The sequence below is a fragment of the Homo sapiens genome, chromosome 12 (assembly GCF_000001405.40).
Source record: "Homo sapiens chromosome 12, GRCh38.p14 Primary Assembly".
NCBI lineage: Eukaryota > Metazoa > Chordata > Mammalia > Primates > Hominidae > Homo > Homo sapiens.
Window position 1 is genome coordinate 114329013 of NC_000012.12, and position 142888 is coordinate 114471900.

Genomic DNA, 142888 nt, shown 5'->3' on the forward strand with positions numbered 1-142888 from the left:
TCTGCTGCTATAACAGAATATCACAGACTGGGTAATTTAAAAACAATAGAAGTTTATTTGGCTCAATTGGCTTACAGTTCTAGAGGCTGGGAATTCTAAGAGCATGGCACTAGTATCTAGTGAGAACATGAGACAGAGACATGTGAGGCATTAATCCATTCATAAGGGCAAAGTCTTCATGAGCTAATCACCTCTTAAAGTCCTCACCTCTTAATACTATTACAATGGCAATTAACTTTCAGCATGAGTTTTGGCCAGGACATTCAAACCACAGCAGTTCCCTAATAAATCTCTTGCACTCTAAATTCTTAGGGTCTACTTCTCAGAGAACCCAACCTGTGACACCTATTTAATATCTACTTGTTCCCTTTTCTGTTTTGCTGTTAAACTCTGATTTTTATATTTGATTCTCCTTGATATGACCACATACTTCCAGAGAGGCAGGCCCCAGCCCATGGATCATTGGGGTGGACAGATGGATGAATGAGTTAATAGATGGATGAGTGGAGGGAGAGAGTGAGAAAGAAATTGAAAGATGGATGAATGAATGGATGGTTGGATGGATGGATGGATGGATGGATGGATGGATGGATGGATAGATGAATTGATGGATAGCAACACTTTCTTCCTTGCTGCCTGATGTCCTTCACCTAGGTCTGATATTTCTCAAACCCTTGCCTATAGGCCTAAGCTAATGTGTGTGGTCATTTTAAGGACTTTTTATTTCCTCTATGTTAATGGCAACACAAAACATGAGACTTCTCTTCCCTAATGTGCCTCATGTCTCTGTAAATGGAAAATGGAGTGGGTATGCACATTTTTTTAATGTTCCTGTTATCCGTTGTCACCTTCCTATGGTAGCACAAACAAGAGTACCAGCCTGGGATATGCTACGTTCCCATTGAGACCAAGGAGGCAGAAGTTTTCTCTGTCAGTGATTTACTGTGTGACCTGTGCCAGCCCCTTCCCCTCTCTGAGCCTTGGTTTCCTCCTCTGTCCAATATGAGCATCCAATGAAACAGTGTCTGAGCTCCCCATTCTCCCTGTCATGCCCTATCTTTCAGGATGTGTTCACGTGCAGTGAAAAGACAAATAAATATAGCAATAGTAAAATGTATATTAAAATATCATTAACAAGATTAAAACCTCCAGAGCTGTTGCAGCTGCTCAATAATTTCGTCAAAGATACAGACTTTTTCTTTTTTTAATTTTAATTTTAGATTCAGAGGGTACATGTGAAGGTTTGTTATAAGGGTATATTGCATGATACTGAGGTTTGGGCTTCTATTGATCCCATTACCCAGACAGCAAACATGGTACCCAACAGGAAGTTTTCTCAGCCCTTGTCCCCCTCCCTAATTCTCTCCAGTGTCTATTGTTCCTAACTTTATATCTGTTTGTACCCAAGATTTAGCTCCAACTTATAAGTGAGAAGATATTTGGTTTTCTGTTCCTGTGTTGATTCACATAGGTTGATAGCCTCCAGCTCCATCCATGTTCCCGCAAAGGACATGATTTCATTCTTTTTTATGGCTGTGTAGTATTCCGTGGTGTATATGTACCATATTTTCTTTATCCAGTCTGCTATTGATGGACATATAGGTTGATTCCATGTCTTTGCTATTGAGACTAATACCTGTGCAGACTTTTTCAATCCTTTCTCTTCACCATATTTAACATGTTGGCTTCCAGTCTCATTCTTGTCATCTCATGGTCATATTATAGCTGCCACAGCACCAAATATCACACTTCGCTCTAGTATCCAAGTCAGGAAGGAAAGGCCCAACAACAAAAAAAGTGTTTTAAGGAAGGAAAACTTTTATTAGAAGCCCCCCAACAAGATTCTTCTATGTTTCTTTGGCCAGAATTGAATCATGAGGCCACATCTTGCTGTAAGGAAAGCTGGGAAAGCAAGTACTTGACAACAACAAACTGGGATTTCCATGGGTGTTTTGCTGCCTTGATCAGGGCAAGGAAACAAAATATATTTGAGGGAAGGAACTGACAGCATCTGCTAGGGAGGCCTCAAAAGTGGGTATCAAGTCATCCATGCTCCAGTCTACTCAGAAAGACAGAGCAGCCATTAATAAAATCATTTGAGGCCACAGTGAACACATGTGAGAAAACAGGGCAGAAACAGAACCCTTGAGTACTGAGTGGCTGTGTTTGAGGGAATGGAGGCAGGGAGGAATTGGAGATATTGATTGGATGGGGATGAGCATGAAGAGACAGGAAATCCTGACCTCTAGCTCATCCTGCCTGGGTTCAGGGCCCTTCCTTTTGTCCCCACATTTGTACTTGCTGTACTAAAATCTTCCATGTTCCCTCCTGATGGAGACCACTGTGAACTTGCCAAAATGCTCCCTTGCTGAAACCCCTGACGTTGTTTTCCATGTTCTGAAGAGTAGAGAGGAAATTCCTTCAACCTGTTTCCAAGGATCTGTGTGATCCAGTCTCTGCCAACCTCACTGGCCCTCACCACCTCTGCTCTCCCAGCATCCTGTGCTCCAGCCACACTGACCTCTTCCTGTTCCTAGAATTGATTTAGCTCAGTCCCACCTCAGGGCCTTTGCACATGCTGTCCCCTCTACCTGGAGAACAACTGGCCCTTATTTTTCTAGTTAATTCCTACTTATCTTCCTAATTGCAGCTTAAAGAATACTTCCTCAGAGCAGCCTTCACAACTTTCCTATACCATGACATAAATCAGCTATATTGACAGGTGTTCACCTAAGTCTATCCCTACCTCCCCCACTTCCCATACATTTGCATTTCAGCTCCAAGAGGGCAGGAATGATGTTCATGTATCTTGCCAAAAGCATAATAGTGATTAAAAGTGGAGGCTTTAGGGCCAAGCTGCATGGATTTAAATCTCAGCCATGCCACACTCTAGCAGAGTGACCTTGAGCAAGTGTCTTAACCTCTCTGTGCCTTACTTTCCTCATCTGTACAAAGGTAAGAATAAAATCTACTTCATAAGATTATTATAAGGATTAGATGAGTTAAATGTATATTAAAAGCTTCACATAGCACCTCACATAATATGTGTTATACATGTATTTGAAATAATAATAATAATTAGTATTATTATTATTGCTATCTCCACATTCCCAGTACCTAACAAATGCTGGCACATAGTAGGTGCATAAAAAAATACTTGTTGAATAGATAAGTGATTGTTTATTTCTATCACTCAAGGCAGAGATAATTATGCCTTTTTATTTATTTATTCCCATCATAGGAACAGGACTTGGCACATAGTAGTTCTGCAATAAATGGGGAATGACTCAATGCCTGAAAGTAGGAATGATTCCTCCCCACCCAAGCCATGTGGACTCCCAATATTGCTATCTGCCTTGAGCCTTCCCCCTTCCTTCTTGAATCCAGGTGGGGATCTTCAGCTGCCTGGCCATGGGACAACCTCCCCAGCCCCCTTTGCATTCCCCGACCCCAGCCAGAGATGCAGAGCAGCTTTGATCACTGACAGCAGCCTTCTTGGAAGAAAGAGAGAGAGAGAGAGAGAGAAGTCTGGCCATTTAAGCTCCCTGATCATGACACTTATTAATAAAGGGAATGGCTGTCAGCTCTGCTCCAATTAGTTATCCATCGTGCAGGGCAGACATGGAGGCTTCAGGGCGGCCACAAAGCTGGAAGTTGGAGGTGGGGGGACAAGTGAGAAGTCACTGCTTTCAGATATTAAACTCAGGAGCAAGCCTGGGCTTGTGCTACTCAGCTGAGAAAGGCCTGGTGCCCTTAGCATTCTCCCATCTCATTGGATTTTGACAGCCCTAGGTACTACATCCCCAATTTCCTCCTGTTTTCCTATTGTCGTTAAGTGTTTTGTTTGTGTTTGTTTTTTTGAGACAGGGTTTTGCTCTGTTGCCCAGGCTTGAGTGCAGTGGTGTGATCATTCATGGCTCACTGCAGCCTAGACCTCCTGGGCCCAATCTATCCTCCTGACTTAGCCTCCCAAATAGCTGGGACTACAGGCATGTGCCACCATGCCCGGCTAATTTTTGGGTTTTTGTTTTTCTTTTTGTTTTTGTAGAGATGGGGTTTTGCTGTGTTGCATAGGCTGGTCTTGAGCTCCTGGGCTCAAACCATCCCTCCACTTCGGCCTCCCCAAGTGCTGGGATTACAGGTGTAAGCCACTGTGCCCAGACTGTCATTAAGTATAATTATACAATTAATACATGAATAGGTTCTTTTTTTTTTTTTTTTGACGGAGTCTTGCTCTGTCATCCAGGCTGGAGTGCAGTGGCGCGATCTCGGCTCACTGCAAGTTCTGCCTCCCGGGTTCACGCCATTCTCCTGCCTCAGCCTCCCGAGTAGCTGGGACTACAGGTGCGCACCACCATACCCGGCTAATTTTTTGTATTTTTAATAGAGACGGGGTTTCACCGTGTTAGCCAGGATGATCTCGATCTCCTGACCTCGTGATTCACCTGCCTCGGCCTCCCAAAGTGCTGGGATTACAGGTGTGAGCCACTGTGCCCAGCCTGTTATTAAGTATAATTATACAATTAATACATGAATAGGTTCTTCTTGCTTAATCCTACAGATAAGGGCATATGGGCCCCACCTCACCTTGGTCTTCTCATTGTCTCCCAAGAAGTAACCATTGATAGCATTTTGGAATATCCGTCTCTTTCCAAAACTTCTTTTATGCCTGACTTTCTCTGTACCTCATTCAATAGATAGGCTTATTTTGCATGTGTATATATTAATATGTAGACTTTTCAGTTGGAGTGTGTTGATTTGCTTTGTTTTTCTTTCTTTTTTAATAGCACTATCTTGAACATGTGATGCTATACCTGGTTTCTTTTGTTCAACGATGCCATATAGGTCCATACAGAACAAACTCATTCTTTTTTACTAAGGCATAGCATTCCTAAAGGTAGATAAATCCTAGTTTATTCAACCCTAGCTGCATATTAATTACCAAGGGGTGTGTGTTTATGTGGGGGAGGGAGGAGTCCTTTATAAAATATGGATGCCAAGGCCTGTCCCTAGCAGAGTTGAATCAGAACTCCGAGGCTCCGGCCTGGGCATCAGTGTGCTACAATCCCCTAGTGATTTTAATGTGCAGCCAGGGTCAATGCTTATTCATTTAGCCAGTCCCCTACCAGTCCCCTGTTAATGCATATTCAAACTGTTTACAAGTCTTTGCTATTGGAAAAAAAAAAAAAAAAAGGCTCTCTGGGCATCTTTTTCATTCTTTCCTGTGCATCTGTGCTGGTATTTCTGTAGGAGAGGTTTTTGAACCTCAACACTATTGACATTTGGGGCCAGATAATTCTTTGTGGTGGGGGCCTGTCCTGTGCATTGTAGGATGTTGAGCAGCATCCCTGGCCTCTACCCACCCAAAGCCAGGAGTACCTGTGCACACACATCACGACCATCAAAAATGTCTCCAGATATATCCATGGTGGGGGCGGGGAGGGCAAAGTCAACCCTGGTTGAGAATGACTGCTCTGGGGAGGAACCCAAAAGGGAAGTTGCTGGATTATATGGGACATGCACTTTTTCTCTCTTTCTTTGTTTCTTTCTTTGTTTCTTTGTTTCTTTCTTTCTTTCTGTCTGTCTGTCTTTCTGTCTTTCTTTCTCTCTCTCTTTCCTTCCTTCCTTCTTTCTTTCTTTTTTTTTTTTTTTTTTTTTTTTGACAGAGTCTTGCTCTGTTGCCCAGGCTGGGGTGGTGCAGTAGCACAATCTCGACTCATTGCAACGTCTGCCTTCCAGATTCAAGCAATTCTCCTGCCGTAGCCTCCTGAATAGCTAGGATTACAGGCACCTGCCACCACGCCCAGCTAATTTGTGTATTTTTAGTAGAGATGAGGTTTCGCCATGTTGGCCAGGCTGGTCTCAAACTCCTGACCTCACGTAATCTGCCCGCCTCAGTCCCCTCATAGTGCTGGGATTACAGGCATGAGCCACCATGCCCGAGCAATGTGCACTTTTTTTTTTTTAGAGACACTACTTCAAACTGCCTGCGCTCATTCACAATCCCTAGTTTCCTAAGAATATCCTTTTGATGATCTTTCCATCTCTTTGTCCCTGTAAGTTTGGATTTAGAATTTGGGCTAAAACCCTAAGCATCTATCATCTATCTCCACTTCACCACTGCCTCCTGCAGCCCCCAAACCCAAGAATGCCATCGTGTTTTGGGATAGAATTCTAGAATCTAGAATATGAGTCTCGAGGTCTGGGGTGGTAGATGAGACTATCAAATAAGAGTGAGAACAAATTGATTTTCTTTTCTTTCTTTTCTTTTCTCTTTCCCTCAATTTCCTTCTTCCTCTCTTTCTTTCTTTTTTCCTTTTTTACAAAGTAATTCCGGCTGAAGGGGAGGGGTGGATTCTTCCTTCTTCCTGCCCCCACCTCGAATTTCCAGAATCTACTCTGTCTCGTTAAGATCACTGCCTCTGTCCTGGTTGCTCTGAGTTTTATACGTAAAGAGAATAGTGGACAAGAGGGAGGAAGATGAGGTAAGCTGTATTGAGAGACAGAAAGAGGCTTCCCAGGGACTCTGTGTGTGTTAGTGTGCACATGTGTGCGTGTGTTGAAAAGAAAATCAAATTCACAGGCTGGGAAGGAAGAGGAGGGGGAGAAGCAACAGGCCCAGCCAGTCGTGTCTCTTTAAGCAAGATAAGCCCCCTGGCCCATCCATCTCTCCTGACACTATCGGCCTGTTGTCTAAAGTACTTACAGTTCTCTCCGGGGGGGAGGAGGCCTGACCTGGAGATGCTGGGGGAGGGGAGGAAGTAGGGCCTCTAGGACAGGGCACCCTGGCTGGCCCACTTCCCCAAAGAGCAGGGACGCCTTGCAGACTGAGGAGGTCACCCCTCCCCTCCTCCACCCTCAGTCTGGCCTGTTTTTAGCTCAACCCTGAGTGCTGGAAAGATGGGCTGGTGCTGGCTCCCTACCTGGGGCCCCATTCCCAGGGGAATGGAACCACTTGAAACTGCAACTTGTCTTTCTCAAGTGGCCGGGAGAGAGTGTGAGCCCCAAGATAGAGAGAGTGAGCAGAAGGGAAAGGCCAAACCAACCTCAGCTCTCCTGCCTTTAATGGGTCCTTTAAAAATTCACTGTGATTCTTACTACCCTATGAAATAGACATGATTATCCTTTAAAAATCCTTTATATGACTAAATAGGTATGAGTATGCTCCCTGTCTCAGAGATACACTGAGACCCAGAAAAGTTAAATATCTTGACTGGGTTCACAGAGCTAATCAGAAGCGTTGGGTAGGATTAGGACTTGGACTTCTCTAAATTACAAAACTGGTGGGGCGTGGGGGCTCACAGCTGTGATCCCAGCACTTTGGGAGGCTGAGGCGAGTGGATCAGTGGAGGTCAGGAGTTTGAGACCAGCCTGGCCAACATGGCAAAAACCCCATCTCTACTAAAAATAGAAAAAATTAGCCGGGCATGGTGGCAGGCACCTATAATCCCAGCTACTCAAGAGGCTGAGGCAGGAGAATCGCTTGAACCCAGAAGGCAGAGGTTGCAGTGAGTCGAGATTGCGCCACTGCACCACTCCAGCCTGGGTGACAGAGCAATAATCTGCCTCAAAAAAAATGATAATAAAAATAAAATAAATTCCAAAGCCGACTTCTGGCCTCTAACCAGGGTATTTCTTGCATCTCCTCTGTGATAAGAAATCGTGTCGTGAATGATTGGTCTGAATTGATGTTTTCAAAGATCATTGGCTTAACCAGACTTTAGTCAGGTGTCTGAATCTTTTCCTGGGCCAATCTGTGTACTTCCTTGTAAAATCCATCTTTAGCAAGAGCCCTGCTAAGTCAGGTTAGCCAGTATCTTCACGCTGCATATCTGATCACTCTCTGTATCTGATCCCTCTTCATATGTGACCAGGTTCCTCACCCTCCACCACTCCCCAGGTGATGTCTGACCACCCTGGTCTGTCTTCAGCAAGACTCCTGTTAGGTCAGTTTAGCCAGAATCGCCCTGAGCCCTAATGCTTCCTTTCAGTAATATTCCATCCACTGACCCCCAACCCTGCTTCTTGGCTATAAATTCCCACTTGCTCATGCTGTATTCAGAGTTGAGCCCAGTCTCTCTCCCCCACTGCAAAATTCCATCACACTGGTCCCTGCACCTATTGTGATCGTTCCCCCACCTTGAACAGGCTGCTTTGCCATCTTGAACAATCATCATGAATGATTTTTTTTTTAATTTCAACTTCTATTTTAGATATGGGGTACATGTTCAAATTTGTTACATGGGAATATTGCGTGATGCTGATGGTACCGATCCCATCACACAGGTAGTGAGCACAGCACCCAGTAGGTAGTTTTTCAACCCATGCTTCCCTCCCTCCCTCCCTCCCCTCTCTAGTAGTCCACTGTGCCTATTGTTCCCATGTTTATATCCATGTATGCTCAATGTTTAGCCCCTCCTTAGAAGTTAGAACATGTGGTATTTGGTTTTCTGTTGCTGTATTAATTCATTTAGGATTATGGCCTCCAACAGCATCCATGTTTCTGCAAAGGACATGATTTTATTCTTTTTATGGCTGCCTAGTATTCCATGGTGTATATGCACTGCATTTTCTTGATCCTATCTACCATCGATGGACACCTGGGTTGATTCCATGTCTTTGCTATTGTGAATAGTGCTGTGATGAACATATGAGTGCAGGTGTCTTTTGGTAAAATGATTTGTTTTCCTTTAGGTATTTACCCAGTAATGGCATTGCTGGGTCAAATGGTAGCTCTATTTTAAGTTCTTTGAGAAATCTCCAGACAGCTTTCCACAGTGGCTGAACTAATCTACATTCCCACCAACAGTGTATAAGCGTTCCGTTTTTCCACAGCCTCACCAGCACTGTTGTCTTTTTACTTTTTAATAGTAGCTATTCTGACTGGTGTGAGATGGTATCTCGTTGTGGTTTTGACTTTCATTCCTCTGATGATTAGAGACGATGAGCATGTTTTCATATGTTTGTTGGCCATGTGTATGTCTTCTTTTGAGAAGTGTCTGTTCATGTCCTTTGCCCATTTTTTAATGGGGTCGTTTTTTCTTGTCGATTTGTTTAAGTTTCTTATAGATTGTGGATATTAGGACTTTGTCAGATGCATACTTTGTGAATATTTCTCCCATTCTGTAGGCTATCTGTGTACTCTATTGATAGTTTCTTTTGCTGTGCAGAAGCTCTTTAGTTTAATGAAGTCCCATTTGTCAATTTTTATTTCTGCTGCAATTGCTTTTGGAGGACATGGCCAAAAATTCTTGGCCAAGATCAGTGTTAAGAAGAGCATTTCCTAGGTTGTCTTCTAGGATTTTTATAATTTGAGGTCTTACCTCTAAATCTTTGATCCATCTTGAGTTAATTTTTGTATACAGTGAGAGGTAGTGGTTCAGCTTCAATCTTCTGCATGTGGGTAGCCAGTTATCCTAGCACCATTTATTGAATAAGATGTCCTTTTTCCATTGCTTTTGTTCATTTGTTTCTTTGTTTGTTTTATTTTTATGAGACAGAGTCTTGCTCTGTCACCCAGGCTGGAGTACAGTGGCAGGATCTCAGCTCACTGCAACCTCCACCTCCCAGGTTTCAGCGATTCTCCTGTCTCAGCCTCCTGAGTAGCTGAGATTACAGGTGCCCACCACCACACCTGGCTAATTTTTGTATTTTCAGTAGAGATGTGGCTTTGCCATGTTGGCCAGGATAGTCTCAAACTCCTGACCTCAGGTGATCCACCCACCTTGGCCTCCCAAAGTGCTGGGATTACAGGTGTGAGCCACTGCACCTGGCCCCATTGCTTGTTTTTGTTGGCCTTGTCAAAGATCAGATGGCTGTAGCTGTGCTGTTTTATTTCTGGGTTTCCTCTTCTATTCCATTGATGAATGATGTTTTTCTTTAATGACGTTTAGCCATTCATTCTTCATTCATTCAACAAACATTGCTTGCAAATCACCTCTGTGACAGGCTCATCTCTGAGTACAGGTGATAAAGACCTGGTCTCAATTGCTGACCAATTTCTATTAATGTCTGCCTAGATTAAAAGACCTGCAGGCCGGGCGCAGTGGCTCATGCCTATAATCCCAGCACTTTGGGAGGCCAAGGTGGGTGGATCATGAGGTCAGCAGATCGAGACGATCCTGGCCAACATGGTGAGACCCTGTCTTTACTAAAAATACAAAAATTAGCTGGGCATGGCAGCATGTGCCCGTAATCCCACATACTCAGGAGGCTGAGGCAGGAGAATTGCTTGAACCTGGGAGGTGGAGGTTCCAGTGAGTTGAGATCGTGCGACTGAACTCCAGCCTGGCTGGAGAGCTAGACTCCACCAAAAGAAAAAAAAAAACCCTGCAGAAGGAGCAGAAAACCAAATATCACATGCTATCCCTTATAAGTGGGAGCTAAAAGATGAGAACTCATGGATACCAAGAGGGGAACAACAGACACTGGAGCAGTGGAGGGCGGGAGGAGGAGAGGAGAAGAAAAAATAACTACTGGGCACTGAGAGCTTAGTACCTGGGTGATGAAATAATCTGTACAACAAAGTCCCATGATATGAGTTTACCTATATAACAAACTTGTACATGTACCCCTAAGCCTAAAAGTTAAAAATTAATTAATTTTAAAAATGTTTTGATCAATAAAAATAATTTAAGCCTTAAAAAAAAGACCTGCAGAGACCTTGTATATTAGTCAGCGTTCTCTAGAGAGAAAGGACTAATAGGATAGATGTAAATATGAAACAGAGTTTATTAAGGAGTATTGACTCACAGGATCATGAGGTTAAGTCCCACAATAGGCCATCTGCAAGCTGAGGAACAAGAAAGCCAGTCTGAGTCACAAAACCTCAAAAGCAGGGAAGCCAACAGTGAAGCCAACAGTGTAGCCTTCAGTCTGTGGCCAAAGGCCCAAGAGCCCCTGGCAAACCACTGGTGTAAGTCCAAGAGTCCAAAAGTTGAAGAACTTGGAGTGTGATATTCAAGGGCAGGAAGCGTCCAGCATGGAAGAAAGAGGATCAGAAGACTTAGCCAGTCTAGTCTCTCCATGTTCCTCTGCTTCCTTTTATCCTATCCACATGGGCAGCTGATCAGATGGTGCCCACCCAGACTGAGGTTCGGTTTGCCTCTCCCAGTACGCTGTCTCAAATGTCATTCTCCTTTGGCAACACCTCACAGACACACCCAGGAACAATACTTTGCATTCTTCAATCTAATCAAGTTAACACTCAATATTAACCATCACACCTTGATAACCAGCCCTTACCATTTTGGCCCCAAAACACTACATTTCCCCAAATTGTGACTTGGGATTTTGTAGCACATCTAGGGAACCCAGGAGAAACAGTCCTATTATCTTTGCTGTTGGGTTTACCACGATGGTATCATGAAAAACATCATCAAAACATTACTCAGCACTGCAACATCTTTACAAGAACCCAAGGGAGAACTTGCTCCTGGTTTTTTGCAAACATCTCGATTTGTTTGTCTTTTATGAACTCATGAGCTCTTATAGCTGACTATAATTCTCAACTTGTTTTGGCAGCTAGGAAGCTCAGAGCCAAATATATTTCTATTAACTACACAGAATGTTCCAGTTCTGAAGGCTAAGAAGTAAAATACCCTAAAACTTCATGGCGTAAGCAAAATACCCTAAAACTTCATGGTGTAAAACAACCATTTATTATGCCTTTGGATTCTGAGGTTGGCGATTTAGACAGGGCATAACAGGGGCAACTTGTCTCTGGACCATGATGTTGAGACTTGAGGATGGAATAATCTGAAGGCTTTTCACTCACATGGCTGATGGTGGATGTTGGGTTTAGGCTAGGGGTTTCAACTCCTTGACACGTAGTCCTCTCCTGTGGTCTCTCCCTGTGGGCTAGTTTGGGCTTCCTCACAGCATGGTGGCTGGGTTTCCAACAGCAAGTGTTCCAAAGGGGGGAAATTAGGTGGAAGTTGTACCACCTTTTTATGATCTAGCTTCAGAAGGGTTGCAGACTGAGGAGGTAACCCCCATTTCCCCCAGCCTAGTGCCTGGTCTATTTTTATCTCAGCTCTTAGTGCTGGGTAACATTAACCCCCTACTACATCCTATCTGTCAGAAGTAAGCTGCTGGATCCCACCCATAATGAAGTGAAGAATCACATTCCACCCCTTGATAGACACATCCATGTTCTGAAGGAGAAGGAGTGTAAAAATACTGCTGTGGCCCTTTTGAAAAATAATGCCACACAAGACCAAATGGAACTCATTGATAGGTGCTCATTATTCTTGGCTTTATCACTATTTTGTACATTGTCGTCTTTGTGGGTGGCATGTATTTTTGCAAGCAGCCTCAAATTATTTATGGAAATAGGTAAAAAGTAGACAACAGCTGGGACCAAAGCTGTTTTCTGAGTATTTGTAATGTGCTTGGCACTGTGCAAATAGTTCTTTCCTGGTGCCTTCACTCATTTAATTCACAAACAGCCTCTTATCAATATTTTGCAAGTGAAGAAACTGGAGCACAGGAAATTAAAGTTTACCAGATCTGACATCACTGAATAGTGGCAGAGGTGGGGTTCGATTCCAGGCCGTCTGATTAGCTCTGCCCAGGTAGTCACCTCATACACCTTCATTCTTATCTTTTGAGCCTTACTCCACACCAAGGGTCTGACTTGGTGTTGTAACATGAAGGTTACTCAAGATTTACCCCTCTCCTCTGCAAAACATCTCCGCCGACCACCAAGTGTTCTGAAACGCCACTTTTGCCAGGAAATAAGAGTATTCAGTGACTCCTGCATATTCATCAAAATTAGCATTCTCTCCAACTTAGATCAGCCAGCCTGAGGGAAACGAGGCAGAATGTGTCTGAGCACCCACTTCTGGCCCAGCCCTGAGCTAATGCTCACAAATCAGAAAACAAAGCAGTCCACGTCACACTGGGCTGAGATCTACTTGAGGGCAGGGATTGGGGTTGTTCGGCTTTGTAGTTTGGCACATTACAAAATGTATCTAGTATGGTGAATGAAGAAAGTGAAAGTGTTTGTCTATCCCAAGAATGAGACCTTAGGTAAGTGACAACCCTGTAAGCTTCCATTTCCTCATCCATAAAACAGGGATAAGAATATTTTCCTACACACCTCACAGGGCTATATTGGGAATCCTTTAACTGAGTAGGTCTCCCTCTGGCTCTGACTTCCAAAAAGCTTAAAGGCAGTTTTGAGACCTATGCATGATAATCATATAAAATGCTTAGCATGTAATCAGCCCAAAATAAACAGGGCTTTGGGAGCACTCCGGGTCTTCTGCTCCACACCCCATTATAGTTGATGGCAAAGGGGAAGAAAAGATTGAGTGAAGTCATTGGTCTTCTCCCTTCCCCACCTCTGAAAAGGGCAGCCTCAGTGCAATGGGATGGAAACTCGGGCTTTGGTGTTTCAAGAACTAATGGAAATCTCCTGAAAACCTATTTTTGTAAACCTTTGATCCTTCAAGCCAAGATCTTCGGGCCAAATGTCTGAGTTAGTGGATCTAACCAAATGCAGTCAATGATGCTCAGAGGTTGCAGCCTCTTTGGGGTGTGCCTAGTGGAGGGGTGTTGAGTGAGCAGGTGGGGATAGCAACCTATTTGCAGAACACAAGAAGTTAGCTCCAATGGCCAGGTGTTGCTTTGTCTTTCTTGGCCCAATTAGCACTGACTGCTATTTTTATTTTTGATGTAGGATGTGGCTGGTGAGTCAGGAAGAAAAGGGCGCCTCATTATTTGTTCCTTGCTTGCTCTTGGAAATATCAAGAATACTTGGCCCTCAAGACAAACCCCAGCTCTGGGCCTAAAAGCTAAGTTATATGTTATATATTTATTCAAGGCAGCAATTGGCCAGGAAACGACTATAAAACACACATTTTGAATAAAAGAGGGAGATTTATGGTGCAATGGCGAATCTGAGTCATATCTCTCTGCCTCCCCCAGGCCAGGATCCCTTAATCACTAACATACCCCCAGCTTGTACACTCGGTGGGCACAGAATTGCTTCCTTCTGGTCCCGTCCCTGCTAAAGATGTGATGGGGATTGTGCTACTTCATCTGACAGTCGGTAAATGAATTGCCAATTCATTCTGAGCTTAGATGGGGGCTGGTTTTTTCCTTGGGAAGAAAAAAAAGTGGGGTTCTTTCATATGTATCTTTGATCAGTCGGGACTTGACAAATTATTTTCCTAGGAATTTCTCTATCCATAATGCCACTGGGAAAAAATGGATTTACTCTAAAAGAATAGCTTTTATGTTTCAGAAATTAGAGCAATGTAAAAGCTTTTACTGAGTTCCTTTCTCTCTCTCTCTCTCTTTTCTCCCTTCAATTGTATTTTTCTCTAGAGCAAGGAGACAGGTAGCAGAAAGAGCTAGAAAAGTCCACTGATAATAGCTAGGTTTCTGGCTGCTTGTTTCAAGTGTATGAAAGTAGCAAGAAAATAAGTCTCAACTTCCTTATACAATTGGTATTGAGAAAGCAAAGTCAAATCTTCTACCCCAATTTTCCCTTGTAGTAGCTGAATTTTTCTCATTAGAACTCTTGTTTTTGGACAAACTTTAACCTGAAGAATATCTGAATTGTATTTCAGCAGGATGCAACCACGCCACAACTATCTCATTCCCAGGGCTTAGATATTAACTTACAAAAGGCAAAGGGCTGGGACAGAAGATCTTGAAGTTATTTTCATATCAAAGTTTTTATCAGCTATAGAACAACCTGAAAGAAGAGAATGTATCGAAAATACAATGGCACAGAACCACATGAACAGTTGGGTGGGTTGTGCACTGCGCAACTCCAAGAGGCACCATTGAGATGGACTATCAGTGTGAGTGACTTACCCTTAGGATTGTGCTGTGCACAAGCTGTAAAACTGTGAATGAAAGATTTGAAAGGGAACTCAAAGATAATCATAACAAAGGGCAATCTTGGGGATCTGGATCAGAGGAACTAAAAAGAGTTTTGTTAGGGACTAAATGAGCACCAGTAGTTTTGGTCTGTTTATTTCTCCACTCAAGATTCTCTCTCTGGGAAAGAAAGTCTATAAGCTGCCATGAGTCAGCTACTCCTAGCCCCTTGTCTAAGGAGGAGAAAGCTCTCTGGTTAACAGCTTTGCTTTCTTATTAAAGCATACCCTGAGATGAGGATTTGGATGCAGCATTTTATTTGGATAAGGGGTTGGGAAATGAGACGAGGAAGGGAAGGAAGCCAATGTGTTATGATAGTAATGTGCTAATGAGTAGGTCACCTCTGTGTGCAACTGAGGCTTGCTTGCAACTGATCCCTGCTGGAGACCCTCTGAAAGTGTGTGGAACATGCTAAAAATTTTCCCACCAAGGGGACAGAAGGCTTGGATATTTACATACCAACTCCCATCTCTCATTACTTGGGGGACACTCTAGGAGGCCTTAATTCTCTGGCATTTATAGCCTGACCCACACACAAGCCAATTACACATTTGTGGCCAGAGAAAGACCTCAGGCAGAGAGACATAGATGCTGGAGGTAGGAAGTCATTGGCCTGCATGGGAGCTACACACTGAAGCTGCAGGAGACCTGGAGGATGGGCCCAGCAGATAGGACCAGGCACTGACAACATCTGCGTACCTGCCAAGATCAGTCATAAAAAGAGAAAGATAAATGCCTCCCACCAAAACAATTGGGGTGGCATCTCCAAAAGAAGAGGAAATGGATTCAGGGAAGTCACAAGGCACCCAATGGCAGTCACGCAAGAGTTCCAGAACAAGTACAATTTTGCCCAGGTTTTTGCCCCATCTCTGCCACTAAACAGCCCTATGACCTTGAGCAAGTCACTGACTCCACTCTGGAGATACTCAGGCCTCAGTTTCCCCTTCTCAAAACTCTGTAGAAGATAATATCTGACATTTCCAGGGGCCTCAGACCCTGGGGATAAAAACAGGGACTCCTCTCCCAGTGGTTTTGGAGTTGTAACATAAAGCAAAGGCTAAGTGAATTGCTCTCCAGCATGAGACATCCACTAAGTGTCTGTCCCACTTCATCAGATGGGGGTTGAGAGTTCACATCACAGCTGAGCTCAGAATTTGCCTGCAACAGGAAGGACCTTAGATGGGAGAGCTCGTGTGGGGTCTTAAAAAGCAGAGCTGAGGCTTCCCTAAAGAGAAAGAAGAAATTATGCCTGTGGACAGCAGCTTTGGCCATACCTGAGAGTCACAGCCTGCCAGTTACCGACTGAATTTTGCCCAGCCCCCACTGCCAAAAATTCATATGTTGAAGCCCCAACCCTCAATATGACTGTAGTAGAAGATGGGGCCTTAAGGAGGTAATGAAGGTCAAGTGAGGTCATAAGAGGGTTCCCTAATCTTACAGAAAGAGGGAGAGATGCCAGATCTCTCTCTCTCTCTTCTCTCTCTCTCTGTCTCTCTCTCCTTCCCACCCTCATGTGCCCACAGAGAAGAGACCATGTGAGGAGACAGCCAGAAGGTACATTTATACCATGGAATACTACTCAGTGATTTAAAAAAAAAATGAATGAGCTATTAATACACCCAATGCCTTGGATGAATCTAAAGGGAATTATGCTGAATGAAAAAAAGCCAACCGCCCAAAACTTATATACTGTATAGTTCTATTTATGTAACATTCTTGAAATAGTCCTATTTATATAACATTCTTGTCATTTATATAACATTCTCTATAGTTCTATTTATATAACATTCTTGGATAAAATTATAGAAATGAACAGATTAATTAGTGGTTGTCTGGGGTTAGAAATAGGGTTGCAGGGGTTGTATGTGGTTATAAAAGAGTAACACGAGAGATCGTTTTGGTGATGGAAATGTTCTGTGTTTTGACTGTGGTAGAAGATACTACATGTGTGATAAAATTGCATGGCACTAAATGCACACACCCACAAGTGAGTACAAATAAACTGGAGAAATCTGCATAATATTGGTGGTTGTACCAGTGTTAATATCCTCATTGTGCTAAGGTTTTGCAAGGTATTATGATATATGGGTAAAGGGTATATGGGATTTCTCTGTGTTTTCTTACAACTGCATGTGAATCTACACTTATTTCAAAATAAAAAGTTTAAGAGAGGCTGGGCACGGTGGCTCGCACCTGTAATCCCACCACTTTGGGAAGCAGAGGCAGGTGGATCACTGGAGGCTAGGAGTTTGAGACCAGCCTGGGCAACATGGCGAAACCCCGTCTCTACTAAAAACACACAAAAAAATTAGCCAGGCATGGTGGCGCGTACCTGTAATCCCAGCTACTTGGGAAGCTGAAGCATGAGAATCGCTTGAACCTGGGAGGCGGAGGTTGCAGTGAGCCAAGATTGGGCCACTGCACTCCAGGCTGGGTGTCTCAAAAAAAAAAAAAGAAAAGAAAAGAAAGAAAGCTTAAGAAAAAGGGAGAGAATACAATGAGGCTGGTCAAGGAAGGCCTAGTAAGAGCTGGTAAGACCCTGCCTTAGTTTGGGCTCACCCTGAGGGCAGGATTTGGGAGGACTTGGAAGGTGATCTCGGGGAGGAAGAAGGATGAAAGGAGAAAAAGCCAAGTGATTGAGTTATTGAGCTGATTACCACTGTGTGCAACCAGAGTGCAGGCCTCTGAGGACCCTCTGAGGAATTGTGTAGAATGTACCTCCAAACTGTCCCTCCAAAGGACAGGAGGCTGAGGCCTCTATCCACCAACTCCCCACCCACTCTACAGAGAGTGTTCCCAGAGTCATTATTTCTGGGCTGTGCCTGCATTCAGGCCGAGGGAGCCTCTCATCTTTAGAGATAGCCCTGCTGCAGAAAAACAGATTTGTGGTGGAGCTCAAGGTGGGATGCTGTCAGCATGCACTGAGCCTTCTGCCCTATGTCTGAAATTAGAGGTGGGCAGAGAGGATGCAAGACATAGCACAGGAATCCTCTGCTACAGCAACCTCGACATGTAGAACCCTGTCCTCCAATGAGCACATCTGGTGAGTCATTCTTAATCCATTTATTCAGATCATAGTGAACACCTTCCAGGGTGAAAATACAAGCAATTAATACTGGATCAATCCTGCCTCCATGAAGCTCTCTTGGTCCCAGGAAAATATCTACAGTTCAATAAATGAGAAGATCCCAGTACTTTGAGAGGCCGAGGTGGGAGGATCACTTGAGCTCAGGAGTTCAAGACCAGACTGGGCAACATGATGATACTCCATCTCTACAAAAAAAAGAAAAAAAAGAAAAGGAAGGAAGGAAGAAAGGTAGGCAGGCAGGCAGGCAGGAAGGAAGGAAGGAATGTTAACTGTGATTAATGTTTAAAAAAAAAACAAAAGAGAGAAGATTCTCCTAATTCGTTATGTCATGAGGTTGTGTCATGAGGATGGCAAAGTCTTCCTGAGGGAAGTTATAGTTTTTAAGCCTCTGTTATTAAATGTGTAGAGAGGGCCAGATGCCCTGCTGATTGCTTTACATAAACTCTCTCCTTTTATCACTACCTCAGGCCTGCAAAGTGGATCTTACCACTTCCACTTTGCAGAGATGGAAACTGAGGTTTGGGGCAAGTGAATAATTTGCTCACACACTAGAGGGCTAGCTGGGCTTCCAAGACCAGGAAGGCAGTCTTTAGCCACAAGATTACAAATCCTCCTTTACTTGTCCTGACGTTGACATCTCCAAGGACATGCCACCCAAAAGCACTGCTCTGTCACACTCCAGCCACCATCTCCCTCTGTCCCTCCCTCTCTTAGGCCCATGGGAAAGGACAGAGATGACATGAATCATTCCATCCCCTAAAGGAGTCTTGGCAGCGTGGAATGGAAGACAAGCCACCATGAGCTGGGTAACACTGGACAATCACCATGTTGCTTGGTATAGGGACTAGCACATGGTACATAAATGAAAGCTATTATTGCTATTGCCACTACTATTATCAACACTGGAGGGACATCAGTAAAATATCAAAACTCTGCCAGGAACAATCTTCAACTTGCACACCAGGCTGTCTCCTCCACCCCAACACTCACAGTTTCAGGAACTGGAACCAAGTATGCCTAAACCAACATATTCACTAGGATTAACATGCATGACTTCTTTCTAAGTGGAATAATAATGAATTCTGGCCAGGCGAGTGGGCTTCTGCCTGTAATCCCAGTGACTCAGGAGGCTGAGGCAGGCAGATTGCTTGAGGCCAGGAGTTCAAGACCAGCCTAGGCAATATAGTGAGAACTCACCTCTTAAAAAAATAATAATAATAATTAGCCAGGTATGGTAGTGCGCACCTATAGTCTCAGCTATGCGAGAGGCTAAAGTGAGAGGATCACTTGAGAGCTCAGGAGGCTGAGGCTGCAGTGAGTTGGCACTGCACTCCAGCAGCATGGGCAACAAAGCAAGATCCCATCTCTAAAAAAAAAAAAAAAAAGGAGTTCTGAAGTTGAAGTCAGAAAAGAAAAGGTGAGGTGCTGATAATCAGTCTTTAGAGACATAAAACCTACTCTTCCTTCTTTGTGGCCACCAAGGTCCAAAGTTGACAGTCACTTACAAAAGCAGCTATTTATTTTATTTTATTATTTTTAGAGAGAGAGGGTCTCCCTCTGTCACTCAGGCTGGAGTGCAGTGGCTCAGTCATAGCTCACTGGAACTTGCAACTCTTGGACTCAAGCAATCCTCCTGCCTCAGCCTTCCAAATAGCTAGGACTACAGGTGCATACCACCATGCCTGGCTAATTTAAAATTTTTTATAGAGATGAGGTTTCGCTATGTTGCCCAGGCTGGTCTTGAACTCCTGGCCTCAAGCTATCCTCTTGCCTCAGCCTCCCAAAGTGCTGAGATTATAGGTGTGGGCCATTAGCCACTGCACCTGGCCTAAAGTCAGATATTTAAATAAGATTTAAGATGATGCCTGTGGGAAAGCTATGTTTTAATTATTGTTGAAAGTGATGATACTGATGATGGTAGTGGTGGTGGCAGTGGTGGTGAGGATGTTGATGGTGATGTTTTCTAGCCTCTACTGAGCTTAGGTGTATTATAAAAATAGTAGAAGACTATAGGGGCAAATTTTCCAACAGAGAAGAAAGAGGAGAAAGACAAGAAGCAGCAGCATTAATAATTATAAATCCGGCTGGGCATGGTGACTCACGCCTGTAATCCAAGGACTTTGAGAGGCCAAGGCTAGTGGATCACCTGAGGTCAGGAGTTTGAGACCAGCCTGACCAACATGGAGAAACCCTGTCTCTACTAAAAATACAAAATTAACTGGGCGTGGTGGCACATGCCTATAATCCCAGCTACTCAGGAGGCTGAGGCAGGAGAATTGCTTGAACACGGGAGGCGTGGGTTTCAGTGAGCCGAGATCGCACCATTGCACTCCAGGCTGGGCAAGAAGAGCAAAATTCCATCTCCAAAAAAAAAAAAAAAAATTATAAATCCTAGTTAATGTTTTCATGAGCTAACAGCTGTTGCGCATTTTCTCTATACCAGCTGATATGGTTTGGCTGTGTCCCCACCCCAATCTCATCTTGAATTGTAGCTCCCATAATCCCCACGTGTCCTGGGAGGGACCCAGTGGGAGATAATTGAATCATGGGGGTGGGTCTTTCCCATGCTGTTCTCGTGATAGTGAATAAGTCTCACAAGATCTGATGGTTTTATAAAGGGCAGTTCCCCTACACAAGCTCCCTGTACTCCCACCATGTAAGACGGGCTTTTGCTCCACCTTTCACCATGATTGTGAGGCCTCCCCAGCCATGTGGAACTGTGAGTCCATCAAACCTCTTTTTCTTTATAAATTACCCAGTCTCAGGTATGTCTTTATTAGCAGCTGAGAACAGACTAATACACCAGGCTCTGTGCTAAGCACTTTATGCTCATTGTCTCACTGAATCCTCAGACAAACGAGGAATCTCTGGGATAAATACTTGTAGTAACCCCATTTTACATATGATCAAATGGAAGGTCAAAGAGGTTAAGAGACTTGCCCAAGGTCACAAAGGCAGTAAATGACAGAGTGAATTTTATAACCCAGTTCAATTAGAGAACAAAGGTGAGATAAATGAGTGCCTGATTCAATACGTGTGTTGTGTTTATTAAAAGGGAATAATAGCTCATCCCAGGACCATAGCCTAACCTCCCAAGAGGACCAAGAAAGTACATGTACCCCAAAACTTAAAGTATAATAATAATAAAATTAAAAAAAAAAAGAAAAGAAAGCACACAAGTAGCAATCTCAGAAAGTGAAGACAAAGAGAAGTATCCAGCCATCACCTTGTTTTTGAGTTGAATATGGAGCATTCCATGATGAGCAGTCGGCTGATCAGTACCAGTACCCAGCTCTGTCACTGATGGGGCCAATGTATCTCATTACAGGAGCTTCATCCCTTCCTCCTCAAGGTAGACAGGAGTGTCCCATTTTTCTCACAGACTCATTTCAATGAACAAACAACAAGCTAGATTTTATTTACTAATTCTACTTCTAGTTACAAAGATAATTCATCTTCATCATGAGGAAAACTGGGACATCCCAAAAGAACAAAGAAAATTTGAACACCCACAATCCCATCACTGTTATTGTTATACATCCTAAGAGTGCTTTTGTTTCCTTTCAAGTGTGAATGTATGCTGGTGTGTTTAATCAAATTGAGAAGCTGCTGTGCAAGCTACTTGAAGCTTCTTTAGCTTGCAGTGAATTTTAAACATCTTCTCCACAAATGTGTTTCTTCTTTTTTTATTTTCTTGAGACGGAGTCTCACTCTGTCATCCCAGCTGGAGTGTAGTGGCATGATCTTGGCTCACTGCAACCTCTGCCTCCCGAGTAGCTGGGATTACAGGCGTGCACCACCACGCCCAGCTAATTATTGTGTTTTTAGTAGAGATGGAGTTTCACCATGTTGGCCAGGCTGGTCGTGGACTCCTGACCTCAGGTGATCTGCCTGCCTCGGCCTTGCAAAGTGCTGGGATTACAGGCATGAGCCACCACACCTGGCCCACAAATGTGTTTCTTAATGGCCATGTGGTATTTCATCATGCACTAATTTATTTAACCAACTCCATATTATTGGATATTAAGGCTGTTTCCTATTTTGCATGATTTTAAAAAATCATGATAGACTTCCCAGAAAATAAATGTTTATATACATCTCTGATTATTTCCTTCCGACCAATGCCTCAAAGCAGAATTATCAGACTAAATGATTTGCACATTAAGACTTTTGATACATTTTGCAAACTCTCCCCTCCCAAAGGTTTATCTAGTTTGTATTCCCAACCATTAGTTTATGAGATTTTCTACTTTCTCATTAGCAATAGGTAATATTATTTTTTAAATATACATTTGCCAAGTCAATGATTTAAAAAATTATATTTAACTTGAATTCCATTGATTAAAGTCTTTCGGCCTGGTGCAGTGGCTCACGCCTGTAATCCCAGCACTTTGGGAGGCCAAGGTGGGTGGATCACCTGAGGTCGGGAGTTCGAAACCAGCCTGACCAACATGGAGAAACCCCATTTCTACTAAAAATACAAAATTAGCCGGGTGTGGTGGCGCATGCCTGTAATCCCAGCTACTCGGAAGGCTGAGGCAGGAGAATCACTTGAACCCAGGAGGCAGAGGTTGTGGTGAGCCGAGATTGCGCCACTACACTCCAGCCTGGGCAACAAGAGCAAAACTCCGTCTCAAAAAAAACCATAAATAAATAAATAAAGTCTTTCAAGCATTTACTGAACATCTGCTGTGTTACATACTTTGCTGGAAACTTTCACAGATATTATCTCACCTACATGCACAACAGTTCTTTGAAGCATGTAGAATATCTTCTCTGTTTTTTTTTTTTTTTTTTGTAGAGACAGGGGTCTTGCTATATTGCCCAGGCTTATTCCTGGGCTTCAGCAATCCTCCGTCCTTGGCCTCCCGAAGTGTTGGAATTACAGGCATGAGCCACCAAACCCAGCCAATTATCTCCTTTTTATAGAGGAGGAAACTTAAGGCTTGGGCTAACTTAGGTTTCACGGTAAGCCCTGCCACACACCAGCTGTGTAATCTGGGGGGGGAATTTTCAACCTCTCTGAGCTCAAGAATACTAATGAGCTGACCCTCTTGAAAGTTCTTGTGTTTCTTCTGTCCTATAAGCTTGGGTCCTAAACTGTAGAGGACCAGGAAGCCAGGCGGATGCTGTAATATTCCTGAGTACAAAAAAACCTACCATCTCACACATCCAGAGTCTGTCCTCTGCAACTTTAGAAATTACCTGGAAAGGAGCCTATCACAATTAGTAGGTCCTGTATGAGTAAAGATATCGACCGCACATAGTAGAACCTTCCTACCTGTTTACTGAATGAAGGCATGTGAACTAGGTGATTACTACCCACTTACAAACCTACATCTCATTCCTCCATCACAATTTCTGCCTCAGGACTTTGCACAAGCTGTTCCCTCTCTCTGCAATACTTTTCCTCCCAAACTTTTACCTGATTAATTCCTACTCATCATTAGGGCTGTGCTCAAGAGTCACCTCCCCCAGATGGGGTTAGGACCCCTTGCCTTATCCCTTTATGCCATTGGGCACTCTGTCTTTGTAGTAATTTCCACCACTGCAATCCACTGAGGATGCACATAATTTCCTAAGGGCTATTTCTCTCTCTCACTAAATCATAAGTTCCAAAGGACACAGCCCCTCTCTTTTTGTTCACTGCTGTGTCGCCGGTACTTACCACATGTCCAGTCTAAAGCAAGCACCCACCAAATACATTATAGGACTGTAACAATGTGCATTGTGTGCCTTGCCATGGTTTTATCAACACCATGATGAAACTACATTAACTCTTGGACATTGCATCCTTAATCCTACTGATTCAGTGAAAAGATCCACTATAACAATCATTTAGAACCCAAAGAGGTTAACCTGTATTGGTTATGAAATGACAGTGTCCCTTGTCTGATTTGTGAAACTTGCTGTGAACATATTTTTAATGATTTTCCAATGGTGGCAACTGTTTGAGTGGTGGGGTGGGGATGCAGATTCCTAATTTGGATGATGTTCCTCTGAAAGCATAAGACTGACTGTTGTATAGAGTTGATAAAATTAGTTTCAAAGGCAATGTCTTCAAAGGCAACTTTTTTTTTTTTTAAACTGAACCCATCAGAATAAATATCTATTTGGAGCACAGTCAGAACCTGTTCAGTGAAACTTTACTAATGCAGTCCTTTGGGGGAACAGGAAAGCCATTGACCTAGTTTCTCCATTGCACTTGAAAGAAGCTGAATTGTCATTTCTTTATAATTAATTCACACTTCTCAGGGCTTCTTTGCCTGGGAAAGGTCCCAGGGGACCTGATTAAATGAATAACTTGTAATCAACAAGCCAATTGTTTCTTTTTCAAGGGGATGTGGCATATTTGATAGCTCTTGATAATTTGAGGGATGCGGGCATCAAAATTACAAAAACAGAACAAATCTGCTGCACAAATGTACTCACCAATTTGCTGCTCTCTTCTGTCCCATATGTGTTTTAGAGCTCAAGTTCACAAATCCTAGATCCATGGATTTAAAATCAATATCTGATTCACTGATGGTTCATAAAGTTATTTGCAGTAGAACCCCCAAAACGCCTGGCTCCAACAATTAATTCAGAGAAAGAGATTCTTGAAAAACCCAAACATTAGGTGTTACATATAATATGACCGATACCATTTTAAATAGGTTGGAATTCCTAAAGACTTTTCTTCTCCAGTGCCTACACAAATTCCATTAAAACAAGTAACCTCATTCCAAGGATATAAACCAGTGGATCATATATTCAGCTTCATCACACTCAAGGACAATGGATCCCAAATTCTCCTGCGATGGGCATGAGAAATCACGTGAGGTGAGAAATTCACATGCAAGACAACCTCTTCCTGTTTCCTCCAATTCCTATCCCCTCTATTCAGTCGGTAGAAAGAACAGGAAAAAAAAAAAATGGGTGTTCAACTTCCTTGTACTTGTTTAAGCACATGGTATTTATTAGGCATTAATTGGCACACAAATATAAGGCACGAGTACTTAATCCTCACCCTCCCCCCTTAGCAACGTAAAGAGACATAATCGCATAGGGACACTCACTTACAAACACACTCACACTCTCTCACGTACTTAAACACACTCAGCCTCACATCTTACCCTGTTCTCTTTATTAGGGTCTGTTTATAAAAAAGGAAAAAAAAAATTCTTTTTAATCAAAAAAAGCAAAGCACATTCGAAAGAGGAAAAAAACAAAAAAAAACAAAAAAACACAAACTTGGTTTTGAGTATCAATAAAATTAAAAGCTCTTGGCCAGCTCCTATGCTGGGTTTCATTTCATGTTATTACTTAATTAGAATTCCTATTTATAAATAAATAGTACCAGTAAAATATTACATCTGAAGAACCCTACCATAACACTTTACTTACACACTTTTTTTAATACTGTTTTCGGCTTTCAGTAAACACAGTTTTGTGTTGGCATTGGTGTGGGCGTGGTTTCTTTGGCGAGATATCATTGGTGACTGTGTCTTGCCTCTTCTGTAGGAATTGTGCATTTTGCTTGACATCCAGTTTGGGTTGTTGGTGATGGAGGTTTGGAAGGTTGGGGCTGGCCTTGTTTTTTTCAAAAAAAATTTTTTTAATCAGGAAGAATATTTATTTTGGCTTTTTGTCCACAACTCTTGTCAACACAGAGCTTGCACTGTTATCACAGTCCTGCCTACATGTAAACGGGGGCTTTTTAAGTTTTTCAAAGCAAGCTTTCCGGAAGGGAAGCTATAGGCCACGTTTTAGCGACAGACAGCTGGAAAGACAGAGCTGGCAAGATGGTAGGGCTGAATAAGATAGGATGCCAGGGAGCGTCAGTGTTATCCTGACTCCATGGGTAAGTAGAGGCAAAACTGAGCACGTGATATTGGAGAAGGCAGGACAAAACCAAAGCAAATGGGGACATACAGAGGCTTTTCAGAAACATCACATGGCAGAGGTAGGTGCTTTTCTTAGTCAAGGGGAAACGTGAATTTAGGTTTCAGGGATGGTTTACTTGAAGGGAATCCCGCAAGTACATATTTTGAAATATACTTGCCTCAGACCTCCCCCCAAATAAGGGACTGGGTCCCATTAAGAAAATTGAAAGAAAAAAATATATTATCATTTATTATATAACAATGTCAACATTAACACCAAGACAGGGACAGACTCCAACTACGCACTAGGGAAAAACACTCAATGAGGCAAGACTTTCTAGAGCCCAAAAGAAGGAATGGGGGAAGAGATCTGGGGAGTAGCGTGAATGTGGCTGGTTGATGGGTGTGGTGGTAGTGGGGGGTGGGACTCATCTTTTTGTGTTTGTTTTTTTAAGTTTTGAGACAAAACAAGAAAGTCACATTTTTAAAATTGTGGTTTCAAGCTACTGATTAGATCAGCATCCAGCGACCTTGAGTGCAGATGTGAACATTGGGTGAAATGAAAAATCTTGTCCGTGGGGTTCTCTTGGCTACTGTCTCTCTCCTTCTCTCTCTTTCTCCTCTCTCTCTCTCTTTCTCTAGGAAATGTCTGTTGTGAAGCAGGCCTCACTTTAGCTATTGTCGCTCCACTCTGGCACCATGCCAACTCCGTGCACAGAGTGGTACTGATGAGGGGATAGAGTCCTTGGCACGCCATGAGAGTAGAGGAACTCAGGGGGCTGAAGGGTGCCAGGGGACTGCAGGCCAGTCTGAGGCCCACACTGCCTGACCACAGGCTGGTGGGCCACGGAGGTCTGGTGCTGGAACATTCCCTCTCCCAGCTGTGGGGAGCCATGGTTGGCCATGCCAGCCAGCCGAGGGACCAGGGGCCCCGAGGTGAAGTGAGCGGAGAAGTGCTGGTAGGGTAGCCTGTCCATGGGCTGCACGGTGGTGACGGTGCAGCTGCTGTAGGAAGGCATGCTTGGCCACGTGTTGCAGCTGATGTCCTCTAGGCTGGGCACAGGCTCGCTGGGGGGCGCAGAGCTGGCATACATGCAAGCTTGCCGCTGTGCCGACTCTGTCCTGTAGGAGGCACCCAGGCCCTGCTGCTGTGGATAGCTAGAGCGGTAGAAGGAATCTTCTTCACTGGGTGATGTCTCCATGTAGGGCTTCTTATAGGGATGGTCTGTGGTGGAACATTCTTCCTCTGTGAAGACAGGAGAGACAGCAGTGAGGCCAGGAGCAGGCACCAGGCAGCTAAAAGTGGAGACAGTTATTTGGCCAAAGTACTGAAGAATAAGTCCTGAGAGACTGTTAGCCCTAACCGCCATTCTGAATACAAAAAAAGGGGGTTGGATTGTAATGGTTAAGACCTTGGGCTATGGAGTTCTATGCAAACAGTTTGACCTTTCTGGGTTCAGCTTCTTCATCTGTAAGATGGAAAGGGTAGGAAATAGCACTTCCTACAAAGGGCAGTGTTGAGAATTAAATGGGAAAATACATGAAGCACTTAGTCCAGAGCCCAGAAACACTCAATAAATAGCAACTAACCAGGTGCAGTTGTGCACGCCTATAGTTCCAGCTGCTCGGGAGGCCAAGGAAAAAGGATCACTTGAGCCCAGGAGTTTGAGACCAGCCTGGGCAACATAGTGAGACCCCCCATCTCAAAAATAAATAAATAGCAATTATTATTATCTTTCCTCTTCTCCAGCATGTAAATTTCATAAAAGCAGGACATTTTCTGCCTTATCCATGACTATATTCCCAGAACCTAGTAAACACCTACTATTAACAACAGCATCAACAATAAGTCAAAACAAACATATACAGTGTGTACTCTGCGTAGCACGATTCTAAGCACTCTCCAGGAAGTAACACATTTAATCACAACAACCCTACCAGGTGGGTTTTACTATTATCCTCATCTTACAGATGAGAGAAAAAGGACTCACGGAGGTTAAGAAACTTGCCCAAGGTTTCACATGGCTGATAAACAGTAGAGCCAGGATTAGAATCCAAGTAGTCTGACCACAAAGCCCTTGTTTTTCACTGTCTTGATACATAGAGAAAGCATGCAATAAATATTTGTACGATGGATGGATGGATGGATGGATGGATGGATGGATGGATGCATGGATGCATGGATGCATGGATGAGTGGGAGGGAGCTTGAATGAATGTTCAAATTCTTTCCTGATTCCTTATGTAAGCATGTGCCTAGTTAGTATTTGTTAAGTTGGTACAAGTTAATGTGTTGCTGTTTCCTGCTGAGCAAGTCCCTTCCCTTCCCTGTGTACTAGTCATTTCCTAGTGTAGGGAAGTGGAGATAGTTTTGTCTCTGAAAGGGGGTCTCCTTTCACCACTTCGGGGCCACTGGCCCCTTTGAAAACAAGAAAAAGTGCTGGGCTCTTTCCTAGAAAACTGCATTGAAACACAATGTTTTGAAAACTGCATGTGCATACAAGGCTTTGCATACAATTTCAGGGGGTTCAAAGACTCCCTAAAACCCAGACCCCAGGTTAAGAAGCCTAGACATGTCTGGATTTGAATCAGGCTCCTTTACTTAATATCTGCGTGATACCAGCAGGGCATCTACGCTCAGAGACTCATCATCATCTCTGAATCAAAGTGAGTAATACTTACCTTACTGGGTAGCTAAGAACTAAGATTGAGCATGTAAAGTCTCCTGATTTCCGTCAACATGAACAGCTCTTGTTGCAGGGCTAACACCACCAGTCAGGCTCATGGCAGACATAATTCACAATAATACCCTCAAAGTATTCCCTTCAGGGGAAGCAATACTTGGGGATATCTACCAAAGTATAAACCTCAACACAGACTCATTACTTATCTGAAATTTTACCTTCCAAACTGAAAATTCTCTTTCCTCATCTTTCTGTCTCTTTCTAGTCAATAAATGTTAAGAAATTATGTCTGTCTTTGGAGAAGTGAAGAAAAATGAAACACTGGGGCATCCATGCAACTCACTGTGATGGCTCATGGCCATGAAAACAGAATGCTGAACTAAATAACGAGAGGAAATGATCAGAGCTATTATTTATTGAGTACCTACTACATGACCTTACTCTTCATCTCACAGTAATTCCTCAAGGTGTCTGCTGTAATGCCTGTCTCATAAAGGCAGAAACTAAAGCTCAGAGAAGTGACTTGCCCAAGGTCACATGGCTGAGAAGGAACAGAGGCTGGAATCTAAGCCAGATTGGATTGACTTTGCCTACACACCTTGCTTCCAACTCTCTAGATTTCTAATACCCAGTGCCACTCATGCAATCATACAGCAGATAATTACTGAGCTGCTCCAAAGTGCTAGGTATTGTGCCAGGTGCTGGAGATAGAGTGGTGAACATGATCCCGTTTTTGGTGCATGTCCTCAATCCCAGTCTATCCTACCATGAGCAGTAAGTGAGGGAGGCTGACACTCTGTGACTGAGAGGTGGTCCTCAGATATAAAGACACAAGTAAGCCATTGACTCAAGACTAAATCCTTTGGCTTTGGACTGGTTTGTAAAATAGCTCCCAAACCCAGGTAGAGTAGCTTGGGTTTGGATTCCACCAATCAGCTCCATTTGTATCAATGTCCAAGTGACACCCACAGATAAGCCAAAAGTATCCACAAACAAAACATATCTCTTAGGGTTGTGCCCACTTAACAGCAAGTAAACTTATTTCCACTAGACTCTTTCTGGGCCACATATGGGACTTATAGGATACCAAAAAAATTTGTACCAAAAATAAAAAAAAAAGAAAAACACACTCTTCCAGGTGTTCTATCTACATCATGCCAACCATGCAGATGTTTGAAAACATCCAGATGAATGAACGGCCACATTTTTCACCTTTTAACTGTGCGGGGTTTTTTTTGTTTGTTTGTTTGTTTGTTTGTTTGTTTGGAGGCTTGAAGACATTGCTATACTCAGCTTCTTTTTGTCCTCACCACCTCCTCCCTTGATTCCTTTCCTTCAATTCTTCCTTCCTTCCCCCAGATTCATAAACCTGAGTGTTTCCATTGTTGCTGGAATCATAACCTTTGGGTTTTCCAATTAACCAGGGTGTTACCCTTTTCAATAATAGAAAGTACAGCTGCAGGGCACCCTTAGCAAGAGGAAAAAAAAACAAGGCAAACTAACTATTTTCAAGTTTCTGATCCCCTTCCAGATTTGTTACAAGTAAAAAAGGAAGAATAATAAGAAAACGGCCGGAACACATTTTGGAAAATCGTAAAATTATACATTCCAGTCTTTAATACCCCAAAGATCTAATGCAGAGCACTAAGAAAAACTCAATCTTGGCTTATTGATGAAAGCAGGTCCTGAACATTCTCAAATTCCTCTCAGGCCTCATCACATTGTAAAGAAATTCCAACTCAAGGATCCAAATTTCAGGTCAGTCATGATAAATGCTCTGGATGTAATCTCTGTGTTTATTTTGGTTATGGCTCAGTTTCTTTCTTTTTTCTCTTCTTTGAGAGCCCAATAACTGTTCAACAGCAAAGACCTATCTCCAGCCAAGTCATGATTAACTTTCAGGGTTGGTAAATGGGCTATACTTAAGTATCAAGTCTTCTGATGAGATGAGTCCACAACTCGGCTTCAGAAAGTTGCATATTAAGAGTGGTCAGTTATATTGCAACTATCCTAAACCGAAATGAGTCTCTTAGGTAACAGTAAATTCTTCCTGATTCTGACCACTCATTATGGCATGGCACTGTAGAAAACCCTAGTACTTTGGATTTTTCTAGATATTTTTGATTCCGGATAAAGTGAATTTAGTAATGCATCCAAGGCACAGATATTAAGGCACAGAGTTACAGCTCCAATGCTCGCTCGCCATGTGACTGGATGAATCACCAGGTCATTCCAATCTCAGTTCTTGATTGTAAATGGAGATAATACCTGAACTTTTTATGAGATTTAATTGAGGTAATAATGAGGGCAGTTGAGTTTTTATCTTCCTTGCACATAAAGCATTCAAATCTTGTCTGTCCAAATGACCTGGGTCCATTCTCTTTTCCCTCTTTCTCTTTTGGAAGACTGGATAGATAGCTTTCTGAAAGTTGTCCCATACTTAATAGTATTTGGGTAGATTACAGAGCTGGAAAGCTCACAGAGTGCTTTTAAATACTAATCCTATTGAGCAAATATTTTCACTATTCCCAAATGGGTCATTTCTCTTGCCAATTCAGTTCATTCAGATGAAGAACCATTGGCGAGTCTTCCCAGACAGAGACCCTGAAACTCAGAGTAGTAATCTTTCTAGCTGAGTGACCTTCAGCAAGTTGGGAAGGTGGCTATAATTCAGGTCTTCTGACTCACAAAGCAGTGCTCATTCTGACAGATGGCCCCAGGCTTTCCATTTCACGCAACCCTACATGCTCAGCCAACATGAAAAGGTAGCAAACCTTGACTCTTATGGATGAGTGGGTGGATGAGTAGATGGATGGATGGGAGGATAGATGTATGGGTGGGTGGGTGGGTGGATGGATGGATGAATGAATGAGTGGGAGGATTGGTGGATGAGTGGGTGGATGGATGGGTGGTTGGATGGGTGGATGGATGCATGGATGGGTGGGTGGGTAGATGGGTGAATGGATGGGTGGGTTGATGGATGAGTGAGTGGTTGGGTAGGTGGATGGATGGGTTGATAGATGGGTGGGGGGATGGATAAGTGGGTGGATGGATAAGTGGATAGGTGGGGTGATGGCTGGATGGATGAGTGGGTAGATGGATGAGTGGGTGGATGGATGAGTGAGTGGATAGATAGATGAGTGATGGATGGGTGGATGGATGAATGAGTGAGTGGGTGGATGGGTGGGTGGATGGGTGAATGGTGGGTGGATGGATTGGTGGGTGGGTGGATGAGTGGGTGGATGACTTTTTGTTGTTGTTGTTTTTGTTGTTGTTGTTATTTGTTTTTGGTGTCCCCATGCTCTTAGCATAAAGTAGGAAGGGTTGGAATGGTATTGTGCGAAGATTCTCAACGAGAAATCAAAAGACTCAGTTTGAAACATCACCTAGTCACTACCTGAAACCAATAAATTTACTTACTGGCTTATTATATGTCTCATCCAGTAAGAATTCAAGTTTCTTGAGAGCGGGAGCCTTTTCCACCATGTCCTCCACTTATCCCAAGCACCTAGCACAGTGTCCATTATACATTAAGTGCTCAATAAATAAAGATTAATCTGATGCATCCATCCCAGATCTGCCAATCATCAGCCACATAAGCTTAAAATCTAACCCTGTCTCTTGGTCCTCCATTAGATCCCTGCAAAATAGAGATGGGTGGCATCTCCCCTAGTCCAAAGACTGCTGCAGGGAACTGGAGAATCAGCAAAGGAATGGATGTGAAATCGCATTTTAAAACATAGCACTCAGAAAATGCACCCTGCAAAGCCCTTTTCCATATCGAATTCCCCTTCCCCTCTCAATCTCTAACTTTCCTTTGAATATCTGATTCAGCTCATGGCTTTGCTAGAATCTTTATTTGGGTTGCTTTTAGTTTCTAATGCGAGTGGGGGTGAGAGTCAGGGGTGAGAGGGAGAAAGACAGACAAGTGCTCTCCCAGGCCCTGGGGTCCTGGATTTGATTGAGTGGCATTGATAAAAGACCTTCCCAGCTTTTTTGGCTCAGTCCATCGGGAGAGATAGTTTGGAGACAGCCGGTTCCAAACACAAGGAGCCCTCCGGCCTGCCTGGCCCTGTGACATTTCATTGGGCCTGACTCCTGGGCTCATTGGAAAGGAGACAGACAATGAGGGGAAGTCAGATAGTGGGGCAGGCAGGGGCCAGGGGGAAAACCACCCATGGAGTTATCACTTAATGAGAATCCCAACTGGAAGGAAACCTCGGCTGATTCCTTATCACTTTACAGTGTGGAGGCTGATGATGAATTGCTATTTGTTGTCTCCTAGGCAGGACAGAGAGCCCTCGGTTGGAATGTTCCCTGTCACTGGGAGCTCCCTTTTGGGGGTGGAGGGAGGTGAGAAGGGCAGAGTTTCTGGAAAGGTGAAAGGATTTCTCCAGGGTGCATACCCCATTCACCCTGAGCCCACAGGCCTCAGTATACATCTCAAGCTGGGCCACTCACGAGCTGAGTGACTTTGGGTAAGTTCCTCAGTGTTGGTTTCCAAATCCACAAAGAAGTGGGGTAATTCTTCACCTTGTTATCGCCAACCAGCCACTAAGGCCTGATTCCACCCACATCTCCAGCTTCTCCCCACACCCTGGTCGGAGCCACCATCTCCTGTTTCAGACCCCATGACAGCCTTTCAATGGGTCTCTGGTGCCAACTAAATAGTCCTGTGCTATCATAGCACAGTGACTGCTTCCAAATAAAGAACTTAGGCATGTTACTCACAAATTTAAATCCCTCCAATGGACGTGCACTGGTGGTAGGATAAAATCTGACATCTTTCATTAAAATGGCTTATACAGGCTGGCATCTCACTGGTCCCTGCCTTCCCCTCTAGCCCTCATCCCCCACCACTTTGCCCTTGCCTTGAGTGCCAACATCTCAGCCTTCTGTTCACTCCCCAGGGGGCAGGCTCTCCCTCAGCCAAGGGGCTTCATGCATGCTTTCCTCTATGTGTGGATACCCTCACACCTCCCCCTTCTCCTATCCAGCACTCAGTCTCCTCTGATCTCAGCCTCAATGCTTCCCTGATTGCCTACCCTAGACTGACACTCCAGTTTGATATTCCTTAACACTTTGCATATCTCCTTTATAGCATTCAATCATTTATTTTATTTTATTTATTTATTTTTTGAGACAGGGTCTCTCTCTGTCACACAGGCTGGAGTGCAGTGGTGCAATCACAGCTCACTGCAGCCTCGAACTCCTGGGCTCAAGCAATCCTCCCATCTCAGCCTCCTGGGTTGGCTAGGACCACTGGCATGTGCCAACATGCCAGACTAATTTTTTATTTTTTGTAGAGATGGAGTCTTACTATGTTGCCCAGGCTAGTCCCAACTCTTGGACTCAAGCAATCCTCCAGCCTCAGCCTCCCAAAATGCTGAGATTACAGGTGTGAGCCACAGTGCCAGGCTTCACAATTTCAATTAAGCAATTTATAATTACTTGTATAATGTCCAACCTGCTTGCAACCGTATGAGCTTCACAAGGGCAGGCCTGTGGCAAGCACATGTTCATTGAGCACTTGTAGGTGCCAGACACTGTTCTAGGTGCTTTCTGTGGATGATCTCATTTCCCCTCATCACAACCGTATCAAGCAGGTGCTATTGTTATCCTCATTTTGCACAAAAGATAGTTGAGGCCCAGAAAGGTAAAACAACTTGCCCCTGGGCACACAGCTGCCAAGTGTCGTCAACTGTGAGTATTACTACAGTGGATCAGCCCCCAACTCCAGCTTCCCCAGTGGCCACTCCAAGTTGATTTTAAGCTCATCCAAGGATCCAACAAACAGTCCATGAAAGTCAAGTCATAACCTAAGAGGTTTGTGAACCGTGCATTCAAAGCCTCCCTGCCGCATCCTTCAGGGATGCATTTATAAGGATGCTGCTGTAAATATTGAACCTAAAAAGCACCATGATCCTTTTTAACTTCTTCCTGCCTGTCTTTTGGTCTGGCATTAATTTAATCGATTAGAGCTCCCGAATTCAAACCTGGTGAGCTCTTAATCAGCATGTTTGACCCAGTCTCAAAGACAGATCTTCAGTGGAAAATGAAATTTTGAGATTGTAGCAGATGAGCAAAGGTAACCAAGACGGTATAGAGTAGTGGTGAAATGCACACGTATAGAATCTGCAGACCAGGCTGGGGTTCAAGAACCACTGGCAGTTTTTGTTTGGAACCTTTCTGAGCCTCAGTTTCCCCATTGATAAAGTGGGTTAATAATAGCATCTACTCCATAGTGTTGTCGAAAAAGCTTGATCTGGGACTTAGGAAGGGCACCCTTAAATATAATATAAAACAGAATCTCTATTCAGGGACCTGTGTCCCATAGGACATTCTTAACCTCCTGCTCATGCCTAAAGAGGCAGACATATTTGCAGGCATCTGGTCTCCAGTCCATCCGGCAGCAGACGTGCCGGGAGTCACGCCAGGGGGCCTGTTGGAGTGATATTGTTCAGGCCTTTGAGATTCAAGGAGTTTGGATTGGCTTCAGGTAAGTCTGGAAGTCAGGCCTCATCCAGGTCAGCTCCTAGCCCCATGTAAATACCAATGACAGCTCTTCCCTCCTTTAAAACGCAAGATTGGTAAATGTCAAATAGTCAAACTATGTTACTTTCCTCATGTAACCCCAGCTCCAGAAAAAGCTACCAAAGCATCCATTCCCATTGGTTGTTAGCGAGTTATTTTTTCCTAAAGGGCTAGGCACTGGGCACTGGATTCACAAAGGCTTGTGTTGACCACTGAGGCTGTGAGGTTCAACAGGCCACTTTGTAGATTAAAATTAGTGTCTTTTAGAGCAAAACAGCTACTACTTTCTGAGTCAACCCTGAGATAACATATGATGTGTATGATTTTTTGACATCTCTGCACCAAGCCTATGAGACAAGTCGTACCCTGAGCCCATATTTACAGATTTTTAAAAATGAGGCTTGGAAAGGTTAAGCAACTTGTCACTACTTATGAAAATTTTTAAATTGCAAAGGTGAACTTCATCCTGATTGATTCTACAGACCACAGATGTAAACTTTAGCCTACCCCATCCCTTCTGTATCTGTCTTCTCAAGCTCTCACCTAGAGAGGCAGTCTTCTCTGGGAAGACTGATTAAATTAATGCCAGTCCAAAGACAAGAGGCAGATTCCTCCTGGGAATCACCTTCTGGAGCGATATCTGCCACATACCCAATCATGGCTGCCACCTACTGCGTACTTGCTAACTATCAGATGCTTTAGGAAACATATCATTTACAAAGTGAGAAACTGAGGCTAGGAGAGGCTAGAACACCTGAGTGAGGTCACACAAGAAGCAGGGAGCAGAGATGAGATTCAAACCCGCATCTCTCTGTCCCCAAAGGCTGCAGTCTCCCCACCATACCATCTACAGCTCACACCAAGCAATGGTTCTATCGAGCTGAACTCCACCACACCACCTGTGCCAAACACTTCTATTCTGGCTCACAAGAAGGGCCACCAGAAAATTCTTTCTTTAGCTTAGCCCCTTTGGACTTGGATGACTTAGAAAAAAAAAAAAGCCATTTATTTCTCATGTGGCAAAGAAAACTGCGGAATGCCTCAGCTTAGTAGATTTAAATGGGGGATGAGACGGGGAAAATCATTTGTGATGTGTGTGTGTGTGTGTGTGTGTGTGTTGGTTTTGATCAGGAAAAAAAAAAAAAGAGTTCAAAATCCACCTGGGAGAAACACTGACACATATGCCAGAGAAGCATTGATAGTCACAAGGGGTTTTCCTGCATCACGGCTTGTAATACCATCAGGGACCACTCAAGCAACCTCCCTGCCTACCAGAGGGAGTGACAAAATAAACTCCATTTTATCCTTTCCAGTCAATTCTTCCTCCTTAGCAGTTAAAAATAAAATAAGGCAGTCTAGGTTCATAAAAAGATACCCAAAACACATTCTAAAGTTTAAAAGAAAAAAAACAGCAAGTTGCAAAATACATACAGTGTGATTTCATCTATATTAAAAGTTTTTAAAAAAAATTTTGGGTGTGGTGGCTCAGGCATGTAATCCCAGCACTTTGGGAAGCCAAGGCAGGTGGGTCACTTGAGCCCAGGAGGTTTAGACAAGCCTGGGCAACACAGTGAGACCCTGTCTCTACAACAACAACAAAAATTTAGTACAGTGTGTGAACGCATGCCTATAGTCCCAGCTACTAGGGAGGCTGATGTGAAAGGATCACTTAAGCCCAGGTGGTTGAGGCTGCAGTGAGCCATGACTACACCACTGCACTCCAGCCTGGGTGATAGAGCAAGATCCTGTCTCAAAAAAAAAAAAAAAAGAAAAAAAAAAGTAAAAATAAATCTAGTTCTTTCTCTGCACTCGCCACGTGTATGTGTGCATAAATGAATACAATAGGTCTGAACATTTCAAATAAGCTTTCTCCAAAGGAGGGGCTGGAACTGGGGGTAGGAACATGTCAAGGGAACTTTTTGTTTTAGCTGTTTGGTTTAAATTTCTTATCTCCATATATTTTTGTGTTGTTTACATTTTTAAATAAATAAAGTAAATAAATGAATACTCCTCACCCCCTCACCCCCAACCCAAGGAAAGGAAAAGGTAAGAAAGAAAGCAAATTGACCAGGGGTGATCACACTCACCTTTCCTCTTGGTACAATGGTAAATTTGGCTATGCTCCTGGGGCAGTGGGTATGGGTTGGGTGGAGGCAGGAGGTCCTGGGAGGGGCCGGAAACACCATTCTCACACTGGTATTGGGACCCCAAATTGGATGAGGTGGAGAGAGCTCGAGACTCGCTGCTGAAAGGACTGTGGTTGGAGGCCACTTTTTGCCTCACGGTGCTCCTGGGGACCACGGGATATTCTTTACTGAAAGAGAAAAGATGGGAGATAACGCCTATCAGTGCCCTGATACAGATTTCCTGAGTGGCTGAACCAGGTGTGAGAGAATCCACCAGAAAAGTCACAGAATAAGGAAAAAAAAGAGGTCTTTGATGAATAAAATGATCCAGTTATATTCATGTCCATCATATTTCACAAATGTATATTTGGGTACTAATTTTTCATGCCTTATACATTAGGCAAGTAGATTTACCAACAGTTCTATACCTCAGCAGAAAAGTAAATAAACACCCCCAGTTAAGAACCCCTTTTAACAATCAATAAACACACATGGTATTTTGAAATATGTCAATTTAGTCTATGTATGTCTTTAAATTCCCTAATTTGAAAGCTAGTTAATCTGAGTATTTATTTAGACTTAACCTGTGGGTGTCCATCTTTAAGGTGGGGCTCAGGTCATTGCCCAAAGTTAGTAAAAACTGGTAGCTGACAACCTAGGAAGGTCAGGTATAATCCTAAGTTACTCTCATCTGGATAGATTGCTGCTAGTGTCAGAATTTCCTCCTGAGCTTCTGTCCTTGTGGCCACTGATATACTTAACTTCTCCATACCTTAGTTTTCCCATCTGTAAAGTAGGGATAATGAATGTCCCCAGTTCAAAGGGCTGTTGATAGAAGAAACGGGTTAATGAGTTAACCATGAAAAGACTCAGAAAGGTACATGGCACAGAGTAAATGCTCAACAAATGGCAACCATCGTCATTACTGTTATTGTTTTGGGCAGAGAGAATAGAGGGAGGGAAAAAAGAGAGGGAAAGAAAATGAGAAAGAAGGAGGAACAAGGACATAGAAGATTTAAAAAGAAAGAAAGAAAAAAGAAACAAAAAAGGAAAGAAAGAAAAGAAAAGAAAAAATCAGCATGGGATCTAAGATTACGCAGCTCCCAATTCAGGCCCCATCCCTATCCCTTACAGGCTGTGTGTCCATCTGACACACAACCCTCCCCTGAGCTTCAGGGCTCACACAGGCAAAGTAAGCATAATAAAAATTCCATGACATCATAGGTATAGCATCCCTCAGTGTGCTCAAAATCTGGCCCCTCACACTCTTAGGACTGGTCCTCCACATTCCCTTACCTTCAGATTTCATACCAGGTGTTCCCATTTTTTTTCCTCAGAAGGACTCAGTAGAAACCTCTCCTGGGAAGAAGGAAAGTCGTGCTGTGCAGCAGCAGGAGGCTCAAAGGAAATGAGAGAGGTGGGGAATGGATGGGATGTGGAAGGTTGCAGAGGAGTAGAGAGAAGGTGGGGGTGGGGGTGCTTCAAGATAGAAGGGACAAAGAGAGAAATATCCAAGTATGTGAGAGAAGAAGAGCTTGACCCCTAACATCCCATATCCAGCATTTAGGATGGGGATAGGGAATCTTGGGCATGGCATTTACAAACTGCATATATTGCTAAACAGCCATTTAAAACATATTTTGGTAACTATATTTCAAATATAATTGGCTTCTCTTGTAACCTATGTATTCTATTTCATGCATTTAATCATATTATTCTTAGAGATGATTCATAGGCTTCAACACACTGCCAGAGAGGCCCATGGCATCAAACAGTTTAAGAACCCCTATCCTAGAAGGAGCATGTGTCAGTAAATCCCAAACTTCAGTCAGACACAATTTTCACCATGACATACAGCCATCTATTCTTTAACTTATGACATTTTAAAAATTAATCATTTATCTAAATAAGTTAAGCTTCACTATAAGTGATCATATCTGTGAAATTACAGGCTTGTGGTGCTAATTATAGTTATTTTAATGCAATTAAGACGAATGTTTATGTGCCTATGGTCATAGCAACTCAGGAGGCTGAGGCAAGAGGATTGCTTGAGCCCAGGAGTTTGAGGCTGCAGTGAGCTATGACTGCACCATTGCACTCCAGCCTGGGTGACAGAGTGAAACCCTGTCTCAATCAATCAATCAATCAATCAATCAATCAATGCTTAACTATTAAAATTAAAGAGTATACCTGAAATAATATCATGCGCAAAGAGCTACACGTAACGCATTTTGAAGGATCTTGAATTCGTCCATTTCATCCTTTCTATGACTCTATGTGATAGGTATTATCTTTGATCCCATTTTACAGATGAGGAAGTTGAGGCCCAGGGAGATGAAGCAACTTGTTCAAGATCACAGAGTTAGAAAGAGACACAACTAGAATTCTAATCCAATCATTTCCTCATAACTTTTGCATTGTATCCTAATGATGTCTTTCAATTTTTAGAACACAATATGCTTTTAGGGGAGCAGGGTTTTGGGGTACAAGACTCTTTCTACTTCTACCCCCTCAAGTGTGTGAACATCTCCACCCTATGTCCCTGCCTTTGTTTGTCATGTGAAAGCACACCAGAGTGGCCAGGCAGGAACACAGAGCATCTGCCAAGTTTCCATGAGTCTACAGACACCCTCAGGACACCCAGGGGTCTCCTAGCCCAGCTTCCCTGTGCCATCTCAGAACCAAAGCTGGAGCCATCCGAGCAGCCGCACCAGTCAGAATCTCCCCCTGGGGCCAGGAGGCTGAAGGGAATGGAATTAGCTTTACAGCTCTTGCTTTGTGGTTCAAGCTACGTAATGGAAAAAAAAAAGAAAAAAAGAAAAAGAAGAAAAATTATAATAACAATAAAACATTATAAAAGTTGTCAAAACTTGCCGACAATTCTATTTAGATCTATTTAGTTCCAATATTTTGCTGTCAGAGCTCCAAGAGGAAGGGGGAAATCTCTTTTGGTTTTATATTTTTAATAGGAACAGTTTTTCTTTTTAATTAAAGAAAATAACCTCCAAAAAATGTTGGCTGAGAGAGTTTACAAGAGAATGTATCAATGGACTCCGTGGAATTCTCCGTTCCAGTACAGCCAAATTGCAAAATTGCTCTCTGGAAAGGCCAAGTCCTGCTTTTGATTACTAACACAGAAGTGGGAAAAGCAATATCATCCCAATAACCACTTGTCCCTCACAGCTTGTTTCCCTCTAAAGAGCCTGAAACATCATCCCCAACACCGATCGTGAACATCTCTGTTAATGCCTGAAATACGATGTCCCCAAACCCCTCTGACAAGTGTCAAAATATGGGCATGGAATGGGGAAGTGACTTCTCAATCATTATAGAATTACACATGCAAAGGAAAGAAAATGTTAGAATCAAACAACAGCGGGGCAATTTTCACAGAGCTCATCCATGGATCAAAGGAACGGTCAACCAAAGAGACGTGGTTAGTATGACAGAAATCTCTAAAGTCCTCCAGATGAGAAGATAAAACTATTTTCTTCTACAGCTTAAGAACATCCATGAAGAAGCAAGGACACAAGAGAATTAAAGTGAAAGTTGAAAAGCCCTTCTGTCTCTAGAAATACAGGCAGCAAAAGGAGCCTGCTCTTTTTTTAATCATCATCATCATCATTCTCATCTACATTGTTCTTCAATGCCTCCTAATGTTCCAGCCACCGTACTGCTTGACTTATATGCTTATCCTGATTTGATCCTGGCAAGAACCTCATTTCACAGGTACAGTTACATTTACATTAGAGATAAGAAAATGCAGATGGGCCAGGCACGGTGGCTCACACCTGTAATTCCAGCACTTTGGGAGGCTGAGGCAGGCAGATCACTTGAGATCAGGAGTTCAAGACCAGTCTGGTCAACATGACGAAACCTTGTCTCTACTAAAAATACAAAAATTAGCTGGGCATGTACTTGGGAGGCTGAGGTAGGACAATCACTTGAACCTGGGAGGTGGAGGTTGCAATGAGCCAAGATAGCACCATTGCACTCCAGCCTGGATGACAAGAGTGAAACTCTGTCTCAGAAAAGAAAAGAAAAGAAAAGAAAAGAAAAGAAAAGAAAAGAAAAGAAAAGAAAAGAAAGAAAAGAAAAGAAAAGAAAAGAAAGAAAAGAAAAGAAAAGAGAAAAGAAAAAAGAAAAGAAAGAAAAGAAAAGGCAGGTACAGAGAGGTCAAGTGACTTGTCCCAGACCACACAGCTAAGAGGCAAAGCTGAGTCTCACCCAGGGTCAATCCTATTCCAAAACTCACGCCACCTAATACTTTAAAAAAAGCACACACACAGAAATGTATTTTCTCATAGTTCTGGAGATGTGGGTGCTAGCATGGTCAGTTTCGGGTGATGCCTGTCTTCCTCGCTTCTGATGGCCGCCTTCCCTCAGTGTCCTCACATGCCAGGCAGGGAGGGTTAGAGTGGGGGATGATCTCTCCCTCTCTCTCTCTCTCTCTCTCTCTCTATCTATCTATCTTCCTCTTTTTTATATGGCCACCATCCTGTGAGATTAAAGCCCCACACTTATGACCTCATTTAACCTTTTTTTTTCCTATCAGTTATCATGTTTATTTTTTTCACATGACATTTTAAAAATTTTTTTGTTTTGGGGGAATAGGTAGTGTTTGGTTACGTGGATTAGTTCTTTAGTGGTGACTTCTGAGATTTTCATGAACCCATCACCCGAGCAGTGTACACTGTACCCAATATATAGCCTTCTATCCCTCATACCCCTCCCGCCCTTCCTTCCAAGTCCCTATATCAAGGGGAATGGTGGAACGGGGATGAGTGATAAAAGTCCCCATAAGCCCATTATATCAGCCACCTAACTAATGCTTAATAATAAGCAATTGTTACCTCCATACCAACTACTTGGCAAATCCCACTTTATAAAGCATGCTGGTAATGAGAGAATTGGATATTGGCTCCACCCGGGCAATATCAAGATCTACTGATCTATCCTACTCTTTGCAGAAACTTTAGTTTGCAACAGTCAAATCTCACTGCTCTCTGCTGTATCAAGCAGCTACACCTGCATCCCATGGACAAGCTCTGACAAGAGTCTGGGACCCCCGACCCCAACACGAGCTGGGGGTCCTGAGTACCTCAGCTGGCCTTGGGTATCAGCGCCCACAGACCAGCTTCTCCCCAGCTCTGCCCTTCTCTCATGTTCTGTTCCACGTGAGCGAGTGCAATGAATGACGCCATTGTCGCTGGGTCTGGGTTGTAAAACGTTACAAGGGAATATTGAAATCCACGGCCAAACTGCATCCTCAGCCTCCCTCCAGCTAATGAACACCCGGGAGAACGTTTTCCACTACAGCCGACTGAATTGGCCTTTTCATGGGAGCAGGTGGCAGGGGGCGCTGGCATGTTCAGATTTTTGTGTTTTTTTTTTTTTTTTTTTCCTGGTGATCCTTACCCAATTTCTGGCAGCCTTTTTCAAACAACTAAAGCAGTGCACTGGGGCAAGGCGAGGGACTGTGAAATCCCTCTTCTCTTGGAGCAAATTCCTCTTCTCGATAGCATTTTAATCTGTGATTAAAATTAAAAAGGGGGCCACATCACCCCTTGAGAGCTTTCTTGATTTCTTAACATTCTAATTCTAATACACTTGAGGAAGTTGTTCTGATCTAACATGCACGGACACGGCAGGGACTGCAGAGGGCACACCCAAGGCTGGATTTCGCCTAGTGCAAATAGTAAATAATCACTGGCTTCTTCAAGTCTGCAAAGTGCTTACTCAGTTTACACTACACCAGCAGGAGAAGGGCGCTGGGTACCATGTTGCTGATGAGAATAAGGGGACACAATGTTCTCACTTATAAGTGGAGCTAAAGAATGTGTACAACCTGGGCGTGGACATAGAGCATGGAATAACAGACATTGGAGGCTCCGACGGGTGGGAGGTGGGTGAGGGATGAGAAATTACTTAATGGATACAATGTACACTATTAAAGTGATACTTACACTAAAAGCCCGACTTCACCACTATGCAATAGATCCAGGTATAAAAGCTACCCTTGTACTCTCTAAATTTATACAAATTTCAAAAAAGAATGGGGGTGAGGGCACAAAGAGGTTATAAAACTTTCCCATTGTCGGTTTTTTTCTTTTGTTTTTAAGACAAACTCTCACTCTGTTGTCCAGGCTGGAGTGAGGTGGCATGAACATAGCTCACGGTGACTTCAGGCTCCTGGGCTCAAGGGGTCCTCCTGCTTCAGCCTCCCAGGTAGCTGGAACTGTAGGCATGTGCCACCACACCCAGCCAATAGTTGTATTTTTTTTTTTTTTAGAGATGGGGTCTTGCTATATTGCCCAGGTTGGTTTTGATCTGGCCTCAAGTGATCCTCCCCTCTGCCTCCCAAAGCACTGGGATAATAGACATGAGCCACCTTATAAGGCCTAAATTTCCCATTGTTGACTCAACCAGGGCTATATGATTTGAGGGGTGCCAAGAAACTCAAAGGCACTTCTCTCCCTGGCCTTAAGTACCCACCACTTGTAAAAATTTTGGTTTGGGGCCTTGGGTCCCACTTGTTAAATCTGTAGATAATATAGTATCAGAGTGGTAGCATCAAGCTCAGGCTCCGATGTCAGGCCAGGTGAATGTGCCTTCCTTCAGTATCCAGGCACGAACTAGACCACTCCATTGCTGGCTAGTTTCTTCCTTTACCCAAGCCTCAGTCTTCTGTCTATAAAATGGGGATAATAAAATAGCCACCTCTTTGGGGTTATAAAATGAAATGATGCATGGAAAGGCTTAGCGAATATATATACATACACACACACACACACACACACACACACACACACACACACACTGGGGACACATTGCTCAATAAACACTATTTTGTAAATATACATTATTATATTTTGGAGCAGAGGTTCTTACCCAGCAAGGGCTTCAAATGGGTATGAATACCCAAAAATGTCAAATATTTAGAGCTGATCACTTTTTCTAGGAAGAGGTTCACATTTGCATTGGCTACTCAAAAAGGGTCTGTGATTCAAAAAACGGTTTTGACTCAAACTATAGAGATGGTTCGGAAATCATGGAGAAAAGTCCTGGGCAATTCATGACATTACCCTTTGTCTCAGTTTCCCTGTTTGCATAACGGAGAACAAGAGGCCTATCTCACAGGGCAGGTGTGGATTCTGCGGGTAAAAGCTAGATGTAAAACTACAGACAACAAAGGACAATTCAAGCTAAACTTTGTAAAACTACAGACATAAAAGGACAATTCAAGCTAAAGTTTGTTTGTTTGTGTTTGTTTTTGAGACAGTCTCGCTCTGTCGCCCAGGCTGGAGTGCAATGGTGCAATCTCAGCTCACTGCAACCTCTGCCTCTCAGGTTCAAGCGATTCTCCTGCCTCAGCCTCCCAAGTAGCTGGGACTGCAAGCACCCACCATCATGCCCAGCTAATTTTTGTATTTTTAGAAGAGGCGGGGTTTCACCATGTTGGCCAGGCTGGTCTCAAACTCCTGACCTTGTGATCCGCCCACCTCGGCCTCCCAAAGTGCTAGGATTATAGGCATGAGCCACCGCACCCAGCCTCAAGCTAAACTTTTAATGAATTTATGGTAATAATTCATCAAATAGTCTAGTACTGAACTGAACAGCCAATATTTTAGTCCAGTCTTGTAAATTAACCATTTAAACCAGCTTAACTATGACTTAGGTTTAGTCTTTTCTTTTACATGATTTTGGAACAGGGGTAGGGTGGTGAGAAGGAGTCCTCCAAGGCCTCAATCCTTCTGGAAGCTGGAATGCTACAGCTTTCTCAAACTGCTTTCTGTACCAAAGGGATTGCCTTGGGGCATCCTTTGTTCTGGGGAAAATCATGTGGAGGCCACTGATGATCCAGAAGTAAGCCAAGGACTTCCTGGTGACCTTCGCTTCTGAGGATGACCTTGGCAAAGTCACCCAAAGCAACTATTTCTGAAGGAATGATAAATGTTTTCTGTGCTAATATAAAAGTCTGCCTCCTTCCCTGTTCAGAACAACTACAAGGTAGCAGGTCTCTTGGAAAATAAAATTTTAATGTGAGGATGTTAATTAGTGGAGTTGGGTGATTGGGGGACACGGCTTAGGGTGGGGATGGACAAAGACGAGGAACTTCCTCTAGGGGAGTTGGTTTCAAGCTTGGCTGCATACCATAATCACCTGGGAAATTAAAAATAGATATGTTGACACCCAAACTCACCCCCAGGGAATTTGATGTTATAGTTCTGGGGAACAGCATGGACACTGGGAGTTTTTAAAAGCTTCCCAGGAGAAAGAAGTCTTCCACAAAGAGTATACACTGGATGATCCTATTTATATGAAATTCTATAACAGACAAAACTAACCTATAGTGAAAAAAGTCAGGACATTGATTGCCTCTGGTGAAGAGAAGGAGGCAGGGAGTGACAAGGGGGCAGGAAATGAGAGAATTTTCTGGGGTGATGGGAATGTTCTATATTTGGATAGGGGCTTGGGTTTCACAGGTATGTGCATGTGCCAAACAGTGAGAGGTGTACTTAACATTTGTACATTTCACCCTATATAAATTCAACCTAAAATACAGGAGTGTGAACAAAAATTGAGTCCTAGTTAATGATGTGCACACTGTAGTGTTTGGGGTAAAATGTACTCATGTCTGCAATTTAATTTGAAATGCATCAATAAAAAGAAGGAGGGAGGGAGAGAGGGACGGAAGGATGGCTAGATGAATGGATGGATAGGTGAGTGGATGGAGGGATATGTGGTAGAGCAAATATATAGCAAAATTTTAATTGTAGACTCTAAGCAGTGAGTACATGGGCACTCATCGTACAATTCTTCCATGTTTCTCACACGCCTTCGATTTTTCATAATAGAACACTGAGGGGAGGACTACAGGTAATTCTAATGTTCAGTGTGAGTTGAGTACTAAGTAGAGAAAAGGGTTGCCTTTTGTGTAAAATGGCCCATACATGGGCTTTGTTTGCAGAAATACAATCACGTGTTCATCTGCATTCTCTAGTGCTCACTCATTCTCTAGAACCAAGGGATTACCCAAGTGTGACCAGGGGACACCTCCATCAGAGCCACTGGAGAAAACTGTTGAAGGGCAGTTTCTGACCCATCCCTGAAGCCACTGACTCAAACCTCTGAGAGTGAGACCTAGAAATCTTTTTTAACAAGCCCCCCAGGTAATTGTGATGTCTACCAAAAGTTTGAGAAACACTGCTCAATTGTGGATGAACTCAACTCAATAGTGGTGAAAAAAATCCCATTAAAAAATGGGCAAAAGACCTGAATAGACATTTCTCAAAAGAAGACATACAAATAGATAAGAGGTATAATAAAAATGTACAACTTCATTACTCATTGAGGAAATACAAATCAAAGCCACATGAGATATATCACCTTACACCTGTTAGGATGGCTATTCTCAAAAAGACAAAAGATAACAAATGTTGGCAAGGATGTGGAGAAAAAGGAATCCTTGCACACTGCTGGTGGGAATGCAAGTTGGTGCGGCCACCATGGAACACAGTATGGAGGTTCCCAAAAAAATTAAAAATAGAACTATCAGCCAGGTGCAGTGGCCCACGTTCTGTCATCCCAGCACTTTGGGAGGCCAAGGCAGGAGGATCACTTGAGCTCAGGAGTTCAAGACTAGCCTGAGCAACATAGCAAGGTCTTGTCTCTACTGAAATTGAAAAACATTAACAAGGCATGGTGGCACGTGCCTGTAGTCCCAGCTACTTGGATGGCTGAGGTGGGAGGATTGCTTGAACCCAGGAAGTGGAAGCTGTAATGAGCCCTGATCATGACACTGCACTCCAGCCTGGGCAACAGAGTAAGACCTTATCTCAAAACAAAACAATATATAAATAACAGAAAAATAGAACTCTCATATGACCCAGGGATATATGTATATCCCTCTTCTAGATATACACCCAAAGGAAATGAAATCAGTATCTTAAAGAGATATCTACACTCCCATGATCATTGCAGCACGATTCAAAAGAGCCAACATATGGAATCAGCCTGAGTATCCATGAGTGGATGAATGGATAAAGAAAATGTGGTGTGTATATATATACACACACACACACACACTAGAATACTATTCAGCCTTAAAAATAAAGAAGGAAATCCTCTCGTTTGAGACAACATGAATGAACCTGGAGGACATTGTTAAGTGAAACAAGCCGGACACAGAAAGATCAACATGACATGACTCACTTATAGGTGTAATCTAAAATAGTCAAACCTGTAGCAGTGGAGAGGAGAATGGTGGTTGCCAGTAGCTGGGGAGAAGGGCAATGGGGAGATATAGGTCAAAGGCATTTGTTATTCAAGAGGCAGTTATTCAAGAGGCATAATTCCTGGAGAGCTAACGTACAGCAATGTGAATACAGTTAAGAGCACAGTATTGTGTACTTAAAATTAACTAAGAGGGTACATCTTAAATATTTATATATATATATTAAAATATATATATACACAAGAAAATAAAATGGTAACTATATGAGGTGCTGAATATGTTAATTAGCTTGATTATGGTAATTATCTCACATTTACGTATATTAAACTATTAAGTTGTATAACCTAAGTATATACACTTTTTGTCAATTATACCTCATTAAAGATGAGGAAAAACACAGATGGGTGAGTGAGTTTCTCCCAACCCTGTTCCTGAATAGCAGATATGCTGGGGATGGGTTAGGTGGGGGTGGGGGTACCTGAGTGGGAAAGTGGGAATGTGGCGGGGTTGGGTTCTGAGCATCCATGCCTTGACAAATAACCATGACCCAAGATGAGATCCTTTCAGAAAAACATCTCAATTTTACAGCTTCACTTAGGCTGGCTCAGCTCCCCAGACACAACCCCGCTCTTGTTTTACATAAATGCACTGCTTCCCTGGAGGAAGCCATGTGGCTAGGTAAATTACAACCCTAAGAGGGGAGTTAATGCCATCTCCAGAAGGTTGTCTAATGTTGTCTCGAAAACCACTTCTCATTAATTGGGCATTCAGATTACCTTTAACCACAAGCATGAGAACACAAGAGTGCTAAGCCTTCAGTTTGAAAAATGATCATTTGAGGTTAAGAGCTGAAAATTAATTTAAAATCAGGAAGGAAGTAATAGAAGAGGGAAGGTTCAAATAGAAGAATTTTAACCTTTTAGGAGACCTAGGCCTTATACATCCCTTGAAATTGAATTTTTTTAATTGAGACAGCATTTTGCTCTGTTGCTCAGGCTGGAATGCAGTGGCATAATCACAGCTCACTGCTGCCTCAAACTCCTGGGCTCAAGCAATCCTCCTGTCTCAGCCAAAAGAGTAACTGCAACTATAGACACAGGCTATCATGTCCAGTTAATCTTTTTTTTTTTTTTTATCTTTTTCTTTTTCTTTTTTTTTAGAGACAGGATCTTCCTACGTTGCTCTGGCTGGTCTCAAACTCCTGATCTCAAGCAATTCTCCTCCTGTCTCAGCCTCCCAAAGTGCTGAGATTACACACATGAGCCACCACACCTAGCGACTTTTTTTCTCTATTCATATATTGTGAGTCTTTCAGAGGGTCTCTTGCTTTAACTAGATTTTCAAAAGGAGTCTTGCACCCATTTTCAGAAGCCCTACCCTACAGGAACAAGGTAGAGAGGGTAAAAATAAGCACCCACAGAGGCGGGTGAGGTTGGTCAGTTCCCAATGTGGCTGTGTAGAGTCCTTTCAATAATCAAACTGGAGCTGAGTCATGGGTGGGCTTCAGTCTGGCTGAGACATCCTGGACTCCAAACTTTCCCATCCACTCTCTGGTTGGGTGGCTCAGATCCCAGTCACCAAAAGTAGAGCCTCAAGTTACCCCTTAGGTTCAGGGACCACGCCCCTGATGCCGTCTGCAGCACACTAAGAGAGCAAGGAAGTAAAGGGAGCTTCATTTCTTCCATGAAGAACTCTGAGGCCAACCAAGTCCCCCAATCCATCATCTACTTAGCCCCTGATAATGCTCCATAAATACTTCTTATGGTGAAAAGACCAGTCATTGCTCATGGTCATTCTGTGTGAGGTGAGCTAAGAAATACCGAGATGAAGGACTTTGCTATTGCTTGTTCATATTCTGGGGTTTATGGTTACAAGAAGATGAGCAGAAGCCCAGTTTAGTGGAAAGGGGGTTCTCTCCATCCTGAAGAAAGCAAGCTTGCAGCCAGGCAGGCCCCTTCATCCAAACTGTGTGACCTTGGGCAAGTCAACCTGGCATCTGGCTTCAACAGAACATGGACCGTGTCTTAACACCTACCAGCGATCGAGCGTCCCTCTGGGCCAGACACTGTGCTGTGTGCTTCCATGCCTGCTGAGGCAGTTTTAAAATGCGTCGACGAATTCCTTGACACTCCTTCTAGGTAGAAGAGAGAACTTGTCCTCCCTTCTTGAACCTGTTTTCTGTTTTGTTTTGTTTGTTTTGTTTTGTTTTTTTCGAGACGGAGTTTCACTCTTGTTGCCCAGGCTGGAGTGCAGTGGCACGATCTGGGCTCACTGCAACCTCTACCTCTGGGGTTCAAGCAATGCTCCCACCTCAGACTCCCAAGTAGCTGGGATTACAGGTGAGCACCACCACACCCAGCTAATTTTTTGTATTTTTAGTAGAGACGGGGTTTCACCATGTTGTCCAGGCTGGTCTCAAACTCCCTGAATCTGAACCCACCTGAGTGAGTCACATTCAACCAAAAGAATGCAGCAGAAGTGACACTACCTGACATCCAAGGTGCAGTCAGCAAGGACCAGGTGGCTTCCACTTCCGTGAGAAAGTCTGAACACCCTGAGTCTGCCAAGCTAGAGAGGCCACATTCTGATTTTTCAGTGGACAACAGCTGAGGTCCCATCCAAAAGCAGCATCAACTGTGGGTCACAGGAGTGTGCCAAGCTGGACATCCTGCCTGACCTGCCTTCCGTTACCGGTAGCCCAGCCACCATCTGATGGTCAGCAAGAACTGCACAGCTGAGTCCTTCCAAATAGCATGACCCACCAATCACAGACAAAATAAAAGTGCCTCCCTGGTGCTTCCTGCTTCCCCTTGCACACAACGGCGACCAGCAAAGGCCTGGTCTTTTCACCACAAGCAGCATTTATGGGACATTACTGGGGGCTAGCAGATTGCAACTGTAGGGAACTTGGGGACTTTGATGGTCTGGGAGCTCTTTGTGGAAGTGTATACTTCCTTCCTCTGCTAGAAGACTCCCAATGTGTTGTTGGGGAAAGTTGTCGCAGGTGAGCCACTTTGGCTGGCCTGGATTTAACATCACACACAGAGAACAGATGGGATAGTTTGGAAGCCAGGTTGTCCCAGCCAGCCCAGCTTAAGCTTGGGAGTCATTTGTTATGCAGCAATAATAATCAGTACACACACGTTACCTCATTTCATCCTTGCAACAGGCCTGGAGGTAGGCTCTGTAATGACTTCCTTTTTACAGATGAGGAAACAGACACTCCTCGGTCGAGTAGAAAAGCCCTGGAGCTGCTCAGCGCGGCAGCCTGGACCCCAGCTCCTGGGCCTGTTTCCATCCATGGACCCTGGTCCCCTGTGTGTTGATTCATCCTTGTATGCCTAGTGCTTGGCATACAGCAAACACTTAACAAATGTTTTAGTTGCATAAACAAATCAACAGATCAAAAGCTGAATAAGTAAATGAGTCTCTGGGCCTCAGTTTCCCATTCTGCAAAAGAGAGCAGGTGGATCAGATGCTGTCTCCTGGAATCCCTTCTATCTCTACAATTCCACACTTCTAGGAGCAGCTCTCCTCATACCTGTCATAGAGTCACTCCAGCTGGCTTTCAGAGATCTTCAGAATCTGACCCCTACTCCAGCCCCCTAGACTTTTAGACCCTTGCCCACTTCTTCCTTGCTTCAGCCCAGAAAACCCTTCTTCCCAACAGATTCAGGTCCCATTCTCTCTACGAGGTCTACTTTTACCCTCTCCATAAAGCCTACTCTGCCCCAGTCCCAGCTCCAGCCCCTTTGGCTCCTAGGAAGTTCAGAACTTGTTTGAATACATCTTGAAGACTGAAGCAAAGTCCAAAGAAAGAGTTGTTCTATAAAAAACCAGGGCCTAGATGGTTTCAAACAGCAATGGCACTCTCAAGCCTTTCTTTGTAGGTGGTTGAGCTTTTATGTGTGTTTCTCAAATTTCTGTGCTTTGCATATTATCTTGACAATGTTCCCCAAACCTTGATACGAGCCGTTCTGCTATTCAGTTAATATTTCCTCTTTAATCAGCCTTAACTCCCCTCCCTTCCTTGCTTCCTTCTTTTCTTCCTTTCTTAGAACTCAGTCTCATTCTGAGCAATAACATCTATGAAATCACAGGACTGATGTGTCCATGGGTCTGTGCACCATCTAAAACCTGTAATTCCCATGATTTAGAAGGCCAGGACATGAGGATTGCTTGAGACCAGGAGTTTGAAACCAACCTGGGCAACATAGTGAGATTCCGTCGCTACAAAAAATTAGCTGGGCATGGTGGTATGCACCTGTAGTCCAGCTACTTCAGACGCTAAGGCAGGAGGATTGCTGGAGCTCAGGAGTTCGAGGCTGCAGTGAGCTATGATTGTGCCACTTCATGCCAGCCTGGATGGCAGGGAAAGACCCTGTCCTAAATAAATAAATAGTTTTTATTAAAAAAAAAACTCCTTTGTCACCAATCTAAGGGTTCTTCAATTTGGGGAAATATTAGTTTTTAGGATTAGATTTTTTTTAAGACACAGATTGATTAACCTTTCTAAATAAACTTGGCACACCCTTTAATTGGTCTGCTTGAGACAGGATGTTTAAATGACTTTATGCTTTGTGCTTTCCCATAGCTCCCAAATTTTTATAATAAGCAGTGATTGCTCCTGTAACTAGAAACCATTAAAAAATGTTGGAAAATAAAGAAGACATCATCTGCGTTTTCCAAACACAGGGAGTTGGGCCAAGAGGTAGATGGGGGAACAGCCAGACATTTGCCAAGCAAATCCAAAAGTTATTTCTGTGGAATAAGTGCAAGGTAATGCTTAACTCTCTGTAATCCCACCTCACTCCCTTCTACCAATTGTTGGAATTAGAGGATATTTCATCCCTCCTGCTTTTCTCCCATAGCCAGCTGTCACCGGGTGTGTAGGGGACAGGAAACAGAATTACAAGATTAGCAGTGAGCCTGCCGTTCCTGCCTGGCTGTTATCAAGGCTGACTCTGGAGAGCCATATTCCCCACTTGTCACTACTGACTGCAACCTGGGGGTTGGGAGAATGACCCAAAATAAATTCTGAACAAGGGCAAAATTGGGAGTACTGGGGAGCTTTCCTCCAAATTAGTTAAATTTTACTGAACATATAGACTAGGAATCAAGCACTCTATAGGCATTTGCTCATATAATTTTTACAGGAACCCTAGAAAGTAGAGGCTATACTTATCTATGCCCCTCCTGCAGATGAGAATACTGAGGTTCCATGAGGTTAAATCACTTACCCCAGGGCTCATACTGATAAATGTAGAACAAGAATTGACCCCAGGTTTGTCTGACTCCAAAGCCTTCTGTGGGAACCACTCTTCTTCACTCTTTCTCCTTCCCCAAGGACATGTCCAGAGACCTTGGCCAATGACCTCATCTACTCCCCCAACTTCATCAGTGGTTAGTTCAGCCCTCTGGTTTCCAGGGCAACTGCTAACATGGCCACAAAGACACACATGGCTCTTAGGCTGAGAGGTTTGACTCAACATGTCAATTACTGACTTTCTACCAATGACTAGCCACACTTTTCCTCCATTCCATCTGCAAAGTTCCTACCCATCAAGGACACCTAGTCCAGGCCTCAAGCAATCTGCAATACCTTGACAGATGGTTAGGACAGCCAATTCAGGCCAAAGAAGAGTCATCTGCCTAAATATATAAACAGTTGTGTGACCAGCCTGGGCAACCTGGGGAGATCCTGCCTCTACAAAAATACAAAAATTAGCTGGATGCGGTGCTGTGTGCCTGGACACCCAGCTCCTTGGGAGGCTGAAGCCAGAAGACCACCTGAGCCTGGAAGGTTGAGGCTGCAGTGAGTCATGATCGCACCACTGCCCTCCAGCCTGGGCAACAGAGCGAGGCCCTGTCTCAATCAATCAATCAATCAATAAGTAAGTACACAAACAAATGAACATGTGTTTAGAACTTTAGGAGAGTTGGCCAGGGGCTGTGGGTAATGTCTGTAATCCCAGCACTTTGGGAGCCTGAGGCAGGTAGATCACTTGAGTCCAGGGGTTCTAGGCCAGCCTAGGCAGCATGGTGAAACCCTGTCTCTACAAAAAATACAAATTTAGGCTAGGCGTGGTGGCTCACGCCTGTAATCCCAGCACTTTGGGAGGCCGAGGCGGGTGGATTGCCTGAGGTCAGGAGTTTGAGACCAGCCTGGCCAACATGGTGAACTCCGTCTCTACTAAAACACGAAAATTAGCCAGGCGTGGTGGTGAACGCCTGTAATTCCAGCTACTCAGGAGGCTGAGGGAGGAGACTCTCTTGAACCCGGGAGGCCAAGGTTGCAGTGAGCGGAGATCGTGCCACTGCACTCCAGCCTGGATGACAGAGGGAGATTCCGCCTCAAAAAAGTAATAATAATAAAATAAAAACATACAAATTTAGTTGGGTATGGCAGTGCATGCCTGCAGTCCCAGGTACTTGGGAGGTGGGAGGATCATCTGAGCCTGTGGATGTCAGGGCTGCAGAGACCTGAGATCGTGCCACTGCACTCCAGCCTGAGCGACAGAGTGAGACCCTGTCTCCAAAAAAAAAAAAAAAAAAGAGCTTTTAGAAAAGACTCCCTTGATGACTGACATCTGACATCTGAGCTCTCACACACCTGCACATGCCCACCTGTCTCTACTTTCATAGCTGGCTGTCATCTGTCCAATCATCTTCCAAAGTTCCAGGCCTGGGTCGGACACAGAAAAGCCTGGAGGGCAACTGGTAAAGTTTGAGGGGCTGATTCCCAGGAGGGGTCCTGGGGGAGACATGGGCTGACCACACAGTCTATGGCCAGGGAAAGCTTCTTGAAGGAAGGAAAAGCTACAAGGAGACTCAGTGATGGTTGGGAGATGGCCTGGTGAGAAGGAGGGAAAAGAGTTTGACACAGACGAAATGTGTGTTCGAAGGGCCAAAAATAAAGGAAAGAACACAGGTTTGAAGCCTTTCCTTTAGCATGATTGACACATATTAGGGGGACACTGGTGAAGGACAAACCTAGGGGGGTGGCCAGGCCAGATGGGAAGGTCATGGCTAACCAGGCAAAAGAGTCCAAACCTTATAGTGATGGCAACAGGAGACTTGGACATGTTCTCCACTGCAAAGAGAACTTGCCTGATTTGTGTTTTACAAAGATCTCTTTGGTGGCTGCCTAAAGAAAGTCCCTGGAGGAGACCAGAACTGAATTTGGGTCTCCATTAGTTAGGAGGCTGGTGGTGGCTAGAATTAGCACCCTGGCAGAAGGGGGCTGAATTCCGAGTTATGCTGGAAGGTATAATCAGTAGGAGGTGGTAACTGGTAAAGTTTGAAGGGATGATTCAACACACCTTAAATCTATTATTCACCCCCTGCCCTTGACCTTGTAAAAAGGAGGGAAGAAGTAAGAGATGATGAAACCCTTTGATTGCAGGTGGGAATGGGTGATCTCCCTTCAGCTCCCACCTGCACAGCAGGAACTTTGCCTGTAGGACTGAGAGGTGACTTTGTGTGGCAATGACTAAGCCACCTTAACGGCAAATCACCATCAGAATGGGATAGGAACAGAAAGTTGGCACTCTGAGCCCAGGGCCGTGAATTATTGAACCTCTTTCAGCTAAAACATGATATTTGTTGTCATCTTTTCCACTGACCCTATGGCCCAATCAATTTCAAAATGTAGATGCTTAAAACCAAAAATAAATTTTAAATAACAAACTCAGAACTTGCCTATTTTAGCCACAAAAAGTACCTTGTGAGTCCACAATCTTGAAGGAAACCAATTTATGAAAACAGGAATGTGTGCACAGATGTACCACACTCCTTGTTTTTTTAATGTTTGGAAACAGGGTCATTCTCTTGTTTTTTTTTTTTAATATTTGGAGACAGGGTCTTGCTATGTTGTCCCAACTGCAGTGCAGTAGTGTGATCATAGCTCACTGCAGCCTCAAATTCCTGGGTTCAAGAAATCCTCCTGCCTCGGCCTTCTGAGTAGCTGGGGCTGCAGGAACATGCCACCTGGGCTAGCATTATTTTTTAAAAAGCTTGCAAAATTTGACCTGATAAGCCCGCTATCTAAAAACAATTTTTCCATTGCATGTATTTCTAAACCTAATATTAAAACCACAGATTTAAGGTCTTTCTCCCTTTATGTTCTTAGGTCTCTTATCTTTCTTTGAATGAATATATCTGTCTATCTGCCTGACTCTCCCTTTTCACATCTTCCAGAAAGGATAAGGAAAACATCCAAAAGGATCTCATTTTATTTTGAAACACTAAACCCACCAAACAGAAAAAAAGAAAACACACACACACACACACACACACACACACAACACACACACACAAACCTTCTTGGTCAGAGGGATCAAGATGTATTTCTAATTCGCTTGCCATATGGTAAGTTATTTTGGAAGCACATCAAGAGGTAGAGAGAATGTTCCACAAAATTGGCAATGCTTGTACAATCCTTTCAAATCAGACCAAATTCCCACTATGTACATTTGCTACAGCCCGTTCTATTCATCATATCAGCAACTATGACCACAGGATATGTAAAAATACCGAGCAATTTTTAGCACCAGCTTCCAATCCTCCAGTGCCCTGGACACCACATGGTGTCAAGTTTGTCTGTATTTCACCCTCAGGAAATCAAGTCATTAACTTCTCTTTCATTTACCAAGAGCTGTTGCCAAAAAAAAAAAAAAGCATTCATCGGCTGTGACTTATGGGAAGAAAAAGAGAAAGGGTTTCCCTACAGGGAGAGAGACAGCAGAGAAAGAAGAGAAAGCTGTGCCTTTTGTTCCCTGGGAGAATGGAGAATGCCGAACTCTTCGTACCTTCTCTCCACTAGAAAATGTATTCTCCAGGTTGCCCAATGGCGCCAACCACATGTGAAGGTTATCAGAAAATGGGACAGAGGGGGCTCATTCTCCCCATTTCCATGTGCCTGGCATTCTACGGGCAGGAAGGCTGGTGGAGGGAGGTGCTGGGTTGCTGCTGGCTTACCTGGGTAATTTGAGGGGTATGTGGGGAGGAGAAAGTTGAGGAATCCACTTTCCTACCTTTGCATTCTTGACATTCTGTGCAGCTCCATGTCATCACTGCCCCGAAATCCTTTGGCAAAGGGATTATTCTCAATCTTTAATTGCGTGATCTGAAGGAAAGAGGAAGAGAGAACAAGCTGGTTTTCACTTGATTGCTGCAAGACCACCTCAGGACATGAGCTAATAATAAATATCATGGAAATGCAGCCTCTGGCAACCAAAAGAAGCAAATTAAGCCAGTCACGTCAACGGGACCCACCACTTCATTCAAGTGGAGGCTTTGAAAAATGTCCTCCATTGGACTGCTTTTAAAAGGGGAAAAACACCTGGGTTTGGTTTGCCCATTAATTGGAGTCATACTCTGCATCATTCCAGCTGGGTTCTTTTTTTTTTTTTTCCAATCTTGCATTTTGTGTTTTAAACACCATCTAGGCCTCAATACTCAGTACTCCCTCCCCTTTGGAAAGCTGTGCATGTTGACATGATCGTTGCACATCAGGCAGCGTAGTCATCTCCATTGGAAGGGTTGACCCCATCGTGTGTTTCTGCAGAAAACATGTCTTGATTATTGCATTCAAAAATTCTATTATGCCTCATTTCATGTTCATTTCATAGTTTTGCAGATAGCGTTTCCTAGTTCTGGTGGAAAATGGTGCCTAATGAAATAAACGCCAATATACATAATGATAACTTATATAATAGCTATTGAACAGCACCAAACCTCTTTAATGTCCTAAGCAAAGAAGAGAGGTTTCTCTCTTGGAAATCTGTGTTGCAACATACAAGGCATAGTTACAGAACAGGGTCTTTTTGCACGTTTTGGTTCCAGGCCCAGAACTTTAATTTAATCCATCAACGCATTATATTAGTGTGAATGTACAGTAGCAGACCCAGGTGACAGAAGGCAACCATACGGAGTTTGCCAGAAGTATTTCCTAAAAATTGCGTGTGAACTGAATTTTCATAGAGAACATAGAGAATCATGTTATAGACATGAGAGCAGCATGACTCAAACTTCAGTCATTCAAGGTTTTCTTTCACTATTATTGCCATATCTATACAGCACCTGTACACTGGCTTAATATTTTTATTTAAATCAAACCACTTTTAATTTGCACTTATTTCACACAAATATGATATCACTTCTTTGTATGACAAACTAGAATCACTTGCTACTCAATAAGAAGAAAATAAATATATGTAATTGTCTTTACTCATATCCAAAGCTTGCCTTCTCTTTGTTGCAAGTGGAAATTAGACACTTTTAGAGAACTAGTTAACACAAACCAGTACTGAACTGAGACTCCCTCTCTAATAGAAGACTAGAAAGATAATTTTAAAAAGAACAACTTTCAGCCAGCCATGGTGGCTCATGCCTGTAATCCCAGCACTTTGGGAAGCCAAGGTGGGTGGATAACTTGAGATCAGAAGTTCAAGACCAGCCTGGCCAACATGGTAAAACCCCATCTCTACAAAAAATACAAAATTTAAAAAAAAAAATAGCCTGGCATGATGGCAGGCTCCTATAATCCCAGCTACTCCAGAGGCTAAGGCAGGTGAATCACTTGAACCCAGGCGGCAGAGATTGCAGTGAGCCGAGATCACACCACTGTACTCTAGCTTGGGCAACAGAGCAAAATTCCGTCTCAAAAAAAAAACAAAAAACAAAAAAACAAACAAACAAAAAACACTTTCTCTGTGATTTCATCATATTCAAGTATCCCTAAAAATCATCTCGAGTCTTTCCCAGTAGTATAGTTACAGATTTGAGAAACTGTGCTTGATAAATGAATGTACCCTCTAATTTCTTCATTTGAAGAGAGGAATTCTTATCTATTCTGCCTTCTGGAAGAGATGACCTATGAGGTTTACCTCTAACCCCAAAATTATTGAAAATAAAATTATTATATGTATGTGCACCTATGTGTATTCACCATAAAAAATATACATACAATTAATATTTTAAGATATATGATTCCAACTATACAACACTCTAGAAAAAGCAAAACTACGGAGTCAGTTAAAAGGTCAGTGGTGGCCACAGGTTGGAAAGAGGGAGGGATGAATAGGCAGAGCCCAGAGGATTTTTGGGTTTGTGAAACTACTCCCTATGATACTATAAAGGCAGGTACACATCATTATGTATTTGTCCAAACCCATGGAATGTACAACACCAAGAGTGGGCCCTAAGGTGAACTATGGACTCTGGGTGATGATGATGTGTCAGTGTAGGCTCATCAACTGCAAAAAATGTTCCACTCTGGTACAGGATGTCCATGGTGGGGGTGGCTGTGCATGTGGTGGGGAGAAGCTATAGGGGAAATCTTGGTATGTTCTGCACAACTTTGCTGTGAAACTAAAACTGCTCTAAAAAATGAAGCCTTTTTGTTTTGTTTGGATATGGGGTCTCAATCTATCACCCAGGCTGGAGTGCTGCAGTGCGAACATAGCTCACTGCAGCCTCAAACTCCTGGGCTCATGCAATCCTCCTGCCTCGGCATCCCGAGCAGCTGGGACCACAGGCATGCACCACCATGCTGGGCTAATTTTTTTATTTTTATTTTTAGTTTCAGTTCAGATGAGGTTTTGCCATGTTGTCCAGGCTGGTCTGGAACTCCTGAGCTCAAGCAATCCTCCTGCCTTGGCCTCCCAAAGTACAGGGATTACAGGCTGAGCCACTGTGCCCAGCCAGGTTTTTTGTTGTTGTTATGGTTTTTTGAGACGGAGTCTCACTCTGTCACTCAGGCTGGAGTGCACTGGCACGATCTCGGCTCACTGCAACCTCCACCTCCCAGGTTCAAGCAATTCTCGTGTCTCAGCCTCCCAAGTAGTTGGGATTACATGTGCCTGCCACCACGCCTGAGTAATTTTTGTAGTTTTAGCAGAGAAGGGTTTTAACATGTTGGCCAGGCTGGTCTCAAACTCCTGATCTCAGGTGATCTGCCTGCCTCAGCCTCCCAAACTGCTGGGATTACAGGCGTGAGCCACCATGCCCAGCTGAGCCAAGTATTTTTAAAAATTATTTATTTACTTATTTTGAGACAGGGTCTCACTCTGTTACCCAGGCTGGAGTGCAGTGGAGTGACCATAGCTCACTACAACATTGACCTCCCAAGCTGGAGTGATCCTCCCACCTTGGCCTTCCAAAGTGCTGAGATTATACACATGAGCCACTATTCCTACCCTAAAGTTTATTTTAAAATATTTTTAAAGTATCCGTGTGTGTGTGTGTGTGTGTGTGTGTGTGTGTGTGTGTGTGTACACATTCTCCCTCCCTCAACCTTTTTTTTTTTTTTTTTAGGTTTTCGGAGTGACAGAGTCTCACTATGTTGCCCAGGCTGGTCTTGAACTCCTGGGCTCAAGCAATCCTCCAGCTCTTGGCCTCCCAAATTGTTAGGATTAAGGTGTGAGCCACCACACCCAGCCCATTTTTGTTTAACTGTGTCTATTCCTGTAGCTTTCAGATTTTTTATTTATATTTTATTTTTTGAAACAGAGTCTCACTCTGTCACCCAGGCTGGGGTGCAGTGGCGCGATCTTGGCTCACTGCAAACTCCGCCTCTCAGGTTCAAGTGACTCTCCTGCCTCAGCCTCCCGAGTAGCTGAGATGACAGGTGCCCACCAACACACCTGGCTAATTTTTGTATTTTAGTACAGACAGGGTTTCACCATGTTGGCCAGGCTGCTCTTGAACTCCTGGCCTCAAATGATCCACCCACCTCGGCCTCCCAAAGTGCTAGGATTACAGGCATGAGCCACCACGCTTGGCCTCAGATTTTTTCTTGACTCTTCTGAATGAGTAGAAAAATCTATAAAATCCTTTTGGAAAGTCATCTTAAGATGTGTACTCCTGTATTCACTTGTATTTTAAGAGTCTAAAAACCCAACATCTAATGGGACTTTTCTTTCTCACTCAGCTTTTATCACAATGAAATTTCACCCAGTTGACCATAAATCATCTCTTAATGGACTTGCAAAAAGTTAAGGAGAAATAGATCATTTAAAAGTGGATGAAGGCCGGGCGCGGTGGCTCACGCCTGTAATCCCAGCACTTTGGGAGGCAGAGGCGGGCGGATCACGAGGTCAGGAGATCGAGACCATCCCGGCTAAAACGGTGAAACCCCGTCTCTACTAAAAATACAAAAAATTAGCCGGGCGTAGTGGCGGGCACCTGTAGTCCCAGCTACTTGGGAGGCTGAGGCAGGAGAATGGCGTGAACCCGGGAGGCGGAGCTTGCAGTGAGCCGAGATCCCGCCACTGCACTCCAGCCTGGGCGACAGAGCGAGACTCCGTCTCAAAAAAAAAAAAAAAAAAAAAAAAAAAAAAAAAAAAGTGGATGAAGGACACCTTTTCCTCCCACCTCCCAGCCTGCCCCACCGCAGTCTCAGAAGTAAATGTCGAAGATGGTGAGGCTGTGACACCAGAATTTAGTGAGGATCTCAGCATGAGAATTAGTGCTCAGTCCATGATGTCCATGCTCCACCAAGAACTCAGAACAAAAAATTGCCCCAAGGAAAGAAGAAAAGGGTGAATTTTATGTTATCAGCAAAAACCTTTTGCTCAAATCCATTCCTTGCACCTCAAACAGATTGGCTGTTACCCAATCTTGCACTTACCATCATAGCTTGCAAAAATATGATTGCACAGGATAAGCACAATTTCTTATATATTCACTTAGGTATGTTGATCTTTACACGTAACTTCTTTTGGAAACTGATTATAGATGCCTATATGACCTAAGAATTACCCTTGAGAAATGTCAACATACAACATACATTGTCTGCAGGTCAAAATATCTGTCCACTCACATACTGTAACCATGTTTATAAAGTTCCCTTCCTAATATGCTGTGTGTTAGATCATGGGCACACAAACTGATACACCTGGATTTCCCAGTTCCACCAAAAGGCTTCACTGAAACTGACTTCTATTCACCATGCAAATGTACTCCCTTCAAAATCAACATAAAACCGGATATCCGGGAGAGATTTGGGAGTGGGGGAAAAACAAACATAAATACCAGCTCCAACTGAGACAGAGGTTGTAAAAATTAATGAGAATAATTGTTGTGAATTCTTGCTTTTGAAAAAAATTTTTTAAAACCCTCACGAGGACCAAAAATCTTAATTATGTCTCTCTATTAAGGGTTCATTTCCTGGTCTGAACCAGAAAGCTCATACCTCATAAATATAGACTCCTTACACAATGATTTAAGCAGGAGGAAAATGCCTTTTAATGGCAAAGTTAAGTTAATATCTGGGGATAGACATTGCTTGCATACACAGCCATTGTTGCAAGAACAGGGAAATGAAATGCCCACGTGACCTTTTTTTAACACCTAAATATTTCTAGGGATTGCACTGGGAGCTGCTGACAACTGCAGTGAAAACTTTACAAAAACGTGTTTCACAGAATGAACGTCGCTGGGGAAGATTTGAGTTTTTAAATATCTTTTTTAAGCTGTCAACCATCTGGGGAAATAAGTCCCAAATCCAGCCCGAGATCACAGCTGGGCTGAGGAAATGTGTCTCGTCATTAGGGGCCCAGTGGTATATGGGTATGTGATTGCAGCCTAAGAAATGAACCATGTAGCCTACCTACCTCCACCTGGTACCTACATCCAAATAGAGACAGATCATTCTGAAGGCACTGGGCCCTTTGACCATAAAAACGGTGGCCCTTATTTTTCCAAATTGTCTTGGCAATTTAATCACATGCATTGCTTTTCTTTTCCCTGCTCATTTATCCAAGGCAAAACGCTAGACAAATAGTCCTTGAATTGATAACATGATCAGGGAATGAGCCAACTAAACCACAAAGACTAATATTTGCAGTTGTTTTTCAACCACAGGAATAAGAACTTATTTAAATTCCCAGTCTTTCAGATTCTAAACTAGCCAGGAAGTTAGAATGAGTAAACAAAGAGTTTTCCGAAGTCTGTGTTTTGGATGGAGTCGCCCTGTTAATAAACTGATCTGCTAAGTAGTCAATCAATGGTCCATCAATCATTACTAATGCTCTGTGCTAGCTCTCTGCCAGGTCCCACATGACACACTTGCCGGGAATTATCTCATTGAATCTTCACAACAACACTATGAGGTGAGTTCTCTTATTATCCCCATTTTACAGGTGGGGAAATGGAGTTAAGTCATTTGCCCAAAGTCAGATAGGTTTGAACCCAAGCAGTCAGCTTCCACAGTCCTCCACCTTAACCCTATGCGATGGTGAGCTCAGCTGGCTTCTACGCATGAAGTCAGAAGTCTCAACACCCAGTCCAGGTGGGACAATAAAGTAGCAAGACTGAGTCCACAAATCACATGCAACCCTGGCCCGCTTATTTAAATCACACATCATATATCCACGTGGGAAATGTTTGCAGGGGCCCTGCACTTGACTGGGAAAGTGCACAGTTTTGGATTTGCTCCTGAAAAAGAAAATAGGTGTCTTTGGTGCTCTAAAGGAAGAAGTGGGGGAGGGTAACAGAAAGTTGTCTCCCATGAAATTTCTCTCCCGGATGTCAAGGAATCTGTCAGGCTGGCTAAACAGAACATTATGCACAGCTCAACTGGGCTCCCTGACTCAATCAATACAGAAAAAAAAGCAATTATTGTGTGTGAACACTTAGTGTGGCCGTGAAATACGCATATATCCAAATGCGTATTTGGAGACACACATTCTTAGACCTGTGAGCATTCAGACACACGATTCCCTGGATTGCGCTAAAAAAAAAAAAAAAAAAAAAATCACACATACACACCCCATTGGGCAGGCAGGCATTCATGCACATCAATCACTAAATACGTGTATTGGGGAAGAAATTTTTTAAATAGCAATGTAAAGGGTGTTGGGCATATTCACAAATGGCTGCAGTGACAGTTTCACAGGTATACATATATATACACATGAAGCTTATCTAGTTGTCTGTTTCAAATATGGCAGTTTATTAGATGACAATTATGCCTCAATAAGGCTGTCAACAGAAAGAGGGAGAGAGGGAGTGAGTTTTCCCACATCTATCCACACCTGATGAGTCTTAAGAACATAACTACACAGAATTTAGGGTGTTTCTTCCAAAGGACCTGAGAATTCAGATGGTTTTTTAAGCCGGTCACTTTTATATGTCTACCCTTTCCTATCCTCCTGTATGAACCTGGGCTTTCTTGGGGTAGAGGGGGAAAAGATCTCATATATTTTTGGACCCCAGTCTGGTCTGAGAGCATGTAAGTATATACATATATAGGAAGAATTGAGCTTCCTTATTGCTATTTTTTTTTTCCTGTGACCGTCACCGCAAAGCTAAACACAGGTTTACAGCAGCCATTGAGGGAAACAGGTTTCAAGGAGACAGACTCAAATTGGCCTGAAATAGTTTTGCATCTTTCAGGGCATTCGACCCTCGGTTTTGCTCTTGCTGGTTCAACAGGTGGAAGGATACTCGGAAAAATCCTCCTACCCATTTAAAAAGGAATGGTGTCTTGAGGGGAATGAGTTTTCTTTCCGAGGGCAGGAAGCTCTCTCTCGACCTGGGTTCCCAGACAGGCTTTGTGGCCTGGAAAGGACTGTCTATCACAGCTTGGCCTGTTCACAGACAATCTGGATTTGGAGATTAGCCACAGCATTTTGGAACAGTCCCGGCCTCAGTTGGGGTATTCTCTGCCAAGCCAGCCTGCACTGGAATGACCTTCGAGGGGTGAGGGGAGGATTTGGGGTGCTAAGCCTTCCTCTCATCCTTCTCCGGCCTCTCCTGTCCAGTCCCCAGCTCCTGCAGTTCCCCCTCCACCCCAGCCTTGCTGGTGGGGACTGTAGCTAAGAAAAGGGAGGGGCACACCATCTCCACATCCATCTAGGTGACCTGCCCTCACAGATCCCATATGGACCCCCCTCCCACTTTGCCCTTCCAGAGCCTTCTAAGCCCAAATCACTGCTTAATACTCCTAACAGTCTACAACCGCACGAGGGCAGGGGCCCCTCCCCCAGCACCTATTGCTCGCCTCTCCAGATTCTAGAACTTTTCATACCAAGGCTTAGAACATTAAATCCCTCCTGCCACCCACAATAAAATGAATCCACATGCACTCGGGTATCTAAGGAACAGAGGTGAATCCTGACAAGTCGAGACAAACTTTCTCCTGAGGAAAAAGAGAAGATCCTCCCCCACCCTCCAACCTGCCGCTATAGGCAGCCTGCTCCAAAGTCATTGTCAAGCTTTGAAATGCCAAAACCAGTGCCTGGATTTTGAACCTCATGGGGTCTGACTTTCACACAATCCATGCGACAGCATACCGCCCCTACACCAAACTGCAGCCACCTTCTCCCAAGCAATGCAGGTCTGCCTCCCCTCACCAAGCTGTGGTTCTGCAGGCTCTTTGTCTAAGTCCAGCTTGGGAGTGTTATCCCAAGCTGCTGGTGGTGCAGGTTGCTCTGTTTTCATTTTAACAAGGCAAACCTTTCCCAAGAATGTGGTCTGGAGTCAGTGATTTCTGAAACAATTAGGGAAGCATCAGGAAAGTCCAATCCTAAGGATCCCGGCAACTTTGCCACCTGTGCTGTTGCCAGTTGAGTGGCAAAATTGGGTGCAGTGGCTCATGCCTGTAATACCAACGCTTTGGAAAACCAATGTGGGAGGATCACTTGAGGCCAGGAGTTCAAGACCAGTCCTGGCAACATAGAGAGACCCCGTCTTTACAAAAAACAAAAGTTAAAAATTGGCTGAGCATAATGATGGTGTGTGCCTATAGTCCCAGCTACTCCAGAGGCTGAGGCAAGAGGATCTCTTGAGCCTGGGAAGTCAAGGCTGCAGTGAGCCATGATTGTGCCACTGCACTCCAGCCTGGGTGACAGACAGAGTGAGACCCTGTCTCGGAGTGAAAAATATTAAAAAGGCAGAGAGGAGAAAACTGACCCCAGCAGAAACAGTTGCCCAGAAATGAAATGGCAGCACCAGAGCCATTAAGCAACCTTTCTTCCCACTAGGCATTTCATAAGGTCAGTGGGATGCCTTCTTGTGGTATTTGAGTGTGTGGCCCATCTATGGTTTGACAAGTTTGTTTCTAACTGGTGTGGGTGCATATGTGTGGTGGTGACTGTCAAGCCAAGCTCGTGGATATAGTAAAAACAGCTGAAACTCTTAGGCTGCAGCTTTGTCCCCACCCCAGCACCCTGGGGTCGAAGTTGGTGACTGCTGCCATTCAGAGGAGCAAAGTTCCAGCAGGAAAACCTTGCAGATTCATGCAAAAGAAAGAGCAGACGGCCCCAGGCACTGGTTCCTGGGCTTCAGGCTTACCTTGTGGTTCTGGTAGGAAGTCACTGCTATAAACGCAGTCTCAGGAAAGACGTGAGTGCAGAACGCTGTATTTTTTGAGCCAAATCCATTATTTTCATCCGCTTTCACGATGTGTAATCTAGGCTGGTATTTGTGCATGGAATTTAGAATAATCTAAAAATAATAAAGAAAATGAGATTGTAAGAAAATCAAAACTCCCTTTGTCTCCAGATAAAACCCTGCTCCCCGCCCTCTAAATTCGCCTTGTTATATCGGCTCTCGAAAAATAGATATTTTTCTTCTGTTTTGAAAAGGGGCCAGGGATTTCATTAAAAAGAAACATTTCAAAAATAACAATTTCCAACCGAAAAAGCCAGGGTAATATTCCAGGAATCTACCCAAGGCACACAGAGCAGTAAATCAGAATTCTTAATAAAGTTTGCTTAATAAATTAACTCCCTGCATAGGGCACTTCCCACCCCCAACGGGAGCTGAGCAAGTCTGGATCGAGGAATCCGCGTCTGGAGGGAAGCCTCAAGGGCACTTTTGGATTGACAGGTGGTGTAGGGGCACGGGGACAAACAAACAACAAACATAGAAATAACCCCCACTCCCCAAATCTCTAAGGGATGCAAGAGAAGATATCAAGTGTTTGGAAAACTGAAATAAGTAAAAAAAAAAATCACCAGTTCTCTGCACAGCCTTTTTCTGAGGCTTAGGGTGGGTGATCAGACCTCAAATCTGGGGCCTTTGTTTGGAGAACAAGCAAAGCAGAGTTCGTGAAAAGAGAAGATATTTGGGGGTCACGGGTGATCTGCCCTCCAAGGATGTCGGCTCATAAGGTGTGGGGAGGAAGCACCACCCACACCCCTCAAAGAAGGGGCTGGTTGCCTTGGAAACTCCCTTTCTCCAGCTTTATCACGTTTCAGGATCCACAACCAGAATTATCTCCACGCTTGGCCCCAGACAGAACGGCTACATCTGCTTTTTCGGGAATATTCTCTTTCTACTTCCTATCTTCCCCATATTTAGGGGTGTTCCCAGGGACAAGAGGGGTCCTAACTGCTGTAGTTGTGCTGTAATTTTTACAACCACCATTATCATTAGGAAGAGGAGGAGGAGGAGGACTTCCAGGCTGCACGTTCTTGCTGGAGCCAGGGCTAGTCACAGATGAGCATCCTCACCAATAAAACTGGGTTTGTTGTTCTGATGACGCTAGTATTTACCAGAACGCTCTGACACATCCCCACCGAACTTGCGAATCGCCGCGTTTAACAGCCTGAAAATCTGGCCTGCTTTTTCCCGGGAACTGCGGAGGTTGTCTCTGTGACTTTGATTATTTGCATTGATGACCCTGGGGCAAGATTCTTGGACCAACCCTGGAGTCCGGCCCCGATCGAGTGGAGGTAGTTGGGGGAGGCGAGCCGCGGCCGGGGGCGGGGGAGGGACGAGGAACTCGCGGGCCCCGCGGCTGCCCGACCCCGGGCCGCGCGTCTCTAATCTCCGGCCGCCGTGGCCCGGCCGCCTCCCCGGCCGATAGCGACGCCGACCGGGGCGGCGTGGCGACAGAGAGACGCAGCGGGGCCCCGCTGGCCGCCACAGTCCCCGGCCGGCGGGGCCATCGGCCCGGCTTAGCCAAATTGCTTTGACGGCTGGGGACAGTGTGGAGACATCAGCGCGAGGGCGATCTAATGGCTCCTAATTTCATTAGGCCGGCTCTGAATTAAAAGTCCGGAGTCTCGGGTGGGAATGCCTGGCTTCTAGGCAGTTCTGAGCAGCTCCGAGCCCCTCTCCCCAGCTGGGAACGTCCTGAAGCTGGCAGGGATGCCAGGAATTTGGTGGTGGGGTTGTGCACCTTCCGCAGGCATCCGCCCTAGAGAGACCCCAAAGGCACTCCAGAGGAGCAGAGAAAAAGCTAGGAGCTGAAATGAGCCTGGGGAACCGTCCCACTTCCCAGCGTCAAGGACCACGCAGGACCCCACCCAAGGGTCCCATCCTCCAGAAGGAGCCAGCCCAGAGATGCATGTGGAACCTTTAGAAATGGCTCCGGTTTTCCCTGGTGCTGGTAAGGCATCTGCTGGGGACTGGCAGATACACAGCCAGGGCGGGTCAGCCAATGCCTACACAAGCTGAATTTACAGAGCACCTCCTGGGAAGCCCAGCAAGAAGGACTCGTGGGCAAAACACCCGGGTTTAACAGAGTGGCTCTGCATTTGCCTGGGAATGCCTTCCGAGCGCTCCAAGCAGGCTGCACAGAGAGTGAATGATTCTTTTTCCTCTCCACCCACGTGCTGAGAGCTGCATTTACCCATCAGTGTGGACCCCTGAGATCCTCTTCCCATCCCAGATCCTGGGGACTTCAGTGCTTCAGCCCCAAGGCCTCAAAGGAGCAGATTTCTCGTTTGGACCTTCATAAACCATCCTCCCCCGCCCCCTTGACCAAATTCATTCCCTCCCAGTCCCCTCCTTTCCCTGAAATCGGCGACCATGCGCCTATCTGTTGCTCCTCTTTGAAGCTACAACCTTCCAGGACAGGGAACTCCTTTTGTAATTAGAGAGACCTAGCCGCAAATCTCTGCTCCCAAATACAAGCTGTAGGACCTTGACAAGTCACCCCCGTCCCCTGGACTCTCCTGTGCAAAAGCTATGCCTCCCGTCCGCCCCCTAGGCTGCCGTGAGAATCAAATGCCCAAGACGAATGTACCCACTTGTATGGCAGAATCATCCAGCTAAAAGTTCTAAACGTGAATACAGAATCCGTGTTCTGTTCTAGTAATTAATTATCTTCTACGATGAGATTTGGGGACATTTTTTCAAAAATCAGTGTTTTGTGTTTTGTTTTTCTTTGGGGAAGAGGGGTGATGACCCTACTAAGAATCCACTAAAACCTACACATTCTTTTGGGTGGTGAGCAGGCTGCACATTCAATACCCTGCATTCAGTTTCAGGAAATTCACCAGTCCCCTCTCTTGGGTCCAATCCAGACTCCAAGTTTAGGACCCTGGTTTACATTCGCCTGCTCTGGGCACAGTGTGGAAAGGGAGAAAGCTGGTTGTTGGAAAAAAAACAGATCTCCCCGGGAGTATCAAGCTAAAAAGTGGCACTGGCACCATAGTTCTCTTATGAGTTCATTTCCCATCTGGAAAAGAGGGGGCAGGTGAGCTGGGCTCTCCCTCTCCCCTGGAACATCCCAAAATTAAGGCAGGATTGAGAAGTGGGGAGGGAAGGTATATGGCTTTCATTGTGGTCCAGCCTCTGTGCAGTCTATACTGGGTATCCACTGGGCTAGGAGGTCCATATTTTCTGCAAGACTGAAACACAGCCCTCCACTCCTAACCACAGATCGAATTCACAGACTCTCCAGGCCTGGAATGAGCAGCTTCAATCATTCCTCCATCCCTAGGCAAAGGGAGAGGGTTTGGGCCCTAACGGCAAGGATGCAGCCCCAGACCAGGTGAGCCGGGGGCCATATCTCCAGCCACCAAGGAACGACAGACCCAGATCTGGGGAGTGTGGATCACCGGGAGGACTGCAGAGGGGCAGATGTCTGTGTAGGAGAGTAGTGGAGACAGAGGATGAAATAGTAGGAAGAAAAAGAAAGCAAAGGGAAAGCAAGTGAGAAGGTGAAAGAAGAGAAAGGAATGAGAGAATTGAGACGGAGGGGAGGAAAAGGAAGAGGAAGGAAGTCCAGATCAAGAAGGTAGAGGCAGAAAGCGACGAAAGTGGGGGAAAATGGAGGAAAGAAAAGGAGAAATGTAGGCACACAGAGCCAAGAAGGGAGAGAAACCCAGTGAGAAGAAGGGAGAGAGGACAAGAGGGAGACAAGGCGGGGAATCCAGGCCACGGTACTCACATGCCCAAATGGGTCCAGGTGGTTGTTGGTGAGCTTGAGTTTCTGGAAGGAGACGAGCTGCCTCATCCAATGCGCCCCGGTGGCGGGGGAGTCTGGGTGCACGTACAGGCGGCCAGGCATGGCGGGCTCAGCTTTGCCCGTCACAGACCTAGATGAAGGAGAGGTGTACTAGAGGCCTGGCTCAGAGTCTGGAGGTAGCGCACTGCACCGAAGCGTGCTTCAGTTCACGCACCAGGTGAGGGTTGTTGAGTAGTAGCTGGGAATAATCTGGAGGCTCTCCCGTCTCCCTTAGGTATCTGCAATCCCAGCTGCCCCAGAATACTTTGTGCCTGCGCCCAGGCAAGCCCCTGGCCCAGCCCTTTCTTCTTACAGCCTCTCGCATCCCACAAAAAAGTGGCGGGTTCTGGAGGTCTGGACGTGCAAAAAGCCTTGAAAATTCCTTGAGGGCTTTCAACGGGGGTTTCATCGTCAGGCCCCTGCACTGCTGGCAGCCATGGGAACGATTCTACCCAAGAAATGGGCCTCTCCTAACTGTTTAACTCGAATACCACGAGTCGATTTTGCAATTTCATAAAAATGCATGTTCAAAGCAGGTAACTCATAAAAAATAACTGTAAATGGTTTTATGCCCCCAGAAATACCTCCAGCACTTGGTAACAATACCCTTTGTAAAAATCCACAACCTGTGGGTGCAGCAATAGACACAGGCACCTCACTTCCTCTGAGCCTCCGCTTTCTCATCTGGAAAACCGGAGCTAATTGTTGTAGTTTCTTTGTCTGAGAATGGTTAGTAAAAAGCAATGGGATAGGCGGACAGACGCCTTTAGCACACAGTAGGAACTAAAAAAAAAAAAAAAGTTCACTGATACAACTTTTCAACTTTTTGGGAGAAGGTTCCACTTTTCTCTCTCCCCGCTCCACCTGCCACCCCAGTGCCTACCATTTATTATCTGCGAATTTGTATCTGTGATCGTCGGCAGGTACAATGTCCATGAGAAGAATGTACTTCGTTTTGGGATTAAGGCCCGTCACCTTCACTTTGTAACTGGGAAACATCCGCCTAAGAGAGAGGGACGGAGGGAGAGAGGGGGGCGGGAATTAATGCCAGTATTTTAAGGCAGCCTCCATCCATTTTAAGGGAAAAAGCAATTCCTGGAGAAACGTGGAAGCGGAAACTAGCCCCGTTCCGCTCTCCGCAAGATCCATCCCGGGTTTCCCTTGAAGTTATAGGGAGGAGAAAGGCGAAGGGAGGAGGTAACAGCAGGCGGGCAACTGTAGGTAACCTAAGCGGAAAACAAACCAGGACGCATGCGCCTCTAGAGAACGGGTTTTGAAGATGCTTCAAAGGGACCTCCATTTCAACTCTTGCTAACCGCCCTTTTCGGAGCCAGACACCTATTATTAATATTTGTGGGGAGAGGAGGCTTATTAGGTACAATGCTAGGCGCTGATCCTAGAGGATCTGTCTAGCCAGGTGCTTCCGCCGATCCTCGCGTTGCTAAGGTGTCACGTGTACACAAGGTGTGTGCGCCCCAGAGATGCACACGCGTGGGTGCGCCCAGGCTTCCCGACCTTGCTTTGGTCCTCTGCCGCTGGAGGAAGGGGAAGGCCGCGGTTCCCAGTATAACTCGGTTAATGACCTCTGACATGGGTCTCTAGCAGGAGTTTATTCCTGAATGCCCCCACAACTTCTCCAAGGCCCCTGAAACTCTTCCTCGGAGAGTCGAAATTCCTTGGCCTTCAGCAAAGAAATTCCAGACCCTTCCAGATCTGGTTTCAGAAAAAGCTGAGGCCTGAACTAAGATTCAGTCGTTATCAAGCCGATGGCCCGGAACTGTGCCGTCTCTGCTGCCTTTCTGCGCCCTGGCGCACTCCAAATTTCCCTCCACCTTCTGAGGAACATGCCCCAGAAAGCAAAGATTCTCAAGGCTGGCCCGGGGCGAAAAGACAAGTTGGCAGATCTCGGCTCACTCAGCGATGGCGGGAACGGTCGAATGGAGGCCTCTCCCTCCGAGCCCCGGAGCCAAAGCCTCGCAGTGTTTATCAGCCTGAGCGAGCGCGCCCGGAGGCGGAGGCGCAGAAGACTTCGCAGGCCTTTTATAGTTAAATCCTCACGGCTCAGGCTCGGGGGGAAAGAGGGACTCGGACGTGTCTTTCCTTCCTGGGGGAATAGGAAGAGGACTGCAGTTCGTTGATATAAACAGAACGCGCCTCCTAGTTCACTCAGGCCTTGGGCCGAGCGGGGAGCAGACTTTGTTTAATTTTAAATAATAATAAATGTCACTGTTGTCAGTTTATTGAGGGAGGCTTCGGCTGGAGAACGGGGGCGGGGGGCGTCTGGAAAGGCGGCTCCACCCTCCCCCTTCACACACTCGGTGGCTTGGGCCTACCGTTCGCCTGCTCCACACGCCTGCTCGGGGCATCCTCTGGCTTTTTGCTTTGCGGGACGCGGAAGACCCGTCCAGCACGGGTAGGGATGTGGCCAGGACGTCCCCAGGCCTGGGCGCGCGCGTGCACATGCTCACACACTCACACTGACATACAGAGCTGCACCACTCTCCTTCCTCCTCCCCCAGAAGTCTAGCATTTCTAGCTAAAACTCTGCGAGCTTTTAAGGGGAACTCCGGGGCGAGTGTCTTGGCGAAGCTGCCGTGTTTATTGGTGTCTGTATATAGAGCCCGGCCGAGCCCCGGTTCAGTTTTAAAGGCTTCGCCTGCTTTCTATAAACAATGAAAGAGGTAGCGAATACATCCAACGATTCAGAGTTTGACAATCGGGTGGGACCCTGGAGCCACTCCAAGGTCAGGGAGGGTGGGAATGAGGATTGGAGTAAAGATAAAGTCCAAGATCCCTGAAACCCAAAAACCTTCTAGACTCTGTCTTCTCTGGGTCTCTGTTTTCTGTTTTCTCCTTTCCCTCTTCTCTCTTTCCCTCATTACGAATCCAGATAGCACGGCCTCCCAAGCTCTTTATTCTTTCTATATGTGAGGTGGGAGAAATGCCCAGTTTCCGGGCTTGAACTTCTGGAGTATTTCCTCCATCCTAGGAGAGATCAATGGAGGAATCTCCTTGTGCCTCTTTAACCAGGATCTATCTTTCGCTCTCTCTCTCCTCTCCTCTCCTTTCTCTTCTTTCTCTATATTCCCTCTCCTTTTGCCCCTTTCCTTCCTTCTTCTCTTCCAAGCCACCTTTTCTTCTTCACCTCTCCCACAATTTCTCCTCGTCCCTCTCTCTACACAACAAACCATCTCACCTTCCAGCCTTGGTTATGATCATTTCCGTGCCCACTTCGTGGAATTTTAGCCACAGTTCTCTTTCATGGAGAAACACTTTGATTCCCTCCATGCCCTGCAAGAAGGAGAAAAAAGTCACACTAACAAGCCCTGGCAGTAGTGGGCATTCCTTCCCCAAACTCCCCCAAAACACAGAGACTGCTCCTCCTTCCCGCTGGAGCCTGTGGTCTCAGAGAGTAAAAAGTGGCTTCAGCCCACTGCAGAATTATCTGGAGCACCCAACAGCCTCTGCCCAGGGATCCCTATGTAGGCTGAATCCCTGAGGGTTGCAACAACCACTTGAACCCACAGTGCTGTATTGTCTGCTTCTAATGCCATCAGCACAAGGCTATGGAGTGATCACCCACCATCAGGGTGCTCCGGAATGTCACTGAGGAGGACCGGAATAAGAAAAAACCAACCAAACAAACAAACCAAAAAAAAAAAACCAGAGCCAATTTCAATCCACTTCACCTGAGATGGGTGGGGGGGATAGATAAAAAACCTAATTTAGAAAAACTAGGAACCTAATCTAGAAAACCACTCAGAATATTCTCATGTAGACACTCAGATGCCCACACATCAAACATACAGATGTGCAAATACTTGCTTATTCTCGACCATGGTGAGTGCAAACCTGAACATACATGAATTTTGAAACCTAAAAATGTTTGTATTATCATATATTCTTACAGTCCAGAAGGATAATTAATCCTAAATATCTATATTAACAAACCTTCCAGGCTCTCTCTACAAGTAGTTCCATTCACATCCAGCTATTTTGATTATAGGACACGCCTGATGCCATTTAACATTTTGGCTTTCAGCTAAAACTAAATTTACAGAACCGATGCAAATGTATATATATACATATATATACATATGTGCACACACACATACATGCACACACAAACTCTTCATTTTGGAATAATTTACAACAGTCTAAAAAGTGGGTTTGCTTTTCCTTAAAAGAAAAAAAAAAATCCCTAAGTTTCCTAAACTGTGTTCACGCTCTCTGCTTCTCTACAAATATACACACGTTTTCCTGAAACTTAAAGGCCAAAGAGAGAAGCCGGGAAAAGCCAGGAAGGGATCGAAATCCCAAGGCAGGATTTTAGCCATGTGTAAGTGTCTCTTCTGGTCGTCACCCCGTTTCACCCCATGTGACACCTTATTTAAAAATTACCAGGATCTACTGAGGGGCCGACTTGAGCGCCCAGTGCGTCCTGGGTTTTGGGCGCAGAGCGCAAGGTGAGGCTCCTCCCTCTGCCTGGGCCCAGGTTGTAGCCTGGCGAACCCGAGGCTCCTGGTGCCCTCCGGGCAGAGCTCTGTGCGCTCCCAGCGGCCGGTGATGGCGCGCCAGCCAGCCAGGCCCCGACCGCAAGACAAATGGTGCGGCGCGCGGGTCTAGTCGGCGGCGCGGAGGAGGCAGGAGGAGGCAGGAGGAGGCGGGAGGAGGCGAAGGCTACGGAAGATCAGAAGAGGGGTCAAGCCATCGCTCATGCCGGCCTGAATCGGCCGCTGACCTGGCCCTTATTAAGATGCTGGGGGCCGATTCTACACATAGTGCAGAGGGAAAGGAATTATCTAGGCCATTGTTAGCTGACCCCAAACGGCCGGATAATTGAGATTTCTCGAACAATTTAAATAGATTTCAAAAATCCTTTGGCCGTAAAGATAACCGTCACAATAAAGTAGATGGCAATACGCTAGCATTTGGGGAGACAGGGCAGAGAAAGGTGGAACTGAGTGGGAATAAAAAGGAAAAGGGATGATTATAGTCGTTGGGTTCGTTTTGGGGTTTTTTTATTTTGTTTTTGTTCTGTCCCCGCAAGAGAAGCCGAGCAGGAAAGCCAGACTCTGACTTTGATCTCTGCAAAGGGACCCGAAGCGCGAGGTCTCCTTACCTGCTGGGTGAAGGCGGCCTGCGGGGACGACGGGGACTTGCTGGGGGCCCCGAGCGCGCTCTCGGGTTTCGAATCGCAGGGCAGGTCTTTTGCGTCAGGCTCCAGAGGCGTGTGCGCCAGGCCAAAGCCCTCGTCTGCGTCGGCCATGGTGCGCCCAGGGCCCTGTGCCCGCGCAAGGTTCTGCTCTGAGGACAAGAAGCAGGGGGAGATGGGGGTGGGGAGGACAGAGAGAGAACGAGAGAAAGGTTGGAGAGCACAATTCTAGTGACAGGAGGGAGCAGTTTGGCCCCCAGTTTCCAGCTACCAGCACCTCCGTTCCCAGCCGAAGGTGACTGCAGAAGGCCCTAGAATTATTACTGTTACTAGTATTCCTAGTAGTATTACTATTACTTTATAAGCAGGCACAACTTCTTGCAAAAGACCCGCGTCAGACCCGGAGAAGGTGAGGCCCGCATCTCCCCTGCGCAGGCTCTCCGTGATAAGCAAGCTGCCCGTCAAATTTGTCTGGACTTCTGGAAGAGCCAATAAAGATAAGGCGTGGGTATTTTTGGAAGCCACTGGGTAGGAACCAAAAACAAAACAAAACAAAAACCCAGTGTCCTTTAGAGAATTTCTTTCTTCGCCAAATTACAAGATGCCGTCGAAACTCTTTTTATTAAACCTCACAAGAGGAATAGTTTTCTGCAGCAGGCAGAAATGTGTGAAATAACCCGCCTCTTGCAAAAAGAAAAACACAGAAGGGGAAGGTTGTGCAGATTGAGACTAGGTTCAAAAGAGAATTCATATACACCTTTTACCAGTTACAGGCCTTAACATTAAAAGTCCTTTAAAATTAAACATCCTTTTCTTTATCCCAACCTTAAGTAAGATTCGTTAAAAGATAAAAAGTAGCCAAACAGAAGACTAGATGAAGAAAGTCACCGTGCAGCCGTTCCGAGGAAGGCTCGTCACTGGGTGCCCGCCACCAGCGCTCTGATGCCGGGCGGGGGATGGCGGGCATTTTGTGGAGTGACCAGGCCGAAAGGGGTTTCTCTGAACTTCAGCCAGGCCTGGCCTGCTAAAACTGCAGGCTCAGGCTCAGGATTGGCGAGGACAAAATCATTCTCGGATAAGTCCTAGGCTGGAGACATTGAATCTGCAGCCCGGGTCCCCGCAATGCATAGAACGGCCCGGGTTTGCAGGCGTATGAGCTTAGAACACACAAAATAACTGCCGCAGAGCTGTTCAAGCCCGATGAGCCTGTCTCCTGCTCTCTGATCTCCTTCCAATCTCTTCTATACGCAAGTAGGAATTCCCCCTAGAACGGGAAGACTTTGGGAAGCGGGCACAAGCGATGGTCCCCCAAAACCTCAGCAGCTGCTTAAGCAAGCGGCCAGATCCCACCCTGACCTGCTGTGGCCAGAGATCTAGAAATGGGGCCGAGGAGAAGGACAGCTTCTGAGGCCTGACTTGCAAGCAGCTTTCTTCGCCTCGTTCTCGGGGCTTCAGGGAGGCGGCGACTGGAGCCCCGCTGCCTACTCACAACAAAAGAAAGCAGGGCTGGCGCCCCTACACGCGCTCCCATTCACTGCCGGCCGCGGGGAGAATCCTACCCCGCGCCCTCGCCAGGGTCCCGGGGAGCTCTGGGCTGGCGGAGGCGAACAAGATGCGGTTTGACAGAACCAGGCCGTGCTTCTGCAAACCTCAATGCCGCTCCGCCAGCCGCGGCGGCCTCCCAGACTCCATTTGCCGGGGAGCTCCGAGCCGCGCAAAATCTCTGCAAGCTGTGCTCTGCAGAATGCAAAGCCGGGCTGGAATCCGCCATTCCCGCCGCCCCAGCCGACTCGGCCGACGAGCTCCCTCCTGAGCCTCCCGGGCCATCTGCCGGGACGGTTACCTCGTTCGGTGAAGCCGGTGCATTCACCACATCCTCTGCTGCTCCTAGCAGGGAAGCCGGCGGTGAGGCGGGGGAGCAGGCATGGTGGCTCCGGGGTTTATGCGGGGTTTACTGCTTACCCAGAATAGCGGCTACTGCTGCCTACTAGGGCGCACCTACCGCTGGAGCCTCCGCGGCGACTGCCCACCTCCAACACACACCTCCTCTGCTGTGCGCTTGCTCTCCCTAAATACTTCCCAGTTGGCAAGCGCCAAAGAACACAAAATAGCCTCCAAGAGCACCGGCAACCATATAATCTCAGTGCCCCGCTCCTCCTTTACACCCCCAGGGAGGGAAAGTTGGAAGCCCAGTGAATGGTCGAAGTCCTTTCTGAGCGCAGCTTTCAGGATTAAAGTTCCCGGATTCGAGGTAAGAGTCAGTCTCTCTCACTCTCTCTCCCTCTCTCTCTCTCTCTGAAATACAAGCCAACTCAGCTGAGCACAGTGACGTTGGGTTGCCTCGATGCTCACAAAGTACTGAAATCGCCTATCCAACTAGCTCCCACTGCACTCTGTCGCCCTCCCCCTTCTCTCTCCCTCCCACCCTCCCGTCCTCCCTTCCCCCCACCCCAAATTTCCACTAGATTTCCCGAACACTCAAATCACAATACGACTCTCAACACAGACCTGCAATAACTCCCTCCTCTCTACCCCTTTCCCAACCTCCATCCATCTCTGCTTCTCTGAGCAAGCGGTGGCTGCAAAAACTCCTGCACAAATCATTTCAAACGCGGTCGGCTTCTAATCGGGAAGTAATCTCAGTGACGCTGGCGGTGCAGAGAACCGAGTCTGGACGCACACACACAAACACACCGCGGGCCTCCGCAGCCTTGCAGACATTCTCTCCAACGCTGACCTCGAGAAGGAGAGCTGCCTGACCCCGCCTGGCCGGCGCTCGCCTTCCTGACATCTCCCCTCCACCCCCTACTCATCACCCCTACTCTCAACGACTCTGGGGTGAAGGCAGGGTGAAGGTGCATTGGGATGGGGGCCGAGATCAAAGATGCTAAGAAATCGCTGCGGGCCCTCACCCCCCACCCAGTGGGGCCACCAGACGTCCCCTGCTCCAGGTGTACACAAGGCAGTGCCCAGTTTTATTAAAATAATCAAACAGTCACTGGGGACTGGCTAGGGTTTTCATCTCCACTGGTCTCCTCTCCTTGCCCTTTCCCTCTCTGAGATGTATTTTTTTTTTTTAGGGTGAGTTGAAGAGGTCAATAAAAGCACAAACACAGTCAGTAGGTCTCAGTCTGAGCAGACCCAGATTGGGACACCGAATATTGGTGCTTGGAGTAAATGTCAGGAGTCCTGTTCTGTTTCCCATCCTTACCTCCTGTACCCCCATCATACTGATTTTTCTAGGGTTCTGATAAGAGACTTGGGCCTGCAAGTCAAGGTCTGGAGAAAGGGATGGAGGGAGGAGAAATGCCCCGAGGTCAGCAGCTGTGTAACCCTCTGTGACTGCTCTGCTAAAATCCCAGGCCAGGCCATTGCTGCAAAATGCCAAAGTGGAGAATCTCCAACCCTGAATGTGGGGCAACCGGGGAGAAAGCCAGCCCTCCTTTGCTATGGTGCTCACTCCACCTTCCAGGTTTGTTTGCAAACAGATATTTTCCCTTTGCCCAGGCGATGTATTTATTTGTGAAAACACCCTCACCCTCCAAGTCAGCTTGGAGGCCTTTAGGCTTGCTGGCAAGGCGACCCTAGGCCGAAGACACGAAAAACAAACATGGCATCGGAAGAAGGCTGAACCGCTACATCTCCAGTAGAGGGAAAGGGAAATCCAGAAAGACCTTCCCAATCCCTTTAAGTTCTCAGAGATTTGGGGATAAAATTAATTCCCATAAATAATCTTCAGGCCCCTCCAGAGAGGAAAAATCTGGACTCTCCCAGGTAATAGCCCAGCCAGATTTGCTTAGCTCATTGAGCACAGATGGTCTGGGCCACCAAGCAAAATAGGGATTTTCAAACCTTTCGAGAGAATCCATTCTTGCCAGGTGACACACGAAGCCATTCTTATTTCGTTCATGAGAAGTAGCAGCACAGCAAGAGAAGATTCAGCAAGACTAAGACGGGGTGAAAAGCCAAGGAGGGCCAAGTGCAAAGAGAAACCTATTTCCCCCCTCAGTCCTCCAGGGTGAAACTCACCTCCAACTATCCCACCTCTTCTTTGGAGCGCAAAAGCCAGGAGTGCGCCTCGCTGGAGAGCAGGGCTCAGGTGAAGACTTTGAAAAGGACCACCAAAAGAGACCTCTTTAGGCCAGGTCTTCTTCCAACGTCTGTCAAGAAGAGCACGTACCTCCCAGCTCAAGGTTGGTTTGTGGTCTCCGACAAATTAAATATTACTGTTTATTACCAGGCATACCCCAGTAAAATAAAGAGGCAACCAGGCGATAGCGACTATCTCACCAGCCGCTGCACCTATAGGACTTGGAGACGTCACGAGTCACGCAACCGGCCCGCGCGCTGTCACGTTTGGCTGGGGGGCAGCGGCGGGAGGTAAATTTCTCTCCGTCTTCGCCTATCAGTGCCGGGTCTGCGCAGCCACAGGTTCCGGACGTCTTGGCCCCGGGAATAAATAAAGACATAAACCAACCCGGCTTTCTCCGGAGGAATGAGGGTGATGAACATAAGACACAAATAGAGCCAAGATCGACTTTCTTAGGAAGGGGGAGAGGAGGGAACTCTTCACGAAGGGAGGTGGGAGTCCACCTCAGACCTCTATTGGAAGGAAATCGAGTTGTTCCGGGGGACTGAGGTCTCTTGCATAAGGCATGGGATCCTTATTATTATTATTATTATTTTTAAATCCCCCGCGGAGGAGCTCTGGGCAAATGAATACCGAGGCGCCGCTCTAGCTGGTTAGGCTTGGGATGCGATAACTCAGTGCCCTCTTGCAGACTTGCATAGAAATAATTACTGGGTTGTCGTGGAGGGGACACGAGACAGAGGGAGTTCTCCGTAATGTGCCTTGCGGAGAGAAAGGTCCAAGAATGCAATTCGTCCCAGAGTGGCCCGGCAGGGGCGGGGTGCGAGTGGGTGGTGGAGTAGGGGTGGGAGTGGAGAGAGGTGGTTTCTGTAGAGAATAATTATTGTACCAGGGCCCGCCGAGGCACGAGGCACTCTATTTTGTTTTGTAATCACGACGACTATTATTTTTAGTCTGATCAATGGGCACAATTTCTAAGCAGCGCAGTGGTGGATGCTCGCAAACTTTTGCGCACCGCTGGAAACCCACTAGGTTGAGTTGCAAAACGTACCGCGTAGACGCCCCTGGTGGCGCCGAGAGAAGAGCTAGGCCTGCCCAGCACAGAGCCGGAGAGCGTCGGGCCTTCCGGAAGGGTAAGTTCTCCGCCAAGGGGTCCCGAGGGAGCTGGACGTCTGAATCTGGACTTGCCCCCAGCTTCGGGGTTCGATTCTGGGTTTTGCGCGTCCCCAACCCCCAGGGCTTTCCGAAGCATGGCCTGGCTCCAGGCCCGGTCCTGTAAGGACTGGAACGGCAGCAAAATGTGCAGGGAGGCAGTCGGCCGGCAGAGCTGCGGCGGGAGCCAAGGTCAGGCCCGCGGGGAGAGCGGGCAGCTTCCAGCGCCGGCCACAAGCTCCCAGGCCAGCTGGGCCGCAGACCCCTTTGCTTCCAGAGAGCACAACCCGCGTCCTTTCTCTCAGCCAGGCTGCAGTGGCTGCCCCGAGCTTCGCTTTCGTTTCCCAAGCTGTTAATAACGATATGTCCCCAAATCCGAGGCTCGTGTTTGCTCCCAGATGCCAAGAACGCAACCCGAAATCCTTCTCCCAAACCCTAGGTCGACGAGATGAGTTCCTACTTGACCTCTGAGCCGAGGTGGGCCGGAAACCGAGGCCTAGGCCCCGCCGGGGCTGCAAGGAAAAGGGGAAACTCCGAGCGTAGCGTCTTTTCCTTGTGGTTCCTTTCTCCGGCATCCCGGACTGCGGGCCCTGCAGCCACCTGGACCGGCATTCAAAGGATTCTGCAAGTCCAGCTTCACAGACTGGCTTTCCCAGACGCTCCGAAGCCCGCACCACGAACAGAATAAAGGAGAGACGAGAGATCGCAACTAGATTTGAGAATCCTCGTTCTTTTCCCCAATCGTTCGGGCAGTAAACTCCGGAGCCGGCTACAGCGCGCATCCTCCCTTCCTCCTTTCGGAGAACTGTCGCTTTCCCGAAGCTGCTCCCAGCTGGGTTTTCTCCCGAAGTTTATTTTTCTCATTTTGCAAAATTCCTGCCCTGATTTTAATACTGCAACAGGACAGCAGAGGTTCCTCTTTAAAAAGTCAAAACCCAAACCAAAGGGGCCCATTGCTGTTGATAATTTTTTTCTTCACCTTCTCCTTCCGTTTTTAAGAAAGACACTTCCAAAACTACCCATTGTTTTCCTCTCAAAAGAGAACTCGCTTTAAAATGCATCCCTTTCTATTTCTCTCCGGATATGTCCCCACCTGACCCGGTGGCAACTTGTGGGGCGTGGGGGTAGTGAAAAATAGAAGTGTGGACGGGGCTGGGAAAATGAATAAGAATTATAACAATAGAAATGATGACAAAACTAAACTTTGACCAATTCAATTTGCAAAAGAAAGGGTTGGTCTGAGGGTGAGACATTCCCTGGTTTCTCAAGGGGGTCACTTTCCCTCTCACCGAGTTAAATCTGGCTCTGTTATATTTTTTCCAGGAACACAGTATGTCTCTTCCCAATGTTTTATTCGGTTTCTGGTTTCCCCACTTTTGACCGGAAGTATGTGGGAAGAATACTGGCTGTTATTATTATGATTATTGAGTGTCCAATACTCTCCTCCAATATTTCCACCAAGAATTATTATCGCTGCTCTCCTCATTCATGTTAGTGTTGCTTTGTGTGCTTTAGATGACAATCGTCCTCTTTACTCTCCAAGTTTGGAGGGTGAGGGTTTTTTGTTGTGGTGGTGGTGGTTGGGTTCTTCTTTGTTTTTGTTTTTTTGTTTTTCCTGTTCGGGGTAATGAAATGAGAACTGGAAGAGAGGATATCATTTCGAGGCCCAGCTGAGAAGGATCCCAATGCGAAAAATTTACACACTTCAAAGAGCAGAAAGGTGGAAGCGAGTGGTGCTTGGACACAAGGATGCCACTGTTCTTATCTCCTCCAATTTGGGAAGTGCCCAGCCTAGAAAGGTGAGGGTCCCATCTGGGAGACCATGGAGTACCCCCAGGGTCACACTGAGCCTAAGAACTTCAACCATCCTGCAGGTCAAAACCCACTGATAGGTCTCCCAAAATGTTTGGGGTAGGGGGAAGAAACATAGGGCATTCCAGGTCTGTAACCCTGCAAGAGAGAGACTCAAACTAATATGTCTAGGTCTGGGGTGAAGGTGGGGGGCCTGTCTGGATACCTCCTCCCTCAATTGAAGGGCTCGTTGGAAACATAGGAACCCACTGCTCTCTGGGACTCTGGAAAGACAAATTTTCTTTGGCAAACGGAACAGTGTCGCGCTGTCGACAGAGCAGACTATTTTTCTTGTTCCCTCACAAGGTGGGGGTGGGGGGAAAGAAAAGGAAGCAAGAAAGAAAGGGAAATTAAATCCACACGTGTTAAGCTCGCTCAAAGGGCCAGAGTCAAAACCAGAGATGAAACTTCGACTCCAGTTCTGGCTGCCCGCGGGCCTCTTTCCAACCAGCCAGGCCTCACAGAGCAAGGCATCCCCACTGGAGAGAATTCGATCTGATGTTTCATAAAGCGCTTTATTTAAGGAGAAGGGGCATGGGTCTGTCTCCAAGTCTGTGCTGCAGAAATCCAGAATTTGTAGCGGCAAAGAAAACAAAGGAGATAACAATTGTAATCATAATGACCCTCTTTATGAAAACTCATCTTGATGTCCTCCAAATCAAAACAACAATTCAGGCAATATTCAAGCAATGGCCAAAATCATCCAGGCCATTAAATCATCCAGGCCATTGTTTTACAAAATTCCTAAGGTCTGATCAGGCTTTCGGACTTGGGCCTAGCTGGGTCAAGAGAACCTGAAATGCTGTTGTCAAGAGACTCTGAAATCACCAGTTTAATCAGGACAGCTAATCTCTACATCCTTGAGGCCTCTCTTTTGGGGAGAGACTTTCTTGAGAGAGGACACTACAGGACTCAGCTACAGAGCTCTGCTATACATGGGTGGGAGTGGAGGCCGCCACCCCACCTGGAACTGTGAGTGAAAACTCTAGTAATGATCTTGAGGAGGTGAAGGGAGGTAGGTGGGGGTGTGGGTGATGAGGGAGGCCAAACCCCAATCTGGAAGGATCTGTCACTGAAACAATTGCTTGGTCGAGACCTCTAATTTTTCTTCCTCTCCAGCCAGTCTCCTGTGGCTCCCTGGTGCTGGGTTTCTGGCCTTTGGTGACATCCTAACAGAAGGGTCCGGAAGCAGGGACCCCAGACACCTTGCTCCCTCTCCCAAATCACACCCAAAACATACTGGGGTGAAACAACTGACAGAGGGTCTCTGTGGTGAGCAACTGACTGAAGTTTCCAGTGGAAAAGTTCCTGACGATTGTTTCCGCAGGGACCTTGAATTTCCTGGTCACCATGGCGACCTGGAAGTCCCACCGAATGCTCTCAACAATGGGGTACCCCGAGGACATTCGTGCAATTGGCTGCGCAGTCTGAGGCCTGAAAAGCGTTTCTGCCAATCGTTCTTGACTTTCTGGAGCCTCCTTAGTGGGTTCAACGGAGCAGGGATTTTTAAAACTGCCCCCTTTTTTAAACAGGGGAGAAAATTGAGATTTAGTACCAGGTGGGTTCAGGTCCTGAGCAAAAGCCCCATCTTTGAATTCAGAATGCTGACCCCAGGGCCGATCGTGTAGAGCCTATGGTGTATCTTAATCGAAACCCGTGGCCCAAACATCTCAGCCAGGAACCTGGGACTTTAGGTGTCACTTAATCTCTTCACACCTGTTAACTACACCTATCTGCATAGGAGGCTCCCCACATCAGTCCAGGCAACTTTTTTCTTTGCCTGGGGCCATTTCTTCTAAATGGAAGGAGAAAAGTCTGAGCATTAGAAATTGTGGCATTAATGTCTGCAAGGGCTAATGGAGTGAAAAGAATACATTATTCTCCTTTTCTTCTTAGAAAAAAATTTCAATTGTGGATGTAATAGAAATACCATTAAAATAATATTTCTGATTGCATTGCTTTCTTCTTGAATGTTTATCAGAGGGGAGGGGGAAGTGGATCTTTTCATTTTGGGGTGGACAGTGGATAATACAGGCTGATTTTCTTGTGTCCGGTTCGGAGGCACTGCGCCTGCAGGGTTTGGCAGCGATGCAGGCAGCAAGGAGAGAAAGGGTGACAGAGAGAAGGCGTCCAGGCCTCAGGTGCCGACAGAGGTCTTTGGCGGTGGGACGGGAGCTACTCCTCCTCTGGGTCCTCTCTCAGCTTTGTTCCATTCTGCTGCCAACCCCATCTTTCTCCTGACTGCTCAGGAAAGACAAAATTTAACTTCTCTCCCCCTGTTTCCAACAGGACATCTAATGTCCCTCAAAGCTGCTGGCTGGCTCTGTAGTGCCTCCACCCATTCCTTTCTCTTCTGAGAGCCCAGGCAGCCTACAGAGGCTCCCGCTTCTAACCCAACGCCTCCTGTTTCCTTCCCTCCCCAGCATTTTGCATTAATATTTTAGAAGAGTCCTACTTATGTCTACACAACCACCAAGAGAGCAATGTGAGTATTTTAGGCTCACAAATCTGTTAGCATTTGAGGTGCAATAATAGCCAACATTTATGGCAGGCCAGGAAAGAGCCATTGTAACCTGGTTTTGCTCACACATTTAGCTCTGAATCGCTCTATGAGAAGAGAGCTCAATTCTCCTCAACCTTACAGAAGAGGTTTCTGGCGCTCTGGCCACCGCCCCACTCTGGTGGGATTCGAACCTATCAGAAGGCAGGGTTCCTCTATCAAGGCAGGAAGGGGAACCGGGGAGAGGTCTGTTGGATTGGGGGAGTGCAAAGGGCACTTTTTCAGCGTCGAAAAGCACACTTAGTTGAAAACCGGGGGGGAATTGGTCCTTCTGTCACGGAGCGAAGGCTCACATCATTTCTGATGTCTCAGTCTTTTCTCCCCATTCCCACTGAGGCCCCAGAAGAGAGCCTGGGGGCAAACAGCCCAGATTCACTGGCATTAAGCAAGATGGGAGGGAGGACGGAAAGATGCTGATGTTCTCCTTTCCAAACCTCACTGTTCTATTCCCAAATCCTGGCCCACATTCATCATAGCCTCAAGGCCAGTACACACTGTCCCCTGGCTTTGAGGGAGGAAGATGGGTGGGTGGGATGGAGCCGGGCAGAGATGTGCCCGGCTCCATTTTTTTTTTTTTTTTTGAAACAAATAATTAGGCTGTGAGAGGGTGAGGACTTGCCCGAAGTCACACAGCCCCTGCTGGAAATGCACACAGCCCCTGCTGGAAATGCGCACAGCCCCTGCTGGAAATGCTCCTTCCCTTTCCCTACTCTCCCGCGCCTTCAGGTAGAGCGTTTAAGGGATTCCCAGCAGTTCCCGAGTACACGTGGAGGCTGCTCCCCGGCGTGCTGGAGCGGCTGCGGGCTCAGTCTGCGGAGGGCGCCCCGGTGAAGTGTGGAGTTCGCAGTCGGACGCGGCCGCCCGGCCTCTCGGTTCCGGGCCTTCCCCTCCCAGGCACTGCGTTCTGCGGCCGGGACAGCACCCGCCAGGCGCGGCCCTTCTCCTATCTTTGCTCTGTGGCTCTCCCTGGGGCCGGAGGAGTCCTGCCGCCTCAAGGCCCCAGACTCCGCACCCGGAGGGACTTGCCGCTAGCGCCGCTCCTTCAGCCTCCCCAGGCGCTCCCTTCGCTTCCCGGTGTTTCAGGCTCTTCCCACCGCCTGTTTGCTCTGGGCGCAGCGCTGGCTGCCACACTTGCAAGTTAGGAAGAAAATGACTTCTTTAGAAAGTGGGGGACTCTGAGATCCAAACCCCTCGAGCAGCGCCTCAAAGGGAGGTGCAAGGGATCCCCACTCTCTCACTTCCCTCCCTTCGGTTCCCTCCACCCTCCTCCACCTGTGTCCTCCCTGCTTCGGAGTCATTCTTTTAGTGCCTGAGTCTTTCCACCTCCACGTAGAATACATTCCCTCCGAGGCACCCTCAGGTGATCCTGCCTCATCTCCAGGATCCTCGGCTACCCCCCAGCCCAGGCCACCCCCATGCTAGCAGACATCAGGCTCAACGTTTGGGGTTCCTCCCAGATTTCTCAGCCTGCTCTGCTCACTAGCAACGGCTCCCACAGGAGCCCCGCATCCTGGTTCCTGGTCCCCGTGGGTGAGTCTTGATGAGCGCCCAGGACCCAGGAGGCTAAGTCTTAAAGACAAGGGCCAGTCCTATAGCATTCTTGCCCATGCTCCCGAACTCCATCTTCTAACAAAACCAGAGGGTCCAGGCTGCCCAGCTGGAGAGGTCTGTCTTCTGTGTGGCTGAATATGGCATTGTCCTGGAGTCTTTCTATAGGACTGAGTCATTTGAGGGGGAGCTTTACGTATCTCTGTGCTGTTGTGTTAGTTGTGTGTGTCTGTGTCATTACATGTGCTTCCTTGAGAGGGGGCATTTCGAAAATAGTTACCTATGCACTTTTTCTGTGGACCTCCTTATGTGAAAACAGCTGTGAGCCTGTGGAACATGGGGTCTTGTGCATGTGTGTGGTGGGAGTTTGTGTGAGCCTGTGTGTCATTGTGGAAGGCAGTGTGTGTGAGTGTGTGGGTGTGGGTGTTTAGAGGGCGGGGCAGCCACCGCCCAAACATCACCTCGGGTCAGATGGTTTTCTGGGCTCATAACCTAATGCTCAGTGCCCCCCCCTCCTTTTATTGGCCACTTTTATGATTATTATTTTTACCGACAGCTCCAAGCAGAGGCCTGTGGGCCTGGGCCTCCTGGAAGGCAATCACTGTTCTGCCATTCAGCCTGGGAGGCCAAAGGGGCTGTCTGCAGCAGCCTGGGCCACCCGAGTCTATATTTGGAAGCAAATTCCACAGCCACTTCCTGGGAACTGGGAAAAAGGTGCCTGGGAATTGGAGAGGACAGTGTTGTCAGTGCAACTTCGTCCCTGTCCCCGAGCACGCAGGGGAAGCCCTCACACCCTTAGCAGGTTGGAAATAGCAGGTGCAAGATCCATGCTGGGCACGAACACGGGCAGAAATGCACCCCTTTGCAGTATTGGAGGCACAGTTACTTCCTCCATAGGCGGAGTGAAAGGCTTGAGTAGGTGATATACAGGCACAACCCACCTACTGGCATGCAAAGCACCTGCACCACAGTTGTGCACATGCTCCCCGGGCACACACCTCCTGGGCCTTCCCCAGTACCAGAAGGACAGGGGAGTTGACTCTAAATCCTGATTATGTGTACTTCTTGGAAATTGATTCCAGGAGATCAGATGAACCAGTCTGGCTGCCCACAAGTCCTTTGCCCAAAGCAGCCTTTGACCTTGTCCCCGAGGGTTCACAGACCTGGCGGACTCCAGGGAGGGTTTGCTTCTGCTGCTCCATAGATACCAGGGTGACAGCTCCAGGGCTGGCATGATTAGAGACAGCTGCTTGCAGCAAATCTTTCCTAGGCTAGGTAAAGACCTGGACTGCTGAGCCGATCCCTCTGCCAGCCATCAGCCACATGGTGAAGCAGCAGCAATGATCTGGCCTTGGCCACCTATGACACCACGGGGCTGGGAGAAAGCTGGTTCACCTGTTCAGGGTGGCCCAGCCCCTCACTGACACCACAGCCTCAGCCCTCTGTTCCCAAGGGGTCAAGCAGTGAGATGCCCCAGACCCGGCCACTTGGGAGTCACTTATAGCATACACAGCCATGCACAGCCACCCACTTTGTATATGGGTGCAGCCTTTCTATCTCACACACACAGGCACGCCAAGCAGCCACCCACTGCGTGTCTAGGTTCAGCAATTTTGTCACATAGCTGCCACCATATTCATCACACATTCATATAAACATATATACTATACATATATATAAATACATGTATATATTAACATATGAATTCATACATGCATAGACACAGTCACATACACATTCTAGTATTCAAAGTCACACAAAGCCACACATGCACACACCCCTGTACACACATGGTCTGATCACAAACCCACTGCCACTCTCATGGTCACGTTCAACAACACATCACAGAAACACACTGAATCTTTGATATGCACAAACACACATGTATACTCTTTAACACTCAGCCTCACACAATAGGCAAATACCCACAAACATACACCTCTTTGTCCACATACACATACTCTCACACAAAGGCACACACCCACAGATACCAATTCAGACACACAATCCTGGCCACTCACAACCACCCACAGGCTCACAGCTGTGCATAAATGCACATCAGTTCAGTCACACACACACTCACAGTCACATTTACACTCCCTGTTGTCCACCCTCACACACAACCACACACTGCCCCCTACCCCCAGTATATCTCCCCCTTCAGTGTCAGGCACACACATCACAACCAAGGCCATGCATACACACACTTACAATGACTTCAATTTACAATTTTCCAACTTCAGAACGGGTTTATCCGGGTATTAAGTGCACTTTTGACTTAGCAATATTTTCATCGTACGACGAGCTTATTGGAATGTGACCCCATCTTACATGGAGTAGCTCACATGCACTCATAGCTGTGTGCACAGCTGTGCATGTGCAGCCACACACACTCTCACACACTCAGTCCCAAACCAGCCACACTCACAATTACAGGTCTTCCCCCTGAGTCACAGACATTAGCCCATGCATACTCTTGGATCCACACATACCCTCACGGTTGCATTCAGATCCATTCATTCTGGATTCACACGGTCACTGCATCATTCCAGGGTCCCCCACACATCAGCCTCAGACCCTCATGTATCCTCTTATGTGGCCACACACACACAGGTACACTTGGAGGCGGGCTGCCCCTGCCCAGCCTGGCAGAAGGAATTGTGTGGTCACAATTAGAGACTGTTCCCCACTGGCATGGTGAGGTTAGCCTGGAGCGAACCCCTTGATTCCACAGGTCCCACTCAGACTAGAAACCACCAATTCAGGAGGAAGAAAGACATGTGGGTTTGGAGCAGGCAAAAGAAAAGCCCATCTCCAGCCATGTCCTCAGTCCTCAGCCCACCCCTTAAGGTCCCAGGGCTTCGACACAGCCCCATCCTTGAGGATGGGACCTGAATAGTCCCTTAGCAATAACTAGTCCAACTCTTTAATTTTATATATGGGGAAACTGAGATCTAGAGGTGCAGAGAGTGAAGGGAATTGCTAAAGTTCTCCAGGAGTTCGAAGCAAGCTGAGAGTGGGACCGTTTTCTTCTGCCTCCAGTGCAAACCACACTACAGTGACCTCTGGGAGATTCCTGGATCCCATTAACCCCCTCTCCTCACAGCACCACCACTGCCATCACCATCCTTCCACCCAGTGGTCCCATCTAGCCCCCAAGGATGCCTGAGCTACCTGCCACTGAGGAAAAATGAAGCATCAGCTCATGTCCTGATCGTGTTCACAACCCTCCAAAGGTCAGGCACCATGGCTCATGCCTGGGATCTCAGTACTTTGGGAGATCAAGGAGGGAAGATTACTTGAGGCCAGGAGCTCAAGGCTGTAGGGAGATATGATTGCACCACTGTACTCAAGCCTGGGTGACAGAGTGAGACCCTGTCTCAAAACAAACAAACAAAAAGTCTTAGAATAAAACCTGAACTCTTTCCCGTATCAGGAAGGCCTTGCAGGAGCTGGCCCCTGCCTGCCCTCCTATCTCATCCTGCCCTCCTTTCTGCCTCTCCATTCCACCCACCTCCTTCTCTGATCCTCATTTGTACCAGCCTTTGCTCCTACCCCAGGGCCTTTGCACATGCCATTCCCTCTACTCCCAGCCCCCCTTGCAACTGCCTCCTCTGTGGCCAACCCCTCCGTGAGGCCAGCCCTGACCACTGGCCATTGAAATTCCCTCTCTCCATCTTATCACTCTGTTTTATTTATTACATAGCACTGACCACTATCAGAAGTTATTTTACCATTATCCTTAGCAAACTAACGAAGGAACAAAAAACCAGACACCGCATGTTCTCACTTATAAGTGGGAGCTGTGCAATGAGAACACATGGACACAGGGAGGGTAACAATACACACTGGGGCCTGTCAGGAGAGGGTGGGGGGTGGGAGAGAGCATTAGAGAAAAGAGCTAATGCATGCTGGGCTTAATACCTAAGTGATGGGTTGACAGGTGCAGCAAACCACCATGGCACACATTTACCTTATGTAACAAACCTGCACATCCTGCACATGTACCCCGGAACTTAATAATTTTTAAAAAATTATTTTGCTTATGTATTAGTTTCTTCTCTGTAAAATGGGGCTAACAGTGGTACTCCCTTCTGTTAGGGCATTTGTGAGGATTAAGTGAATTTCTAGAGGTAAAGCTTTTAGAAAATACTTGGTGTCTAATAAGCACACTGTATTGCTGTCATTTTTTGTTATGTGCTTAGTTATTATGTTTCCACCTCGGACTCTAAGCTGGCTAGAGGTCATGGCTGTTTCCTTCAACACCGCATCCCAAGTATCCAGGATTATGCCCTTCCTGTAATCGACACTAGTTAAACATGTGTTAAACAAAATATATAATGGTGTCATAACAGATGGACTTGAACCCAGGGAGACATATGCAAAACATATACAGATGCTCCTCGACTTAAGATGGGGTCACGTTCCAATAAGCTCATCGTATGATGAAAATATTGTTAAGTCAAAAGTGCACTTAATACCCGGATAAACCCATTCTGAAGTTGGAAAATTGTAAATTGAACCATTGTAAGTCAGGGACCATCGGCATAAGGAATCAATAAAGTGCATAGGACCAGGGAGCTCTCCTCCCTCTGGGCGATACAAATAAGAAGATGATTCTGAATGGCGATCAGTTTGCAGGGGAAAATACCCCCCTCCCCCGCAGCATGTTTTTTGGCTTTCTGAGCCTTGCTTCCCTGAGAAAGTTCCTCTCCTTCTGCCCCAAGTGGCCCCCATCACCGATTACCCCTCCCCGTCCCCTGGGCCTTTCTTTTGGCTACCTTTCCATCTCTTCCCAGGAGCCTGGAGAAGGAGCCAGCAGATAAGTGAAAGTGGTACTTTTTATAGGCTGATAAAACCCATGCTTATCTAGAAGGCTCTGTCCCATCTCCCCGTGTCCCTAATTGATCATTTGCCCAATGCCCTCTCCGCCAGAGCTGCAGACACCAGGGAAACGTGACTCAGGCCACCCTCCTTGGCCTTCTTGCCTCTCTGTTTAATTTCCCTGCCCTTTGCCTTTGTGAGAGGGGGGCTGCCCCATGCAATGTTTGCCAGGAGAATTTGAGGAATCAGGAGGGAGGTGAGAAGAGATGGGGAGAAGGATAGTGGGGTCCAGACTTTCCCAAGTGGGTTTGCTGTGCCACTATTTAATGATGCTAACTATATTAAATTCTATACTCTAGCAGCCTCTTAAATCCGTTTATGGCCCATGCTAGACCCTGAGCTATAATAATAATAAAAATAAAATAAAGGATTTATGCATCCAGGGTGTGGACCCGTCACTGGCAGAAAAGAAAGAGCTGTTTCTAGCTGATTTTGCTGGCCTGTTTCTCACACTCTGACCTCCTGTTTTCCCTGGGTGGAGGCTCCCAGGAGCAGGGAGAAGGATTGGATTCCTGGCAGAAAAGGAGATTTAGGGAGGCGAGAAAAAGCCAACTTAAAAGGAGCATTGGCTGGGCTCTTCTCAAACCAGTTTTTCTAAACTCCAGTCTCTCCACTTCCCTCTCTTGGGCTCGTGTAGAAGAATTTGTTTGTATTGTAGCTTGAGCAGACCTAAACCCAAATTGTGACTCGGAATTGAAAAGAGAGCAGACAAATGGAGTGGACATTGCTTAGAGAGGAAGCTGGATATTGTGGTTAAGCCTTAGGCATTGCCACGTGTCCAAATCCTAGCCCTGCCAGTTCCTAATTGAATGAACTTTAAGAACTAGGACTTACGAACTAGGGAACATAAGTCTCTTCACCTTTCTCAGCCTCAGTTTCTCAATCCATATAATGGGTTTCATAAGAATGTCGGCTTCAGGTGGTTGTTGAGAGGAAAAATAATACAATACAGTACAGTCATATGCCACATAAAGACATTTAGGTCAATGATGGGCCACATATACAACAGTGGTCTCATAAGATTATAATGCTGTATTTTTACTGTACTTTTTCTATGTTTAGTTGCACAAATGCCACTGTGTTATGATTATTTATAGTATTCGGTACAGAAACATGCTGTTCAGGTTGGTAGCCTGGTAGCAATAGGCTATACCATACAGCCTAGGTGTGTAGTAGGCTGTACCATGTAGGAGTTTACACTACAACCAAATTGCCTAGCAATGCATTTCTCACAACATATCACTGTTGTCAAGGGATATATGACTGTATATGTAAAACATCTGGCACAGGTTTGGAGTAGGTCTTGAGTGCACTGTGCTGAAGAACGCTGATCCTCTCGAGACAAGCAGAGGCAGGCTTCACCAGAGTCCCAGCCCACGGTGGGGAGAGGAGGCAGGAGAAGGATTCAGCAGCCATATGTGTAATTGATCTCTTGGAAAACATTAATACCAACTGATCAGTATCTGGAAGGAGAAGCTAAGCCTCCTCTGAGCAAGGTTTCTAAGAAACAGGAGGCAGGATGAGGACAGAAGGAGGAGGGAAGAAATGCTCATAGCCTGGTCGATGGGCCTGGAGATCCCTGGCCCCCATCGGGGGCAGAGGGAGGAAGCTTGGCTGTTCTGTGAATTCATAATCATGGAGCAATGGCCTCTCTGGTCTTCTGCGGCCCTGCACCCCCATCTCTGCTCAGCACTTAAGAACCTAAGTTGTAACCATTGACTTCCAGGCCTGTCTTCCTATAGGACACAGCTCTTTGGGGGCAGGAACTCTGTGATTGTTGTCTCCCAGCTCCCAGATCATGAAGAAGTGCTCATTAAGTGAATGGTCAAACGTGAGGACGGGGGCCTCTGGCTTTGTATTCCTGGCATTTGGTGTGGATGAGGCCAGAGTCGGGGACTAGGAGTGAATGTGTTCAGTTTTTCTGCTAGCTGTGGCATAATTCTCACTATCTGATTACCTCCTATCAGGAAACTAAAAGAATATATTTGGATCATCAAAAGAAAGGAAAAGAGTATATCAAAGAGATATTTGCACTCCCATGTTTGTTGCAGCACTGTTTACAATAGCTAAGATTTGGAAGCAACCTAAATGTCCATCAAGAGATGAATGGGTAAAGAAAATGTGGTACATTAACATAATGGAGTACTATTCAGCTGTAAAAAAAAGAATGAGATCCTGTCATTTGCAACAACATGGATCCATCCGTGCTGGAGGTCAGTATGCTAAGTGAAATAAGCCGGGCCCAGAAAGACAAACTTCACATGCTCTCACTTCTTGGTGGGAGCTAAAAATTAAAACAATCAAACTGACAGAGATAGAGAATAGAATGATGGTTACCAGAGGCTGGGAAGGGTAGTGGTGGTGGCGTGGTGAGTGGAGGGGTGGGCATGGTTCATGGGTACAAAATATAGTTAGAAAAAAGGAATAAGATGAGATAAGATCTAGCCTTTGATAGCACAACTGGGTGACTATAGTCAAGAATAATTCAATTGTACATTTTAAGATAACTGAAAGAGTATAATTGGATTGTTTATAACACAAAGAATAAATGCTTGTGGTAATGGATATCCCATTTGCCCTGATGTGATTATTAGGCATTGTATGGCTGTATCAAAATATCTCACGTTCCTCATAAATATATACACCTATTATGTACCCACCAAAATTAACAATTTTAAAAAAGAATCCATTTGGAGCCTATGGAAGATTGATTGCATCTAGTGACCCAATTTTCCATGCTACCTTCTACCCATGCTGACTCTATAGTGACCCCATTTTCCATGCTACCTTCTACTCATGCTGACTCTAGACTTGGCCTCTGTGACTCGCTTTAGCCAATGGGATAGTAGAAAACTCAACCCCTTGTATGTTTCTACACTCTTATCTCTCTGATTTCTTTGTGTGAACGATTCTGGGCTACCCTCCTGGAGGATGAGACACATGACTGAGTCTGCCCAGTTGTCTAAGCCAAGGCTCTAGATAAGTAAGGGAGTCCAGCTAAGACTACCAAAGCCACTTTGTTAACTGCAGCTGACCAGAAATACCTAAGTACACTCCATTTGGCAGACCTGTCCAGCTAACCCATAGATTCATAAGTAAAAAACAAATGTTTATTGTTGTCAGCCACTGGTGGAGGTAGTAATTTGTTACGTGACATAACTGCAGCAATATGGCTAACCAATAGAGCCTTGAGCTATATTTATCCCTGACTGGCTCCACATTTGAATTTTGGGCAAGGAAATAAATATTGGGCTGGGCACGGTGGCTCACGCCTGTAATCCCAGTACTTTGGGAGGCCGAGGCGGGCAGATCACGAGGTCAGGAGATAGAGACCATCCTGGTTAACACAGTGAAACCCCGTCTCTACTAAAAAATACAAAAAATTAGCTGGTTGTGGTGGCGGGCACCTGTAGTCCCAGCTACTCAGGAGGCTGAGGCAGGAGAATGGCGTGAACCCAGGAGGCGGAGCTTGCAGTGAGCCGAGATGGTGCCACTGCACTCCAGTCTGGGCGACAGAGCGAGACCCCATCTCGAAAAAAAAAAAGAAAGAAAGAAAGAAAGAAATTTTGAGGTTCCAGTTGCAAACATTCAGCCTGACTTTAATTTCCAGGGTTGACTATTTAAAGCATCAGAAATAGAGTGGTGCTTCTGGCTTCAAAATTGTGGAAACTGGAGCTGACAAGAATTCCAAGACTAGGTTTACACTGAAGCAATTTCCTGGTTCATCTAAATCACACAGACCTGGGTTTAGTAAGGCCAAGTGAGTGGAAGCCCCTTCTGAAATCTATGGCAGGTTTTTCTGTAGCACAAGTCATGCAATAGTGGACAGCATCCATTTCCTCCTCTGGTGACAGCATCCTGAGTTTCCCTTCCTAGCTCTCATTACCCAGTAGATGGCCAATTAGCATATTCTATCCTCCAGCTGCAATGATTGGTTCAGCTGTAGGCATGTGTTTAAATTCTATCCAATCAGAGGTTATCGTGGAACATCTGCTAGAAATGTGGGGAAGAGAAGGCCTCTCTACTGGCCTTAGAGTGTTAAGGGTGGAAAGCTTAGTGATACTGGCCACCATCTTGTTACCAGAAGGGGACAGTTTGCCCAAACACGCAAGTGATGTGACATCCCTAAGGCTCAGTATTTTTCATCTGTAAAAAGAGGATAATAACTATGTCCCCTCAGTATTGTTGTGAGGATGTGAGGAGATAATAAATAAAAAGTACCAGGTAAGTGACCCATAAATGTAAGCTATTGCAATTAATTCGGTGCAACTATTGACCTAGATCAGTATCTGATATTTAACTCATAACTAAAAATGAGCCTGTGTGTGTGTGTCTGATGTTTTCCATGTTTACATGGATGTTAATAAACATATCTAAAGCATCCATTAATCTGGGCTCAAGTCCCAGCATTGACAATTACATATTGTACAGTTTTCGTAGATTAGCAAGCTTTCTGAGCCTCAGTTTCTTTATGTCTGAAATCAGGAAAATTACAGGACTCACATAATCTGTTAGAAAAGTAGATGAATGATAACAATATGTGTCAGGTACAGTGCCTGGCACAGAGTGACGGCTCAATAAATGTTCCTAGTTTTTCCCTCATTTTTTCCCTTGATAATTGTTTAAATCTCAATTTCAAAGAATAGGTAAGTACATATATACTACAGTGTACAACCTCGGAGCCGAGACCTATTGAGCAAGACAAATCACCCCAAATTTCTGCTGTGGATAACTCAAGTCTCTGGGACATGGTGGGACATGGTTTTTGGAAAGAGGAAGCTTCTAAATGAGACATCAGCTCATAGTGCATTCCCAAGGAATCATCTACAAAGTGTCAGTGAAAGAAGCTGAGATTGTAAAATGTCTTCAGCAGGTCAAAGCCCAAAAGCAAGGATGTGGGTTTAAACACCTGGAGGTAGCTCAGGCACCATTTTATGGCAATGCAGCTGTAGGCTGTCCTGGTCCAGTTTTCCCTCAACCCCCAAAGCTCATAAAGTAGCCATGCCTCGATGTATGGGAAGAAACAATGAATGAATGTACTTTGACCCATCTGCTATGAGAGCTCAGAAATTTACCAGAAACAACTTACATTCCAAACAAAGAAGATATTGGTGCAGACCACATGGATCCTGGGGACAACATCCTCTTCTCCCAGGAGTATCAGTCTCCATTCATTTATGTCAAAGCCTGATTTCCCCTTCCACACCCCTACAAAGGAAATCAAACAGTACAGGGGTACAATATACCAAGAGACCTCTGGAGGGTTATTAAGCAATAACGAAAGACAGTCTTGCTCAGAGCTATCCTATAGTTTCTCTTCTGCTGGATTATGAAGGGAGTTCAAAGGATGGCCCTAAAGCCAAGGTGACTGGCTAAAGCGTTGACATTGAAAAAGGGTCTTTCATCTTTGTGTCTACATTCTGGTTGAAAGTCATTATCATCTCTTTGGAGCTGAGTGATTGCAGTGTTGAGCTGGTGGTCACTCATCCCAGCTGCAGCTCAGTTTCCACTTCTCAGTAGCCCTGGGCAGAGTTGCCCGAAAGGATTCATTCACATGACTGCTCAAGCATTCAGTGAATATTTGTTTAGAATCCAGTATTGCAACACTTCCTGGCCCATCCACTGTCTAATGTCTCATTTCATCAACAAGGAGAAAAAGGAATGGTGAAGTTTTTAGTAAGCTCTGGTGTGATGTAAAAACAACCTAATTCCTCCTGGTCTTTTGGGACTTTGGGGAGCATAGGGGGTAGGGAAGGGATCCCCAATGCAAAAGCACATATTGAATCAAGCTTTGTAAATAGATCCCCCTGTGCAGGGTATTTTTTTGTCATGGTTTCAAGCATAGACAGGTAGATATGGATGACCGCAGTTAAGTTATTAAAACACTCTAATCCTCAGTTTCCTCTTCTGTAAAAGGGCCACAATACTACCTACCTTTTAGAATTGTTGAGAGGATGAAAAAGATTCTTATATAAAACATGTAATGTACCCCAAACAGAAGGTTACCAAATCTAGTAGAATTGCTCTTCTCTTTTCATGTGCTCAATGTGTAGAACTAAGAAAATTTAACCCAGCGAAATAGTCTTTCAGCCTTTTAAGAGGGAAAAAGCCAATTCTGGTTAGGTTGTTTCTCAGCTTTCCTAACTGTATCTGAAAAAGTGAAGCTGTGAACACCCACGACGTAAGGATATTACAAAGATTGGGGGTTACATTTGCAAAAAGTCTGGCACAGTGGAGAAACACAATAACCTGACGTCAGGTATAACTGCCATCATAAGTGACAAGTCAGATCAAGGAGCCCGTGGGACTGAATTTGCCAAGGTTTAGTTCACTGCTATTCTCTTAACACTCACTTCTCAGCTCAAATATGAGTACTTAGTTAATGTGCCACTGGTCTACCGCTAAGAGCATCTTTTCCACCCTGTTTCTCTGGACCAGCTGAAAGAAATTTATCAGATGTAGATTTGAGCTATACTTGGAATTAACTGAATGCTCCAAGTTTATCTAATTCTAAAATCAACCTCCAGGATTACCAAGTAGGGGCTTGTGATTTAAATAAACATTGACTGTCTACTACCTGCTCAAAAACTATTCCTGGGGCTGAAGTTACAACAGTCACCAAAACAGACAAATATTTCTGCCCTCAAGAAGCTCATATTCTAATGTCATACCAATTACCAATGCATAAGAGGCCTACACAACTGGATATCAACTGCATCATGCTTTCTCTCAAGTGTCATTCTGGAAAGAACCATGCATAAAGATCTTTGCAATGGAAAGGGTAGAATTTACCCATATTGAGAAACAGATAGAGATACATATAGGTCTATATAAATACATAGCTTGAGATACAGAAAATGATCTGAGTACTGGCCCTGTGTCAGGCATTGTACTAAATGCTTGACTTAATTTTAATTCAAATTTAGTCCTCACAACCAGCTCCGAAATAGGCAGTCTTCTTGTATCCTGTTTACGCATGAGAACACTTGAGGCGCAGAATAAAAGTAATTTGATTTAATAAAGAGTTGCTCCAGAACTCCAACTACAATTAGTGTAAATAAGTGCAGCTTGTGAGTAAAAGCTGGGTTACTGGAATGGATTAGAGGGCATGAAATAAATTCAGACCAGCTAGAATATGGGACAGTGGAAATGGTTTGCCTGTGCATGGTGAGATGAAGGAAACCAGGGGCCTTTATGTTTTTGCAGGAAGGCTACCTTCCTGAACAAATCTTGAAAAAGTGACCCCAAGAAAGAAGACTTATGGAGACACACGTTGCTGAAGATGACTTAAAACGGACTGTGGTTTGAAGGTAGGTCTGAAGAGTCACATGGCTTTGAAAACCCAGCACCCATAAAGGCTTGGCCAATAAGCCTCATGAAACTATGAGCCAGTAGACACAGGAAGCTAAAAAGACTTTTTCCAAAGACCACTTCTGTGGAGTTCATGGAAGGCAAAGTCTTAGAGCAATCTCATATTAAGTGTCTAGTGAAAAAGCTGTCACCTTCCAAAGGATTAAATGTTATACCTGCAAAAATGCATGCAGAAACATTAGACAAACTCAAATAGAGGGATGTTTTCCAAAACAACTGGTCTGTACTCTTCAAACATGTCAAGATCAAGAAAGACAAAGAAAAACACAGAAACACTTCCAAATTATAGAACAACATATCAAGTAAATATAATGCATGATTCTGGATTGGTGGGAGTGGCATAGCCACACTAGCCATTATTGAGACAATTGATGGAAATGAAACGTAAACTGTGGATTTGATAATAGCGTTGAATTTTCTGATTTCAGTTATTGTGCTGTGATTATGTAAGATAAAATCCTTGTTTTTAGCAAATGCTCTCTGTTGTGTTTAAAGAGGCACAATGTCTCTAACTTGCTCAGATGGTTCATTAATAATTATTTATACAGGGGGAGAGAAAAAGAGAGACTACTGTCTGGAATGATTCTGTCTGGTGAGGAATTCAACAGAGAAAAAAGCAGAACCAAAAGATGAAGAGACATTGTTGGGGGTCCTTTGATCTAAATATACCTGAAGCTGACATGTCCATAAGCTTCCACATTTCATAAGCCAATAATTTCTCCCTTTAGAATTTTATTTTTGCATAAACCAGTGTGAGTTGTGTTTCTATGAGTTGAGTGAAGTCAGCTGAGAATCCATGAGTCCCGCTGATTATTGCGATGTAATATATGATCACCACATTGCAGGCACTGTGCTAGGCAACAGGTGGAAAAAGATGAATAAGACCCCCTCATCTTAATGGTCTCACAATGCTCCAATAAGGAGATGAACGTACAAGCAAATTATTACAACACAGGTAATATCTCTACTCAGAAAATCTAAATTCCAAAGCGCTCCAAAATCCAAAACTTTTTGAGTGCCAGTATGTTGCCACAAGTGGAAAATTCCACACCTGACCTCATGTGATGGGTCACAGTCAACACAGTCAAAACTTTGTTTCATGCACAAAATTATTTTAAAATATTGTATAAATTTACCTTCAGGCTATGTGTACAAGGTATATATGAAACAAATGAATTTCATGTTCAGACTTGGGTCCCTTTCCTAAGATATCTCATTAGGTATTTGCATATATTCCAAAATTTGAAAAAATCTGAAATCCAAAACACTGCTGGCCCCAGATATTTCTGATAAGGGATATTCAACCAACACAATACCATCTGATTTTGCTCAATGTCTCCTTGTTGCTTGAAATAGTTTCTCCTCTTCTTTTTTCTACTTTTTTTTTTTTTTTTTTGAGACAGAATCTCACTATGTTGCCCATGCTGGAGTGCAGTGGTGCAATCTCAGCTCACTGCAACCTTTGCCTCCCAGGTTCAAGTGATTCTTCTACCTCAGCCTCCCAAGTACCTGGGATTACAGTCATGCACCACCACACTTGGCTAATTTTTGTATTTTCAGTAGAGAGAGTGTTTCACCATGTTGGCCAGGCTGGTCTTAAACTCCTGACCTCAAGTGATTTGCCTGCCTCAGCCTGCCAAAGTGCTAGAATTACAGACATGAGCCACCACACCTGGTCCTCTTTTTTCTACCTATCCAAATTATCATCCTTTAGGAGGCAGCCCAAGTCAACCCTCCTTCATGAGCCTATGAACCACTGTTTTCATAGTGATTAAACCATCACGCATCACTTTATGTGAAAAATGGTAAGTAACACCACATGCCTCACCATGCCAACTGCATGCATAGCTCATTGGGAATAAAGTATATAGAAATGGGTATATAACAATAATTATAAAATGTTTTTGAAATTCACAAAACCTTATAAAAAATCTAGTTGGTAGTTGGATGAAAGATGTGAAGGGGTATGAGGTAGTGAGGTGGGAAAGTTAATGACAATTTCCAAGAGAGAGAAGCTGAAAACAGATTCTGAGATGAACGTTTTCTCAAGCCTGATAAGCCATTTGAAGCATCAGACAACAATAACTGCATCTTGAAGCATGAATCTGGGTCAGAAGCTCTGCAGAATTCATTGCTCAGTACCCAAGTGACAGAACCATTCATACCCCAAACCTTAGCCTCATGCAATATACCCAGGTAACAAGCTTACATATGTACCCCCTGAATCTAAAATAAAAGTTGAATTGAGTACATATGGACACAAAAAGGGGAACAATAGACACCAGGGCTTACTTGAGGGTGGAGGGTCAGAGGAGAGTGAGGATTGAAAAACTGCCTACTGGGGACTATACTCACTACCTGGTTGAGGAAATCATTTGCACACCAAACCCCAGCAGCATGGAATTTACCCATATTGCAAACCTGCACAGGTACCTCCTGAGTCTAAAATAAAAACTTGGGAAAACAATTTAAAAAATAAAAAAGTTTAAAAATAAAATAAGGCCAGGCGTGGTGGCTCACGCCTGTAATCCCAGCACTTTGGGAGATCGAGGTGGGTGGATCTCCTGATGTCAGGAGTTCGAGACCAACCCGGCCAGGGTGGTGAAACCCCCTCTCTACTAAAAATACAAAAAAATAGCTGGACATGGTAGCAGGCACCTGTAATCCTAGCTACTCGGGAGGCTGAGGCAGGAGAATCGCTTGAACTTGGGAGGTGGAGGTTGCAGCGAGCTGGAATCATGCCACTGCACTCCAACCTGGGTGACAGAGCATGACTCTGTCTCAGAAACAAAACAAAACAAAAAACAAAAATAAATAAATAAATAAATAATAAATAAAACTGAAAAAGAAAAAAAAAGAATAAAACAAATGTCCTGAGGCACTTGTTCTTACGATGTGCCAAAATCTGAAAGAGTTTGATATTAAAATCAAAATTGCCTTTGAGTTGTAAAAGCATGTAAATGTACAACTTTATTCCAAAGACTTATATTTTCTTTCCACCTAAAATGAAATTGCAGGCTTAAATTTCATTTGGTAAAATATAAAACTTCTGGATCAGAAGTTTTATTTTTCAACAAAAAAAAAATGGCTGCATTTCACAGAATCCTAGAATTCTTACCTAAAAATTAAACTGGGCCAGAATCACTGGGGATTAGTCACTCTTCCCACGTGATAACCACATTTCTTAGATGACAACATTGCTGTGAATTTGCCAAGAAGGCAGTAAGGAGGCCCTGCTTCAATGCAGGATCCACTATTTTGTGGTTTGTGCCATCATCTGAAACTTAGATCTGAGTAGAGTCTGAGCCCACGTCTGCATATGGCTAACCACCAAGGGTGTAAACAAGAGGCTCTCCGGATATACACTCTATATGCATGGTATGAGTTTGCTAGGACTGCCGTAACTAAATACCACAGACTGGGTAGATTAAACAATAGAAACATATTTTCTCATGATTCTGGAGACTGGAAGTCCAAGAGCAAGGTGTTGGTGGGGTTGATTAAGTACTGAGGTCTCCTTCCTTGGCATGCAGATGGCTGCTTTTCCCCTATCTTTACTTTGTCTTGCCTCTGTCTGCATTTTTGTGTCCTGATCGCCTCTTCTTAAAAGGACACCAGTCATATGGACGAGGGCCCACCCTAATGACCTCATTTTATTTTCATTATCTCTTTAAAGGCATTGCCTCTAATTACAGCCACATTCTGAGGTACTAGGGATTAGAACTTGAGAACACGAATTTTGGAGGGACACGATGCACCCAATAGCATAGGTGCCAGGCACAGACACTTTACATGCTTGAGCTTATGCAACGCTCAAAACAACCCCATGAAGATGGCAGTATCATCCCCATTTTACTGGTGGGTAAACTGAGGCTCAAAGGGGTTAAGTAACTTGAATGTAGTTATACAGCTGCTAAATATTAGTGCTGAAACTTGAGTCTGACTGACACCAAAGCCTACACTCTTAACCATCACCCTAAAGTGTCCCACACCCTTGGCCATCCACAAGATGATTTTAAGTGTGTGACCAGATGAACTTTAGGAGAAATGTTAATATGTATCTCTTTATTGTAATGTATGCTATTTAAAAAGAGGAACCCAACAAACCCATAATGGTTTCAGATGAAGCCGAAATAGACATTTAGCTTTAGAAAAGTAAATAAAAGAGAAAATAGAATAGACGGTGCTTGAATATGGCAAAAGTCATTAAGTGAATTTAACAGTAACTAAATTCAGAAAACAGTGATTTCTGTATCATACGACCACATTACAAAGTCATCAGTTTGCCGTTTGTCAGCTCAACACCCAGACTCATCTCTTTCAACGGTATTTAACCTCTAACTAAAGACGATCACGAAGCCGTACTTCTGCCTAACATGATACAACTGTCCCACATACAACTGAAACTGTGCTGACCCTTTCCCCACAAGAGAAAATAAACTGCCTTTGTCTTTGAGTAGTGCCTATTCTTCTTCTAGCTGATTTAAACTATTATAAAACATCTATTTCATCATGCACCTTGCCTTCTCTGTGTGTGTGTATGTGTATACGTCTGTGTGTGTGTGTGTGTGTGTGTGTGATACGTCTGTGTGTGTGTGTGTGTTTGTGTTTCTGTCCTTCTCTCTTTTCGGCCCTTTTATTCCTATACCCCTAGCCTTTGGAAAAATAAGCCAGCCATTACACCATTAGGACTTGGCTGAAAGAACAGGTTGGAACCACTGGTTAAGTTTTCCTTCTAATTTCTTCCCTTCCTCCTGGATGTGCTGCATTCTCTCCCTGCCGCCAACAGCAGCCAGCATCTTTCATCAGTTATTCACCATGGATGCTGGGGCTTTATTAGCAAATGAAAATGGCCCAACTCCAGCTGACATCAATGGGGTCTCAGCTAGGAACAGGACCAGAGCATTTCCTGTGGCCCCAGACTCAGACAAACCAGTTTGAAGAGGAGCCAATTGGCTTTACCCAAGCTACCAGTGAGCTATTTTTGACATAAAAGATGCTGAATTTAGCTGATAACTGATTAAAGAAATTTTAAACACAGCTAGTTTGGGTTTTAATATCTTGGCAGTCGTGGCAGATAGACAAAGGAAAGATACCAAATTTGTTCAGGCAAGTTATTTTTGAAAACAATTAATCAAATCCCATCAAGAAACCAATTGCTTGCAAAACAACTGTTTGATTGAGTTGCATCTGTGTATTTTCCTCTCTCTCCCATCTTTCTACTACCTAAATCAGTTTATGTAGGAAAACAAAGCCTTAATATTTTCATGAACCTGAAGTTGGCACAGCAATGAGAAAAATTCCATGAACACACCAATATGGTATGTTCCTTTCCTCTTCTAAGACAAACCAATTTCAAAAGTTAAGATAAAATTTTCTGAAATGTTTTGAGTATGTATGCAATAGTAAAATACTTTCTGGTATCCAGCCAGAAAGTAATATCTTTAAATCCACTTCAGATCTTTGATTTTCCATAGTTCGAAAAAAAAAGGGGGGACTCACCCAGTTCTTTCATCTGTTTCTTTATAACAACCTTATCTTGCAAGGCAAGAAAGTATCATTGTTTTTCCTTAAGACCCGGAGAACAAGACACCCAGAAAGTCCGAGGGACCTGCCCAGGCTCCACAGTCATCAATTAGTCCAGAATGGTTCAGTTGTGTAGTTTAAGTCTTGGCTTCATATTCCCTCCTCTGGGTTGTTTGGTATGGTTTGATATAAAATTTTATCGAAATTCCTTTTGCTTATTTTCAAGCCTATAAAAATGAGACAGCAACTAAGAAGAACTGTCCAGTTCAGTCCTAACGATCATTTTTGAACTTTGAAATACTTATCCTTAATTAGAGTCTGGTCAGCGCTATCACAGTATAATGCAACAGTAATATTCTTATGAGGATGTATAATAGCTGCTCATTATTGCAGGTTTGCCACATACAGCTTTTTAAATCTCTGCCTCAACCTTTAAGAGCCAGCCCTCATGTTCCCATTTTACAAAGAAAGAAACTGAGGTTCAGTAAAGTGAAGGCTGCCCCAAACCACACATGCAGATGTTGACATTGAAAATATTTAGCAAAGTTAGCAGTGTGCATACTCAAAGTCCCAGCAATTCTACTCAAAATAAACCTTTCACATATAAAAATAAATGGCGTATGTGAAGAAGCAGATACAAAGATGTTTGCTGTATTGTCTGTAATGGTTTTTAAATTTAATTTAATTTAATTTTTTTTTTTGGAGACAGAGTCTCGCTCTGTTACCCAGGCTGGAGTGCAGTGGCGCAATCTCGGCTCACTGCGAGCTCTGCCTCCCAGGTTCACGCCACTCTCCTGCCTCAGCCTTCCAAGTAGCTGTGACTACAGGCACCTGCCACCTCACCCGGCTAATTTTTTTGTATTTTTAGTAGAGATGGGGTTTCACCATGGTAGCCAGGATGGTCTCGATTTCCTGACCTCGTGATCCACCTGCTTTGGCCTCCCAAAGTGCTGGGATTACAGGCATGAGCCACCGCGCCCGGCCATCTGTAATGGTTATGAAAAAAATATAAAAATCCATCAGCTGAGAAAGTGACCTTGGGCTAATTACTTAACTGTATGTTTCTTATCTGGAAAATGAGGATAGCAATAGCAACTATTTCACAGGTGTGAGGATTAGGTGAGTTCATTACATAAAATGGTTAGAACAGTACTTGGCACATAGAAAGTATTATGCAAGTATTAGCTGCAATTATTATTCAATCATAGGTTATTATGTTGCAATTAAAATAAATGAAATATGTTTATATAATATAATATTAATATTTACAACTATATATTATCCACCAACATGTATTAAACTCAGAAGTATAATATTGAATAAAAAAGCAAATTGTAGACCTGTATATATAAGATTTATGCAAATTAAAAAACACAAGCCAAAAGTTTGCATTGCTAAGAGACAAGTGTATATTTTATAAACGTATAAGAAATTAGACTGCAAGTAATTTATCAAAATTATGACAGTGGTTTTCTCTAAGAAGAGGAAGAGGAAGGGGGACAAAATTATAAAAGGAAAAAGCACTTGAACTTTATAGTATTTTGCTTCTGTTATTAAAAAAAAAAGATTTGAAGTGAATATGACCACTTGTTAATATGTGTTTTTTCTAGATGTGAGTACATAGGTATTTGACATATTAATCTATGTACTTTTCTGTATTTAAACAGCTTTTTAAGTATAAAGAAAAAACCCACAAAGTTTTTGTTTATGTTGCTATGAGAAGCTCACACTCAACAGATTTGAGATCTTGCTATCCTTCTGTTTTTTTGGCTTCATTCCTGGCAGGGAGAAGGGGTAGATTGTACTTGCGAATGACCAAAAAAATAAAAAAAAACCGCATCATTTACTATCCAACTGTGCAATGATCTTTGCAAAGAACTATGAAGTCATTTTCAAAACCCATCTGCAGGGAAGAGGCCAGCATTTGTCTTTGTACCTATAAAGTACAGAGACCTTCACCCACGCCCTGAGCATCAGAGACCACTCTATCACCAAGGGGACCAGAAAAGAATGCAGGGGAAATATCATATTCTAGGGTCCCCCAATATTTTACACAAAGTGAGGATTCAACTTAAATAAATGATATGTGAACACACTTCTTAAAGAGAATAAAGTTTTATCCAGACAAATTCATTTTAAAAGTTGATGTAGTTTGTGCATAACCTTAAATTTGTAAATGCCACCCTGCTTTTTAATATGACCACAAACATTTTCAAGTTTAATGCAAATTTTATGTCTTATTGAGGTCTATTCATATACAATGTGGCCAGATTCTGGGTTCAGGCATTTGCCTCAACTGCCTATGTAACCACATATACAGGCGTATGCATACACACACACACACACCCCAGAGTAGTAACAGAAATGCTAGTTCTATTTTGTACAGAACCACCAAATACAACATTTTTCTATTTGGAAGAAGCCAGTATTAGAAAATTTTAACATCTTTCTCCTTTTTAGACATTGGAAGTTATAAGATACTTTCACTGATGGTAGAATCTTAATTCTTCACTTATTTTCCTAGTTATGGTCTAAGATACTGTCACCTACACTGCATCAGGAAGAAATTTGGTGGGGAAGAATGCACAGTCACACACACAGAATAGAACACAACTATGTATTAAGATAATAAAGTACTAATTATCTTAGCTCCTCTCATAAATAAAGGAGTGTTTGTGCTAGGCACAACTCTAGATGCTTTACATTGCTTTGTCACATTTAATCTGCATAGGAAACCTTTCAGGCGGGTATTGGTATCATCCCCTTTTTCAGATGAGAAAACCAAAGCATGGCCTTTGAGGAACCAGGCCAAGTACATAGACCTAAAAAGTCATGGACCAGTGTGTGGATCCAGGCTCTTACACACTAGGCCATGGCTATATGTTGGGTCTAAAAGGTAATGATTCAAATAAGAAAAAAATCAATCCTCTTACACACTAGGCCATGGCTATATGTTGGGTCTAAAAGGTAATGATTCAAATAAGAAAAAAATCAATCATGCTTAGATTATATCCAGAAAATATACAAGAAAGAGGTCACAGTTGGATGGCCTCAGAAAAGCAAACTAGAGGACTGGGGAAAGGAGCTGAGATAGAAATGTATTTTCACTGTATAACTTCTAAAAAATAGAAATCGAATTTGATTTTTGTAATAATTTGAATTAAATTTTTATAATATGCAAGTATGTATGAAACTGACACACATTTTGCTACCTTGGCTGTGCAGTGCCTTGGACATCCTAAGTGTTCCAGAGCTATTTGCTGACTTGGCCACGAGTTAGTTCCATGTGCCAAAAAATATGATTCCTGGTATCTTTCTGGGGCCTTGCTGTGGTAGCAGAGGAATGCATTTGAAGTTTGGAGGCCTCACCTGCAGAAGCCCAATCCTCAGATAAGAGGAAATTTGGTTAACAGCCCCAGCTCCTACGTTTAAGGGCTCCCCGCAGGAATCTTGGCCCCACATCCGGATCTTAACCGAGAATTTTTCCAAAGCCAAATTCTCACACCCCATTACCTTTCAGGGCTTAGTGCTGGCTCCAAGAATGAAGACCTGCTAGGATTTATGGGAACTGCTGGAGAAAGAAACAGGACTTGTGAGTCCATGGGTGGGTTTCCTATGAACAGCCGAGGGACTGACTGATTTCTGTCTCCATCAAGTCTACCTTTCCATGCCGTCTGCCACCATGTAGTTCAGCAAATTGTCTTTGAATTTGCATTAGAACCAGTTGGCCTGCTTTGGTCTGGACTTAGCTGTTCTCCTTCCAGTATTTTATTTTCATTTATTCAATTGTGAGTGGTGGGAGATGGGGTGGAAATTAAGGGATGGGGGAGTGGCTGGAAGTCTTAGGAGAATAAATGGAGAAAAGAAAGAGGATATGGAAGTAGAGGTCAGTTAGATTGTAATCATTTGCTTTCGGAAACAGACTATCTGGGTTGGAAAGCATCTTATCAGGTATGTGAGCTTGGGCAGGAGATTTGTTGCTAAGAGCCTCAGTTTATACACCTGTAAAATAGGACTAAGAATGCCTCTCTTGCAGAGCTGATGTGAGAATGAAGTGAGGTATTTTTAAGGCAGTTGCCACAACTTCTACATGGGGTGAGTGTTCATCAGGTGGAGACTACTATTCTGAAAGGGAGAGGAGAATGAGAGAAAGCAATAAGAAGGCTGCAGAGAAAAAGAAAAGACCATGAGGACAGCAACCATTTTCTATTATTTTTTTCAATTCATTTAAAAATTATGTATAGCATAAGTAGGACATGTGAAAGGCAAAGAAAAAAACCTGAAAACGTATAAAACAGTATACAGTGCAAAGCAGATTTTCCTTCTTCAGTTATTTAGTTGGCTCTGCCTGGAGGTAACCACGGTGACAGGGTGGCAGTGTCTTTTATGCCCCTCTGGGGAATCACTACACACACACACACACACACACACACACACACACACACACACACGGTTGCTTGCTATACAAACCATTCTGCCTGTTGCTTTTAGTTTCATTGTCCTTTGCTTATATCCTAGAGATGCTTTCATATTTGTACATACAGAAAGCCCTTGATCTGTTCTATAGCTGCATAATATGTCACTGCCCCTCTTATTATAATCAGTTTAACCAGCTCCCCATTTATGCCCACCAAGTCATTTTCAAACTTTGGCAGTGCTGCATTGAACATCCTCATACAAATGCCATTTTGCAAATGCAGGACTACATCTGTAGGATAAACACCTAGGACAAAAATTGCTATGTCAAAAGGTTGTGCTGTCATCATTTTGATGGCACACCAAATTGCCACCCCCCACAGGAGTTGTAAGTGCCCATGTTGGAGTGCTTATTACCCACACCCTCAACAACACGATATGCTAATTGAATATGTTTCATCTACACCAACCTTACTGGATTCCAAGCTTTAAAAGGGCCAGGCAATCAATGGCTAGGAGAAGGGCTCAGCAGCTTGCTGCTTGGGTCATTCCAGAAAGCCAGACTTAAAGGGCATGCACTTATGAAAATGAACTGTGATGGAGCCAGGATTTCTTTCCTGAAGTCGCTCCCTTGATCTCCACACAGGAGCGCCTGTTTCTCCAGTCTCTAGCACAGGTCCCCAGCATGGGCCCCTAGGAAGCCTCTTCCCTTCCCTCCATGAGGATAGGATCACCCTGGTATTGCCACTGGCTCAGGTATGTCAACATATTCTCCCTGTCTGGTCTGAATTGCAGGCTGAGCTTAAGGCCTGGAAGGAAGTGACCTCTTATTAATAAGGAGGCTTTGGAAAGGTGGATAGGGGTGGAGGCTACTCCTGGGGGCAGAGTGGTCAGATGTTAATATTCTCATCACTTGGGAAAAGGAGCAGGAGTGTAGAATTCCTGCACTCTTTGTCAAACCAAAGAAGTGAAATGGTTGGAAGATGAATGTTGTTGGCTCTGAACAGCATATTATGGAACATGAACCTTTTCATTCAGGTGTATTTATGGGTTTATATTTACCCAATAAATATAACAATGGATGAACAGCTGTTGAGAAGGGGAGACCTGGGCTCCTAGGGAGGAAAAATAGAGATCTGTCATCCAGGAAGGGAGCTAGGTGGTCTCAAAAGGATTTTTATCATGGGTGGTTTATTTGTCTTCTTGAAATTCGTGCTAAATCTTAGCAAGATTTTCTCAGGAGCTCCTAGAACAAAGATGGAAATCAAATGGACAGCTGATATGCGCAGACCCTGGTATGCTCACGTGCATGATAACGCACCGGTGTCCTGCTGATAACTGGATAGCTCACCCCTTCCAAATGGACAATCTCGTTGGCCATGGAAAGTTTGAGTTCTTACTAATCTTTCAGCCCCTCACCTCTCCAATGTATCCAGCCCTGGAGAGGCTAGTGTTAACTGAATGCAGCACTTCTTGATGCTGCTATCGAAATGTTCTCCTCCCCTTTCTAATTCTCTCCAGGCCAGTGCGACCTGTTTTTAGTTAAATTTGCCATAATCAAGGAAGTTTAAGTTCAATTGCACCACATTCTGGGCCAAGACATGAAGAATTAATCATAGAATGGGAAAAGAAAGAGAAAAAAAAAAAAGAAAAAGAAAAGGAGGAAATAGATGGGGGATTGCGAAATAGAGTGAACAAAGAGAAAAAAAAAGACACCAGAAAGGAGGGACTTTGAAACATTGCAAATGTGGGGAGAACAACAAGAAAATTGGGCATGAAGTGAGAAAGGATGAGGCAAGGAGAAAAGGGGGAAGAAGACCAAAAAAAAGAAAAGAACTTAGAAAGAAAGTTGTGAGGGAGGGATGGAGGGAGGGAGAAAGGGCGGAGGAGGGAAGAAGGGAAAGGAAACCGAGGAAAGAAAAAAATGAAAAAGGGGGAAAGAGGACGTAACAAGAAAGACTATGGAGGGAAAAGAAGAAAACAAATGAGACCCAGAAAACGCTAAATAATGAAAAATGAAGTAAGACAGCTTTCTGAACTGTAAGGCTTCCGAAATTCTTTCCAAGGAACCTCTGCGACGCACTTTTGTGGCAGCACATACATCCTAACCTCTTAAACTAGCTTTAGCTCTTGGCTAGGCGTATAAAGGCACTTTCGATTAAGTCTAATTAGCGAGCCCGAGCTAAAAGGCCGCCACAGCGGCGGGGCCCAGGGAGAAAAAGCAGCGTTCCCAATTCCCATGCTTCCAGCTCCAGGTTGTCGGTCTTTTGTCAGCCTCCGAAGCCAGGGTGCTCAACCTGGCCCCCTTTCTTTCCTGCTGGTGAGGCCACCCGCTTTGGGACAGAACTCTGGGCCTGCGCCTCAGCTCTCCCTCTTAGCGCCCCGGCGCCCCGGCTTCCCAAGCCTGGGGACTGAGCCCGCAGACGCCCATGGCGCATTGGCGAGCGCCCGGCTGGGAGTCAGCTTGGAAACCCACAACTCGCCTTTCTTGAGCGGCCAGACTTAGGATTCTTTACGATACTAACCTGTAATTTACACATTACATTATATTATATATTTTATATATAATTATATTATTATATATTATACTGGAATTTACACATTTTGATTCCGCCTGTAATTTGCCCTTGGAGCTCCGATGCCATAAAATCCATGGGATCTGGCAGAGGAACCCCCACCTCACCCCCTAAGGCCCCAGCTCTCCCTGAACTTCCCTAAGCTGCTACAAATAATCGCGTGGAAGACGGCCAAGAATAACCAGAAAATAAACACAGCTCCCCCGGCCCTCTGAACGCAGGCCGCGGGTCCCTCCAGGCCCCACCTGGCTCTTCTCCGGCCTAGGGGAGGCGAGGAGGCCGCGCCACGATCTCTGTACTCATTGTTCCCATGGCGCTGCCCTTAACCCTCGAAGGACTGCTCCCGGACCTCGATTCCAAGCAGGGTGACCCTCTGGCCTTTGTCCCCGCTGTCTTTCCTAGCAGGAAAACTGTCGGGAATTCAACCTCTGTCAAAAAATAAAAACAAAAAACAAGAACAAACACCCAAACCCCAACAACAAAGAGAGAACGCGGACTCCAGACAGTTTTCTCCTTTCAACTCTAGAACTTTCCCGGAAACATAAGACACCCAGTGCTCATCGTTACACCCTTAGGTCTGCGCCTGCGGGTGGGGGCCACGGGCTGTGCCGGAGCGCATAGCCGCGGGTGTGCCCTTAATTTTCATATATATAATGAAGTGTCTGCGCGCTAACGCGCCTGCAAATAATGTGTGTGCGCAAAGACGTTTCTGTCTACAGATAATTACGCGTAAATTATCCGTGGCAAACAACATATGCAAACGACATATGCAAACAACATATGCAAACGATTATCTATGTGCAGATAATTCCATGCCCACGAGCCGACAGATTTGCAATTCTCAAGTACTTCTATGTGCATGTAATTCTACGGGCAAATTGTTCCGAGTGCAAGGGATTTGGTGTGTGTGTCAGTGATTGCACCGCTGAAAACAATTCTGTAGATGTGTCGATGCCTTTAGAAGAAAGGGCTCCAAAGAATCGTGTCTCGATGGTTGGTCAGCGCGCGCATCTGCGGCACTGGCTAAATCCCGGGAAGCAGCGCGGAGAAACAAAAAGTGCTTTTCTTCCAGCCATGCCTTCTCCCTGCGGAAACCGCCTGCTCCCTGCGCCGCACGGAAAGCAGAAGGCGGAAGGGTGGGTTAGGTGTTCTGGGTTCTCCGGCCTCCTCCAAGCTTCGTGCTCGGTGAGGTACGGCGCGTTCAGGTTGCTGCATCAGTTTGCACAGCGCTGTGCCGCGCTCAGTCGGGAATTGCCACAGACGCCCGATTTCCTCGGTGCCATGTGGGCTCCTAGCTGCCGCCACAGAGCGGCCGGATCCTACCAGGGTTTCCCAGTGCCCGGGTACCTGCAAGAATCTTCCCAGGACGGGAGCAGTGGGCACTGAGCAGCGCTGCCGGGAGAAAGATGTTGCGTTTTGCCAAGCGCTCACCCGCGCTTCAAAACCCCAGTCGGTAAGACCTTGCGTCCCCCACGGGCACTAAAATGGCGAAGCACGTCCTGGCTAACGCAGTCTGTCTCTTACAGCACGCTCACGTGCGCCTAGAATTATAATACAATATAACACATCGTAATATCGGATATTATACCACGTTTACCTCCCATTAGGATGTGTATATTGTGTTAGGCTGTGCTTATGTGTTTGTTACGACGTGCTGTGATACTGTATCTTTCAGTCTCACTACCACGTGCCACGCACCTACTCGTTTATTTCATTCGCACAATGACCCTGCAGGTAGGAGTCATTTCCAGCACTGCCTACTCCAGGCCCAGAGAGGGGAAGGCACTTACACAGAGTCACCCTGCAAGAAAGGGGCAGGGCTTGGACTGGAACCCACAGCCTGAGGACTGGCCTAGGAGTGAAAAGCAGACATCCACCAACATAGCTCGACACGAAGCTTTCCTACGCCACACATTGCTGTTTCTGGAATAGCCCAACAATATATATTTATTTTATTACATTCTCACCATCTGGCTGAGAGGAGCCGCTACCAGCGTGCATGCTGCAACCTGTTGGCTGAGGACCCAGTATGGACAGGCCTCCAGTTCTACTACAGAACAATCTTGATCCAGCCATTCCCTCCTCCTGCCTCCTTCATTGGCTCCTCCTAACAACCCTAAGAGGGGAGTACTGTTATCACGGTTCACAGATGAGAGCTAGGTTCAGAGAGGTTAAATTGCTTTCCCAACATCACTTAGCAAGTGAGGGAAGAGGTTCAGCTTCGGCATTCAGACTCCAGAGCCCTTGATTCTGAAAGCTGCATTTCCAGACCCAGACCCGCTCCGAAGTGTCCCCAGTTTAATTCGAGTTGAAGAGTTGATGGAGGACCGCCAGTGGGAAACAGGTTCTAATGAGGATATATTCTTAATGTTTGGGAGTTGGGCACATCCTTGGGATGCAATAGAATCTCTGGATGTTGCCTCCCGTGGGGAGGTGTTCCTGAACTCCAATTAAAGTCTTTAGAACCAGCATCATGGTCCAGGACCTCATTGTAATTAGCTGGAGATCTGCAGGCTGCCTTCCTGATGACAGGGCTGAGGACTGATCCTTCACATATTCCAACCTTTCCTCCTCTTTGTGTGCTGCTGGAGGAGGAAGAGGGTGTGCACACGCTTGGACATGTGTTTAATCCCCTCTCCAGCTGCAAAAGTCAGGAGTCTCTGTGCCCTCAAAAATATCCCCAACAACTGGAAGACCATAACCAACCACAGCCTTTAAGGAACTCCCAGAGCAGGGACTTCTGGATCTTCTCTCAAACTTCCCTGTCTCTAGGCAGAGATCTACACTGGTGAAATTAAGGGAAGGGAAAGGAATCAAGATCCAGTCCAGCTGGATTATGTGGACTCCTGCCCCAGGCAGCCACATATTTCCCACCACCACCACCCACCCATACCAAAGTTGTTGGGGGAGACTTTGTGGACAGATTCACTGGACTTTGTTAGTGTAGAACCAGCCTCTATCCTTGAGGTCTGTCATAGATTACAAGATGCAGGGGCCTGAAGAAACAAAAGTGTTAGAAATTGGTGCTTTCTGGGGAAAATGGGATCCACTGGGATTGAGATCCAACAGACATTTCCTAAATAGAAAACATTGACACGGTTGTCCCAAACCCTAGCCCTGTTCCTCTGCTGCCCAGTGACCTTGGTTCAACACACACAAACACAAACACAGACACAAACACACAGCCTCTAAATGCAGGAAGAGAGTTTCAAACAAATACAGGAGATTTGTTTTGTTTGCCTTTCTTTCTTTCTCTTTCTTTCTTTCTTTCTCCTTTCAAGGTAAAAGGGGTGTATTTACACTTCTCGTGACATAATGGAGATGAAAGAAAATTAGAAAATTATGTGGAAATTTTGGCCCATCTTCTCATTTCCCTTATACACTTAATTATCTGGAAATTTGGGAAAAGTTGAGACATCTAGTGTGTGGATGACCAGAGAGATTGCTTTAATTCTCTAATTTGGGAAACCTGGTGGGGCTGCCTCTGAAGCTCTTCTTCCAGCCATGAACATACTCAGAAGCCCAAGAAGCTCAGAGAAGATGCCAAGGTAACCACCACTCTCATCACCACACCCATCTCTCCCTCCCTTCTCCATCACAACCTTGGGAGCATTGTGGAATTTGCCAGGGAAAAATAAATCCAGAAGTACTGTATCAGAAAAATTCAGGAGAGTGAGCAGGCATCCAGCCACAGCTGGAGAGCAGAACACTGTGCTAATACAATCTGGACGGTTGTCCCCATAACAGCAGATGTTGACTACCTGGCAAATCCAGGAAATTCTGGGAAATTCAGTATAACATTTGGATAATTGACAGTTTTGCCTAGGTAATTCAAGAGACTCATGATGGAGGAATCCGTAATTAGGCAGCCAATTCAAACCTCTCTAAACGAGTTTAGGTTAGTTTAAGTTAGCTGTGTTTTGTTTTAATTCAGAATGCTCAGTTTTCACTGGAATTTCCACCTGGGCCACACTCACGGAGGCAGAGAACAGCCCGTCCCGGTGGCCACTTTTCTTGGCCAAGCCCCCAGAGCAAATCCCTGGGGGCCCTGCAGGGCTAGAGTGGAGGCCACTGGGAGGGGAGGGTCGCTGGGGTCGCTGGGCGCGCGCGCGCGGAGCAAATTTGCCCGCGCGCACCCAGAAACGATGACATAAGTGGCGCTGATGAGCGCTGCGCGGCTGAAACGCGACTACATAAAGGGTCCGCCGGCAGCGTGGGCCGGAGGGATTGCTTCACACTCCGGAATTGGGCCCAGACACATTTAGAAATGTTTTGCTGGACGTGTGCCCCGCAAGGGCGACAGCGGCAGCCGGCAGCCTGGGTGAAGCTGCGCCGCTGGTCACAGGCTGGCGCGCGGCGGCGGCCACAGAGGCGTCCTAGGTGGAGAATGCTTCTGCCTTTGCCTGTTCTCCCCTAACCCCCACGTTTGTATGCCTCCTGGGGACAGGGGTCTGTCTGCAGCCTGCAGCGCCCCAGCTGTGACCAGAGAAGCATTAAGGAGCGGCGCGGGCAAGAATTTGGCATCAAAGGAAATACTGTAGGTTTCAGCATCGGTCTCTCCCGCTGATCGTCGGGCTCCGCGGGGCACAGGACCAACCTGGTCACAGCTGGGCCTCCAGAGCTCAGCACCGAGCCTGAAACTAATGGGATATTTATCAAATCAATGAATGAACCCAGAAATCAGGCTTTCAACCCTAACATTCTCCTCATTCACTATGAGACACGGAATGCCTCTCTCTGGCCCTGTCTCCTCTGTAGAGTAACAGGGCAGTCTTTCGGGTTCTGCCCACGCTCTTACAACTCAGTCATAAGAAGCGATAACCACAGAAACATCTGACACTAATTGACCACCTACACTTTTCTACGAGCTTTGCAGTCACTTAATCTCCCAACAACCATCGGGGTAGATACCGTTATATCGCCATTTTACAGAGAAGCAAACGGGAGGTCAAACAGGCTGACCCAGGCCGCCTAGTTCCTGCGGGGATTTGACGACTGTGGGAATCCCGTGCTCGGAAGGCGGGCGTTGCTACAGGGCACGATGAATGTTGAGCCCGTGCCCCAATTTCGCCAGACTTAACGACAATTCCTACACAAGTCCCCCCAGCAACAAGGAGGGCCAGCCTTCGCTCCTGCTTCTCTCTTAGTTGTATATCTGGAGCCAAGGAGTCCAAAACAGCTCACCAGCTCTAAGTGCACACATATCAGGGCTGGGAGCCGGAACCGCCTGGGCATGCGTTCCTGCGCGCTTACTCCTGAGGCCAGGGAAAAAGGTTTGCCTGCGATCCTGACCAAGGCCACGCATTAAAAGACTGCGTGGAATCCTTAAAGCCTCTAAGAATCTAACGTCCTAAGAAAGACCACCCCAGAAGTAGATGTGATGTACCTAAGCCCTGGCATTCGGGCTCTGCGCCTCACCAGCGTCTTTACGCACAGGCGCAATTGCGCCGGGCACTAGGGCGCAAACCCGGATCCTGCGCGCTGGCTTCTGTTACCTCCCGGCTTCGACTTCGGCTGCTGCACACTCGTCAAAGTAATGAATGGAGAGAGAAAAGAAGAGGGGGGGAGGGAGGGGGCATTGTGAAGGGGGTGGAATATTTTGGAAATAATACCCTGAGAGAAGGAAATATGGACAACAGTTTATCAGCACCCCCGCCCCCATTGTCCGCATGTTTAAAACCCCTAAGTAATTTTAGATTGTGTCTTCAGTTAATATATCTCTCTCTCTTTCCCGCGGGCTGACAGAGAAGCGCGGTTGCTGCAAGATGTCTGCAGAAATGGGTCTTTAAAAGTTTCCACATTGTTTAGCTACACAAACGTGTTTGCGGTTCCCGAGGCCCTCCCCCTCCCCCACCCGCCTCCGAATCTCATTTCACTTTACGACTCCAATTGTTTGAGGATCCCCGCGCCACATAAATCCTGCTTCGAGATTAATCTCCCTGCTCGCTCGCGCTGGGCGCAGTGATTTTTTTTTTCTTTCTTTCTTTCTTTTTTTTTTTTTTTTTTTTTGAGTTCTTTAAAAGAGGGCGCCGGGCGGAGATTTATTAACAAGGAAAAATAGTTTATTTTTATAGCCGATCTCAGAAAGGTGGGGGTGGAAGTGGGCCGGGAAGGAGAGCGCTTCATATGGATAAACAGTGAGGCTGAGAAGGCCGGGGGGGGGGTGTTAAAGACCACTTCAGCTGGCGACTTGAACTTTTCTCACTGCCCTCAGCTCGGCTGTGGATGCTTAGCCAGGGGTTTGCCGGACTAAGGCAATAACTGGGAGGTGTGCCATTGTGGGTCGGCTGTTGGGTTGTGTGTGAGCGAGGATCCCATTATATTCCCTGGGACAAGCCTCTTCAGAGACATGGAGCCAAGGTAGAATTCCCCAAACAGGCTTCTTCTCCTCCAGGGCTGTGAGCTTTGGGTTAGTTGGAGTGGAGGTTCTTAACATGACTCCATGGATGGCTGTCACAGGTCTTCAGAGCCTGGATGCTGGTCTCAAAATTGTATTTTGGGTGTATTTTTCTGGAGAAAGTCCATAGTTTTCATCAGTGTCTCCACGGGTACTTTGCCATCCTAAAGGTTAAACATCTAGTAATTAAGGATAGAGCTAAGCTGAACCTTTCATCTTTTCAAGCCACTGGTAGCCTGCAAACTCAAGTTGTGGTCTTCAACTAGTTTAGCATTGCCCTTGAAGAGTAACCATAGCCAGGAGTCCTAATCAAGTGCACTGTGGAAGCCAGTTTCTGGGTGAATTGTGGACTGGTGATGAGCTTGTTTAGAGCTAATAATCGATTAGATCTGATACTTAGCATCAGATCAAGAACCAACGGCCCATGTGTTACTTTTAACCTCTAACTGGCTGTCTGACCTTGAACCAGTGGCAACTCCTGTCTGGGCCTCAGTTTCCCTTTGGGAAGAGACATTTCTGAAGTGTGTACATGTGTGTACTGTCTTTCACAGCCAAGAGCCTTAAGGGTACATGTAAGGAAAGAACACGTCATCTTGTTTTTTTTTGTTGTTTGTTTGTTTTTGAGACAGGGTCTCACTCTGTTGCCCAGGTTGGAGTACAGTGGCACATTCACAGCTCACTGCAGCCTCAACCTCCTGGGCTCCAGTGATCTTCCCACCTCAGCCTTCCCAGTAGCTAGTACTACAGGCATATACCACCAAGCCTAGGTAATTATTTTTAATTTTTAAATTTTTTGTTGAGGTGGAAGTCTCATGTTGCCCAGGCTGGTCTTGAACTCCGGGACTCAAGTGATCCTCCCGCCTGAGCCTCCCAAAGTGCTGGAATTACAGGTGTAAACCACCACCTGGGGCCTGTAATCTTGTAATGTTCCATCCTGCATCGACAACTCCCTGAGCTTCTGGTGGAGAAGGATGGTTCTTAACCTCAGAGGGAATGTGGATCCCACTGAGAACCTGACTTTAGAAAGATGTACCAAAAAGAGAGAGAGAGAGAAAAGCACTTACTTAAATAGGCGATTCTGTATACAGTGTTGCAGGGCCCCTCAACAGGTCTTATGAGGCCCCCTGTTTAAAGTAAAGAGAAGCCGCCTCAGCGAGCCTCTGGGCTCCGGGCCATGTGAGCCGGTTGGCCAGAGCCTGGCGGGTTCCGTGCTTGGCTAGCCAGCGGAGCGGGGTGAGAGGGTGAGAGAAGGACGCTTCTCCTTTGATTCGCAGACCCGGGCGCAGCCGGAGACCGCCCGGCACCGCGGCGTCTGTCTGTCTGAGCGCCTACTCGCGGGTCCTCTGCTGCCCCGAGTGAACTCTAGGCGCAGCTGGACCGGGGTGAGGGCGCGCGGTGAGCCCAGGCCAAGCGCTGGAAGAAACGAACTGGGGGCCGAGTTCGGGCGGCGATCTGCCGGGGACCCAGTCCTGAGCGGCTTGTTTGGGATACTGGGATTAAGGCCTCAGAGGAGCACATGGCTAGCCTCTGCAGCCCTCGGAGGGTCACTGACGCCCCCTGCTTTTCCTTCCAAATGTCTTTCCCCGAGGCTGGGGACACCTGTTCTGAGCAGAAGAGGGCAATGGTTCAACCTGTTTGACCCCGCCCGGGTCTCCTTCTGCGGGAACATACGCCCCAGTCAGCTGAGGTGCCGGCTGACTTTCCCCAGACAGTGCCAAAATGTTCTAATAACAATAGACAACCAAAAATAAGGCTTCTTCTACTTTATAAAGATCTTCCAACTCTACATCTTACCAAACGCCAACAACCCACTTAGTTCATAATAGAACTTCTCTCTGCAAGATGAGGAGGCTGGGTCCAGAGAGGTTAAGCAAGCGGCCCAGGAATGCACAGTAGTGGAAAGCCTGGACCTAAACTCAAGACTTCAGACTAAATTTCTGTCATTTTCGACTATACCACAAACAATTTCTTACAACAGGTTCTCCCACCCCAAGACAAGGCACCCCAATACGCATGCTAGCATCGCGGTGGGATGGAGCCCACGCCAAGCCTGAGCCAGGAGTCCCAGGTCGAGCTGTGGGAAAGAGAAAATGCGGATCGGAGGTCAGGTGCACCCTTACCGGCAACTTGGGGTACACAACCGGGGTCCCAGCATCACCTCCCCTCGCCCCGCGCTCATGTCCCCACTCTGAGGCCCGTGGGCACTGAGGTGGCACCGACCTCCCAGGACCCCTGCATTGCCTCACACTTTCACTTCCCTCCCTGCTCCGCAGTGTCCATAAAATACCAGCCGTTCACCTGCCTATAGCGAACGGATCCGAGGGTGGAGGCAATGACTTACCTGGTTGTGGGTGGATGGATGAAGAAGGCCTTTACTTGGAGCCTAAGCCCTGGCGCGCGCGCACCACGGCGCGAACTGCTCCATCAAGCATCCACTGGCCTCCAGCCGCGTTTCCGGTTGTAGCACTGGGCGCCCCCAGAGTGGACCCGATAAGCTATCGGCGCGGCCCAGGAGGGGCGGTCAGCGGCGAGTCAGGGCACCTCGGACCGGCTCCCGGCTCCCGGTCCGGCTGCCTGCCAGCGGCCGCTCAGGACAGAAGCGAGATGCCTGCCTAGGCGTTTCTGGTTACAATCACCTCACACACCGGCCTGCATTCCGCCTCCCCAACCCCCATCCTTACCACGAAGTCTGAAGTCACACCTTCTCCCTGGCTGGGAAGCTTTGCCAGGGTGGGGGCGATGAGTGCCGGCCGAGGTTGTTAATCTAAGGAGCTCCAGCAGGTCCGTAAAAAGGAATATTTTCGGTGGCCAGAAAAATCAACATTGAATTAGGTGTGTCACCCGCACCCCCCCGCCCCCGCCCATCCACCAGGAGTTCATTCTCTACTCATTTAGCCGGGACTGCCGTGTGTTCCTGATTATTTTCTGGAAGGGCTGAAACATACAGTTTAACGGACACTGATGTGTTTTCCTTTTATGAAGATGAAGGTCTTACAGGGAAGGAGAAAGCAAATCTTGGTTCACAGGTAGACTGAAACATAATAATAATCATCATATACGTAGCTACCATTTGATGAAAGCTTATGTGTATTAATCCTTCCAAAAAGTCAATGTGGCAGAATGATTATTTTACCCGTTTTGCAGATGAATGACCAGAGGCTTGAAAAGGTGAAGTGACATCCCGGAGTGACATGGTTGTAGGGACATCACCCAGTAGGTCTGTGCTAAAGGTTTGTGGAAAGTCTGAACCCTGTTGATCGAAAGAAAGGAATCACCCCACCCCCTGCACCCGCCACTAGCTGGTGGGCAGGCATGCTTTTTGGTAGAGGGTTGAGCAACGCCAGACTCACTGGACAAGAGGAATTGGAAGATGCGCCTGGCCTATTTTGGCTTTCCATGGGGTCCTCCCTGCCAGGGCAGAGTAAAGTTTAAGGAATTATTTGTGCATAAGAATGACTCTTAACTTGCTCGGGGAGTGAGACTCTGCCGGATTCATTCTGGATAAGATGAAGTCTAGGGCTTTCCCAAACTTCTGTAAGAACCACAACCAATCCATCTGGGTTTCTCTGCAAGCCCAGAGTCCCCAGGATGAAAGCTCAGGCCCCAGTGACCCCTTTCCTCTTCCCTCTCTGCAAGTCTTATTTCTCTGTTTGGTAAGGCCTAGGAGCCAGGTCCTTAGCCATGCCTCTGGGGTCACGCCAGGCTTTGTTGAACCTCCCCCCATCTGGAGAAAAGGGCTGCCCAGCATCCATAGGGCAATTAACCTCATTCACCCTCTCCCTACCAGTTTCCTTAAAATAAATGTGACAAACATGAGCCTAATGATCTGCTGAGGGAAGATCTATATGCCTCAGGTCTGTAACACATGGCTCCCTCCTTCCCCGGGCGGAGCAGGCAGCCCTACTTCAAAGGACAGCCTGGTTAGTGATATTGCAGGGCTTCCTGGCTTTCAGGAAACAAACAAACAAACAACCAAGTTCTTTGGGTCAGGATAACAGCCACAGATAGTAACACTAAACATGATGATGATGATGATGATGATGATGATGATAATGAGGCCAATATTTATCGACCACACGTGTCAGGTTCTGTGCTAAGTGCTTCACATGTGCTAACTCATCTGCTCTTTGCAACAACCCTAGAAGGCAGGCAATACAATTGCCCCATTTTACAACCAATGACTGCTGAAGTCGTGAAGTCAGGTACCCACACTCCTGGAGCTAGTAGGTGGGAGAGCAAGATTTGAACCAAATCCACCAGTCTCTAAATAATAATAGGAGTAAAAAAAATAAATCCTAAAAAATTATCATGTGCACTTACGCACATGATAAAAAATATCAGACAGAAAGAGTATGCAGTGACCTACGCCCTCTACTCCCTTCATTTCCCCTCCCCCCAACCACTAATATCAAAGTTTGTCTTTTGTGTATCTGTTTATATTCTTCATATATGTGTATAAAGGCATATGTTTATAAAAAAGTCTTTTAAATTGCAAATGGAGTTCACAATACAAACTGCTTTGCATTTTGCATTTTTATTATTTGGTTAACTTGATACATTTGCAAAGTATGGTCTTTTCATCAGTAATCTTTGTACATAAAAGGAGATTCTGCCAAACAAAAAGAAGTGGATGTTGGTGGAGCTTGTTCCCTGGGGTTGGTAAAGAGTCAGGTTTTTTTTTTGCTTAGGGTCATTGTAGCAGCTTGAGGACAGAAATGGGGGGCTGGGGCAGCAAGGGGAGGGAGGGACAGGGAGAGAGGGAGAGAGAGAGAGAAAGAGAGAGAGAGAGAGAGAGAGAGAGGATATCGGGAAGTTCAGACATCTCTTACATTCCAATCAGAGATAGCAGATGTCCCAGGAACAAAACATGCTCATCCGCTCTTGGCACGGGAGTGTCACTCAACTTGCAGGAGACTTTCAAAGCCTTAAATGGTCTCTCAGAGACAGGGCAGAGCCATGTTCATTTTCCATTCTGTGCAGAGGGGCAGGCATGCTTTTTGGTAGAGGGTTGAGCAACACCAGACTCACTGGACAACAGGAACTGGGAGATGCGCCTGGCTTATTTTGGCTTCCCACGGGGTCGTCCCTGCCAGGGCAGAGTAAAGTTTCAGGAATTATTTTATGCATTTCACTCCTCACTCCCACTCCCATCCCCAACACTGTCACCACTTAAATTTTTAAATTTTCTCTTTTATTTATTTTGGTTCAAATTACTCAAACCGAGATTTTTTTTCCCAAATGGCGCTGGTGTTGTCCTTCATATAGTTTTTAAACACAGTTTCTTCCTGACAAACCCATGAAGCTCCAGAGTGAAGGCTTCCAGGCAGCCGCCCAAGTGACAGGTGGGAGAGGCCAGTATGGCTGTCCCCAGGGCCTGTGGAACCCGACTGGAGAAGTTGGAGTAGTCAGGACATGAGGCAAAGGCGGCAGCTTGCTGAAGATCCATACTGCCATGTCCCTTGTTCAGAAGAATAACAGCCAAGGATGTTGTCTGCCTCTCTCTGTCTCCTGGTCCCCTAGTTTCCTGTTCTCTAGCAAAAGATAATGACACCTCCCTCACCTTTTTGCCTGGTCTCTCCCTTTTCTCAATTTCTCTAACTCCTATTGTCTCTTCCTCTGCCCTTATGTGAGCCAGCCTGCCTTCCTGCTTGCCTTCCTTCCTTCCTTCCTTCTTTCCTTCCTTCCTCCCTTCTTTTCTCCCTCCATCTCTCTCTCCCTTCCTTCCTTTTTTCCTCTCTCCTTTCCTCCCTTCCTTCATTTCTCCTTCCTTTCCTTCCTCCCTCCCTCCTTTCTTCCCTCCCTCCCTCCCTTCTTTCCTTCCTTCCTCCGCCTCTCCCTGTCTTCCTTCCTTTCCCCTTTCCTTCCTCCCTCCCTTCCTCTCTCCTTTGCTTCCTCCGTCCATTCCTTCATTTTTCCACCTCTTCTCTCTTCCCACTATAGTCATCATTCCCCTTTCTTATTCCTTCATCTTTTCTTTCCTCAGAGCTCTCTTATTTGGGGAGGAAACATTATAATGAGAAATGCTTGCCAAGTCTCTGGGGACTTCCCATCAAGGGTCTGGGGGAACATGGCGCTAACTGAAACAGCGGGTCCCTTTTACAATACTGGAGGGGATGTAAACGGTAACAACCTTCCTGGAGGCACTTTGGCAGTTTGCAGTTTAGTTTACAGGTTCATTTATGGCTGTTTCACTTCTAGAAAACTTTTCTACAGAAATAACACATAAAGAAATGTGGGCAAATATTTACCTGTAAGAATTTTCATAGCAGGGAAATATATAACAAAAAAGTTAAAAACTTAGATGTCCAAAAATAGGAGGTTGGTAAAATTATGTTTTATCTAGAGATGAAATATTATGCAACCATTAAAAATCTTTTTTTTTTTTTTCGAGACAGTCTCGCTGTCACTCAGGCTGGAGTGCAGTGGCATTATCTTGGCTTGCTGCAACCTCCACCTCTTGGGTTCCAGTGATTCTCCTGCTTCAGCCTCCCAAGCAGCTGGGATTACAGGTGACCACCACCACAATCAGCTAATTTGTGTGTGTGGGTGTATTTTTAGTAGAGATGGGGTTTCAGCATGTTGCCCAGGCTGGTCTCAAACTCCTGGGCTCAAACAATCTGCCTACCTCAGCCTCCCAAAGTGCTGGGATTATAGGCATGAACCACTGCGCCCAGCCAAAAATCCTATTTTAAGTAAGAAAAGTAAATTAAAGGTAGTCCTGTATGTATGTTTTGTTGTTGTTGTTGTGTTGTTGTTTTGGTTGTTGTTTTGGTTGTTGTTGTTTTAAGATGGGCTCTTGTTGCCCAGGCTGGAGTACAATGGCGCAGTCTTGGCTCACTGCAACCTCTGCCTCTTGGGTTCAAGTGATTCTCCTGCCTCAGCCTCCCAAGTAGCTGGGATTACAGGTGCCTGTCACCACATTCAGCTTTTGTATTTTTAGTAGAGATGGCATTTTGCCATATTGGCCAGGCTGGTCTCGAACTCCTGAGCTCAAGTGATCCATAGGCCTCGGCCTTCCAAAGTGCTGGGATTACAGGCGTGAGCCACCGTGCCCAGCCTGTATGTATTTTTTTGATTCCATTTTTATAAGTGTTTATCTGCATGTGTGTATTCATACACATTTAAAAGGTGATATATATATATCACCTTTGCATATATATGCACACCACCACACCTGGCTAATTTTTAAATTTTTTGCAGAGACGGGTTCTTTTACATTTTTAAAAAGGATGGAGATATCCAGTTTATTAAGGTTAGTAAGCTGATTTTTTGCAGTCTAGAATGCTTGGTTTTTCTTATGCGTAACAGCCAGCTAGTCCTCCTTCACATTCCTGCAATTATAGCAGGGGCATGGACAATTGAAGAGTGACGTCAAAAGGCTTTTCTGGTAGAGGTGCCAAGTTTTGGGAAGTGCCAAGTTTCAGGAAATGCATGGAAGCAGAAAGGCACAGACATATTCAGGAAATAATGAGTTTCAGACTCTGAGAAAGATAACCGAGTTCATGTAGAAGAGTTAAGGGACATAAATGTGTAGAAATAAAATCAGACAACCTAAGGTGAGAAAAATATCTGAAAGAGCATCAAACTCAAATCTCTGTTCTATGCAGATATCATTTCTGACTCTTCTACGTCTTTAGCATTCTGAAGTAGGGGTCATTCTGATTCAGCATGAAGACTTCCAGGGAAAGACTGTAACTACTCTAGTGGAATCATGGTTTTTTCGTTTGGTTTGTTTTTAAGTAGCATTTCTATTTCTTATTTTCAATTACTTGGGAACAGATAGTAAACACAAAGTTAAGGTGTTCAAATTGGGGAGACATTTCTTTTTCCTAAGGCTATGCCTTAAGAAAAAGAGCAGAAACATAGAAGAGGTAAGGAGAAACTAGAAATGTGGATAGTATTTGAATAATATTGAATAGTGAAAATAAAGGAATTAAATGTTAAAAAAAAAAAGGATGGAGATTAGTTCTCACTGTGTTGCCCAGGCTGGTCTGGAACCCCTGGCCTCAAGCACTCCTCCTGCCTCAGCCTCCCAAAGTGCTAGGATTACAGGCATGAGCCACTGTGCATAGCATCCCTTCCCTCATATTTCTACATTTGAAGCTGGGTGATGAAATTATGGTGTGGTTCATTATAGTGTCCTTTCTACTTCTGCATATGTTTGAAACTTTTCCATAATAAGACATTTACAATGTTTATAATTATGCACAGTTCTTCAGCGATAACAACATCATTCAACGGCATTTCTTCTTTGGGGCTCTTGTTTAAGAGCTTCCCCCAAAGTTTTCTTCCCCGTTGCAGCCATGATTCTAGATTCTAGGGATTCCTAAGCCCGGATGACACCCTGCTAACCTGAGCAGGACCACAGTGGGAGGAGGGGGGCGCCACCCACTCAAACTTTCATGTCTGATGAACTTTCATGTCTGGGAAGACCAACAAAGGCTACCAAGGGGGCAAAGTCTGGAGAAGTCAATTAGGTGGGCTTGCAATAAGAGGTTATTCTGAGAGGCCAGGAGTTAACATAGAAAGTCTTGTCACCAAAGGGAACTAGAAGAAGGATCTTTTAGACCGGGGGGGACATTTGGTTGCTATTATGAATGAACAAACCCAGCAAAGCTGAAACAGGAAAAACGGCAATGTTGAGCATCTCAGTGGGCTAGAGAGAGGCCCAGTGCCCCTGAGGCTAAGTAATCCCAAATGCTTTGAAATCTTCTGATAGTGGGGCCACTGAGAGCCACAGAGCAATGAGAGGGTGGGAGCAGAAGGTCCCCTTACAAAGGGGCTGAGGTTCTAGGCACTGAGCCATTTTGGAGAAAGTTAATTATTGGCCTCTCCTGCCAAAACCTTTAAAGAAATCACCAGTAAATGTTCTTGCCCACTGGCCTGCAGAAAACCTGCATGCTGGCTTTGGAGAGAAGGGAGATGAGGCGGAAATTTTTCACAGCTAGAAATGAAGCCTGTTGGCTTAGCCAATGGAATAGCAGCCTGTAAGTCTCTGAAGAAGGGCCTACCTCTGTCTATGTAGTCAGCTGCTCTGCAGTGCCTGCAACAGAGTAGGCATCCATGACTCCTTGGTGTCTATGAACTAAGGAATTAATTAATATTTGTTGACTTTGTGCAAAATGGCCCACCTTTATTGCAGCATTTCCCAGAGAGTGGTCTACAACTACCTGCTTCCCTGTCAGCTGATCTATTTGCTACAAACACTGATTCCTGGGCCCCACTCCACCCTCATTGAATCAGAACCTCAGGTCTGCAGCATCTACAATGTGAGCAGTCAGCACAGGTCATTCTTATGCCCCCCACAATTACAATACTGCTACAGACACCTTTGCCACTCATTTACTTAATTTTAATTTTAATTTTAATTTTTTTTTTGAGACAAGGTCTTGCTCTGTCACCCAAGCTGGAGTGCAGTGGTGTGATCTTGGCTCACTGCAGTCTCAACCTCCCTGGCTCAAGTGATCCTCTCACCTCAGCCTCCTGAGTAGCTGGGATACAGACACACACTGCCACCCCTGGCTAATTTTTGTATTTTTTATAGAGACAGGGTCTCCCCATGTTGCCCAGGCTGGTCTTGAACACCTGGACTCAAGTGATTTGCACTCATCAGCCTCCCAAAGTGCTGGGATTACAGGTATGAGCCACCACGCCCGGCCTCGACACTTAGTTTTAAAAGATACTGAGACACAGAGGAGACAAGTTGTGCAAAGTGATGTAACAATAAATATTATTTGTACCACTCATTTTGTAATATCACAGGTAAATATTATGCCTACTATTTATTTCAGGTTTATTATGGGTCAGACTCTGCACTGAGAATTGTGTATACATTACCTCATTGCATCCTCAAAACAACTCCTTCGTGGAGACAGTATACCCATTTTGCAGGAGGGGACTTGTTGCATAGATAGGTGAAGTGACTTATGCAAAGCCATGTAACTTTCAATGAAAACAACAGCAGTGACAACAATGACAGCAACAACAGCAACAACAGGTACCATTTATTAAGGGCTTCCTGGAAGTCAAGCACGGTGCTAAATATGGATTTTTTAAAACTGACATTTAATCCATGTAATTTATCTTTACATGGATTCTTTCTCTTTTTTTCTTCAGACAGAGTTTCTCACTCTGTCACTCAGGCTGGAGTATAGTGGTGTGATCTTGGCTCACTGCAACCTCTGCCTCCCAGGTTCAAGCGATTCTCATGCCTCAGTCTCCCAAGTAGCTGGGACTACAAGCGTGTACCACCATTGTATTTTTAGTAGAGACAGGGTTTTGCCATGTTGGCCAGGCTGGTCTCAAACTCCTGGGCTCAAGCAATTTGCCCACCTTAGCCTCCCAAAATACTGGGATTATAGGTATGAGCCACTGCACCCAGCCTTTTTACATGGCTTTTTAAATTTCATTCTCAAAACTATTTTTAATAAAACATATCAATATTGCTTTATTAATTATGAACAAACAGGTCTCGAACAGATGTTTGAGACCAGCCTGGGCAACTTGGGTAAACCCTGTCTCTACAAATGTACCATCTATGTTAACATGGGGTATTAATAAAGGAAACTGGTTGTGTCATTCTCACAACTTTATTAGGTCTGTATATGATTATTCCCATTTTATAAATGAGGAACCTGAAGCCTAGGGAGATTCACTTTCCACGTCTACAGAGTTCAGAAGCAGGAATGCAGGATTTGACCCCAAACCTTCTGAATACCCCAGGAAGTAATGGGGGCTGAGGCTGTTTTCTGGCTATAGCAGAGAACCCTGTAGTCTTTCTCTGATGCAGCCTTTTTTTTTTTTTTTTTTTTTTTGAGACCGTCTCACTCTATCACTCAGGCTGGAGTGCAGTGGTACAATTTTGGCTCACTGCAAGCTCTGCCCCCGGGGTTCAAGCCATTCTCGTGCTTCAGCCTCCCAAGTAGCTGGGACTACAGGTGCATGCCGCCACACCCGTGAAGCCAGATATTTTTAAATGTTAGACTGGCTTTTATTCTAGAAGAATATGGAAATGGGCTCCAAGGTTTCTGAGGAGCAGAGATGATGCGGAACAAAAATTAAGACATTCTGGATATTGGGCTTAAATTTGTGTGGGTTCATCCCTTACTCAGTTTATCCACCTGTTAAATGGAGAGATGGGCTCCAGAGAGTGGTCCAGCAAGGGTTAAATAGGAGGTGATTCGTGGAACCATTAAGGAAAAGAGCAAGGGACCAAGAGTCAAGAAACCTCGGTCGCAATCCCAGAGCTGACTCTAAGTCATTATGTGTCTTGGCCATTTGGTCCCTCTCTCTTGGCCTCAGTTTCCACAACTGCAGGATGATTCTGAGTTCATCTCTGTGTTCCTGAATCCCATTTTTCATGACCTTCCAGTTTAAACTATGAGCTCTTTCCGTTAGCTCAGAAGTTCAGTTCTTACAGAAAACAGAAAATTAAGATTTTGGATAAAAATCCTTCTAAGTGCAAGTGAACTTGGAGAGTTTTCCCAGGTCATTAAAAAGGGAAAATCAGCCTCCCTAAGAAAACAAATTCTCCTCTCACTGTAAGTGTGGGTTATCAATCGGAATTCTGATGACTTTGGGGCTGACAATTTTAACAACCACTTAAGTCTCACCCTGCACCTTTTATCTGAGTGCTACACAAACATTGTTAAACACGCAAGCCAAGGCCAGAGAAAATGGTATCATCTAAGAGGGGAGAAGACCCAGGGAACTGAAGTGTCCACAGTCCCCCTCCTCCCAGTCTTTGCTCCACAGAGCTAATCAATGGCCAGGCTAGGCTTAGCATTAATAAGTCTGGAGTCTTGCACTTTTGACCTAGCTGTTAGATAACAATTCCTTTAGCTCGGCCGTGGGTTATTAAGCACGACGAGTCAATTTGATAAATAGATGACGTTTTATTTATCTAAATTTCTGGGGGAATGGTGTTTATTTTAAAAGAGAGGAATGTAATTTATAAATAATTTATTTGCACGGGATGAGTTGAAACATTGAATCCTCATTTGGGGAAAAGAATCACTTAAAAGGATCCCTTATCCTTTACTCGTTACAAAAAAAAAAATACTGACTCTTGATACCTGGATTTTTCTCATTCTTTTCAGACTCCTCAATGCCTAATTGAACGGGATTTTGATTCGCTGTTCTAATATTTCACATTCAATCTCATGGTTGAAAACACCTTTCTCATTTGCCACAGAGCAGTTGCAATTCTGCAGTGATTTACAGTTTTGCAAAAGTGGAGTCTATTTCCTAATTTAGGATGGGTTAATTAAAGGTATTATGCACGTACAAAATGGAATACGTTCTGACATCTCTGATCTCTCTCTCTCTCTCCATTAAGTAAAAGCAAACAAAAAAACAGGTTACAAACTAGTTTGAATGCATTGTCTTAAAATGTCTGTATGTTTTATTAAAATAACAAATGCATATGCCTTCTGACTCAGGAATTTCATTTCCAGAGATACTTGCAAAATTGCACAATGATATTTCTACATTACAGCATCTTTTGGGATAACATAAGATTGGAAACATTTTAAATGCCCAACAGTAGGAGCCTGATTAAAGAAATCTCGAATTCCCAAAAGTGGGGGTTCACACCTGTAATCCCAGCACTTTGGGATGCCAAGGTGGGAGGATCACTTAATCTCAGGAGTTCAAGACTTCCCTGGGCAACATAGTGAGACCCTCCCTGTTTCTAGAAAAAAAAACAAAAAACAAAAAACAAAAAATTAGCATGTTGTAGTAGCACATGCCTATGGTCCCAGCCACTCAGGAGGCTGATGTGGGAGGATTGCTTGAGCCCAGGAGGTGGAGGCTGCAGTTGAGTCATGATCACACCACTGTACTCCAGCCTGGGTGACAGAACAAGACCCTGATTCCAAAAAACCAAAAAGAAGTCATGGATTAATCTCTACAGTGGAGTGTTATACAGCCATTAAAAGAAGGAAAAGAGGAACCAGCTCTGAGATAAATTAAGAAACAAGCCAAGTTTTAACAGTGGGTCTAGTGTGAGCCAGTGCATATACAAAATGAGACAGATTCCTGAGGAATGAAGACAATGGTGGCTCTGAGCTGGGGAAATGCACTGCTGGGGACAAAGATGGGAGGCAGATTTCTCACTCTTCATGCTACTTTAGCCTTTAAACTACGAACCACGTGAATTCTTCTTATTAAAAATAAGTGAAATTACCTGGGCACTGTGGCTCACAACTGTTAATTCCAGTACTTTGGGAGGCTGAGACAGGTGGATCACTTGAGAGGTCAGGAGTTCAAGACCAACCTGGCCAACATGGTGAAACCCTGTCTCTACTATAATACAATAATTGGCCGGGCACGGTGGCTCACGCCTGTAATCCCAGCACTTTGGGAGGCCGAGGCAGGTGGATCACGAGGTGGGAAGTTCAAGACCAGCCTGGCCAAGATGGTGAAAGCCTGTCTCTACTAAAAACTACAAAAGTTTTCTGGGCTTGGTGGTAGGTGCCTGTAATCCCAGCTACTCAGAAGGCTGAGGCAGGAGAATCGCTTGAACCTGAGCGGTAGAGGTTGCAGTGAGCTGAGATTGCCCTACTGCACTCCAGCCTGGGCGACAGAGTGAGACTCCATCTCAAAAAACAATGAAGAAATAAATCAAAATACAAAAATTAGCTGAGCATGGTGGTGCATGCCTGTAATCCCAGCTACTAGGGAGGCTGAGGCAGGAGAATCACTTGAACCTGGGAGGCGGAGGTTGTAGTGAGCCAAGATCACACCATTGCACTCCAGCCTGGGTGACAGAGTGAGACTCTGTCTCAAAAAAAAAAAAAATCAAAATACAAAAATTAGCCGAGTGTGGTGGTGCATGCCTGTAATCCCAGCTACTAGGGAGGCTGAGGCAGGAGAATCACTTGAACCCAGGAGGCAGAGGTTGCAGCCTGGGTGACAGAGCAAGACTCCACCTCAAAAAAAAAAAAAAAAGTGAAGTTACAAGTAGTCAAAGAATATGAACTTTATGCATAGAAGAATATCTTAAAAGACATACACAGAGTTGGTGATCTCTGGGTGGCTTGGTCTGTGGATGCTATTACACTTCCTCTTTGGTTTGTCCACATTTTCTGCTATTTCTGAAATAAACATAAAGAGTTCTTTTGTAGATTTAAAAAAAAAAAGGAAGAAGGAAGAAAATGACTTTCCCTTCTTTGCCCTCAGTGGTGTGGATTCCTTTATACATGTATTCAATATCTCTGAAGTAGTCGTTGTAAAATGACTGGGGGTGGTGGGAGGTCAGGAAAAGACTAGTAAAAAAGAGGTTTATGGGCATTTGAGGGAGATGAGAAGGACTTCCAGATGCACAAAAGCCAAGCTTCGAGGAAAGGGAGAGAAGCCCTGCACCAGGATGAAGTGAGACGTGCTCCTGAGGTTCATGGTCACCCTCTCCTGGGTCTCCCTGCTGAAGGATCCCAAATGCCCCACACTCATGATGACTGCCCAGTGGGAAAATGGTGGGGAGATGAGAAGCAATCGGGATTCCCTTTCAAGGATGAACAAATTCAGACAATGACCCCTCAAAGGTCACTGAGGATCTGAGAGAGGAGATTACAAGTCTCTCTGCATAGAGAATGCCCTTCCTTTGCAGCAATAATAAGAAGAATATCTAATTGCAACCAAGCACCTAATCCATGCCAGGCACTGGGCAAACCATTCTGTATGCATTATCTTGTTTAACCTCACAGGTTGTTATGGGGATTGAACAAGGAGAATGGCCCCTGCACAGTGGACAACGCTTGCAGCTGACCATGGCTACACTTTACCTGCTGTCTTGTCAGTAGGTTAGATCTAAGAGATAATTGTGGCCTTCTTTAGAGAGGTTCAGTTAGTGCCTGCCTGTATCTGTTCACATTTTCTTTTCCAGCACGCTAGCCTAATTTCTAACTGCCAGCACCTGAAATTCTTTGCCTGAGGAGTGGCACTGGAGTGGGCAAACTCTCCCTGTTTATGGGCAAACTGGAATTGCTGTTTCACCTCCACTCCCAGGACAGCCCTCGAGTGATGACCAATGGAACATGGTATGTAAATACTGCAGCCTTTTGGGTGGGTTAACCCTGGGGTGTGGGTCTACACTGACTTTCACAATTCGCCAGTAGGATTAAGCTCCAATATCCTACAGAGCTCACTTGCTGGACAACTCACCCTGTATTAACTTGCTCCCATCCTGCCTCACTTCCCCACACCACTGCTATATTTCCTGGCATCTCCTCCCAAATAAATTACTTAAAACTTTGTCTTGGCTGAGTGTGTGTGGCTCATGCCTGTAATCTTAGCACTTTGGGAGGCCAAGGTGGGTGGAATACTTGAGGCCAGGAGTTCAAGACCAGCCTGAGCAACATAGTGAAACTGCCCTCCCTTCCCCCAGCACCATCTCTACAACAAGAGAAAAAAATTAGATGAGTGTTGTGGTATGCACCTGTAGTCCCAGCTACTCGGGAGGCAGAGGTGAGAGGATTGCCTGAGCCCAGGAAGTCGAGACTACAGTGAGCCATGTTTGTGCCCCTGCACTCCAGCCTGGGCAACACAGCAAGACCCTGTTTCAAAATAAAACAAAACAAACCTTGTCTTAGGTTGTGCTTCTCGGCACCCAGCCCAAGGCAGCTACTGTAACCCGTCCTATGCCCTCTTTAAAAAGTCTATGACTCAGCCGGGCGCTGTGGCTCACGCCTGTAATCACAGTACTTTGGGATGCCAAGGCTGGTGGATCACTTGAGGCCAGGAGTTTGAGAACAGCCTGCCCAACATGGTAAAACCCCCATCTCTACTGAAAATACAAAAATTAGCCAGGTGTGGTGGCGCACACTTGTAATCCCAGCTACTCAGGAGGCTGAGGCACAAGAATTGCTTGAACCCAGGAGGCGGAGATTGCAGTAAGCAGAGATCCCACCACTGCACTCCAGCCTGGGTGACAGAAAAAGACTCTGTATCAAAAAAAAAAAAAAAAAAAAAAAACAAGGAAAAAAAGAAAGCAAAGGAAAAGAGAGAGAAAAAAAAGTCTGTGACTCTTGTTTGCTTCCTCTTGCGTGATAACTCCCATCCATAGAGCACTTAATGAGTTTCAAATCTCATTCACATCTCTTATCACAATTCAGCTTCCCCTAATCCTGTGGGGCAGATGTGTAGGCATTACCACCCCCCCACTTTTACATATAAGGAAACTGAGGTTCAGAGAGGTGATGGCATTTCTCCCAAGAACACATACAGCCAGGAAAGGGCAGAACCCAAATCCAAGGCTTCCCATTCCACTCCTCCCCTCTGCCCATTCTGCTATTCTGCCTTCCTCTTTTTCATAAGAATATCTGGTTTCTATATACCATTTTATATCTTTTTTGCATAACATCTCATACAAACTTCACAAAAACTCTGTGAGGATATTATTACTATTATTATCATTTACAAGTGAAGAATCCAAGAGTCTTTGAGGTTAAAGCCATTTAGTCTGAGACCATCTGGCTAACAAGAGGCCTTTTGACTTCTTGTCCCGTTCTCATTCTGTAACCTCAGGCTATCTCTCTCCCCCTCTCACTTGCCTATTTTATGGGTCATACAGAAACACCTGTGGACACAGGAGAACTTCCCAGGAGTCCAGAACCTAAACAAATTATTGGTGTTCTTCCAATACCATGGGACAAGACCCTCTAAGGGGCATGGAACACAGTTAGTCCATGTCACTTAGAGGACAGTTTGAACTTAAAAAAAAAATGTCTAAGAGAACTTTGCTGTAACCTTGGTATATTTTATGGCAGGGGATTAGTTACAAGGCTAAGGCCTTAGCTCTTGCTTCTCCAGTATGTCTTGGGGGAGAGAAGGTGATCTTTGGACCTTGGGGAAAGAGATCATTGTAAGGACCAACCATAATAAATTCACAGCAGTGTGAGGGAAGCAAGGTGGGTCTTCCCTGGATTACTTCTCTCAATACCGTGATGTTGACCCCCATAGTGGTGCCTTCCTCAATGTGATGATGAATCATACTGACTCCATTTCCCTTGCCAGCCATTGCTTTAGAAAAGGGCATATAATCCAATTTTGGCCAATGACATATGGAAGTTTTCTGGGAGGAAGGGGGCTATGGTAGCTAGTTTCCAAAGACCCCCTCCACCAATGAATTGGGCTTCCCAATAGTCATGACCTTGTGTTGTCTCCTGGTCTCCAATCTGGGCTAACCCAGTGCTTACTTTTGACTCACAAAATATGATAAGAATGATGTTGTGGAATTTCCAAGGCTAGGTCATAAGATGGCTTGCAGCTCCCAGCTAGATCTCTTGGCATATGTGCTCTGGGGGAAGCCAGTTATCATGTGAGAAGTCTGATTGCCCTGAGGCTGCCATATTGTGAGGAAGCCAAAGTTAGCCACATGGAGAGATTGCATGGACACAGAGAGATGCCTGGCCATCCCCTGGCTGTTCCAGACATCCCAGTTGAGGCACTAGACAAGAAGCCATCCTGCACACCAAGCTCAGTTGCCATTCAAATGATTGCAGTTCCAGCTGTCATCTAACTGCAGCCTCATGAGAGACTCCAAGTGACATCTGTCCTGCTGAACCCACTCAACCCAAAGAATCATGAAAAAGAAACTTCTAGGGAAAGTTTCTTTGTTTCTAAGACAGAGATATGGGGAAAGATGACACCACCCACCCTCCACTTGATTCTTCTGGATGTGTCAGGTCTAGATGCAGCCAGTTTGAGAAAAGGAAATCCAGTTGAAGGCAAGGTCCACATGTTGAGGGTAGCAAAGCAAAAGAAATGGAAAAAAACCTGAGTTCTTGGTGGCACGGTGGCACTACTGAATCAACCAGCCTTGAAACCTACCTTACCTTAGACCTCTTGTTGAGTGAAATCTTGTCTTCACTGTTAGCACCAGGTTGAATCTGGGCTTTTTGTTACTTGAGCCAAAGACTTTCTAACTACAGGCATACCTCAGAGATATTGCAGGTTCGGTTCCAGATCACTGCAATAAATTGAGTCAAATAATTTTTTTGGTTTCTCAGTGCATATAAAAGTTATGTTTATACTATAATATAGTCTATTAAGTGTGCAATAGCATTATGTCTACAAAAACCAAGGTGCATACCCTAATTAAAAATATTCTATTGCTAAAAAATGTTAACAATCGCCTGAACCTTCGGCAGGTTGTAATCTTTTTGCTGGTGGAGGGTCCTGCCTTGATATTGATGGCTGCTGGCTAATCAGGGTGGCAGTGCTGAAGGTTGGGGTGACAATTTTTTAAAATAAGACAATAATAAAGATTACTTCATTGGGTTTTTTTTTTTTTTTTTTTTTTTTTTTTTAGACAGAGTCTCGCTCTGTCGCCCAGGCTGGAGTGCAGTGGTGCGATCTTGGCTCACTGCAAGCATGCCATTCTCCTGCCTCAGCCTCCTGAGTAGCTGGGACTACAGGCGCCTTCCCCCATGCCTGGCTAATTCTTTTTTTTTTTTTTTTGTATTTTTAGTAGAGACGGGGTTTCACCGTGTTAGCCAGGATGGGTCTTGATCTCCTGACCTTGTGATCAGCCCACCTCAGCCTCCCAAAGTGCTGGGATTACAGGCGTGAGCCACCGCGCCCGGCCGACTCTCTTTTTTCACAAAAGATTTTTCTGTAGTATGGTGTTGCAAGCATTTTACCCATAGCAGAACTTTCAAAATTGGAATCAGTCCACTGAAATCCTGTTGTAATTTATCAACTAAATTTATGTAATATTCTAAATCCTTTGTTGTCATTTCAGCAATGCTCACTGCATCTTCCCCAGGAGTATATTCCATCTCAAGAAACCACTTTCTTTGCTCATTCATAAGAAGCAACTCCTCCTCCATTCATGTTTTATCATGAGATTACAGCAATTCAGCCTCATCCTCAGGCTCCACTTCTAACGCTGTTTCTCTTGCTGTTTCCACCACATGTGCAGTGACTGCCTCCTCTGAAATCTTGAATCTCTCAAAGTCATCCAAAAGAGTTGAAATCCATTTCTTCCAAAGTCCTATTAATGTTTACATTTTAACTTTCTCCTATAAATCATGAATGTTCTTAATGGTATCTAGAATAGTGAATCCTTTCCATAACAGCCTAAATCCATCAGAGAAATCACTATCTGTGGGAGCTGTAGACACAACTGAGACAAAACAATATTGAAATTAGGCCAATTAATAACCCTACAAAGCCCCCTAAGTGTACAAATGAAAAGGAGAATCACATGTTTCTTGCTTTAAATCAAAGGCTAGAAATGATTAAGCTTAATGAGGAAGGCATGTGAAAAGCAGAGATGGGCAGAAAGCTAGGCCTCTTGCGCCAAAGTTAGCCACATTGTGAATGCAAAGGAAAATTTCTTGAAGGAAATTTAAAGTGCTACTCCAGTGAACAAATGAACGATAAGAAAGTGAAATAGGCTTATTCCTGATATGGAGGAATTTTGAGTGGTCTGGATAGAAGGCCAAACCAGCTGCAACATTCCCTTCAGCCAAAGCCTAATCCAGAGCCAAGCCCTAACTATGATTCTGTGAAGGTTGAGAGAGGTGAGAAAGCCGCAGAAAAAAAGTTGGCAGCTGGCAGATCTTGGTTCATGAGGTTTAAGAAAAGAAGCCATCTCTATAATGTAAAAATGCTAGGTGAAGCAGCAAGTGCTGATGGAGAAGCTGCAATAAGTTATTCAGAAGATCTAGCTAAGATCAGTGATAAAAGTGGCTACACTGAACAACAGATTTTCAATGTGGGCTGCTCCAGAGATCACTAGATGCAAGGTCTCAGAGCAGCACAATGTATTACCATCATCATCTTGGGGCTTCCCAGAATCTAGGGTCCTCCACAGCACATCAGGACCCCAGGTGCCTCCCCTCCACACACCTTGCTCTTCATCAGGTTGGAGGCAACATTCTCTTTGAAGTTGGTGTGTCTCACCACCTGCTCCCAATTGGTTTGAAATTGAAGTCTTAAAACCTACCAAAGTCTCCTCTTCTCTTCTGTTATATTTAATCTTTCTCCATAAACAGAAGCTCACGTATATTCAGCTCACAGAGGACTGGGGAGAGAGGAGGCTTGGACAAGCTCCTCAGGCTTTGTTTAATGAGAACTAAAGCCAGCTTTCCTGAGTGTACAGCGTCCGAGGCTGATTCAATAAAGTGGATGTGGCATCTGTACAGAGTAGAAATGATGTGGAGATAACTCACCAATCTCTGCTTGCCTTAGTAGGAGAGTGGAAAAACTAAAAATCATTTGAAAATGTTCCAGGTGCTTCACATATGTAAGCAGGAACCTCAGATGCAATTTGAGGATTCTAAAGAACCGAATAGAAGAGGGGGGAAAACCAGGACTGAGTATTCAACTGGCATCCACCAATTCTATTGTGTGTGTTATTATGGCCAGAATCTTTTTGGATTCATTAATGTCTCTGCTGTATCTGTGGTTAAGTATTTTAAAAATAGCCCATGTGTCTGGGATTGGGGGCTCATGCCTGTAATCTCAGCACTTTGGGAGACCAAGGTGGGCAGGTCACTTGAGGTCAGGAGTTCGAGACCAGTCAGGCCAATATGGTGAAACCCCATCTCTACTAAAAATACAAAAATTAGCCAGGCATGGTGGTGGGCACCTGTAATCCCAGCTACTCAGGAGGCTGAGGCATGAGAATCGCTTGAACCTGGGAGGCAGAGGTTGCAGTGAGCCGAGATCGCACCACTGCACTCTAGCCTGGGTGACAGAGCACAGGGAAACGTTTGGACACAGCCATGATTATTTCTTAAGAATAGAATTTTAGAAGCAGAGTGGTAATGGAAGAATATGGAGTGTTTAAATATTGCAAATGCATATATCTATTCATATTATGTTTAAATGTTTGTATTTTTCTTGTAGATTTATTGCTTTATAAATAAAAGCTGTTAATTTATGTTTCTATTTTCCTAACTGTGCTATCTCAATTGCATTTTTATTTTGATAATTTTTAAAGTAAAATTATTGAAAAAATAAATTTTGTCTAAGAATGATAATTTTTAAAAAGCCCATGAGAAAAACTTAAAAATCATAAATTGTATTCTACTTTAAGAAACAGAGACTCTAGGGCCTGCATGGAAGATGTTGGTCAAAGGATACAAAATATCAGGTAGATAGGAGGAAAATCTTCAAGATCTAATGTGTAACATGATGATTACAGTTAATAACAATGCATTGTACTCTTGGAAACTGCTAAGAGAGTAGACTCTCTGTGTTCTCACCACAAACAAATGATAAGTCTACGATGTAACGTATGTGTTAATTAGCTTGATTTAACCATTCCAAAATGTATACGTATTTTTGTGGTTGTTGTTGTTTGAGACACAGTCTCACTCTGTTGCCCAGCTCTGGAGTGCCATGGTGCGATCACTGCTCACTACAGCGTCGACCTCCCAGGCTCAAGTGATCCTCCCACCCCAGCCTCCCAAGTAGCTAGGACTCCACCTGGGTGACGGAGTGAGACTTGATCTCAAAATAAAAAAAAAAAATTGAAAAGACATTTAGAATTACTCTAATAAAATGGCTAGTTCCTGCCCAATCACATATTGGTAAAACCTAGTAATCTCTAAACCCACACAGGCTAATTTAAAAAAAAAAATATATATATATATATATATATATATATATATATATATATATATATATATATAGGCTTTCTCTCAGTAATGAACAGATCCAGCAGGCAGAAAATTAGTAAGGCCATGTTGAACTTAACAACACCATCAATCAACTGGATGCAATTGATATCTATGGACCACTTCACCCAACAATAACAGAATACTCATTTTTTCTCAAGGTCACCTGGAGCATTCACCAAGCTAGATCACATTCTGGGCAATAAACACATCTTAATACATTTAAAAGAATAAGAACCATAGACTATATGCTCTCAGACCACAAGATAATTAAAATGGAAATCAATAACAGAAAGATATCTGGAAAATTCCAAAATACTTAGAGATTAAACAACATGCTTCTAAATCATACATGGATCAAAGAAGAAATTTTAAGAGACACTTAAAATATTTCAACTAAATGAAAATAGAAATACAGCTTATCAAAATTTGTGGGATGCAGCAAAACCGTGCTTAAGGGGGAATTTGTAGCATTGAATGCAGATATGAAAGAAGAAAGATCTAAAATGAATGATCTAAGGTGGAAGCTTAAGAAACTAGGAAAAGAATAGAAAACATGTTCAAATTAAGCAGAAGAAGAGAAATAATAAAAAGTGAAGGATAGGCTGGTTGGATGGTGGCTCATGCCTGTAATCCCAGCACGTTAAGAGGCTGAGACAGGAGGATTGCTTGAGGCCAGGAGTTCAAGACCAGTCTGAACAACATAGCAAGATGCTGCCTCTATTGAGAAAAAGAAGTAGAGAAATCAGTGAAACTGAAAACAGGAAATCAATAGAGAAAATAAATAAAACGTAATGGCATCAGAAGAAGCAAACAAATTCAGAATACACAGCATTATCTATGACTTGTTTCTGCAACAAGGCAATGGTGTAAAGAAAAGGAGGGTTGCTCTAGATGAAAGATAACTAAGGGGTATCTCAACCAAATGTGACTGTGTGAACTTCAGGCCCCAGTTAGAACAAATCAATCATGAAAGACTCTCTTAGACCATCAGGAGAATTTGATTCTAAACTCAACATTAGATGATAATAAGTCAAGGTGGTTCATGCGATATTGCATTGAGGTTATGCAAAAGGCTGCTTATGTTATTTAGAGATGCCCACTAACCTGCTGTAGGGGTGAAATAACACAATGGCTGGGATTTCTTTTAAAATTGTTCAGCAATAATTTTAAATAAAACCAGGGTCTGGTCCTGCCTTACTTCATCTTATTCACCCTACCTGGACATATAAGATCTTGTTTTCATTTAACATTTAAAATATAAATGATATTTAAAATCACAGATTATTGTGCATTAATTTTGTATTTTTAAAAATGTTAAGCCAGTTTCAATGGCTCACACCTGTAATCCCAGGTGGCCTAGGTGAGATCGCTTGAGCCCAGGAGTTTGAGATTAGCCTAGGCAACATGATAAAACCCTATCTCTACTAAAAACACAAAACATTAGCCAGGCATGGTGGCTCACACCCCTAGTCCCAGCTATCCAGGAAGGTGAGGTGGGATAATTGCTTGAGCCCGTGTGGTAGAAGTTGCAGTGACCCATGATCATATCACTGCACTCCAGCCTGAGTGACAGAGCAAGACCCTGTCTCAAAAAAATAAAAATAAAAAAATAAAAAAATTCCATTAAAATACTATTTATCTTGATTACTGAGGTTTTCAGTGCTCCCTTAAATTCTGTGTTAGAAGTAGAGTGCCTCATTCTCCTTACCCTGCTCCTGGCACTGTAGCTAATCCAAGTTGCCTTATTTCTTTCACCCTCACCTTGGACAACCAAAGCCGGCCACTGTTTTCCAGGTAATAACCCACTGTAGGTTTCTTCACCATCTACTCTCACCACATGGACATATTTAACACACTCTTCCACCCTCCAATGAGCCATAAGGAAAGACACATCTCAAATGTAGGACGTGATGGCTTGTGGTTAATTAGGAGTCTCGTCAAAGGGGAACACACTATTTGCAATCCCTGCCTTGATTGACGGGTCCACACTCCCAGCCTGCCTTCAGTTTTGTTAATGTTTTTAACACAGCTTTAAAACCACTGTGACCATTCCAAATGCTTGTCTCCACCATGTACTCTTCAAGTTCTCACTTTCACCCCCTTCTAACTTAATGAAAGTCACCTTCTCCCACCCCCATCCCCAGATGGGTGCCTCATGGATTATCTGGGAGTATTTCTCTGCCTTGTTTTGAGCAGTGAACAGAGACTAGAGGTGAGTCTTTTTCTCACCGTGCACGTACCTGCTGTCCCCTAGCTCTTAGGTGGAAGAATTCTTGTTAGATGCGTAAGGTTCTGTTTCACATGTCCCTGAAACTCTCTTGGAAAATAATAAAATGGCACACTTAGAAGGTCCCTAAAGAATAACTGAATCCTGTGCTGCTTAACTTTTTTATGTGGTGGACGATTAAAGCTCTGTTAAAAGCTAGATGCATCTGGGTTCAAATTCTGAGCATTGTTGCTGTGGGTCTTTAGACAAGTGTCTTAACCTCTCTGAGTTTCTCTTTTATCTGTAAAATAAGGTTAAAAATATTATTGACCTCATAGGGTTATTGGGATAGTGAGATGATGCATGTGGAATGCTTAGCATAATTCTTGAAACTAAGCGTTTAATGCATGTTAGTTGCAATTATTATTTCTGGACTCCCCTGTACCTCTTTGAGAATCTATAGAAAACTATGGAAAGATGTCTCAGAAAAATATACATTACATGTTTACATTCTTTTGCATAAAAAAAAAAAAAACAATTAACCTGGGCACAGTGGCTCACAACTGTAGTCCAAAATTCTTGGGAGGCTGAGTTGGGAGGATCTCTTGAGCCTAGGAGTTTGAGCTGCAGTGAGCTATGATCATGCCAGTACATTCCAGCCTGGGTGACAGAGCAAGACCTTGCCTCTAAATAAATAAATAAATAAGTTTTTAAAATTAATCCAGAGGTTGGGCCAGGCACGGTGTCTCACGTCTGTAATCCCAGCACTTTGGGAGGCTGAGGTGGGCGGATCATGTGAGGTCAGGAATTAGAGACCAGCCTGGCCAACATGATGAAACCTGTCTCTACTAAAAATACAAAAAATAGTCGGATGTGGTGGCACACACCTGTAATCCCAGCTACTCGGGAGGCTGAGGCACGAGAATTGCTTGAACCCAGGAGACAGAGGTTGCAGTGAACTGAGATCATGCCATTCCAATCTAGCCTAGGTGACAGAGGGAGACTCTGCCTCAAAATAAATAAATAAAATAAAATGAGTCCAGAGGTACTTTGTATTATTATTGTAAACATAATTTATGAAAAATAGTAAAAATATATATTAGTATACAGTAAGTCAATTTAATAGACAAGGTATACAGAAGAAAGAAAGCATTCATTTCCTACCTTGTAAGAAAGTGAGGGCTCCCAGCTTCCAGGTTTCCTCCATCAAGGTGGACATCCTGACACTATGGTTTACATTCTTGTAAAACCGAGAGTAGCCACAGAAGATGCACCTATTTATTTTGTTTCCCTTGCCGCAATTATTTCCCTCATTACTACATAAGCTTTCTACATATTTTTAAAATCACTGTTTTGTTCTGATCATGAAATTGTTACATGCTCAATGTATGAATAAGGTGAAAAATAAAGTCTCCCAAATCTGACCCTAGAGATAAACATTGATAGATTGGTTTATATTCTTTCAGAATTTGCTCAGGGCAGATAGTATTGCATACCTGTCTATCAGGCTTGGGGTACATTCTGTCTACACAGAGGTGATTTGGTAGGTGGCTGGAGGTAGAACCTTCCATGGGCCACACACCTGAGCTTGCATGGGAGCATGAGATGGGAGCCTCATGGATTATCTGGGAGCATTTCTCTGCCTTGTTTCCAGCTGTGAACAGAGACAAGAGGGGAGTCTTTTTCTCAATGCCTCCAATAGTCCTTGAATGACCTTGGACAGTCCTTTTAACTTCTCCAAGCCTCATTACCTCATCTGTAAAATGGGGGAACTAGTAATATCTAGTTTGAAAAATTGTTGCAAATATTAAATGAGTTGATGCATGCAAAGCCTTAGCACTGGGTTTCTCCCTGTTGGCACATGGACATTTGGGGCTGGATACTCTGTGATGTGTGGACTGTCCTGT

The 142888-nt window shown here is 45.0% G+C and overlaps 1 protein-coding gene and 2 long non-coding RNA genes across 8 annotated transcripts, besides 9 other annotated features; 1 reads left to right on the forward strand and 2 right to left on the reverse strand.

The window, feature by feature from the left end:
• Nucleotides 6828–7328: an enhancer, noted in NCBI's record as "NANOG-H3K4me1 hESC enhancer chr12:114773645-114774145 (GRCh37/hg19 assembly coordinates)". NCBI's record gives its function as "activates a minimal SCP1, AML or CMV promoter by ChIP-STARR-seq in primed H9 embryonic stem cells {active_cell/tissue: H9 hESC(primed)}" and the evidence as "EXISTENCE:reporter gene assay evidence [ECO:0000049][PMID:30033119]".
• On the reverse strand, nt 24899–79430 carry TBX5 (T-box transcription factor 5). 4 transcript variants are annotated; one of them, XM_017019912.2, is made up of 9 exons: nt 77317–79000; nt 74740–74924; nt 72814–72908; nt 70501–70620; nt 69561–69708; nt 65729–65881; nt 56464–56555; nt 37153–37379; nt 24899–27094 (listed from the first exon to the last, which is right to left on the reverse strand). In XM_017019912.2, exons 1-9 carry the CDS (start codon nt 77324–77326, stop codon nt 26520–26522), a joined length of 1605 nt encoding a protein of 534 aa, XP_016875401.1. In that variant the 5' UTR covers nt 77327–79000; the 3' UTR covers nt 24899–26519. The 4 variants fall into 4 exon arrangements, with proteins under 4 accessions (XP_016875401.1, NP_852259.1, NP_542448.1 ...); NM_181486.4 differs by lacking the exon at nt 77317–79000 and adding an exon at nt 76616–77132; NM_000192.3 differs by having other exon boundaries at nt 24918–27094; nt 78802–79430.
• Nucleotides 76334–77020: an enhancer, noted in NCBI's record as "H3K27ac-H3K4me1 hESC enhancer chr12:114843151-114843837 (GRCh37/hg19 assembly coordinates)". NCBI's record gives its function as "activates a minimal SCP1, AML or CMV promoter by ChIP-STARR-seq in primed H9 embryonic stem cells {active_cell/tissue: H9 hESC(primed)}" and the evidence as "EXISTENCE:reporter gene assay evidence [ECO:0000049][PMID:30033119]".
• Nucleotides 77059–77559: an enhancer, noted in NCBI's record as "H3K4me1 hESC enhancer chr12:114843876-114844376 (GRCh37/hg19 assembly coordinates)". NCBI's record gives its function as "activates a minimal SCP1, AML or CMV promoter by ChIP-STARR-seq in primed H9 embryonic stem cells {active_cell/tissue: H9 hESC(primed)}" and the evidence as "EXISTENCE:reporter gene assay evidence [ECO:0000049][PMID:30033119]".
• On the forward strand, nt 79183–83820 carry TBX5-AS1 (TBX5 antisense RNA 1). Its single transcript, NR_038440.1, has 3 exons — nt 79183–79273; nt 79816–79995; nt 80454–83820. It is a non-coding gene; the product is annotated as a TBX5 antisense RNA 1 (long non-coding RNA).
• Nucleotides 80280–80820: an enhancer, noted in NCBI's record as "H3K27ac-H3K4me1 hESC enhancer chr12:114847097-114847637 (GRCh37/hg19 assembly coordinates)". NCBI's record gives its function as "activates a minimal SCP1, AML or CMV promoter by ChIP-STARR-seq in naive H9 embryonic stem cells {active_cell/tissue: H9 hESC(naive)}" and the evidence as "EXISTENCE:reporter gene assay evidence [ECO:0000049][PMID:30033119]".
• Nucleotides 85345–119569, reverse strand: LOC105369998 (uncharacterized). Of its 3 annotated transcripts, XR_945376.3 has the most exons (4): nt 119485–119569; nt 95947–96065; nt 86524–86691; nt 85345–85555 (listed from the first exon to the last, which is right to left on the reverse strand). It is a non-coding gene; the product is annotated as an uncharacterized LOC105369998 (long non-coding RNA). The 3 variants fall into 3 exon arrangements; XR_007063469.1 differs by lacking the exon at nt 86524–86691; XR_945377.3 differs by lacking the exons at nt 85345–85555; nt 86524–86691; nt 95947–96065 and adding exons at nt 116797–117307; nt 118208–118267.
• Nucleotides 86454–91421: an enhancer, noted in NCBI's record as "CRE16". NCBI's record gives its function as "enhancer in ventricles, interventricular septum, atrioventricular canal" and the evidence as "EXISTENCE:transgenic organism evidence [ECO:0001131][PMID:22543974]".
• Nucleotides 110005–110628: an enhancer, noted in NCBI's record as "H3K4me1 hESC enhancer chr12:114876822-114877445 (GRCh37/hg19 assembly coordinates)". NCBI's record gives its function as "activates a minimal SCP1, AML or CMV promoter by ChIP-STARR-seq in naive H9 embryonic stem cells {active_cell/tissue: H9 hESC(naive)}" and the evidence as "EXISTENCE:reporter gene assay evidence [ECO:0000049][PMID:30033119]".
• Nucleotides 111252–111874: an enhancer, noted in NCBI's record as "H3K4me1 hESC enhancer chr12:114878069-114878691 (GRCh37/hg19 assembly coordinates)". NCBI's record gives its function as "activates a minimal SCP1, AML or CMV promoter by ChIP-STARR-seq in naive H9 embryonic stem cells {active_cell/tissue: H9 hESC(naive)}" and the evidence as "EXISTENCE:reporter gene assay evidence [ECO:0000049][PMID:30033119]".
• Nucleotides 111875–112496: an enhancer, noted in NCBI's record as "H3K4me1 hESC enhancer chr12:114878692-114879313 (GRCh37/hg19 assembly coordinates)". NCBI's record gives its function as "activates a minimal SCP1, AML or CMV promoter by ChIP-STARR-seq in naive H9 embryonic stem cells {active_cell/tissue: H9 hESC(naive)}" and the evidence as "EXISTENCE:reporter gene assay evidence [ECO:0000049][PMID:30033119]".
• Nucleotides 114445–114948: an enhancer, noted in NCBI's record as "H3K27ac-H3K4me1 hESC enhancer chr12:114881262-114881765 (GRCh37/hg19 assembly coordinates)". NCBI's record gives its function as "activates a minimal SCP1, AML or CMV promoter by ChIP-STARR-seq in primed H9 embryonic stem cells {active_cell/tissue: H9 hESC(primed)}" and the evidence as "EXISTENCE:reporter gene assay evidence [ECO:0000049][PMID:30033119]".
• Nucleotides 119570–142888: the final 23319 nt, after the last annotated feature.

Coding starts and splice junctions, on each gene's coding strand:
- TBX5 (XM_017019912.2), bottom strand. Junction 72,909..74,739: donor AGGCCGCCTTCACCCAGCAG/GTAAGGAGACCT, acceptor TCCTTCTTGCAG/GGCATGGAGGGAATCAAAGT. Junction 69,709..70,500: donor AAATTCGCAGATAATAAATG/GTAGGCACTGGG, acceptor TCCTTCATCTAG/GTCTGTGACGGGCAAAGCTG.